Consider the following 144,179-nt stretch of genomic DNA (forward strand, 5'->3'; position numbering starts at 1 on the left):
TCCTTTTATCCTTTGCCTGTGATGCCCTCTTTCCTCTTCCTACCCAGATTCGCCTGGCAAATGCTTAGAGATGCAGCTTAGGCATACTGGCTAAAGAAAGCCATCTCCAATCCCTAGAATGGATTATTTCTCCAATACCCTATACCGACCTTGCTCCTAGTGTTTCATTCATTCCTCTAACGAATAAATAAGTGCCTACTATGCACCTGTCCCAGGTCCTGGGGAATGCAACAGTGAACAAAGATCAAAAACAAAAAATCCCTGTCCTTATGGAAGATACACTCTATCTTCCTGTGGGAGGAAGACAAAAATATAAAGATGGCATGTCTGATTTGAAGTTCTATAAACATAAACAAAGCAGCAAAGTGGATGAGGCATGGAGAGATTAGTTATGTGTGTGTCTCTCTCACTGCGTGGTCCCAGAGGATAGGCATTTGATTGTGTTCCCCTTCTGCCTGGCCAGGCACCCTGCTGGGTGGTCCTCTCCACCAGGATTGCCTATCTGAGCTATGGCCTGGAAGGAAAGGATACCCATTTCTAGTATAACTGATTAAAAGAATAAAGCATGGACAAGAATCTTCTAGAAAACAGCATTAAACCTGGCTTCTTTTCCCCATGTCCAGAGCCAGTGTCTCCAAGTGGATTATGGTTCCTATGAAGTTGGGAGGGGGGGGGCGCTGTCTGCTAATCAACTGACTGTTAATACTGCGTTGTGATTCATAGGTTTGTGGAAATCAGAATTTTGTTCAATTCTTTGCCTGAAGTCCTCCTCTTTAAGGGCTCACAGAAATGACATTGGCTCAGTCCCCAGAACTAGTTTCAAGAAAGCCTTGAGTTGGCAGGGGTTCCTTGGGTGGTACTGGGATCCTGTGGGAGTCATTTAGCCCTTGAGAGCCCCGAGACCCCCTAGGTGTCTGAATCTTTGTCTCCCCATCCCCAGATCACTCAACTGGTCTCCAAGGAGTGAGGGCCCAAGAAAGTCAAAGCAAGGCTCCCACAGAGAGGCAGCCTATGTTTCAGGAGATGACTCTCCAACCCCTACTCCAGTTTTCCCATGGACCTTCCCTGACCCGAGGTGGGCTAATCACTTTCTCCTAGGGATGTGGAAGTGGGTCCCGAGACCCAGAGGTGCTGCTGCTTTTTGGAAGCTAGCTCGGGGGCAGTGCAGCTGGGAGGGGACATAGAGTCTGTGATAGCACCACAGGTAAGGCAAAACTCCACAAACTGTGAGTGGGACCTTGGAGCAAGTGTGCAGAGGGGTGGGTGCTGTGAAAGAGAGAGAGAGGGAGATAGAGGGAGGCTGGGTCTGATCATCTACGCAGTATGCCATGATCCTTGAGTGGCAGAGGCCTGTGCAGAAGAGGGGCACGTGGCTCTGCCTGAGGACACCAGACAGGTAAAGCTTCCTGGCAGAGAGGCGATATCCAAGGTGTGCACTGACGATGAGTAAGCATGAGGCAGGGAGGAAAGAAGCAGAAAAGGGAGTTTCAGGCTACGTGTATCAAAATTCAGAGGTATGAGGCATCACGGCATGTACTGGGAAGCCCAGTGAGTCTGGAATGACTACACAGGGAGTAAGACTGAAGAAAGAGCAGGAACTGAGACCCAAGGGCACATACACCAACCTGAGGAACTTGGCCTTGGTGGCCAGCCATGTGGTGTTGTTCATGGGGCAGCTAGAGATGTAATCCATAGGCGATCGAATGATTTATTAAATCTTAGAAGCAGTAGAAGGTCTGAAGATAGACATCAAGACATTGACAGCATAGAGGTCATGGAAATTTTTTTTTTTTCTAAGATTTTATTTATTTGTTTGTCAGAGAGGGAGAGTCAGAGCACAAGCAGGGGGAGTGGCAGGAAGAGGGAGAAGCAGGTTCTCCACTGATCAAGGAGTCCGACACGGGACTCGATCCCAGAACACTGGGATCATGACCTGAGCCGAAAGCAGCCACCCAACCGAGCCACCCAGGTGTCCCGAGGTCATAGAAATTCTAATGTGGATGGGAAAATGAGGCAGAGTATGGGGGAAAATAGCACTAGGCTGAGCACAGAACCCTGAGGAGTAAGACTCGGGTCTCAAGACCCTGAGCCTCCATCAAGGACTCTCAGAAGAACTGGTTAATGAGTACGAGTGCCAGGTGAGAAAGAGCCTATCTTGGAAGCCAAGGGAGTGGGAAGTCCCAAGAACGAGATCATGGTCACCGGATCAAATCAACAAAGCAGTCCAGGAAGATAAGGAATGACATATAACCAGTGGGCTTGATCATCTGGAACTCACTGGGGACTTCTGGAAACAGTTGTAGAAGCAGAGTGCATAGAAGGGGAGGGATGAGTGGAGGGGGCCTTCCACCAAATGACGTTAGCTCGTTCACTAAACTCAGGGTGCAAGGAAAGGAAAGAGGGAATACAAGGTCAAAGGAAGGTGCTTTGGAGGTGGAGGAAAGTTTGAGCATATTTCCAGATGGAGGATAAGCCGGGAGAGGTTGGAGGCACCACAGGGTGATAGGAGCAGAGGGAGCAAGTCCTGGAGGCACCAGAGGGAACAGAATCAAGTGGAGGGGCTGGACTTGACCCTGAGGAGGGATACCTAATCCCCAGAGACAAGGGTGGGTAGAAGGGTGTTGTGTGAAATGCAAGGGAAAGTAGGATGTCCAGGCTGCCGCGGCACTCCATCCAGGGTGAACACTGGAGAGAAATATTATGAAGAGCTTACCTGAGGATCCTGACCCTTTCCACCAGGAGGCCAAAACAATCTTCCAATTCCAAATCAATGGCACCCTTTCACCATCACCCTGGGATTAAGGAAGGATCGGACTTCGACTCAGAAAATGGGCAGTTTGTATCGTATATTTTGGGCATGGAGTAGTTCGAGGTGATAATAAGGTCCAGGATTTGGATGTGGTCTGGTGCTGAAATGAAGCAGAGGTAAGAATCGTCGGAATTGAGATCAGAGAAATCTGAGGCTTGGCTCCCAAACAGGTGTATAATGTAGGAAAGACATTCATCTGCAAGCAACAGAAAATGAGTACAGTGGCTTACATGAACAAGGAGGTATACATAATACAAAGTCCAGAAATCGACAGATGTTAATGATAGTTCAATAACCTTTTAATGACAGGGTGACCTCCATCATCCATTTCCTCATGGTGCAAATATGACTGCCCCTGCTCTAGCCACCACGTTTGCAGTCAAGGAGGAAAGAAGGAGAAGAGGTGGTATCAGCCATAACAATAACAGGTGTTCCCAGTTTTTAGGAAAGCAAAAGCATTTCTGGAAAACACTGCCTCACCCCCAGGAGATCCCCACCTAGCTCTTCTTGAAGTAATGGAGTCACATGGTCTTCCCAGCTATAAGAGAACCAGAACTGGGCATGAGACTGCCATGATAGATTTACATCCCGAGACTGGGCACATGGCTGCATGGGACTAAATTCAAGGAAGAAGCAGGGACTGGATACTGGCTAAGCAAGCATGCAACCCATGACAACAGGACTTGTCCTGCTCTGCAGGGTTAGGACTTTGGCCGGTGAGGGACAGGATGGAGAGGAGAGCAGCAGGAAGGTAGTCAGAGACCAGAGCTTCAGGGTCCTTGGACTCCAGGCCCCAGTTTACACTGTGCTCCAAGGGGAGCTCTTAGCAGGATTTTGAGCAGGTGTGTGGCAGGTAGAGCTGTGCTCCAGGAAATGGAAGAGCCAGGCTTGGTCAGATGAAGTGGGGAGGCAGGGCGGAATCACGGCAGCAGTTCGGGTGGGAGCAAGGGCTGCCCAGCTTCCCATGCCCCCTTGAGGCCTCTGGGCAGCACGGACATGTGAACTGGGCAACTTAGAAGGATGCATTCTTCCCAGGGTTCCTGCCCCCACCAGGGCCCTCTGGTCCCCCTAGAAAAATAGGCACAGCAACACAGAAGGATGGACTATGGGCAAGACACTGGTTGTGAGGGGCCAAGAAGGGCTGGGAAAAGCAGGAGAACACACAGAGTATTTGGAGAGTGTTATCTCTGCGAAGCTTTCCCTGAGAACCTTTCATTGCAGTTGTCATTTTACATCTATCTGCAAGTTTCTTAGATGACATCTGTGTCTCGTGCTAGGCTGCGAACCCCATAAAGGCAGGAATTGTGTGTGTGTTGGCTTACAGTCAGTCGTCAGCGCACCTGCACATAGTAGCTGGTCACTAAATAGGAAGACACTGAACAGTCAGTCAGTCAATCAATCAGCAGAACAAACAGGCAGTGGGCACGGAAGTTGGGAGTTCACCTCTGGAGACACCTGGGCATCAGCTCAGAGGGGTGAAGTCAAGTTAGGCATCAGAGCAGCAGCTCATTTGGACAGAGAAGAGCAAGAAGATCTGAGAAGATCTGATAAGGAGAGGTGTGAGTGGATTATCCCAGCATCTTCTAGCTCCCTAAACCCGATTCTATTAATCTACTGGCTCTGCAGTGGCCCCTGCCTGCCTGGGTCGAGGAGTAGAGAAGCAAGGAGCTGTGGGAGAGAGAGGAAGGTCACTAGCCTTCCCTGACACCCACTCCTTCCCCTCTGGCCTACCAAGAGTCATGTAGCGGCAGCAGAAGGGGCAAGCTCTATAATTAGGCACGCTGCAGAGGGGAAGTAGTTGCAAAAAAGTGGTTGTTTTAGCTCAGTTAGCAGTCTGGCTAGCTTAGAGGGAAGGCTCTGTTCTCCAGGACAGATGGCTTAGAAACCCGTCGCTGACTACAGGCAGGCAGGGCAGAAGAAACTGCTCAGGAAAATAAAGCCTTTGAACCTCCTAAGAGGTAGTGGACTCTAGAACAATCTAAACTCAGCTCTGCCTCTTATCAGCTCTGTGGTTCTGGCCCCATTACCCAATTTCTCTGTAAAATTCTGTCATCAGTTCTAACACGCACTTTTTTTTCCTCCACACGTTAACACCTCTGAAATTAGGATGCAATTTGCAATCAGTGACAGGTTACAATATAGTTGGTTGTGGGTTTTTTTTTAAATGTTACATGAAGTAATGGTAGGTCTTACAACTAGGGTGTGCTGGATTTGATGAAATACGGTATTTCCCTTTTTCTGGATCAGCAATCATGTAGGTAAAGCCTCTGGCACGGGACCTGAGCATAATATAGACTCAAGGAAAAAAAATGCTATTTTAACCCTATTACTTCAAGATATTAAAAAACAGCTTCAGAGTCTCTGTGAATTGCTTGACTCCTTGCCTCAGACTCTGTATGGGCCCTTAAGAGGTGTCCTTTCAGGACTTGGTTGACTTTGCAGGTGGGACTGGGGGAGGGAAAGGGCAGAGAGAATTAAGCAAGAGGAGAAATGAAAGATGAAATATTAATTGATCACCTCATTGGAACCTTCCAAAGGCGACTGAAATGTAGGAGATGCTGGTTCCAAGCCTGGGAAAGGCAAATGATGAAGCCTAAGGACTGATTGAGCAAAGGAGCAAAGAACAGACAGAATAAACCTTCTTTAGCCTCAGAGAACCAGACCTGAAAGACTCAAGAAACCGTGAGCTTTGATTATTATAAAGTTGTGAGCTGAAAACATACAACGTTTTCTTTCTTTTTTTCCTTTTAATTGAAAAGATCGAGATCATCGCTTGATGCAAAGCTCCCTATTGATTTTTAAAGAAATGGAAGAACACTGTTAGGTCCCTGGCAGCAGATCTGGAAACAATGTCTGATTTTGACCTCTGGCTCAGAATCCAGCTGTTTCCCCCACTTATTGCCCATCCCCCCCCCCCAACAATCATACACATATGGGATTTGCTCAATTTGGATGTTATCAATTTTGTTAAAATTTTGTTAGTGTATGAATATCTGGATGAATACTTGACTTTAATATTTGAATGTTTAGATTGGTTTTTGAAATGTTTTTTGTAAAAGGATTTCATTACTTAATGGAGTAGGGTAATATCTACAGGAAGATCAAAGTTTGATCTGTATTGATCTGGAGAAGTTCTGCAGGAGGTCAAGTGTTTATGGTTTTGCAGGTCCCAGTTACAAGAATCAGGGAAGGACATTAAAATAGAAGATAAATAAGCTTACCACTACTTTGTGTAAGTAGTGACTCAGGATGTTCATTATTGGGGGGAGAGTTATTAATGAATTACTCTAGGAGTAGAATTGCCCACTGTTGTGTTACCTTGATGGCTGAATAGAACTCATTTGAAAATGCTCCATTTTGCTTATAATTAACTATATGATTATATAAGTGTGGCAAATTCTGCTCAAGAAAGTATACAGCTGTATGACAGAATTAAATTCAGAAAATACAGATCATACAAAAATGCAGAACTGAGTTTTTGATCATAAGATAGCTTGGCAAGTAACAACATGTTTATAAATAATGTCTATGATGTCATTTGTCCTTTAATTTAATCAAGATGCCTTTTCTTTAGAGATAATTTTTGTCAAAACAGTCTGTGATGGAACTTACATTTGAAACACTGAGATGGAAACTGGGCTGTTTTGATGTAATTTTAATTGAAAACATTCCATAGTGTTAGGGTTAATTTGCTTGGTACTTTTGGTGGGGACACACAATGATTATCAGTGAACTCAATGGGATTTTATGTTTTTAGCAGTATCTCATCTACCCATAACCTGGCCTGTGTTCTGGGGTGGTTTGTGGTGAAATCACAAAAAAATGGGGCTGGCCAACAGGACCCTTGGGGTCAGCCCAGGCTTACGCACAGACAATAGACACTTAACGAAGATGTTACACTGTTGATACTTTATATTTCTTGAAAGTAATTTTTATCTCTTAATTTGAAACTTGTTTACTGCTTAGTCAGTACCTATCTCTCTTCTGGTTCTAGAAACGGCTGAAAGTGGATTTGCACGATGCTGGGGATGGCTGGGAGAGGGTGCAGCGGCTTTGGAACCGTACGGCCGCAGGCACTGGGGTGGGCAGAAGCTGCACCGAGACTGTGACTACAGACACGGATCCTCAGCGAAGAAATCAAGCTTCAGTTTGATAAATCTGATCTGGGCCATCTCCAGCACATTTTATGTGCCTTATGTACCGTTCCTCAGACACTGTGACAGTACAAATAGCATCTTCTGCTTGATCCTAAAATAGCTGGAGATACTGCAGCTCCTCCTTGGGGGTCCCTGCTGGCGAGTGGAGGCCAAGTGCCAAGTCCATCCGCTGTGTCCTAGCTGCACCAACTCGGGCACGTGCCATGGAGTGCTGTCATCCAGGCTATGCTTGGACTGGAAAGAGCCTATCTTCTGCACCATTCTAGGTCTGAACAATCCTTTCTGGAAGGAGTGGGACTAAGCCACAGTGACTGGCAGCTTCCCCGGGCTCTCTTCCACTGTAGCAGAATCTCGAGAAGGCTGAACTCCCGCCAAGGCTGCTGCTGGAGTGTCGGCCTGGATGGTCCTGGTCCCCAGATCCTTTCACTTCTTCCAGAAGGTAAGCCACTGCACACACTGGCAGAGGTCACTGATCACCCTTCTGTGGGAGGTCAGGGATGCCCCTACTGGCTGGGGCTTATCCCACCTGGCACCCCAAACTCTTTTTTTTTTTTTTTTTTTTTTGGTAAGGAATGAACTGGGCAGAAGACAATGGGTTAATAGAGCCCTCCCTCTTCCTGCCTTCCTGACCAGCTCAGCATGTACACTGCCTGAGGTGGGTCAGTGGCTTCCTATGTAGGTATTATAGGCAGTCCTCTTGCCATACCTCCCTCACAGGTACACACATTCACACTTATGCTCACACAGGCTCATTCACCTGTGTGCATTTCACACTCACACATCCTCACCACCAAATGGGCAAACCATCCAAGGGATGGGAACCATGCATGGCACATTCCTCAGCTTAAGAGATGCTCCTTTGCATCTACCCCTGCCAGCCCCTCAAGGATAATATCATTCACCAGAAATTAAGACCCAACCCTCCACCCTTAAAACCCCAGGCAGAGAGGATCTGGCTACCTATGGGATTGCAGGTACTATCATCTTTGTCATGACAGATTGCAGTGGTCAAAGAGCCTTCTGAACTCTGGTCCCATACCAGTATGGACAGCCAGCCAGCACAGATGAGTCCCAGCTACTGCCCCCTGCCCCCACTGCTAAGAGTGTGCCCACCAGCTCCTCAACTGCTACCCAAAAACCCTGCTGGAAACCCCACCTAACCGCAAACCCTTGGCTGGCCTCCCCTCCCCCATATATATATTCAAAATACTTGAGGTTAACTTGACCAGGTTTCTGTAATCAGCAAACCTATTTGAATAATAAAAATTTTCTGTTTACTGTAGGTATCCCAAAACTCACTTTTCCATTACCACCTTGTCAATGGACCCCTTCTACATGAAAGGACTATTATTTGGACCCCAAAGTGAGCAAAAATTCCTCAGGAAACCATGGATTTGCTCGCTACTGCCCTCATCCAAAGCTATCCTAACTCAGCCCACCCATGTATGCCTGATGTAGAAGCCTCCCAACCATGTATAGGGGCCCACCATGTTGCTAGGAAACTTCTGCTCTTATGCCTATTTTTCATAGACTCCAGTTCTGTGTGAAGCCAATCCATGTCCTGGGGCTTCATGGCTTGGAGAGACGAACTCAATGGAAACAGGCATTGGTGGGCCTTGAAGTCTAACCGCTGTGGATTGAAAGAACTCTGACAGGCAAACTCAGTTCTGGCCACTTGGAGTAGACACTTGACCTTCAGTGATTGGCATTTTCAAACAACTAGCCTAGGTAACCACTCAACAAAAACCATGTCATACCATCCCAAACCATAGCAGCCACTGAGGGCACCCTAACTTGAGGAAGATCCTCTATTATGAAAAAAATTGTAGCTATGATCAGACACCAGCAAAAGACTTGCAGTTGGCAGCCCCTGGACCAAGTCCTGGGGGTGCAGAGAATAGGGGAGACTTGCTCTACCATGGAGACCTCTCCAGCATGTTCCCTGAAGAAAAGCCAGAGCACAGGTATGGCTTGCTGCCAGGATGCCAACACAGAAGGATCCAGATATCAGGTCTTCTGGCAGAACATGCTTCAAAGTCAAGGTGAGGCTCAGAAAGACCCTGAAGCTTTCTTTATCCATCTCAGATATCAGGACCCCCTGAAAAGCTGGACTCTGCGATGGTCTTGGCCTCTTGAATTGCTGGTGTTATGGATGTCATCATCAAGACGACAAGTGTGATCTCCTGGACCAGTTCCGCTTCCAGCCATCATAGTCACTACTCACCAAGGTCAGGTTCTAACCCACTGGGCCTCAGTTGGCACCTCAATTCTGGAGGCATAGTTCAAAGCTTAATATGCACCCAATCCATTTTTCTGTCCCTTGTTTTTGTTTTAAAAAAGTAAGCCTAAAAATAAGTCCTACAGTGCTATACGCAGAGCTGATTTTCAGCCAGAATCCATCCTGCTCGGTAGGTGCTTGTATAGTTCTAGTCGTTAAATATTTTTAATATGACCACTGCCTACACGTCAGACATGACCTATTCTCTGCCTCTGATGAGTTTTCTGACTTTGTCAGTCTTTATATGACCCAGAACACACACTTTGCACAGGAAGTTCCAATTTCCAGCACTGTGAAATGTCTCCCCAGTCCCAGGGACCACACTCCACTGGAGGACAACACAGAGAATGTGCAAGGACCCTGAGAATTCCCGGGGACCCCCCAGTTATCACTGGCCCCCGGGACCTCACTCCAGACATGCTTGCTTCACTCAGGGGAATCAGACTCTGGCACGTCAGAGGAAAACCTACCACAAATGTCTAGAGCCTTCAGGCTACAAGAGAGATGATTGCACAATGGTGGCATCATCTGGATGTCTCACCCTTCTCGGTGACATGTCCCTGCTGCAGTTGGTAAGGCCACTTTCTGGTTGCTGTAAAGTTGCAGAGGCAGCGGCTCCTGTCACATGCTGCCTTCAGACACCCCTGACTCTGCACATTCTACCCAGAGAAGTGGAGCCTTCCCTGCCTACCCCCACACTCCCCCAACAAGAAGAGGAATGAGAGGGGTCAGGGTTGGCTAAAGGCTTACATTTTATTTATTCTTTTTTTAAATTTTTATTTTTTGGCCAGTCTTATCCCCTGGACTTTCTCTCTTTGGGGCCTCCCCTCTCCACCCCCACCCCAGCTTATAGAGCTGGCCCCTGGCATTTCTAACTTTCAGGCTCACCCTTGACCTTCATAGTGGCCACTCGGACAGCTCCCCAGACCTGAGTGACACCTGTGCTCTGCCCGGCACCTTTCTGGGCTGGGACCTCAGATGTCACAATAGCATTTCCTGTTTTGGGAGTGTATCTATGCCTGGCTGAGCTCAGGAAGATGTCAGACTGATTTCTTCCTGTCCCCCTTCCACAACTCCACCAGGACCCAAGGTATCTGGGGCCACATGTCCTTCTCTCAGTTCACTCATGTTTTGAGCTGTTGAAAGGTGGATGCCCACAGGGTTAAGTCACGGGGGAGCTGAACAGAGCCTCAGGGTGCATGTGGTTTTGCCTCAGGAGGACAATCAGGGGTGATGCACTGGCCGCCACCAAAGTGGGGGTCCTCCCTGGAGCTGCGACAGACAAAATTCACCTGAAAATTAAGAAGAGAGCTTTGGGGTGCCTGCATGGCTCAGTTGGTTAAGCGTCTGCCTTCGGCTCAGGTCATGATCCCAGCATTCTGGGATCGAGCCCCACATCAGGCTCCTGGCTCAGCAGGGAGTCTGCTTCTCCCTATCTCTCTGTATCTCCCCTTGCTCATGCTCGATCTCTCTCTCTCTCTCTCTCTCTCCCTCTGTATCTTTCTGTCTCAAATAAATAAATAAAATCCTTTAAAAATTGTTTAAGAAGAGACTTCTTTATTCTGGCTATTTCGGTAAAAAGCACGTTAGTGAAGAACACCTCAAAGAAAAGGAAGGAGGCCTGGAATTTTACAGAGGTGGGTAAACAAGGGGGCAATCTTGGAGTCTTATGGGAGTCACAAGAAAGGATGGAGATGAGAGCTCTCTTGGAAACAAGCAGGGCGGTGTGGTCCTTTGTGGTTAGCTGGTTTTCCATTTCCATTTCCACCACAAAGTAGGGGAGGGGAGCTTTCATGGTTGAGGCTGCACAGGGCTCAGATGAAGTTCAACACTGTCAGAACCACATTTTGTTCAAGAATATTGTTACTGAATAACTCAGAGGTGGTCATTACACTTCCTGAGTGGGATAAAGCAAGGCCTTTTAGGAAATAGTCCCTCCAGGATTCTCGCTGGTGTCATTCCTGCAAAATTGGTGAGCCATCTCTTAAGAAGTGGGGCAAAGGTCGGTGGTTTTAAGGTCCTAAGGATCGGCATCTTAAAAGAGGGATGCCCGAAATAGAGAAATAATGCTATAGTAGTTGTATCAGAGTAAGGAGCCAGGAGTTGAACCTTGAGAATTAACCAGTCCAGTGGATTCTAGAGGTCCACAGAAGAAAAATCCAGCAATATCACTGAGTTGTTGACGCTAAGATGGCCATGCTCTTGGTGGCATTGTCCAAAGTCTTCAAAAGCACGTGTGACCCAAGCATTTTGTCAGACTTCCCTAGTGACCCAGCAGCAGCTGGTTCAGGGAGAATTCTAGCCCATGCATGGTCTGCTGCAGTGCTGGGTCCCTTGAGGTTAATGGCAAGTTATGGGGCTTCAGCTCACAGAGCTTCTTCAGATTCTGGGGGAAAGGCCAGCTGCAAGGCAATCGAGCGTGCTTCAGTGACAATCGCTCTAGTCTGTGGCTGACTGCCCGTGCTTTCGGGGAAGCATCAGAGGAAAACAAAAAAACTATCTGCACATGACAAAATAAAATGGCTGTGGTTAACCTATTACTGACAATTTTCTGTTTAAAAAAAATTAAGATTTTATTTATTTGAGGGGTGCCTGGGTGGCTCAGTCATTAAGCGTCTACCTTCAGCTCAGGTTGTGATCCCAGGGTCCTGGGAACAAGCCCCACATCAGGCTCCCTGCTGGCCCGAGGCCGGCTTTTCCCTCTCCCACTCCCCCTGCTTATGTTCCCTCTCTCGCTCTCTCTCTGTCAAATACTAAAATATATTTTTAAAAATCTTTTTTAAAAGATTTTATCTTGTTGAGAAAGAGAGAGAACACAAGCAGGGGCACAGCAGAGGCAGAGGGAGAAGCAGGTTCCCCACTGAGCAGGGAGCCCAATTCGGGGCTCGATCCCAGGACCCTGAGATCATGACCTGAGCGGAAGGCAGAGGTTTAACCGACTGAGCCACCCAGGCGCCCCACTGACAATTTTCTAAAGTGTAAGATCTCTTGGGTGTTCATAACAGAAGCAGGACAACTGACAAGGACATTTGGTCATTTACAAGGTTATTAATAATATTAAAAAATAAACTTGATTCAGAAAGCCTTGTAGACAAAATATTAACACCGTGACTAACTCTATTTTCAAAGAGGAGCAGATATTATACCTAACTTATAAAGGCAGATGCTTAACCGACTGAGCCACCCAAGCATTCCCAGAATAAGTTCTAAATATGTACATATGAATATAACCCCACAGTTAGGTGATAGAACATCCAGAGGAAAAACTGCCCCCCCACCCAGAAGATGTTAGATTCAAATGAAGGAAGTTGTAAGTGAGTTACCATTTGGAGACCCTGCTGACTTTCTGACTGACAACATCTACTACGGTTGGCTACTCTCAGCTACAGCAGTGCCAAGAAATGTCAGGGCCAGTGAGGGCATCGGCAAAGCTCTGGCAATTTCCCACACAACGCACAGTTCTGGAAATCTGAATGCAACTACCTATTACCTACTTAACCTGGGACAGGCTAGGTCCCATCTCTTCCTACACAACTCATCAATAGCAACTGTTAGATAAACCCAAATATTTCTTAGCATTTCTCTTCTTACAAAATGAAAGAACAAATCATGGTTTTTCCTTTGGGAAATCTCAAAGACAGTGGTAGGTGCAAAAGCTATCACTCAGGATCAATTTGGGGGCAGGCAAAACATCAAAAGTTGTCAGGAGATTTGAATAACTGAATAAGGCAGGAACCCCCATTCCTGAGAAATAGTACTTGGCTACTTATTTAAAGTGACAATAAAGGATTTAAAAAATAAACAGAAAGGGTAACATGATTGTAAAGAATCATAGCTCCTTCTCAAGAGAGAGAATTTTATTCTTTTTTACATAATCAAGGTCATCAGAAAGTCAGCATAAACCATAGAAGGTTCTGGTAAAGCACACAATCTTTGTTACCTAGGCAAACTACGCAGAAGGTAAAGAATCATCTAACAACCTCGTATTTGTTTCCTATTGCTGCTCCAACAAATTACTGCAAATTAAAGAGCTTAAAACAACATAAATATATTATGTTACAGTTCTAGAGGTCAGAAGTCCACAATCAGTCTCAAAAGTTAAGATGTCAGCAGAGAGTTCTTCTTGAAGCCTTTAGGAGACAATCTATTTCCTTGCCTTTTCCACCATTGAGTGGTCTTTTTCACTCCTGGCTCAAGGCCACTTCCTCCATCTTCAAAGTCAGCAGCACTTTATCTTTCAATGTCCTTTTGCTTCCATTGTTATATGGCCTTTTCCTCATTCTGACTCTCCTGCCTCTCTCTTGTAAGGACCCTTGTGATTACACTGAGCCCAGGGGGTGGTCCAGGATAATCTCCCCCATCTCAAGGTCCTCAATTCAATCTGCAAAATTCCTTTTGCCATGTAAAATAGCATATTCATGGGTTCCAGGGATTGGGTTGTGGCCATCATTAGGGGGCCATTGTTTGATCTACCACAAACTTCTTATGAACGGCAGACCAATAATTTTCTCACTTTAACAGAGGAAACCAAATTCTAGTTTCCCATCAACCCTACTGGATGCCAAAGCTCTTTTTGAAAATCTTATAAATAAATCCATCCAGCCAGCTTTAACCATAACAGATAAAATTCTCTTTTCTAGAACCTTCTATAACTTTCAATATCCACCCCTGTGGAAAATATACATTATATGTTAATAAAAAAAACTTTCAATATCCATTCCAGTTATATGTTATGCTTTCTTGTTTCTCATTCAAACAAACCAGCCGTTTTCCTTTAGGACAAAACCACTCTTTTTCCTTAACAAAACACATCCTGCATAGCTTAGTTCCCAAAATTCCCCCTTATTTCACTCAGCCATCCTTTCCCTAGACCTCTCTCCTCTTTTTTCTCTATGGCAAAGAAGAAGCCTCCCTTCTGTGTGCCCATAAAGCCTCTTCACAATGGAAGGACCTCAAGGTATCTGATAATTTCTCCTTCTTGCACTTTTAGCTTCCTCTTTAGTGGTTCCTTCCCATCAGCATTTAAACATGCTCATCTCTGCTCCACTCAGGCCCTCACTTGACCAGCCCTTCTTCTCCACCTTCCTGTCTTAGAAGTGCTACCTGTGCTTATTACTCCCATACTTTATCTCTTCTTCACACCTTAAACCCACTGCCATCTGCAGGTCTCTTCACCCATCCCTCCACTGGTAGAGCTCTCTCCAAGGTCACCAAGAGCCCCTCCCATTGCCACATCCAACTGATGCCTTGTATTACTTGATCCCCCAGTAGCTCTGGACTGTTGCCTAGCCTCTCTCTGGAAATGTGCTTGTCATTTTCCTCCTATCCTCTGATGGCTCCTAGATGGTGTCCATCTGAGCAAATAGCCCTACTGTCTAACCAGGTGCTCATGTCAAAAGCCTGCTTTTCATCCTATGGTCTCCCCATCTATATCCATCAAGTCACCAAGTACCACCTTCTAAAAACTATTTTTTTTCTAACTGATTCATTCCCCTCCAGGGCCCCTGCCACCATCTGAGCTGATGCCCCGTTTTTCCCTCGCCAGGATGAAAACAGCCTCCTACTGATCCCACTACCTCCAATCTGGCCTTCTTCCCATCCGCAGTGTGCAGAGGGTCAGAGTGTTGTTTCTGAGAAGTACAAATCTGAGCTCACCATTCCATGGCTTCAAGTCTCAGTGCCCACTCCTCCCAACTCACCCCCACTGCCTTCCTGTTGAAACCCAGCCTACTTAGCTGTCCTGTGGACCTTTGATTATCTTTCCAACTTTATCTGGTGCCAACTTCCCTCCTCAAATTCTGCCACTTGTAACAACATGGATGGACCTCAAGGGTCCTCCACTAAATTAAATAGGCAGAGAAAGGCAAATACTGTATGTTCTCACTTAAATGCAGAATCTTAAATGGCTGAGCCCTTTGAAATAGAGAGTAGAATGATGGTTGCCAGGGGTTTTGGATGGGGGAAGTGGAGAGATGGTCAAAGGATACAAACTCCCACCTACAAGATAGACAAGATCTGGTGTTCTAATGTGCAGCATGGTGACCATAATTAACAATACTGTATTATACATATATACTTGAAAGTTTTCAAGAGACTAGGTCTTAAATGTTGTCATCACACACACAAATCATTATTCGAGGTAAAAGATGTTCATTAACTGTATTGTGGTAGCCATTTTGCAATACACATGTGTCTAATCATCACACTGTGCACCTTAAACTTCATATGTTATGTGTCAATAATTTCTCAATAAAGTGGAGGAAAAAATAGCAATAAAAAATTTCTCTTCTGGGGCGCCTGGGTTGCTCAGTGGGTTAAGCCTCTGCCTTTGGCTCAGGTCATAGTCTCAGTGTCCTAGGATCAAAGCCCTGCGTCGGGCTCTCTGCTCAGTGGGGAGCCTGCTTGCTCCTCTCTCTCTGCCTGCCTCTCTGCTTACTTGTGATCTCTCTCTCTCTCTGTTGAATAAATAAAAATCTTTAAAACAAATTTCTCTTTTAAAACTAAGCTCTATATCTGAGCTACTCCCATGCACTTCCCTAAATTTACCATGCTTTCCTGTTTTTATGGTATTTGCATGATTTTCCCAAACATTTATCTCCATCTTCAATGGCCTAACTCTTACTCATGCCCCATGTCTCAGCCTTCTGTAACTGCCTGTTTACTTGTGTGTCTCTCCCGGACTCCAAGATCATTGACAGCAGGGACTCTGCGTTGTTCAACGTCTCATTACCACTGCTTATGTCCAGTAATTATGTGCTTTCAAAAAGTATCTGTTGAATAAATAAGGTTTCAATGAAATTTAGAGCAGGTCTGGTGGGTCTGAGGGAGTGGAGAGGGTAGGTGCATGGGAGAAGCAGTTACCCAGGAAAGTCACAAATGTCAAGCTTCAAAGGTAGAGTCTGGCCACTGCAGAGACCAGGGTAGGGCCAATTAAGTGGCTGATGAAGTGGAAAGGAAGTGAAGGTCATCAGGGAGGATGATATGAGGGAACTATGGTCCAACATATTAGATGAGTGGCACTAATGTTGCCCGAGAGAAGTCAGGCACTGGGTGGGGTGGAGAGGAAGCCGTGAGTCAGGCTTCAAAGTCCTTTCACAGATGGTGTGATGAAGGGAGGGAGGTGTCTTCCTCTGATGATCCAACTTCAGTGGAGGAGAGGAAAGGAAATGAAAGTGACAAGACATTTACACAGGACCATCACTGATTGGTTTTCCTTAAACATGAGGGCCCCGTCTTAGGACCCTGAGATCTACGGATGCTGCACTAGAAGGTGGGGGTGGGGGAGACCCTCTGTGAAGGGGGTTTCAAGATGAAGGGGTAGAGGAATTTCCCAGAAAGAGGTTGTGCCTACAAAGAAATACATTAGTAGAAAGGGCTTTCCAGAAGGCTCCATAGAAGGACACAGAGGGTGTCTCCCAGCATAAATTCAAGCAGTCAAATGTCATGACGCCTTCCACTGGGCTTCAGAATTTGTTACAAACCCTGGCTCCAGAAATTTCTGCTATCTTGCCATTGCAGTGGCTTTATCCCAGTTAAGAGATTAATCTGGAATCCTGATCTGACCCTTAAAACAAAGGAATCAAACCCCTGCATAGGGGATTATCAACTCCATGCATTCTTTTATTTTTTTGGGAAATTGGTTCCTCAGTTGTTTTTGTGGAAATTGAGCACACTAAAGGCTTCCTTTTCCCTTTGGGCCTACAATTAAAAGGAACTCTTGGCTTTAAACACACACACAAACACAGACACACACACACACACACACACACACACATTGCTGTGGGGTAAAGTCCTTATTAAACAAAGTTTCAAACTTAGATAAAACGTGTAGTCCTCACACTTGAGACTGCCGGGCACCTCCCTTCCGCCATTACCAGAGAAAAGCAAAGAGACAGCTCCAGGAATCAGGCACTCCCCAAGTCCAAGGCTTGCTCTGGATTTCTTGTCAGCTTATGTCTCTCTGAGCAGAGACAGCCCCTCAACAGCTATGGTTCTTCTAATGAGCTTCTAATATGCTTGGCATAAACTGTCCTTGGTTAGGGTGGACTTTACTTTTAACGTGCTGCCATTTCTTGTACCTGTTCACTAACAAGGTTAGTCTAGTTTTCTGTGTGTGTGTGTGTGTGTGTGTACTAGATTAACTGAGGTTTGGTATCAAGGCTACTAATAAGAGTAAGACTAATCAGCATCCTCCCCATCCCACCCTAACTTGTTGGAAATGTGGGATCATGGACCACCACCCCCCCCCCCGCCACAGGCCAATGCCATCAGTAACCGCATTTCGACAAGATCTTCCCAGAATGCCCGTGGACATCATGGTCTGAGAAGCTGCCCCAGGCCTTGCATTTACTGAGAACCATGCCTCACATAATCTCACTGCAAGCAACCTGCCTCTCCCACCACCAGCACCTCTTTCTTTCCAGCTCACCCCCCCTTCCTGTGCTGATTCCAACAATTTCTGCCCATCATTCCATGGATTCCAGCAGGTTTACAGGGACTCTCCTCTACCACTGCCCCCACCTCCTGTCAGCCCAATTGGCTCACCACCCCCTCTCATCTGGCTTGGATTCAACAGCTGGTCATTGTACAATATTACTTCCTTGCATATACATACCTCTCCTTCCTTTCCCTTTCTCTCTCCACAAAAATAACCCTGGTGGAATCCTACTCCCCACCTTCCTTTGCCTGCACCTGCTCAGCCAAATGTGGCCAGTGAAAACAGAACCACCCTGCTGACTGATCCTTCTTTACACCTTCTCCTCTTCCCTCAAGTTTCTGACACCTCTTCCCTCTCCACACTCCAAACTGATGACCTTGCTTCCTGTTTCCCTAAGAAAATAGAAGCTCTCAGAAGGACAAGTCCCCACATTCTGGTACCTCATCCATCAGGTTCCCTGTCTCTATGCCCACACCTTGCCTGCCCTCTGTTACTGTCTGTGAACATCAGCCTTGCTGGTACCTGAGGTACCCTAGTACCCTTGCCTTCTCTTCTTGCTCACTCAAGGATGGCTTTCCAGAAAATGTCCCTCTGCCCCACATACCTTCATTATCGAATTTTTCCTTGCTACTAAATTGTTCACATTGGCACTTCCATTCTAAAAACAAAACAAATGAAGCAAAACAAAAATCTGCTTTGACCCTATATTCCCCTCCAACTGTCACCCTGATTCTGCTCCCCTTTAGAGCAAAACTTCATGAAAAAGTGGTCATGGTCTCTTTCTAGAGCCCCATTCTTTCTAGGTCTCATTCTTTCTAGAGACCATGCCAAGCAGGTTTTCCCACCCACCTCTATTTCAATGGCACTTACCAAGGCTACTAGTTACCTATGTGGTAACTGACACCAATGTCCAATTACCAACACTAGCCTTACTTGAACTACTGGCTTCATTTGGTGGCACGAGTCCATCCTCCATCCTTGGTCTTCCAGCATGTGATGCTTTCTTCTCACTGCCACCCTGGCTCCTTTCCTCAGAATCTTTTGCTGGGTCCTTGTTATCTTCCTGTCTGACCTCTCAATATCAGGGAGTCTCAGGCTCATCCCCGGCCCCCACACTTCACTAATACTCCCTAAATGACCTCACTGAGTCCTGAGATTTTACCTATTCTGCAGGCTCCCAAAGTTCTATCTCCAGCCTGGACCTCTCCCCCACACCCCAGATTTCTATATCCAGTTTCCTAGTTGGGTTTCTAACAGGCAGCTCAAACTTAATATGGCCCCAGATGTATAGAGTTCCTCCCTTCCTTTCTGCTTCTGTTTAAATCTTCATTTCACCAACTGTATCTTCCAATTGCTTGAAAAGCCAAAAACCAAAAAAGTTTGGAAATCAGCAAAAATCTGTAAGCTCTACCTTTTCAATGTGTCTAAAACCTAACCACTTCTTTCCTCTTCCACCGTTACCACCCAGGGCTGAGCCTGTCTTCTCTTGACGGGATTATTTCAAAGGCCTTCTAATCAGTATCTTGGCTGAAACCCACAGGCCGTTCAGGATGGTCTTTACAGCCTTTTTTGAAGGCTCAGACCACGGCCTTTCTCTGCTTGAAACCCTCCAAATAGCTTCCCATCTCATGCAGAGTGAAAACCAAAGTCCTCACTTTGTTCTGTTTGGTTCCCCCTTCTCTCCTCCTATTTTCCCCTCTCCCCTCCCTCAGTGTGCTTGCCTTGTTGGGCTTCCTGGTGTCCCATCTCAGGGCCTTCATCCTTGCTGTTCCCTCTGCCTTTCCATATAGAAAGCTCACAACCTGCTTTCTTCACGTAGCTGCTCCCCGTAGGAGCGCTGTAACTAACAGTGTCTTCCCTTCTCTTCCCTCCTTAGTCTGTGCTGTTTGTCTCCATAGCACCAGAAACCACCCAATGTCCTATATGTGTTGGTTTATTTATTGGCATGTCTCAGGAGCGGGGACTGCTTTGTTCACGGTCCTGCCGCCTAGAATAGCGGCACACAGGAGATGCTCGAAAATACCCGGTTCAATTACAAATTAAACCAAAGCAACAGAGTGAAACAAAAATATATATGCATGGCATTTCTACGTAGCGGACTCTGCTGCCAGAGCTTTGCGATGCATTATTTCGTTCATCCTCATAAGCCTATCGTCCTGTGTTGCTATACGTTTTGTGTGTGTGTGTGTGTGTGTGTGTGTGTGTGTGTGTGTGTGTAAAGGAAACCCGTCACAGGGACATGAAATAATCCATTGGAGACCACATCGTGGAGCTGGAGTTTAAATTCAGACTGTTGAGTCCTATTAATCTGGATCATTCCATCACTCTCTGCACTCTGGCTCAGAGGATACTACATGAGAGTTACCTGTCCCTCGCAAGTATGAAAGACTCTGTCTACACAAAGTGGGCCCCTGGCATTTAGAAAAAATAAAGCTTTGTTAACGGTTGAGGAAGTGGTCGTAGAAAGCGGACGTAGGATTCTTCCAGGAAGAGTGCTGAGACAGCCGAGAAAGGCTGAGCACCAACACTGAAGCGGCAGGTGAAAGAACACCCCGCCCCCCCATACATACCTTCCCATGCTCGGGTGCTGCTTTTTCTCTGCGTCCCCTCCCGCTTCGGCCTAGGCGCGGACTCCGCTGTCGCGAGTCCGCCCGGCCGCTAGGGCGCGCCCGAGGCCGCAGGGGTCGTTGCGGCACCGCCCGACGTCGCGCCCTCCGCGGCTGCGCAGTGCGTACGTCAAAGCCGGGCTCGGGCCGGGAGCGGGGAGCGGCGAGGCCTGGGAGAGACTGATCTTCCAGCAGCCGGCAAAGGCGAAGGCGGCGCTTGGTCCCGCAGCAGCAGCCGCAGCCGTAGCCCAAGCGAGTGAGCGCAGCAGTGCAGCGGCCGCCGCGGGAGCCCCTTGGCCGCCGTCCGCCCGCGCAGCCACAGCCGCGGGAGTCGGTCACCGGGAGCAGGAGCAGGCGGAAGACAACGGAGGGGCCGAGCGCCCGAGCCGCGCCGCGGGGACCCAGCGAGCAGCCCGAGGCGGCGGCGGCCGAGGACGGGGACGGCGACGACGCGGAGGCAGAGAGGGAGCCGCCCGGCCCAGCCCGGTGAGTGACCCCCAGCCCGGCCCTGCTCGCGGCGCAGACGTCCGCCCGGCTTCCGCCTGCCCCGGCCCGTCACCGGCCCCCGGGCTGCCTCCATTTTCTCCGGTGGCGGAGGCGGCGCCTCCCTGCTCGGCTCGGCTCGGCTCGGCCCGGGCCGGGCCCTTTGCGGAGCCTTCCCTCCTAGTCCCCTCCGGCGCGGCGCCCAGCGGCCTGCGGCCGGGGCTCTGGACGCCCGGTGCTCCCCTGCCACCCCTCGCGGTTCTCTGGCAGGGCTGGCGATTGGGGGCGTACGCGGCCGGAGTCGGGTGAGCAGGGAGTTGCGGGTCGGGCCAGCTGTCACTCCCATAGCACACGGCTCTGGCCGCCTCACTCCTGGCCCCTGGTAAACTTCCTGCTGTGGGGAGGCAGGCAGCATCTTTTGTGATCTTCATTTGGGGAAAATGCCTAACTGACTTCTGGTTAGGAATTGTGCGGCCGGAGCGTTCCCGAGTTCGGTTGAACCAAGCCGAGCTCTGCACTGCGTGCGGGCGCTATGCTCGGTCCGCGCCAGAGGGGTTCGAAGGGGAACCGGGGCCCAAGGTCCCCTCCCCCGAGGAGCTTACGCTCTGGTGTGGGAGATAAGACCAGTACGCAAATAACCTCGATACCAGGAAAGAGGTGATAAGTCCTGTGAAAGAACTACAAAGTGCTAGAAAGACACCCGGGGATGACCGTACCGATCGATCACTTCCGCCTAGCAGAGATCTGGAAGGCTTCCTGGGCGAGGCGGTGCCAAGCTGGGTCTTGAAGGCCCGGTGGGGTTTGGGAGAGGACGGATGGGGAAGAGACGGTATGAGGAGGGACAGCAAACTAGAGGACAAAGATAAAAAGGCATAGTCTAGAAATAGTGGATAATTCAGTTTTCTGTGGCCATGTTGGGGAGTTAAGGGTAGGCTACAGAGGTATTGGGGGGCCAGACCCTTGAATATTGTAGAGGAGCTATTTGAGTGGCATTCTAAGGTAAACTTAGAGCTCATTACTCAGTGACTCATGAGCCCGGAAATGTAAGCTAGGAGATATTAAGGGCGTCCTGTGAAAGAAAGAGAAGGAGGCCCAGTGAAGAGTTGACGTTCTGTGCCTTGAATATAATGCAGTTTGAGATAGATTTTGACAGCTACAAATAAATTCATGTCCAGGCTAAGCAAAGTACCTTTTGCAAAAAGCTTCATTTAGATATCATGCTCTTAAGAGGTAATGGAAAGATGCGTTTAAAATAAGCTCTTTGCACATAAGGCAATTCTGTTGGTGCGGGTCACTAAAATGCATCAAAACTTCTCCCACGGTGTATTAGCTGGCTACACTTTGGAATTACTGAGTTGATCATAACTTCTTCGAAATGGCATTTTGTAAAGCAGTCTAAATTGATGATTTTAAACAATCAGATTGTTACTAGCATTCTGGGATGGCAAGTTGGACATAGAAACTTACAGAAAGGTAAACATTTCTTTATTTTCAGTTACATAAATATGGGAGAGTGAGAAGTGAAAATCTAGCTTGATTTTGTACATTTTTCCCCAATTACTAGAAGATAATTAGCTTTACTCAAAGTCTAGAATATATGATTTGTGGAAGCAGCCCAGAACCCATGTTAGTTTCATAAACACTTGTTTGTTGTTTGTTTATATGATGAGTGAATGTCAACTTTTTTCAGTTAAAAAATTTATAAAGTGCAAGAGGTACTGGAAAATTTTTAAAAATTATCTTCTGTAATCTTACCACTTAGATTTGGTTTTGCATATTTCCTTTTCAGTCTTCTTATACTTATTTTTTCCTTGCATGATGAAATAAAAGCTGCATATATATATGTATATATATATATAAATTTTATTCAAGTTTTTTGTCATTATTACATCTTACTCTTTATGTAAAATATTTTTACCCAAGTAAGGGAAGTTTTAAGTGTATTCCTTTTTTCTAAAAGGTTGCATTTATCTCCGATAACATGCAGTAGTCATGTTTAATAACTGCTGCTGTGGGCTGAACTTTTTTTTTAAAGGTGTATTTATTTGCTTTTTTATTTGAGAGAGAGAGTGAGAGAGAGCATGAGAGGGGAGAAGGTCAGAGGGAGAAGCAGATTCCCCGCGGGGAGCTGGGAGGCTGATGCAGGGCTCGATCCAGGGATTCCAGGATCACGACCTGAGCCTAAGGCAGTGGCTTAACCACTGAGCCACCCAGGCGCCCTGGCTGAACTGTTTCTAAAGGTGCCTTGTTTGAAGTATATTTATTATTTGTAGGATTTAGATCCTATTGCTGATTGATGAGAGGCTTTATTATTCGGGGGGGGGGTGTTGTCATCAGATATGGAAGAGATCACACATCTCTGCTATATGAGTAGATGTACATTGTTTTTTAAAGATTTTATTTATTTGACAGAGGGAGACATGGCGAGAGAGGGGAACACAAGCAGGGGGAGTGAGAGAGGGGAGAAGCAGGCTTCCTGTTGACCAGGGAGCTGTATGCGATGCTGGGGGGGTGGGAGGGGGGCTCGATCTCAGGACCCCTGGGAGCATGACCTGAGCCGAAGGCAGACATTTACAACTGAGCCACCCAGACGCCCCAAGTAGATGTACTTTTTAAAAAGATTTTCTTATCTGGTGTAGTATCTCCCATACCCAGTGATACACCTCCCCATCCCACCTTACCCTCCCTGCCCTCCCACCTCTAAAAAATAGTCTTTATACCAGGGCTATCTATATAGGTTAATACTTTTTGATCATGACGTCACAAAGATGCAGGCTACATGTAGTTTTTATGTTGGTGTTCATTAGTAAAATACAGAATCTGGTGAAATAATTTGCTACTATAATAAAAGGGACTTTTTTTTTTCCATTTCAAGACAGTTCACTTTAGTTCATTAGCATTTTAGACTGCAGGTTCTTGCTTAAACCAGTTGTTTTTTTTTCCTTTTGCTTTACATTCTAAATGTATTAATTCTCTGTTTCTGTTTCTAATGCGATATAAAGTGAGATGTTGAGTTAGATTGTATAAATTTTCATAAAGTTAGTGTAAAAGAGTAGTTAGGAAAGTCTAATGTAGGTATGGGGTTTAGCTTTATCATTTGGTTTTATTTGAATCTTTATTTTTATATTGCAAATGTATATACCACAAAGCATCCTTTATAATTTTTGAATATTTAAAGTTTTTTCCTTGACCATCTTTTGTAGTTTACAGATTTCTGTAATTACTACCATGCTCTCCCTAGAGTATTTTTTACAGGAGGGATTGATTATTGATTAGTCACAGCTTTGCCATCTGCCATAAAAATACAGACATAAATCCACATCTACCTCCAGCACAAAAAATATAAAATCCACTATAGGGTAGAATTTCTCTTCAGATAGTATCTTCTGGTTACCTTCCTGGTGGTGTTTCTATTTTACAAAATACTTTCTCCTTTTCCACTGCTCCTTTTAACTAGGAATTTTATTTTGTGGATGTTGTCTGGTGTTCCAGAACTAGGAATGTGTTAGGTGGATTAGTATGGATAACAGCAAAAATGTTGGTAAAACTTTGTTGTGTCATAAAATTGTGGGAAAGAAAATCACATTCCACCTCTATCAGGTTAGGTTGCTTGGGACTTGTTTTATTATTTCTAAAGATGTAAAGATCTTGTATTTGTATGAGCACAGATTAAGTCAAGTAGCCTAAAAATTGCATAGCAATTTAGTCATCAGTCTGTAGTTTGGTTTTTACTAGAAAGAAGACTGGTGTTGGGGCCACCCTTAATTAAAGAAGAAAGTGAGCTGTATGGGAGTTCTTCCTCTGTTGTCTCATCATTCTGATGCTATCCGACTGGACCTTAGTCACTGCCTTTATCAGTCCAGAGTATGATGGCGGAGCAAAGTGAGGCAAACATTTCTACTACCAGCAGTTGTGGGAGTAGACCAGACTACTGAGTAGACCGGTAAATGTTAAATGTTTGTTCCAAGTCCACGTCTGCTTCTCAGGCCTTTCCAGGATGGTGAGAAGAGTTACTGCAAGATGGGTGACAGATGCCGGACTGATAGTAATGAAATAAAGGTTAACAGGTTGTTGCCGTTAGCATTTTATTTGGGATTTATGTGTGTGCATATATGTAGGTATGATTCTCTACCGTACTGAACCTCCTGGCTCCACTGTGCTTTTAGAAGGGGTGAGGGGATGGCAGAATTGTGCTTTATTAGCAGCTGTGGTGGTAAACTGGCAGAGGAAGGAAGATTGGCATGCAGGGAATTGCAGGAGGTCAGTCAGGTGTGAAGTGGCCCCAAAGGAGGGAGGTAAAGACCGCCTGGCCATTTATGTAGGCAGTGTCCAGCACACACCTGTTCACATGATACAGTGTGTCTAACTTGAGATTTTGATACTCAAAGTACAGTGTTGTAGGTTTGGGTTTGCTTGTTTATATGTATATCCGCATTTTCATATGCGTGATTATAAAGACGGAGAAAGTCTAGTTAACTAGTGTTTAGTAGCAGTCTGGTTTTATGTAATTATTACTTGGGAACATTATACATCAGATCACTCCTTGAGGACGAAGGAGGTATGATAATAAAAACATCACAACACTTGGATTATTTTAATAAAATGTTCAGGAAACAAAATATACCTTTTGTAGCTTGATCTTAAGTTGCTATTTTATAACTTGGTCTAACAAACTGTAGCTTGATCTCCTACAAGGAACTGTGAACACGTCACTCATGGTTCTCTCCCTCCACAGTGCATTATGTATGAGCTGTATTTGGGCACAAAGAAGAAATACATTTCTTTCTACATGTCTGTAGTTAAGGCCCACTCTGGGATTTATTGACTTCTGAGTGGCATTGTTACTAGTGCTTTAAAGCACTAGCAGACTCCCTGGATTGTTGAACCCTCACCGTCCTGTGGCCTCTATGATGTTAGGCAAGTTCCTCCACTTCACTGTAGCTTGGATTTCTTGGACAGGTGTGATATACACCATATCTGAGAAAACTGTAGCGGAATTAAAGTAGTTACTACATCTAACATGCTCAGAACAGGGCCTGGCACATACCAAGTGCTGGACATAGTAAGTTTTGTGATCCTGCTGATGCCAGACTGTTTCAGGGGAGAAGAAAGGTGAGAATTTTAGAGACCCTATTTCTGCAGATGGGCACAGGTCCACCGTTACTAGGCAGTGTGTGATGAACCTTGAGCTGTAACTGGTGGGGCTTTCTACAAAGTGGAGTCAACCTGCTCAGGGTCGTGTGACTTACTAGCCACAGGACTGATCTCAGAGCCTGCTTCTCTTCATTCTTTATCTAGTTTGCTTGAAAGAAATTAAGTTTTATACTTTATGCAGTAATGTCTTTTTTGAACCTTTACACTAACATTTACAAAGATTATTTTCACATATTAAATGGTCTTTGGCACATAATCCTTTTTTAAAGGTGTTTATTCGTGTTTATCATTTTGATGTAGCTGGCAAGTTTCTTAGGGGTGGTTGTATGAAGTTAAAAGTTGAAATAGACAAAAACCCAAAATAGATTGGGGGAGAAAATTACCATTGAGTACTATGGAGTGCTGGACAGACCTCTAAGGTAGGTAGTTCTCTAGCATCATTCCAGATTGAAAATGAAAGTGGAGGGCCTTTTCCAAGGTTGCACAGGCATTGTACAGTTGAGCTGGGATTTGAACCCAGATTTGCCTCACTTTAAAATGTGTGCTCCTTGGAATATGGTATTAAGTTTTATTTTCCTTAATAGGGTCTTGGTTTTTTCCTGACCATTTTGATTTAGTACTTCAGAATTGAGGTTTGTAAATAAAGCTTAATGAGGATTTTAGTAGATTTCCAGACAGTAACCATGTTATAGTACAAAATGAGATGGTTTGTTCTACATACTCTGGTTGTTGAGAGCTGTAATTTGATTAGTGGTTTCTAGTTTTAGTTAGACCAGTGGGTAGTGTTTATTTTTCATACTAGTCTTGTAGAGAAGATGGGAGGCCTTTGTTACAGTGGGCAACACAGAAGCCTGGGGCTTGGAAGGCCTGGGCTGGGTCCTGCCTGACTCAGTGACTAATCATTTCACTCTGGGCAAGTCACTCCACCTCTTTGGGCTTCAGTCATGCCATTATTATGAGAGTGGGACCAGACAGGAAGTCCCTTTCTTTTGCTCTTATTTTCAGTGATCCTGTGTGTAGACTTTTCTGACTTTTCTTTTTTCCCCTTGTACTACCTACCTCTCTTTTTGACTGTAGTCCTTAAGTCCGTTTCTTTACAAGGGCTTTATGGCATGTAACCATTCTTTAACATTGTTCTCTTCTGGTTGGCCAGGTGCCTGGTCTTAGTTCACCATATGGTAGCTCTCTGCTTCAGGTAATGTAACATCACAATATGTATTTTCTGCTTTTGTACTTAGGAATAAATGGTTAAGAATGAAATGTTATCTGCTTGTAAAGTACAAGCTTAGTAAGTCAAGTTAATGATTAAGAAATCCTCAAGCTTTACATCAAACTCATTGTCAGCTTTTGAGTATATATGCTGTGAAGTTCTAAGAACTTTGTTTTGGGAAAAGGAAAAATATTACCAAAGGCAACAAGAGTGGAAAAGTGGAAAGGACCAAAATGTAGAATCACATTTGAAGACGTGAAGAACATGCTTAAGATAAGTATTCATCGACTGTAATTGATTCTAATCTGCCAGTAGATATGCTGGCTTGGATCATAGGGTCATTTTCAGCTGAGGTTCTCTCACTGATAAGAGATGGCAGCTGTTCGCCACCCCTGAGCGTTCATAACTCCTAAACATCTATTATGAGTTAATTTGTTCCACAAGCAGTTTTTATAGCCCATTATGCTGAGTCCTATTCTATATGCCAGTTGCAAAGAGTTCCTAGGCTAGGTAAACAACTCTTTCCCTCTCTGCTGGCATGTTATCAGCCAGTTCATTTACTTCTGAATTCTCCAGACTGGGAGATGGAACTCAGGTCACCAATGTGACCTTTACAGATCATTTGGCCCTGTATAGTATGGTTTTATTCTCTATTCATCTTGTGCTCATGTGTGAGTTTTTCTTATGTATCTAAGTTTTGTACTGTAGATAGTAATTTATTTGAAATCTTTGAAATCCTTGAAATAGATAGTAATTTATTTAAAATCTTTTTTCATATCTCTTCTCTTCCCTCTTCTCCCACCTTGTGTTTTTACATCAGAATACTTGTTTCTGTAAATGCTTATTAAATGATAGAGGTGTGTAATATTCTGATAAAACGGCTCAGCAGAGATGAAACAGTAACCAAAATACTGTTTTCTGTGTATTTTATTTATATCTGCTATATTTGTGCTTATTTCAAGGTTTACAAACTATAATAGCTGAAGCTTATTAGGCTCTCCCTTTTTCAGGTGAGCTCACTTAAACCAGTGTTTCACAAATTCTGTTTTGTACAACATTAGTTTTATGAGAGATTGGCTGTTGGTGAGAGAAGTTTCAGAATGAAATTTAAGTTTGGGAAAACATTGGGTTAAAAACTGTTAATCAGATTTTAATTTTTGGTAGTGATTGTGTTACTGTTTTTCATCAGACTTTGTCAGAGTTTTTAGTAATGTACATTGTGGCTGTCCAGAAAGGAAATATAATGTGCAGTATTTCCCAATTTGCCAAGTTTATTTGGTCACAAGAACACCCCCTCCACTCAGGAAACACTCCCCCCAAAGTCTTGAAGGGGTTCTACTGGAATACAGTTTGAGAAATCTTTTTTTTTTTTTTTAAGATTTTACTTATTTATTTGACAGAGTGAGAGATCACAAGGAGGCAGAGAGGCAGGCTTGTGAAGGAAGCAGGCTCCCTGCTGAGCAGAGAGAGAGCTGGATGCAGGGCTCTATCCCAGGACCCTGAGACCATGACCTGAGCCTACGGCAGAGGCTTAACCGACTGAGCCACCCTGGCACTCTGAGAAATCTTATTTACAGACTTTTTAATATCCATACATAGTATGGAATTCAGAGAGCATTTATTTTTGATTGGGATGATTACTTATGTCAGGTTTGAAATCCAACAAAGGTTGGAATAATTCATTTTCAGTTTTGTTAAGTAAAAGAATGAACACTTCAGATAAGTGGCTTTTCAAGCCTTTTTTTTTTTCTTTTTTTAACTTCAACCTATGGTAAGAAATTACATTTTTGATTAGTGACCCAGCACCATACATAAACACACTGTCAAAACTGAGAAGTTACACCAAACAATACTTGGGCCTTCCTGTGTACGATGTGTTCAAATAGTTTTCATCCTGCTTTATTTTTTAATGAAATGAGCAACTAAAACAATGCACCATGTAATTTGAGAAACACTGAGCGATTACATGAGTTTATAAATGCCTAAGGTACTATTGGGAGAAGGCCCTGGAGAGACTGGTAGAAAACTAAAGCTCAGCTAGATAAGGAGAGGGGCTCTAGACTTGGAATTCCTGCATTTAGATTCTGGTGGTGTTTTGTTGGGTGGGTATTTAATGCCATTTTGCCTCAGCTTTCTCATCTGTAAAATAACAAGAATAGAACCTGCACATAAAGTACTTGTGAGAATTCAGTGAGAAATGCTTTACATAACATGTCTGATATGCTCTAAGTGCCCAGTCCATTTTAGCTTTTGTGATAACTGAGGCTCTAAGACTCTCTGCTGTACCATACACATTTTCAAAAATACTTTAAGCCTTTGTAAGTGTTAAAGTGGCCTTCAGTGAACCTGGACTCTTTTTGATCTGTAGCTAGATGTGTCATTCATTGGGATATCAGCCTTCTGGAATAGTTTTAAAATAGTCAAAAGAACCCACTTAAAATTGTTTTGCCTCATAGTTGCAAATGGACTCACAATTGGTGATCTGTATGCCATATTGTTGTATATTTTTAAACTATTCTCTTTTAATAGTATCTTAAATTTAGAATAATCTTGCTTTTTTTTTTAAAGATTTTATTTATTTATTTGACAGAGAGAGATCACAAGTAGAGAAGCAGGCACAGAGAGAGAGGGAAGCAGGCTCCCTGCTGAGCAGAGAGCCCGATGCGGGACTCGATCCCAGGACCCTGAGATCATGACCTGAGCCGAAGGCAGCGGCTTAACCCACTGAGCCACCCAGGTGCCCAATAATCTTGCTTTTATAATGTCATCAAGTACAGATATGTACATACCTACATCAGTGATTAATTTGGCATTCTGATAGTTTTAATTCACTAAAAGAAGAACAAGGCAAAGCAAAAGTTGCTGTTTCTTGTTTTATGCTCATTTCTGCAGTTTTTAAAATTCCCACATTCTCAGTATTTCATATTGCTATTGGGAGTTTAATTTTGTGTCCTGACCCAAAGAAAAGGGACCTTTAGAGGAGATTAACAATGGTGGGGGCCAAATCCAGTTTATAGACTGTTCACTGTTGTCCTGAACATAGCTTGGTCTCATTTACCTCACCTACTGAGATGTTGGTGTTGTCGGTCCCTGATTAAATGTTTCTCTGTTTGTCTCTCTCTTTTTAAAACATTTTATTTATTTACTTGACAGAGAGCTAGTGAAAGCCAGAACACAAGCAGGGAGAGTGGGAGAGGGAGAAGCAGGCTTCCCGCTGAGCAGGGAGCCCACTGTGGGGCTCGATCCCAGGACCTGGGATCATGACCTGAGCCCCCATGCGCCCCAACTGTTTGTCTCTTTTATTGCCCACTTGTCCTCAGTAGTGCCTGGGGTTGCTGAAATGAGAGGTTCCATTTGTCATTGTTGAGGTATACCAGTTCAGTGTTGAGGTAGCCTCAAGGTTCTCTATGTGTATGAGCAAAAAAATGAAGTAAAAAATTAAAAATCGCTAACATATCATATATATGTTAGTGGCTGGTATAAAGTTGAAAGCCTCTCTATCTTGACCTCATTTAATCCTATAATAACCGTATTTTCATTCCCGTATTTTCGGGTGAGTAGATGCAGAAAAAAGAAGCTAGATAATTGCTCTGAAGTCATACACCTAGATTTGAAACCCTGGTCCCAGAGTGTACAGTCTTAACCCACCAAACTCTTGCTTCCACCACAAGGTACTGAACATAGAATCATCCAGGAACATAGGGAATTTCTGTTACAGAAACATGAGGTCCAGTTTTCTGGTCAGGGTGTGTGAGGTCCTAGGACACTGAGAGAATGTTCACATTACTGATATGCTGTCAGTGACCTTTGAGGAGCTGTGAAGAGAGGGAGCTGTGCAGGGAGATTAGAGATGCTGATGCATTGTTTGTCCAAAGAAGGGAAAGATGGAATCCACAAATCATAGAGACTGAAATTGATGTTGATTGCTGGGACATACTCCAGAAGGGAGTGAGTCCTTAGCAAAGTGTTGATTTCTAGAAGCTACCAGATATAGTTTAGTAACTATTTCCTTTCGTAATAGAATTCTCCGTGTCTTAGGTAAGAATGTAGAGAGGATACAGGTATCTGTAAAGATTCATAGTTTCATTCATACTTGAGATTATATAAAAAATGTTCAAGTGTGTAAGTTGGAATATTTGCTAGGACTTGAAGTTATTTTGATGTTTTTACAAGATTATTTTACTTATGTTCATTGCATTAGAATGTAAGCTGTATAATATGCTTTTCCTAAGTATGCTATATAGCAAATTAGTCACAGATTGAATGGCCCACATCCTGTGCCTTGCCTTCTCAAGTAGGCAAGGCACTTAAAGGAACTAGAACTGTTAACTTCTTCCTGGTTTGTGCACACAGCATGGTAAATGTTTTCTAGCTTTATATTGTTAAAATTTTTCATCTCTGTTCTTCATAATTGGTCATACCCATTTATTTGCTTAAGAGCTAGTCTTGCTTTTCTTCCTCAACACTACGTAGTGTGTGATTAGAACCTGTGTTGATGGGAAGAGGGCTGAACAGTAGAGTACATTCATTCTTCACACAAGGTAAAACCCTCATGGGGGTGGTAGTGAGGGTAAGGCATGTTCATTTTTTTCTTGTTTGTCTTAGGAAGGCTGCCCACTTTTAAACTTACATATGGTGAAGGAAGACAGAGATGAGTCTGCCTGGCATAGTATACTGTGTGCAAACACCCCATAGGTGTGTGGAAAGGGCAAAACTATCTTTTACAGAGGATTTTGTTGTTGAAAGGAGGAAGGAATAAGAAATAGTAGGAGCAAGACAGAGAAGTACATCCAGGAAGAATTGAGCAGAGAAAACTGAGTCTAAATGAGTGTGTTATATACAATTTTGAAAGATCTAATGATAAAATTGGAACTGGTTGCTTTTCAGAACTATCTTAAGAAGTGGAGCATTTGGGGCACCTGGGTGGCTCAGTGGGTTAAAGCCTCTGCCTTCGGCTCAGGGTGATCTCAGGGTCCTGGGATCAAGCCCCATATCAGGCTCTCTGCTCAGTGGGGAGCCTGCTTCCTCCTCTCTCTCTCTCTCTCTCTGCCTGCCTGCCTCTTTGCCTACTTGTGATCTCTCTCTCTGTCAAACAAATAAAATCTTTAAAATTAAAAAAAAATGCAATGTGTTAAAAAAAAAAGTGGAGCACTTGAAGGGGTGCCTGGGTGTCTCAGTTGATTAAGTGTCTGACTCTTAGTTTCAGCTCAGGTTGTGATTTCAGGGTTGTGGGATCAAGCCCCATGTGGGGCTCCAAGTGCAGCGTAGAGTCTGCTTCTTTCTCTGTCCTCCTCTTTCCTCCTTCTCCCCCCACCCCTCGCCCCATGTACATTCTCTCTCTCTCTATTCCTCTCAAATAAATAATTTTTTTTTTTTAAAAGAAGTGGAGCGCTTGAACAGATTATTAATCCTGGAATGTATTACATAGTTTAAAGGCCATGGCCTGCCTCCCAGCCAAAAAAGTGAGTGGAGGTCTGGATCTGGATGATAGAGAAATTATAAGTTCTTTTTAAAAAGGGACTTTTAAAAAGAGTCTCTTTAAAGAGACTTTTCAATAAATACTGATTTATTCTAGATCCTAGACTACCAAAAGGTAACAAAATTATGTTTCAAAACTAGCAAAAACTCTTAGAAACCTGATAGAATATAAGAACAGCAACCTGATAAGACATTACAAAGGAAGAATACTATGTTTCAGTTTCATTTATGGAAGTAGTCACGAAAATCCTAAGTAAAACATCAGCAAATAATTAAATAGGAAATTCTCTTAATTAAAGAGGGCAAATAACACGTAACACTTGGTATTTACTGTGTGCCAGCCATTCTAATTATTTCAATTAATCTTCCCAATAACCCCAACAAAGAGGTTGTTATTGGTGTTATTATTACCTTCATTTTGCAGATGAAGGAGTTTAGATCAAGAGGTAAAATAATCTGCCCCAGGATAAATTGGTGGTAAGTCACAGAGCCTGGGGTTTCAAACCCTTGGGGTCTCACAGCGGTACATATTGCCCCCTCGTGTGCCAAGATAACAATGCTGTTTGACCAGTTCTTGATTATGAGCCCTTTAAAAGCTGGTAGGAGATAAAAGAGTATCTGCCTTAAACCAACAGCAAACAGCCTACCAACGGGAAAGCTGTAGTAGAATTCCCCCTTGAAATAAGAAAGTGAAATAGGCATGCCCGCTAACACTTCTCATATTCTATACCACCCTGGCCAATACAAGAAAACATCAAATAAAACATGTAACTATTAGGAAAAAATGGTGGAAAATAACAATATGTGCAGATGATGTTACAATAAAACCTAGGAAAACCAACAGAATCAACTGAAAACTGGAAGTAAGAGTCCAGTAAGAGAACCATATACCGCATAAAGATATGAAAAATTTGTAGCATTTTTTCTTTCTAGCAATATTCAGTTATAAAAATATTAGCAGAAAAATCTCATTATACAAAAAATGAAACACCTAAGGTGGGAGGGATCTGTGACATGATCATATTCCTCTATAAATGCAGTGAATTATAGATGTTAAATGATTTGAAATAACCAAATATTGCCAAGAGAGACTGATTTTCATCACCACTAATATTTATGTGCAGGTGACCACGTGGCTCTGCTTTAAGTGGAGGGTGCTTGGCCCTCAGGGTAAATGAAATAGAAAAGTTGGCTGGTCATAGGGGAGGGAAGATAGCCACAGTTTGGTATGGGTGACCAAAAGCCCTGTTTGCCAGGGAAAGTCCGGGTTTATGCCTCTTGTCCCTACCTAATTATTCATCGCATCCCCCTTCATTTGCCAGATTGTCCTGATTAGGATGATAAATTATGTCATCTAACATTTGGCCGTTGCAAAACTAGCTGTTTCTTGACCCCCTGTCCTCAGTTTTTGGTGCTCAGGGCACAAGGCTGTCTGTCAGATCCTCAAGTTGCTTGGTTTTGAGGCACTAGTTGCAGAGCCATAGCAGCTACCTGGTCCCTCAGGAACCAAGAGGGCTTTTCACTCCATTGCCTTGAGTTGGTCTCTGAATGAGAGCCATGATGTTCTAACTCTACAGTGTTCTGCTTTGCCTCAAGTCAGACACTGAGACTCTCTAAATGTAAACACCTTGTTTTTGCCCAGATTTCCTCTTCCACTCTCCCTCCACTTTCAAGAACGACTAAGAAGAAGAGAAGGTATGGCGTTCTAGTTAAGTGGTCGTTCTTGGGTGCCATAAAACTTTTCAGGGAGGTGGTAACACCACTATTCAGACCCTTATATTTATGTAGTTTTTTAATCTGTATTTAATCCGTATTCCAAGTGTTAGAGCAGTGGTATCCAAAAGGAAAAATCAGGATTTGACAAGGTCATCTTGAGAGCTCAGTTTAGGATGGCTAGGGAAAAAGTGCATTTAATTTGCGTTTGAATAGTCTCAAACTTTATTCTCAGTTTGTGAGAATAAACAGACACACCTGTTTTCACGTTGTTACTATTTTCATGTTTCTTCCTTTGTCATTTAATGACACATTTCAGATCTTCAGCTGCAAATGCAGGTATGCAGAGTACATCAAGAATAACGACAGTGCCAGTCTTAGTGTCCGTGAGGCAGGTCTGGGCCCTCTCAGAGGCTGAGAGGAGAAATGTCTGATTGCTGCCTTTGTTAGAGCTGCCTTTTTGGGGCGCAGGAGTAGAGCAGAGATAGCTTACAGGTAGCCCATGTGTTGCTTGGAACTCTTGTTTTTTCCAACAAGGTGGGGATTTAGTGAAAGCTTATCTCAGGCAGAGTCAAAACACTGCAAGTGTGGGAAAAGGCAACAGTGCCCCAGGGTCTTCACCAGCAACTGGAACCAGGAGCACAAACTCCATTATGACCATGCTCTTGCCCCTGCGTTTCTCTGCTTACTCAGACTCATTGTGCACACAGGTGATTCCCACCTGATAGCAAGCCTGGCCATATGTATTTCATAAATGTGCTTTTGTGGAGTGTCAGCCCTGCAATAGAGACTTTAAGGAGAGGTCTGCCTTACCCTCTAGGTTACTTTGCCAGGGCCCGCAGGAGTGTGGTTCTTACAGGACTGTGCCACCTCCCACTGTAGCTATGTAATTGTTGGGGGTGGGGAGCAGTTGCCAGAAGGAGATGGTGCTGGGTGCAAGGTAGAATGACCCTCTGACCTTCACAGCTGTGAGGATTATTGAGGTTCTTCTCCCGTCTAATTTGTTTTAGGCATCCAAAAATAAGTTCTGATGAACTTCTTGGTTATTTGTCCATTCCGAGGCCACATATTCCTTCCTATTCTCATTTTGTCCCTTATCTCTCACTTTGGCCTGAAAAACAGGCTCCTCTGCCCGTAGATATCCTCAAGGCCCAGAGGAGTCTAAAGGCCTGGATCACAGAATCAATCCCAAAGGAATTCCACCCCTGACTAAAAGCCACTGCACTGATAGTCCCTCTGCAAGCCCAGAAATACACAGGGAGGGATTGGAATGTTTGCTACCCAAGGGTGGAATGTTCTGCTTTGTTAATCTGCTTTTAGTCTAAAGTACCAGTATTTGATTGGGTGGCATTTTAGTTTCTCATCATTTGTAGTTTGTTAACATTTACCTTGTGCCCTTTGCCGGGCACCCTCCCGCCCCGCCCTTACCCAACTTGTATTCTTACTATTGTTTCTCATTTCTGAGAAGAGATAGGAGTAGAATATAGAACAGAAATTTGAATGTACAGCTCAACCATTTTAATTTATGAGTGGTATTTTTAATATTAGTTGAATGGAATACATTTCATATAACTGATTAAAAAGTATTTTTCTGTAAAGGCAGCCATTTAGAACTTACTGTCTTCAGTGCTTCACACTTACTAGGGGCTTGAAAAAGATGTTGAATAAACTTGGAAATACTTTTATTCATTCTTACTTACCAGAATGAAGGTACTAAATAGGCCTTGTGCACTGGAGTAGGGGCTGCTTGAGAGACAGAATTGAAGGCCAGGGCCATTGTTACACAGGTAAGAATTCTTTGACTATGAAGAAAAATGATAGAAGTACCTTATTTTACTGTACCCCATACATGCTGATTGCCTTGACACATTTTCCCTGTTAGACTTGATTTAGTAATCTCTCCCAGACAGAATGTCCCCTTAGCAGGGTCATCTATTTTCACCTAAACAGGAGAATTGATCACACAGTATTTAACAAATTTATCATGATGGTAAGGTTAAAAGCCACACCCTCATGCTAAAATTAGCCATTCTTTCATGTTCCTTGCTTTCCAGTTGAAGGAAATGGAAAAAGTTAAGGTAATAGTTCCTTCTCTTTTCTTCCCCCTTATGTCCCCTCCCCCTTCCCCACCTCACCCCAAACACGTAAGGAGCCAAGGAAAAATAAGGAAAGGCGAAGAGAATGATTCCCGGGGCAGGGTAGGTACATGAATAAAGACATGTCTTTGACACTAGCTAGTCTCCCACTGGGGCAGGCTTACCCTCTGCCTGCCCACCCCCCCAGCCAAGAAACACCTGTAGAAAGCCCTGTTTTCATTAACATTAACTTCCTGTTTGAACCACTAAGATTCTGACAGTTTGGCAATATGGCTAGCAATAATCCAAGCATTTGGGAAATAAAATCCAAGAAGGTAGATTTTTGAGGCCAGCGTAGAAATAATAATCTCTGTATGGTTTTTTTTCGCAGATTGTAGAGCACTTTCACAAATATTGTAGTCCCCACATTCACTTGAGTTAGTAGATTCTTCTGCTGAAATAGTAAAGGAAACACGGAGTCCCACATTCAATACTTATGTAGAAAGAAATATGTTTTCAGTCTTAAGTAATTGCATCCATCATAGCGCTTTCTGAATGTTTTGGGGCCTCTACCTAAACCTTAACTTTTGGACTTCCTTGGATATAAGATGTTTTTGTTGTGTATTTTAGATACAGCTTTCAGATTAAAAAGCAAGTTTTCCATTGTGACTGTATTGTGATGTCAACACTCACCTGGAAAGCACCACTCCATCAAGTGTGGAATGTTCTTTGGGCAGTAAAAGAAGGCATGTGATTATTCTGTAAACAACCCTTGAGTTTACAGTGAGGTTTTTTTTTACCTTCTGCCTTCCTCTTCACTTGATACTTTATTACCCACCAGAGCTTGATAAAATTACAAAATAATTTTTGTTTTCTTATCATAATTCAGATTGTTGCATGAAGCTCTCCAGCTCTCAATTGTAATACATTTTCTGACTCTGATCCAAGTTTATCCTGTCTATAAAACGCAGCTCAAGAAGCATCTCAGTTGAAGTCTGAGGTCTTGAGCACACATTACTGTGTCTTTCCTCTGAACTTGCTCCTCATATCACTTATTTGGGCTTTTTCATACAGGGTCTTGTGGCATGCATTAGTCTCTATAGATTACAGTCTTTCTGTGTGTACACCTTGTCTCCCCATTTGTATTCGAAGGCCTGGAACAATAACTAGTAAATGTGTACCACAGGCTGAGGGGTGGAAAGGATGTGTTAACTCCTTAGGAGAAATCCTCTTTGAGTAAAATGTTTTACACAAACCTCTAAAAGGCCCAGGAACTGTGTATTCTGTGATTCTGAATACTTTCTGCTGGAAAAAGCCTATTTACACTAAATACCACTATATGGTGGCCTTAGAGCAGTTTAAAAAGGAAACAGATCTTCAGATCTCCAACTATGGTTCTACAGCTCAGGCTGGTTTTGTGGCATGTTTGTGCTTTCATGGGCGTGTGGCCAGAACAGAAATAGCAGTGCTGGACCTTGAAGGAGAATGATTTTCCAGGTTTATATCTGATCCTCTAGATAGAAGTTTGAAGGTTGTTAATTTTCTTTTTTTTTTTTTTTAAGATTTTATTTATCTGAAAGAGAGACCCCAAGCACACATATGCGTTGGCGGGGAGGGGCAGAGGGAGAGGGAGAGAGTCCCAAGCAGACTCCTCACTGAGTGTGGAGCCCAACATGGGGCTCTATCCCATGACCCTGAGATCATGACCTGAGCTGAAATCAAGAGTCAGACAGTCAACCAACTGAACCACCCAGGCGTCCCTGAAGGTTGTAAATTTTCAAAAGGCACTTGTTTTTTCAAAATGCGGTTTTTCATCAGAATAACTAAAAAGAAAAAAGAAAAATTATTTCACCATTCTCAGGTGTACCCTTTTATAACCACAGCACTTCTTTTATTTTTTTGATCTATCTTGACACAAAAATAATTTTCTAAAAGCCTTTTTTTTTTTTCAGTATTTGAACTTTGTTTCCAATTTTCTCACTTGTTTACAGTTCCAGTTTTTAATTACACGTTCTTTTTAGGTAATTATCGTCTTTTTAAAAGAGCAGGATTGGTTTTTGCTTTTCTTACTTACTAAAACATGAGTGAAACCATGATGTTTGCCCATGATCATGTGGACTATGTTTACACAACCCTGCAGCAAAGTGAGCAGTAAATTTAACCAGAAGAAAAATGGATATATGATTTCATGCTTGAAGACTGATGGCTTCACATTTTAAAATGTGGACATTGATTGACCTTTTGTATTATTAAAATACAGTATTAATTTGTAAAGAAATAGTTGTGACGTCCACATTTTCTGGAACTAATTCTAAAACTATAACAATGTCACTCTTAAATCCTTAAGACCATCTATAAATGAATCAATGTAGATAAAATTAAAGATGGCACATCATATTGATAAAAGGCCTTTAACATATTCATGGAATTAGGTAATTATTCATGTATTACAGATGTTTCTCAGTAAGACTGTAGTATGTAACTAATTTTAACTCTTTTTTTTTAAGATTTTATTTATTTATTTGACAGATCACGAGTAGGCAGAGAGGCAGGCAGAGAGAGAGAGAGAGAGAGAGAGAGAGAGGAGGAGGAGGAGGAAGCAGCCTCCCCGCTGAGCAGAGAGCCTGATGCGGGGCTGGATTCTAGGACCCTAGGATCATGACCTGAGCCGAAGGTAGAGGCTTTAACCCACTGAGCCACCCAGGCGCCTCCTAATTTTGAGTCTTAAACCTAGTCATGAAATCTTTTTGCCTTACGATAATTGGAAAAGTTCAACATCGTGAGTAAGTTAGCTGTCATTAATAAAAGAGCTCCTCAGATTGATTCTAAGTTTTACAAACTACAGATTCCATCCTATTATTCTTTTGTGAGATCAGCTTAGCATTTTAAGAGGGAGGAAGGAAACAGGACTAGGACAGAATAAAATAGAATAGAGAGTAACATGGTAATTTTAGTAGGTAAGGATAAGTACTCTTCGGTGGTACTGTACGTGTATGTATGATACTTATTTTTTATGTGTGAGTATATGTGTGTCATACAGTCAGAGAAATCTGTAAGCTGTCACTGCTAGTGGTAATGCAGTTCGGTGGCCTGGTGGCCTTGTGGTTGTTTAAATGACTGTACACACAATACAGATTGATGGCATGCTTTAATTGGAAAGCTTCATTATTTGTACTGTTAATGGGGAGTAAAGGAAGACCTGTGTGACTTGCTGATCAGATTCGTAGTTGGCAGGAATCTGGTAGGGAAAGCTAATAAGATACTGGATAACAGATGTTAAGATCCAAGAAAAAAATTTGAAATATCCTATTGTATACTGAATCTAAGATAGAAGTGCCTCAATAGGAAGAATTGTTCAGTCCTGGGACGCCTGGTTGGCTCAGTAGGTTAAGCCTCTGCCTTCAGCTCAGGTCATGATCTCAGGGACCTGGGATCGAGTCCCGCATTGGGCTCTCTGCTCTGCAGGGAGCCTGCTTCCTCCTCTCTCTCTCTCTTTCTCTATCTCTCTGCTTGCCTCTCTGTCTTCTTGTGATCTTTCTCTGTCAAATAAATAAAATCTTTAAAAAAAAAAAAAAAAAAAAGAATTGTTCAGTCCTGCAGATATGTCCCAAAATGTAGAAGCATGCAGTGGGTGAAGATGTGGCTCCCTAAAAAACAGGTGGAGAAGACTTAGGTCAATTAAATTGCTCAGTAAAAAGCAGCCATGTATGTGACTGTCAAAGCTCTTGACAGACTCTGAGAGTACATTTATGAAATATACGGATGGGTAGTCTTGGCTGGTCAGATCACATATGGAATATAGGGTTCAGTTTGAAACACTGCACTCTTAAGGACGGACGGTGACAAGCTGGAATGCCTGGAGAATAACAGGGGTCCTCTGAGTCAGCTCCCCCACAGTTCATCTTTATCTGCCACAGAACCCAAACTGGATAAATTGTATAGGAATTTTGCTACCAGTTATGCTCCGTGCAGTGCAGATTCAAGGTGGATCCATGGCTTTTGCACACTAACAGCTCACAGGCTAGTGTGGTGATAGTAATTTACATAACAACATGTCTGATTAGGCTGCTCCGGAAAGCTTTGGGTTTCTTCTACTGGAATCTCTCACTTTCCTTTTAGCCTAGTCCTGGATGCATCAGTGCTTAGGACAGGAGGAGACATGTCTACCGCAAGATATTCCTACCTCATGTTCACTGAAATTGCTACCGCGATTTGATGGCATATTGTCAGTTTCCTTCTAATCCTGGTATTTGCCTCTGGCTTGCTTAGATTGGGGTAAAGTCTAGGAACGAGAAATTGGTCACATCATGTTGGAATCCATGTCTAAAAGGTATATCTAGGAGGGCCTAGGTGGCTCAGTAGTTAAGCATCTGCCTTCGGCTCAGGTCATGATTCCAGTGGCCTGGGATCGAGCCCCACATCGGGCTCCCTGCTTGGTGGGGAGCCTGCTTCTCCCTCTCCCGCTTCCCCTGCTTGTATTCCCTCTCTCACTGTCTCTCTCTGTCAAATAAATAAATAAAATCTTTTTTAAAAATCATAAAAAATAAAAGACATGTCTATAGATTTATCTTAAAAATATTCTCAAATCATACACCTATAATTTTGAAAAATGTATTGTTTTGTGTTTATTTAATATTGGACTTACTTAACATGTGTTTTAGTGTAGTTATATTTAAGAATGTATTCTCTGCTGCCCACCCTTCCAGATAACTTAATTAGTTGGTGGTTATCTGGAGTAAGGTCATGAACTCCTGTTATAGTGGATTTCTTAATTGGCTTCCCCACAACTAAGGAGCGTTAATATAAAAGTTGACATGCTTTGGGGCGCCTGGGTGGCTCAGTGTGTTAAGGCCTCTGCCTTCGGCTCAGGTCATGATCCCAGGGTCCTGGGATTGAGCCCTGCATCGGGCTCTCTGCTCTGCAGGGAGCCTGCCTCTCTGCCTACTTGTGATCTATGTCTGTCATATAAATAAATTAAAATCTAAAAAAATAAAGTAGCCTTTCTCAAAAAAAAAAAAAGTTGATGTGCTTCAAGTTGAATAATTTAGTGAGGTTTGTTAGATTGTCCTAGAACATCATTTCAGAGAAGGCTATTCATTGTTTAATTGTAAATTATGTCTGATGCCTTTAAATATGAAATCTCGCATTTATATTCAGCATGTAGTTACAGGCCCAATAGAAAATCTGGACTTCATAAAGAAAATGGTTGTAGATAAAGCTATAAGAAAATGATTTGTACGTTAAGTTTAAGAAGTTGAAATGCAAATGGCAAAGTAGGACACATATTTGCAAAAAAAAAAACAAAAAACAGCTAAAGAGATGATATTGATAATTATACAGTATCCTACAAATCAGTAAGGAGACATACTCCAAACCTAGTAGACTAATGAGCAGTAGAGATGTACAGTTTTACTAAGGAAATGGAAATGGACAGTAGGCATGAAAATACGTTCATTGTACCAATGATCAGCAATTCAAATGAAAACAATTGCTAGGATGAGAAGTATAGGGAGAGGAGGAGATCAAGAAAACAGCAGTTTTTAATCTGACAGATTAGCAGGAATCAAAAGGATTTCTAGAGCCCACTGTTGGCTAGTTGATGCACAGTTGATGGCAGTGTAAATTGGCGTAAGCTTTTGGTACAAGTTGAGAATCTTCCATGTTCCGACTCTCAGACTGCTGCCTTACCTGAGTCACTCAGAATCTCCTTGGCTTCTTTTACTGCAGTATCTGGCATCCAGAACTGCACAGAACATTGTGTGGTCTTTTTGTGACCAGAGCAGCCTGTTGGCTGGTCATTCTTCATGAGAAATTGCTCTCTAAGGTGCGCAGGGCAGGGGTCGGTTCTTCTGTGTTGATAAAGATTAAGAACTGACACTTCTATTCATTGACGGTCCTGACTCAGATGCATCTGGCTAGTAGAGAGAAGACAGGGGGTTTCTTTATCTTCTCTTGTTTTATGATTTCCAGGGACAACTGGCCTCGTACCTTAATACAAAGTAAAGCTGGGCAGATCCTGCCCAGAAGGGAGGGTACATCCAGTCACCCATTAGAGATAAGACCCAAAGCTGTGACCTGAGTATTTTTGCTGAAGAAGTTATAAAACAGCCCGTCCTTTGGGGAGGTGCTGCAGTGACCCCCTGCTGACTCAGAAAAGAGCTGTGTTGATCCAACAATTTCAGCTCTGAAGCATTATTTAAAAGACATTGTTAGAGGTATGTTTTGCATGGAATTATTGATACAAAATACCAAGTTTTGCCAAACTCTATTCATACAGAAAGTTGAAACATGAAGACATGGACCTTAGTTTTTTTGAACTCAACTTTATTTGTAATATTACTAAGCTTATTTAGACTTTGGTATTCATTTAGTCACAACTAGAAGAAAAACATTTTTAAGAGTACTCCCTTTCATGGCTTCTTGGTTAGTCCTGAGCAGACCACCTTTAAACAACAAAAGACATTTGAAAACTGCTCCTGGGGCCAGTCTTCAGCTGGGGTGAAGAGCAAATCTGTATAGAAAGAGCACACTTTTTTCTGCAGAAGTGAAGTTAGTACACTTCTTAACTCCTAAGAGTAACTTAGCTGTGTGTTCAGTTTAGTTAAAATACTTCCAACTCTGTCTTTAAAGTGAATTGTAGAACTGTTGGAGTGGGTGTTTACATATACCCCACCTTGCTCCAGAAAGGATTTGAGGTAGCTTGAAATATTCTCTTGTACCTAGTTATCATAACTTTAGTCTTGAAAGTCCATAATGACTGCATGGCACACTGAAATCACCACAGTAAAACTTGACATGAGTAATATGATTCTCTCAATAAGTGAAATTTATCATGAGGTTCCTGTTCATAAAATTAACACACAGCTTTTTTCTTTTTTTTTAACACAAGCTGGTGGTTTAAAACAAGTTTTTGTAAAATAACTTTTGTCTATAAATCAGCTACTAAAGCAAAGCCCTCTTCCATAAATGTGTATCTCTTGCTTTGTTGCTCAAATCTAGAATGAACTTTATCATTAGAGAATATTTCATAAGCATTCATAATTTGACATTCCCATGTTTAGTGTGAGTAAAAGAAATTCTCAAGGATGAACAGAAAGCCAGTTTTAGAAGAACACAAAATTGAAATTATTTCTAAACATTACTTTTACTAAGCCCGTTTCATTAAGTACTCATTCTGTAATTCACTTAAAACAAGAAGATCGAAAAGCTCATGGTCACTCAGACCTCTGCATGTGTTTGGCAGTCTTACTTGAACCTGGAAGGGTGTATACAGTTTTCATAGCCTAGCTCTTTATGTGTGCATTTCTGATGTTAATAGAAAAGGAACTTCAGTTGTCAGTAATGAGCAGTAAAAATCCATTCCAAAGTGTATGAAACCTAAGGATGGGCCAGTTTTTGTCTTGTGGGGGTAAAGAAGATTCAGGGGTATCTTTTCACATTTATTTAACTCAGTAATCTTAGAAATTGCCTTTTGCCTGTTTGATCAGAATTTTAAAAATCAGTATTTCTTAAAAAGTCACTTGGTGAACATTTATTTCTGGATACTCTGATAATTTAATACTATTTTGTTGTATGTTTTTGTAATCCTTGATCTGTATGTAAGATGAAAAGACAGATAAATACAAAGAGAATTTGGAGTCAAGAGACTTGCCTTGAATCCTGATATCCACACTCATTATGGGACCTCAGGGCCAGCCTTTTCTGTGAATCTAAAGATGTATAAGAAGTATTTACCATAGGAGTTCAAGAAGGTGGGAGGGATAGTTTTATGGATAGAAAGTGTTTATTGTAGTAAGAATACAAAAACACTAGTTTGAAGGAATGTTTGCGCCTCTGTGTTTATTGCAACATTATTTATTTATAATAACCAAATTATGGAAGCAGCCCAAGAATCCATCGATAGATGAATGGGTAAAGAAGATTTGGTAACTATATGCAATGGAATATTATTCAGCCATAAAAAAGAATGAAATCCTGCCATTTACAACAACATGGATTGAGCTAGAGAGTATAATGCTAAGTGAAATAAGCCAGTCAGAGAAAGACAAATACCATATGATTTCACTCATATGTGGAATTTAAGAAACAGAGTAAGTGAACAAATTAAAAAGCAAAGAGACACAAACCAAAAAACAGGTTCTGAACTAGAGAACTAACAGAAGGTTACCAGAGGGGAGGTGGGGGGGGGGGGGGGGAGAAACAGGAGAAGGGGATTAAGAGGACACTTATCTTGAAAAAAACACCGAACTGTTTTTTCCATTTTGTTTTACACCTAAAACTGCCAAAAAATTCAATTTTGACAAAAAAAAAAAAAAAAAAAAAAAGCCTGTAGACACTGAACTAGAGAATATACATCACACTATAATGCACAAGTGATCAGTACTGTTAAGTTTATTCTAATTTAACATTAATAAAATCAGTCCGTGCGAAAAAAGTTGTGAAAATCCAAAAGAGGATAGTTCTACCAATTGTGCCTCAGTCTCGGGAACCCAGCAGTATTCCATGTTGGTTAACTACCTGAATCCATCGCACTTTAATCAGAATTTTGCCATGTTTATATTCTTGGCACAAATAGCATACAGATGGGCAAATTAGAGTTGCTCAGCAAGTAGGGGTCCGGCTTTGTGCATAGCAACAGGTAAATTATAGGTGCTTTCCTAAGATTTACTGCTCACTTCACCTACAAGACCATTTAAGTGGTGGCCCCTGGTCCTTTTCTGGCTAGGTTTCAAATCAAAACTTTCTAGTTAACTCCTGTTTGTTTATATATCAGTCATTTCTGTGGCCTTCTCTGTTTTTGAGAAGTTTTTTTCAGTGCCCGTCAGTAAGTGTATCCAGAGTCCTGTACAAAGTGTGTAACAAGATGGTTAATAATCAGTTTTGCCCCCACAGGGCTTCCTGAGTCATCGGGCTGATAGATATGTAAATAACAGAGCACAGCATCATTAAGGTTTTAAAAGCTTCTGTGTGAGGAGGGAGGGAACTCGCACTGTGGGGTCTTCCTGGAGGGGCTGGCATTGAGACATGGGGTGGGGATGGGCCTGATGTTGGACAAGTAGAGAAGGGTGCTCCCAAGGAGGGGCTACCCATGGTGGCAGTTTTCCAAGAATTATTTCCAGGAGGGGCTCTGTAAGTCAGCTGTTGAAGGACTTGCCCATGTACTTATTCCTCTGTAGATGTGCTTCCTCTTCCTGTCTGCCGTAAACAGAAAAGTTCATTTATGGAACTGCAGTAGACACAATGAACACATGTTGACTAGAACAGTGAAGTAAGAGAGCTGTGAGGCTCTGTAGAGGAGAATGGGTTGTTTTTATGTCAGAAACATCGATTAAGGTAGTCTTTTGTAGTTACCCATAAATTTAACCTTGGACAGTTTGGCAAATAAAGGGACAAAGCAAAACACAATAGACATACCAATTAAAAGAAACATACTGATTCTTCAGAATAGGAACTTTTTATTTTTTTAAATTATGAAAATGTTCAAGCATATACAAATAGAATCTAGTATAATGAATTTTCAGCTTCAACAGTTGTTAATGATTTGCTAGCCTTGTTTCATCTGTTCCCCCACCCCACCTTACTCTGAGGGGCACTTGGAATATCTTAAAGCAAATCCCAAATTACTTGTACTTTGGCATGTATGTCTCACCAAGGGCATTTTTTTTCCTTACCTAGGATAGTCCATTATACTACCTGACAGAATTAACAGATTCCTTGATTATCTCTCCAGTGAATAATTTTTCTGATTGCCAGGATACCTCTTTGACAGTTGGTTTATGTGAATCAGGGCCCATAGAAAGATCCATACATTTGACTGTGTCTTGTGAGTCTCTTAATATTCTCTGCTCCCCACCCTGCCTTGTGCTGTTTCATCTGTTGGAGAAACCCAGTTATTTGACTTGTCCCTTGTTCTGGGCTTGACTTACTGCTTCCAGTGATGATGTTTAAATTGTTTATCCCCAGTTTCCTGTGGACTGGTGGCTCTAGAAACTTGATTAGATTCAGAATTTTTGTTTTATAGTCGGGGGAAAGGAGATCAAATACTTACAGATGATGAAGCTTTGTGTTTCCTATTGCATTATGTCGTGAGACAGATTGATGTCTGGCTGTCCTGTTTTTAGCAATAGACCAGTGTCTTCCAAATTGTCAGCTCCAGTGTTTCCACTGAAGTTCTCCATCACCCTTTCATCTAGGATTTTAAGGATCATCACTGATGATTGTTGCCTAGATCCTAGATTCATCGGGGATTACAAAATGGCAATTTCCTGTTTTTCTTATGTTTATCAGCTATGTGAATCTTCTAGAAAGAACTTTTCCTTGTCACCTATTTGGTTACCCTCAGACACATCCTGTCTCAGAGAAGATAGGATAAATGTGCTGTTCCCCTTCCTTTATTTACCAGTTTTGGGGATAGTGAGTTGTTGCTCTCACAAACTGCAAGGTGACCAATGGATTTTTTTAGTTCTATAGTTTTCATGGATTTTAATGTTTTACTTATATTAACTATATTAAATATACTTATATTATTAAATATGTAATAATTTATATATTGTATATATTCAGATGTTTTATTTTTGTGTCAATTCATTGTGGTCATTTTTTTTATGCCCAAATTATATCTTCTTAGGTCTGTAAGAGCCTTTCAGATTGACTCCTGTGTCTTTTTTGTCATGAACCCATTCATCTTTGCTTCCTGAAGTAATTAACATGTCCCAGGCTCATCTTGTTTATGTATTTCCTGCCCCTTCGTGGAGACCTGGTTCCTCTTATAAGGACTAAACTTGTATTAATTTTTTAAAATGGCACTTTTGGAACACCTGGGTGGCTCAGTCAGGCCGCTGCCTTCTGCTCAGTTCGTGATCCCAGGGTCCTGGGATCGAGTTCCACATCGGGCTCCTTGCTCAGCGGGGAGCCTGCTTCTCTCTCTGCCTCTGCAGCCTGCTTGTGCTCTCTCTTTCTCTCTCTCTCTCTCTCTGACAAATAAATAAATAAATAAAATCTTTTTTTTTTAAAGGCACTTTTATCAAGAAAAAACAGTATTACATGCACATTGTAAATACTTAACCTTAAAAATTTAGTATACAACTCATATTCTCACTACCTGTTACTAATCTTTGATATTTCTTTCTCTTAGTATATGTATCTGCACATGTAGATCACACATGGGATTGTTTTATACACACACACAGTATGTATATATATTTGCACTTTTGTATCTAAAGTATTTTCAGGAAGGAAGAATTGTGGGCATTTTTTCATTTCCATAGAAGTCTTCAAAAGCATTTATTTTAGATGACTTTACAGTTTTCAGTTATACTTACTGAAGATTTTTGTTATTTTCCCCATTTTCCAGTTTTGAAAATAATAATTCAGTTGCCATCCTGGCACATAAATCTTAAAGAAGCAGGTTAAAGAAGCAGAGAGAAACATTTTTTAAGCCTACTGCTATGTAATAAACACTCATTATAATATGAAAGATACTGATAACCTGATAGTGCATAGTTGTTTGAAGTCCCAGCCCTTCCACTTTACTAACTAGCTTCTTGATATTTGAACAAATTATCCAGTTGGTTTTTTTTTTTTTTTTTTTTTTTTGACAGAGAGATCACCAGTAGGCAGAGAGGCAGGCAGATAGAGAGAGGAGGAAGCAGGCGCCCTGCCGAGCAGAAAGCCTGATGCGGGGCTCGATCCCAGAACCCTGAGATCATAACCTGAGCCAAAGGCAGAGGCTTAACGCAGTGAGCCACCCAAGTGCCCCGAAATTATCCAGTATTTTTGAGCCTTAGTTTATTTGTCTATAGAACAGAAAAAAATAAAACTTCTGTTAGGAATGAAGGATCAGAAGAGTTCCACTCTTTCCTTGAAGATCAAAAGAAGTAGTTCATTCATTCTACAGATATTTCAAAGTATGTACCAGGCACTCTTCCAGTTTCTGGGTCTACAACAATGAATGAGTGAAACCAATAAGGTCTTTGTTTTCATAGGACTTTTTAACAGAAAGGAGCAGATAAACATATGTCAGTTTATGGTGATAAGTGCTGAGAGAGCAATGAAGAAGTTAAGGAGATGAGAGCAGGGCAGAGGTGCTATTTTGGAAACAGTGGTCTGGGAAGGCCCTATGGATAGGGTGTCATTTGAGTAGAAGTGTGAGTAAAATGAGGGAGAGAGCAGTGGTGATTTGAGCTAAGAGCTCTTCATAAACAGTATGGGGAATGTGCTTAGGCCTGGCCCGGGAATTCAAGCCAGAGAGTGTGCCTCAAGTCTAGAGCACAAGATATGAGAACAGAGAGGAATGGATCACAGGGAGCCTTACGAGCCTTGGTTAGGAGTTTGGATTTTGTTCTGAATGAAATGGGAAGTCATTAGCGGGAGGTATTGAACAGAGGAGTGAACACTGCTTTGTAATCATTAAGTGTCATATGAGAGACCTTATTTTAAATATTGCTACTGTTACTACTACAAAGCCCTCTGGTTTACCATCTAGGCTATGCAAGAGTGTCAGTTTGACTCCTGCATAGTGTCCAGTGTTGAACATCCGTAGCCCCTGGAAGTCTGGTCAGGGTATATTAATTGCAAAAGACACTCCAAAGTCTTGTATCTCTTGGGCACTTAATTTTGGTTTTGACATAGTTAATGATGAGGTATGTATTTGGTGGCATTGTTCATTAACCAAAGGTTCAATTGCTTCTTCAAGCTATTGATAGTTTATTTTAACGGAGCTAAGTCATTGCATCTTATTTACAGCTGAGAAGGGCATGTATCCTGTCCCTCCAGAAGCTGAATCAAAACTTTTTTTAAGATGCAAGTTTAAAAAGAAAAATAAGATCATTTATTTTGTTATCCAGTCTGTGAATAGTCTTTTTTTTTTTTTGCTCATTTTTCATTGTGGAAATAGTCACAAATCAGATTTTAGAAGGGAAAAAAAGCCTGCATAACTATCCTTTATTACTGTTTTTTCAGGTTTGACCATATGCAGATGGTGCGCTAAGCACATTTAAACACATATAATTTAATGCTTATGCTAAGTTTTGAGGTAGCTATTGTTTTTCTCATTTTAGAGGTGAGGAAAAGGGGCTTAGAAAAATCTGAGTAAGCTAAAGCACGGTGAAATCAGGATTTGAGCGCAGGTTATCTTTAAAGCCGTGTAATTAACCACTGTGCTTTATCTGATTGCCCCGCACAACTGTATGGATGGTCTGGCACCTAGCACGACATCTGGCATGTTGTAGATATTCAGTATTTGTTTGAATTAAGGAACATGAGCCCTAGAAGCAGGACATTAGGCCTCAGAGCTGGCTATCTAAAAATGGGTTCAGGTGTGTACGACATTTCACACTTTACATGACCGCTTAATTAAGGTACTTTAACAGTCTTTATAGCAGTCATCTTCCTGTGTGTGGGTTTTTTGTTTGTTTGCAGTTTTTGCTTTTACCACCAAGCTTATGAGTCAGATCTAACAGGTTAGTATAGAGTCCTGTGAACTCAACTGTCTAGGAATGTATCGTCATTCAGCACTTTTCCTTATTGTCCCTACACACATACACCCATATCCGTGCACATGGGAGTGTTGTCTTCCTCAGAGCAGGTGCCCCTGATGCCTTTAGTTTGTGGCATATAGTGAGTGCGCAGTCAGTATGTGAATGGTTGCATGTCCTATGGACCACTTGACTACTTTTCTGTATTTATCAGTTCATAGGTGAATAGAATTAGTTACAGTTAAGAGGGGGTCACACAAGCCAGAAGCAGTCAGATGCCTAAGGAGGGCAGTGCCTTGCAGTGCTCATTCTAACAATGTTAGACTTTTATTTTCCCCGTGGGTGTTCTCTATGTTCTTCAGCACTTTTTGGGGTGGAGCCTTATGCTCTTAGGAGTATTCACATAACAGAGCAGTTAATTTGCAGATTTTGTCCTTTGTAAGATATTAAGTGACCATTTCTAGTATCATCTGGTCTCCATTTGTTTTGAAGAGAGTAGACTTCCAGTACAAAAGACCACGGATACAGAGCAAGTAATGAAAAGGAGAGTGTATACTGAATTGTTCATACCCATTGTCTCTGTAGGCTGTGCTGGTGACTTTCATGGTCTACCTTGTGTCATCCTTTAATATTTGAATTTTGCATAATGAATAATGTCACCATTTCTTTAAAAAGTAGAAGTTTAATTCTCAGTGATAGACGTAGGTGCAGCAGTAGATACAAAGACTTTCATTATTCTGACCCCCACCCCAACTCCCCCCCCACCGAACCCCCAATGATATAGAAGCTTTGCTTATGTGAAGAAAAGCACAAAAAGTGTTTTTGGGAGTGCCTGGGTGGCTCAGTGGGTTAAGCCTCTGCCTTTGGCTCAGGTCATGATCCCAGGGTCCTGGGATTAAGCCCTGCATCAGGCTCTCTGCTCAGCAGGGGGCCTGCTTCCTCCTCTCTCTCTGCCTGCCTACTTGTGATCTCTGTCAAATAAATAAATCTTTAAAAAAAAAAAAGTGTTTTTGGGTTTTTTTAAATTTCTTGGTGATTTCAGTGTTCCAGTCATTTTGTAAACCAGATTTCCCAGAGCATCCCCTAAGGGTGATATTGGCCCCATTTATAACCACTGCCCTATGTGGAGGATAGTGAAGTTCTACATTTGGTGTCTGTAGAGATTGAGAAATTGAGAATTGAGAGATTGAGAAAATAGAATTGACTGAAACTGTGAACTGATTATATATGGAAGAGCTAGCAACTAGAAAGAATCGGGTATGATGACCAGGGTTTGGGACTAGATGAAAGAATTCATTTGCCTTGAAGGGGAACTTAAAAAAAGAAGTAGGACTTGGGGATGAGCTTTGAGTTGCCTGGAGGACATTTATAGAGAGCAGTACTTGGAAATGTAGGCCAGTTGGTTGGGGAACGAGATGGATTTCAGGTTACTAAAACCATAGGTAGGGGTGCCTGGGTGGCTTAGTTGGTCACGCATCTGACTCTTGGTTTCAGCTCAGGTCATGATCTCACGGTCATGGAATTGAGCCCCATATCCAGCTCCGCGTTCTGTACCATCTACCTCAGCTTCTCTCTCTCTCTCCCTTCCACTTGTGTGTGCGCTCTCTCTCTCTCTCAATAAATAAATAAGATCTTTAAAAGAAAAAAAAATAAAAGGAAAGAAAAGAAAAGAAAGAAACCACGGGTAGATGAGATCAATCGGAATATAAAGTAAGAACACAGCCAAGGGTGGAACCCGGAAGGACATCAATGTTGTAGTAAAGATGAGTCATTGAATTAAATGCAGAAAGAAAGGGCTTTTGGAGAGAAAGGAAAACAGCTAAGGGAGAGCAGTGCACGGAAGCAAGGGGGTATACAGTGCTCAGTATTCACACAGACTCCTTTCCTGCAGCTTTAGCATAGAGTTCATAAATGTTGGTTTTAATATGAAACCAGTATATTTAATTATTCCTTGCCCTCGCCCCCACCCCAGTTGACTGCCTTGAATTTTCAAGTTGAATTTCCTGTGTAAGGCTTCTTTGTCTTTGGGATAGATACAGCATACAGCACCGTTCAGCATCAGGAGCAAGCTTACCTCCAGTTTGAGAATTGTAGGTGTATGGGTTTCCATAGCCCTCTAGAATGCTAACAGTGGCTGGTTTTCTCCCAATTGCATTAATAATTTTGGCTCAGCCTGAAGAATCCTGCTGAGGTATATTATGAACCAAAAAACCTTTTTTTGAAGGGATGGAGGAAATTGGTTGTATTTGAAAGCTAAATGGATTTTTCAATTATATATTTTTGTCCATTTCCATTCATGAACTCCAGTTATGTCCAAAACGTAGTTTAGGCAGTTTTAAAATAGTGTGAAGAAATAGTTTGAACATATAGAAAAGTTGAGTAACAAAGAAAACCCATATACCCACCATCTAGATTTAAAAATTAAGATTTGTACCATATTTGCAAACATGGTACTCTGGCTTAGAAGTAGTTGGCATATTCTGGGAACAAAAAGAACATCAGTGTGGCTGGACCGCTATGATAAAGCCCGGGGCACTGGGCCATGACTTGGAAATGGGTAAAGCCTAGGAGGGCCGTGGTAGGAATTTGGATTTTATTATAAGGGCAGTACAGAATTATTGAAGGGCCTTCATCAATGGGCTCTTGTTACAAATCCCTAAAACTCCTTCAAATACTTGTAATGAAATATTGCTGATGGTAAAGAAGGAAAAGAGGGAACCTGGAAAGGCAGGCAGGTCCTTATGCTGAAAGGTATCTTTTAACCATCTTAATCTTTGTTTACCATTGCTTCTCCGCCCGGGTATCACCATACTTGGGATCATCAGTTCCAAAACTCAGACATGTGCCTGAGTGTGTTTCATCTCCAAGGATCTTGCTGAGGAGTGTCCACTTCTTGTTTTGGGTACTTGTTACTAACTCTATTTCCTCAGAGTTAAGTCTTACTAGTTTATATGTTCTGCAAAATTTGGCTACGTAGTATACTAATTAAAAGGAATGATTGTGTCATGCTTCCTTTTTCCCCTCACAGAAGCACATTATATGGGTTCTCTTCAGCAGCTGTACCCTTTCTGCTATGACGAGTGTTTGGTTTATGGCAGAACTTTTTAAAACCCCCTTTGCCCTGGAAAGTCACTTCTTTCGCCATTGAGCCAGAGCTGAAAATATCTCTGTTGCATAGCACCGTAACACTTCCTGCAAAATACCATTAAACATTCCTGCCCTCCACCCAGCATTGACTTGTAGCATCATTGCTATTATTTGCAGAGTACAAATAGGAAAGATTGTATTTTCAGAGAATTTGTTGTGATTGTGAATTCACTGTGTTTATGAAAAAGCAGCCTGCATTAACCTCTCAAAAAAAAAAAAGTAATGGGAAAGAGTGATCCAAGATTTGTGGATGTCTGTGCCTATGAACATAATTTGTGTACCTAGTCAGGTAATCAGATAATGTAATAGCCACTTGGGATAACTCAGTTATAATTGATCTAAACTTCTTGTCATAGAAAAGATATTTAGGTACAATTTTATGCATCTTTGGATTTTGAGAACCTGTGGTTTTCTTTGGTCCTGTGATCAAGCAGATTTACAAGCTGATAGAAAGATGGTAAGTTATATAGGTGATAACTTGGGTGGAAAGATTGGTCAGAACAGGTCATATCAAAACATGTCAAGAGGGGCACCTGGGTGGCTCAGCGGGTTAAGCCTCTGCCTTCAGCTCAGGTCATGATCTCAGGGTCCTGGGATCGAGCCCTGCATCAGGCTCTCTGCTCAGCAAAGAGCCTCCTTCCCGCCCACCACCCCACCCCCGCCTGCCTCTCTGCCTATTTGTGATCTCTGTCAGTCAAAAAAATAAATAAAATCTTTAAAAAAAAAAATGAAAAAACATGTCAAGAAATAACACACTTATTCATGTTTTAATTGTAGGCTTAACATTAGCGTTAATTTGCATGCTCTTCCCCTCAAGTGTGTGTTTATAAACAGATATGCAGGTCTTTGTATCTCAGACTTCAGAGAAAGAACATTCAAATACTTTATTCAAGTAAAGTCTTAGGCAAAGTCCAAAAGAAGTGTTAATGATGCTGTGCAGTGGAGATATTTTGTGTTGACATGGGGGAAAAAAACTTGGGTGGAGGTGGGCAGTGGGCCCCAGGGACAGTTAAATATAGGAGATTGAAAGTCACAGTTTGAAAACCACTGACCTAAGTGCTCTGTAAGGTTCTTCTCAAAAATGTTACCTTTTGGTATCTTATATGGGGTTGTTTAATGTCTATGAACTAACTTCTTTCAGTTTATCTAGTAAAAGTTATTATAAGTTCTGACACGTTCCCAAGTTACTTCCATTGTCTGTCTTGTTAGTAACTTTGTTTTTTCATGGTGACTTCTTGGAATAGTTGATGTCCTCCTTTTACATGATGTAATATTGTGGTTTATGTGGTTGAAATACTGTTTTCTGCTACCCACAAAAAATTAAGAACTTCCAGAAGTTCATTATTCCCAGGGTTTTATCCAGTGAGTTCCTTCATAGGAGATAGTCTTATCCAGGCAGAAAGAGTACACATTGAAACTGTTACTTAAGGGACTCGAGGATCTGCCTGGAGATTTGCTCAAGGCTTGGTCCAAGATTCTCTCCAACTCTGAGACCCTGACTGACTAAAGAGAAGGAGGTGTGTGCCCACTAGGTGCTTGGGAGGAAATAGTGTAAACACTGGCCAAGACCTAGAGAGTGAGCCTGTTGCTAGTGCTGTTTGGCTGAGCTCCTTACCTAGCTTTTTGCCTCAGTTTCCTCAACTGTAAAATAGAGATATCTATTAATTAGAGGTATAGTCCAGTGACTAAGGACACTTTGGATTAAGACAGACCTGAGCTGGTTTTATCGTTTAGTACCTTGAGTCAGTTTCTTGACCTCATTAAAGTTCACTTGTAAATGGGAGTAGAAATGGTAGTAATGTCCCTCAGGGAATTGTTTAAAAAGATCACATAAGGTGATGAATTAAAGTGCTCAGTATGGAGCCTGGCAGTACTAGTTGCCCTGCTCATCGGCACCAGTGTGTTCCTCCTCAAATGAGTGGTTAGGAGAGCAGGTGATAAAAAAGGTATTTTGAAAAGTACAAAGTGTTCTGTAATTCTAAGATACTTCTGCATTATCATTTCCTTTGATTATTTGTGGGTTTCTCAGTTCCTGCTCATTTTGAAAGTTCTGTCATAAAGTGACTTTCTCAAACACTGATTTTCTTCCCATGTTAGGATTTAAAGGGCATGTTTTTTTCTGTTGACCCCACTTTTTCTCACCTGTGCCTTTCTGTGTCCGCAGGTAAAGCAGGCAGAGCGCAGCGAGGCATCCATCGCTGCCGCCATGCCGTTCCCATTCGGGAAGTCGCACAAATCTCCAGCAGACATTGTGAAGAACCTGAAGGAGAGCATGGCCGTTCTGGAAAAGCAAGACATATCTGACAAAAAAGCAGAAAAGGTATGTATTTGGCTTTATTTTATGTTTTCAATTTTTTGATTAGGAGCAAATACAAGACAGATTATGGGGTGATTTTAAAAGATCAATAATTCCCAATTTGGAGTTTTTAAAATAGAGTCCTAAAGAAGCATTTGCTAATGCTTAAACACCATATACTTTCTTCTGTACTGCCATCTAATAGATTGATTTCTAACTTTTTTCTCGGTTTTTCATTTCAGGTTTTCCAGTTTGTTTAAATTGGGGGGATGGTGGTTTTGTTTTTGTTTTTGTTTTGTTTTCATTGTTGAAGTGGTTTATCTGATTCCTGAAATCGTTGTTTCCACTGGTGGTTGTCTTGGAGCAGTACCTCTCCTGGTTTCCTTTCCTCCTTTCCGTGTTGCCTTTATCCATGACTAGTGTTTCCCTCTCCCCAGTCACCATAGCCTAAAACTTGGCTTTCATCCCATTCTGTCTCCTTCTTCTTTAAGATGTGATCTTTCACAAAATAGTACTAACCCCTACTTCCTAAGGGATTTATGAATTGATCATGACATCCATTCCCACTTGATGAAGACCCTCATGACCTTTCTTAAGGACCTTAGCAGTAGCTTAGTCCTTAGTATTCTTTCTAAAATACCTCCCCTACTTTAAACCTTCCTTGCAGACCCCTCCCATGGCTCACAAGACCCTTCATGACCTGGTCTCTGCTTTTCTAGGTGATTTTCAACCCTTCTTCCCTTTATTCTGTGTACTCTAACAATCTCAGCTTGTCTCTGTTTGTTAGAGCAACTAAAGCAAATAATCAGCTATACTGTTTTTAATGCCTTTGTCTTATCCACCCCCTCCATTTCTACCTCAGACCCACTCATCTTTCAGAACCACCCTGTACCTTTCTTTTTTCCTAGATGGCTTCCCAGAGTACTCCCTTTCCTTCCTCATCCTTATCCCTAAAACAAATCTCTACCTTTTGGCCACCCCTTTGGAAATGCCAGCACTGCCACCATCTTAAACATGATTTTGTTCGTGTCGGATTTTTGTCTCCCTTATTAGAACATGGGCTCTTTGACCCATGTGTTATCTCTGGTCCACTTAATGGCCTCCACAGTACCTGACTCCCATGGGCTGGGACTCCCTATTATTATTTGAATGAGTGTTTCAACACTCATTGGAATGACATTTACCACCCTGTTGTTTGTTTTAGAAGGTTGTTTCCTGTCTTGGGTTGTTGAATATTTGACTGCTTAACATCTTTTTTAAGTCCAAGGCTCTGGTTTACCTGTGTTCTTGTGAAGAAGAGAAGTTCATACTCATGGGATTAAGATTTGTTACAGGCTTTCAGTTAGATCTTCCCTGGAAATTTTAGTCTCTCATATTCCCATCATAAGATATTGATAAATGTTAATGATATGATAAAACTTAAAAGACAAAAGGTCTGGTGTAACAGATGACAGCTAGATTCTCATATTTGTGTTTGCATTCAGTCTGCTGTCATGTGTTAGTTATTTTGGTTGAAATACATAAAGAAAATCTGGCCTCATACAGATGTATAGGTAGGAAAAGGAGGTATGTTTTAAGAAAAGGCTTTCAAATAATTTTGAAACCAAAATTCAACAATTGATAGTTCCTTGGTTGTAATAGAACCTGAAAGTATTGTGAATATACTTTTCATACTCTGTGTTTTGAAAAGATCCTTTTTTTTTTTAAAGATTTTATTTATTTGTTAGAGATCACAAGTAGGCAGAGAGGCAGGCAGAGAGAGAGAGAGGAGGAAGCAGACTCCCTGCTGAGCAGAGAGCCTGATGTGGGGCTCAATCCCAGGACCCTGGGATCATGACCTGAGCCGAAGGCAGAGGCTTTAACCCACTGAGCCACCCAGGCACCCCTAATACTCTGCATTTTGAAAAGATCTTTTATCCATGTATGATTTTGTAACATTCATTGATCATTTAGAAAGTATTAGATAACTGACATATACACATCTTCCAAATGCTAACACATTATACAATATCAAAAGTTAATATTTTTAAGTAGTACTACTAATCCCATCAGAAAAGTCTTAAGTATTGGGAGGTGATCTGCATTTTGTATTCAAAATTTAGATTTGGTAACAAATACTGTTGGGTGTTTTCTCTAAAAGTGACAGGTTTACTTCATTCATTTTCAAGAAAATATCTGCCAGATGTCCAAGCCTGAATGATATGTCAGTTTTCTTTCAAGTAAAAATGATTTTCCATTAAAAAAGTGGCTTGTTCAGCTCATAGCTCAACAATTGTACAAGTACGTTTCCTTAAGACTGCCAGTTACACTTCTGGAAGGGTCAGAAGGTGCTTATGCATGCTCCCCATTTATCACACCAATGTTAAAAAGACATGTGTGTACTCAAAGATCAAAATTTAATAAAATGAATATTTTGTTGCTGCTTCCTCCTGACATTCTTAAGTGAAACTGACCTTTTTTTTTTTTTTTTTTTTTTTTTTGTTAACTTCATGATGATATAGATTACAGTGATAGCTAGTACAGTTTGCTGTCCATGTCTTGATTCAGTCTCGGAGGTCATTGCTATCAGTGCAAATGGCAGTATAACAGAAAAAGGCAAACAATGTGTTAGTATTGACTGAAAATAATTTTGACCTCATGGTTCCCTTGAAAGGGTCTCAAGGGTCCCCAGAGGTCTATACTTTGAAATCTGTGGTAGTTAATGGAAGGTGTATATGTGTGTAGGTCAGTTGTGTCCGGTAGGTGGAGTATCCTAATTTAGATGGGTTATGTGAGGAAGCTTCCTTGAGGAAGTGGCATTGGAGATGAGTTCTGTAATTATAGAAAACAAGTTTAAGACCGCCTGGATGGCTAAGTCAGTTAAACGTCCAACTCTTGGTTTCCGCTCAAGTCATGATCTCTGGGGATCAAGCCCTGCTCTCTCAATGCTCTCTCTCACTCGCTCACACACGCTCTCTCACTCTCTCTATCTGTTGGAATTCATATCATCTACTTTACTAAATCAGTGGTTTTCAGCCAGGGGCAATTTTCCCCTTTATGGGACATTTGGCAATGTCTAGAGACATTATCGGTTTTAACAATGGAGGGAGGACTGCCACTGGCATCTAATTAGTAAAAAGGCCAGACATGTGCTAAGCATGGGACAGCCCCACAACCAGGAATTATCTGGCCCAAAATGTCAGTAACACTGAAGTGAACTGCTGCTTTAAACCTTAGCAAAAATAGACTTCCTGCTATTAGGATAAACAAAGTAAAGAAAAATAGTTGAATTTATGAAAAATTTCATTTCAGAGAAAAAGGACAATTCTGAAAGGCAATCCATTTAAATTATTTACTCTGAAATAGATTAAGAAGAGGGAGGAGGACCATGAATTTTCTGACTCACCTTGTTATCAAGCTTCAAAAGAAAGTAGCAACTGATGCAGATGGTGAAGAGGGAACTGAGACCTAAAAACAATGAAAAGATGAAAATCTCATCACTCGTTAAAAACCATGAAAAACAACTTAGACTTCTTACTTCAGATTGAAAACTTGAAGGTAGTCCCAATAAAATCATGCTAGCTATGACTTAGTTAGCATTGTTCTGGAAATCCAGCCAGTACATAAAGAAATTGTTTAGAAATAAACATAAATCTACTACAAATAAGCAGGGAAAATTACATTGTTGAGATATTCATATATCTGTGTAAAACACAAGTAAACCAGTTTGAAAGTGAGAGTTCACCAGGGCAGCTAAATTGATAGAGAATTCATAGCACCCCTAAATGCCAATCAGAACTATTTAGAAATTGTTATATTTTAAGAAAGTACTTCATTTACAATAGCAACAAAAAAGTATAAGATGTCTGGGAATACTTTCATCAGGAAGTATGAAGAACCTATATGTAGAAAGCTATAAAACCTTATTTGGAGGCACCAAAGAATACCTGGGCCATGTTATCAGCTGGCATACAGTTAAGATGCCATTTCTTCTCAAATTAATTTTTAAGCTTAAAGCAATTTAATTCAAATGCCAGTAAGATTTTTGTAATTTAAAAAATTATTCTTAAGTTCTAGAAGAGTAAATAAAATAGCTACAAAGTTGTGGCAGGATTGAAGGAATATAAATTCTGCTTTATTTTGAAGCAAAACACTTCACCATCCGCTCACAGTCTTTCCAACCATAGTTAATGAAACTCGGTCCTTCTTGTTTTTCAGGCCAAGAGTCTTGCATCATGCATGACTCCTTTCACGTTTCCCATATCCAGTTCATGAAGCAAATCCATTCACTTTATTTGGGGGGAAGAAAATTTAAAAAGCCAGAATCTAACCACGTCTCCCATTTTGCTAGTTACCACTTTGGTCTGGGCTACCATTATCTCTGCTCTGGATTACTACAGTATCCTTTTAACTGGTCTCTCTTGCCTTCCTACAAGCATAGTGGTTCTTTCAAAACATGAGTCAAATAATATTTTCCTTAGAGTAAAAGTCAGAGTCCTTACAAGGGTCTGAACTAAGATCTACAGGCCAAATCCTTGTCTAGGCCTGTTTTTATGAGGCTTGTGAGCTAAGATTGGTTTTTACATTTTTAAAGGATTGGTTTAAAAAGCAAAGAATATGCAACAGCGATCTTATGTGGCCTGCAAAGCTTAAAATATTTGCTGTCTACCCTTTAGCGGAAAAATACACAATGACCCTTGCCCTGGACAGTCAGGCCTGTGGCTTCAATGGTCCCTTCCCCAGGTGCTCCCCCACATTGACTTCCTTTCTTTATACACTCCATTCAGGCTTTTGCCTTTAAGCCTTTGCATTTGGCTGTTTCTTTTGCCTAGCATGTTCTTCCTCCAGCTCTCTGCTTGGCTTACTCCCCACCTTCAAGTCTTTGCTCAAATGTCACTTTTCACACAACGCCCTATTTAAGATTTTATTTATTTATTTGACAGACAAACAGACACCACAAGCAGGCAGAGAGGCAGGCAGAGAGAGAGGAGGAAGCAGTCCCCCTGCTGAACAGAGAGCCTGATTTGGGGCTCGATCCCAGGACCCTTAGATCATGACCTGAGCCAAATGCAGAGGCTTTAACCCGCTGAGCCACCCAGGCACCCCATACAACCCCCATTTAAAATGCAACACTCCTCTCTGGCATTCCTGTTCCTCTTGATCTTGCTCTATTTTCCTTTGTAGCACTTAACATTTTTAATATACGGATGATGTTTGTTTATTCTTTCTTAGACTATAAACCTTCCAAAGACAGCTTAATAACTATTTGCATTTATTGAAAGTAGAATACAAGGCACAGTTAAATTGAAATGCTGTTACCTTATGACTCTTCTGAACTCTTAATTCCTACTGAATAGGATAAAACAGGTATTACTGAGAGTATGTAAAATTTGTATTTTGAGTTTGTGACTAATAAGAGTGTATAATAGCCACGTATCTTCAAGATTTTTATGATGTTGGCCAAGTATCACATTCCTTTTTAGTAGTACCACACATAGTAATAGTGAGATAAATGACCCTTCTCAGGAGATCTACCCAGTGTCTTCCATATAGTTTTATTTCATTAATTATCTTCCCCTGTAGTTCAGGATGCCCAGGGGACATTTTTAATGATTGGATGAATAATTATACCTAGTGGACGTGATTAGTAGATCACTCAGAGCTTCTAGGCAGGGTTCTAGTGATCTGTTATAAGATACTATCCTCAACTCTTAGTGGTTGATTTGTTGTTATTGATTTATATGAAGAGAATTAAAGGGCTTACTAACAGAGTTTGTGAATGACAAATACTGTAGAAGGATAGTAAACTCTATATGTAACTGAATCCAACACCAGAGGAGGGTTAGTTAGCTAGGGGTGGTGGTGCAGAGGTTGAAGGAACGGCATGGTCTTAACTGATAAAATGTAATACAGAAAAAATAAAGCTTTGCACTAGAATCTTTAAAAACAAAAACAAAAAGACTACATGCCAAAGGAGAAAATAAAACAAAATCACTAAAAATACTTGATTAAACCAAAAGAAGGCTGAAAAAGAGGAAAGGGGGGATTAAGGAACAGGTGGGACAAATGGAAAACAAACAGCAAGATGATAGACTCAAATACCATAGCAGTAATCACATGAAATATAAATGGTCTGAATACCTCAGTTAAAAGACAGAGATTGTTGATTTAACTTTATGTGCCTGTGAGAAATGAACTTTAAAGATAATGACACAGGGATACCTGGGTGGCTCAGTCAGTTGAGCCTCCAGCTCTTGATTTCGGCTCAGCTTGTGATCTCAGGGTCATGATATCCAGCCCCACAACAGACTCCATGCTCAGTGTGGAGTCTGCTTGGGATGCTGTCTGTCTCCCTCTCCCTCTGCCCCTCCCCTCACCTGTACTCCTGTACTCTCTAAATGAATGAATGAATGAATGAATGAATATTTTAAAAGTAAATAAAGATAAGGACTCAGCTTACAAGAATGGAAAAAAGATATGCCATATTAATACTTGTCAAAAGAAAAAACTGGAGTGCCTCTATTAATAGCAGGCAAAAGTAGATTTCAGAGCAAAAGAATACTACCAGGGATAAAATCATTTCATGATAAAACAAAGGTCAATTAATCCAAGAGACACAGCAATCCTAAATATTTATGCAACTAGTAACAGAGCCTTAAAGCAAAATCAAGCAAAAACTGATAAAATTGCCAGGTAAGTCAGTCACATCCACAATTTTAATTGGAGATTTCAGTACCCCAATCTCAGTACTTGATAGAACAAGTAAGTAGACAATCAGCAAGCATTTTCTAGTAGACCAGAAAGATACTATCAACCAACTTGACCTAATAGTTATAGAACCACAGCAGAACACTCCCACCCTTGTGACATATGGCACATTTTTCGTAAATGTAGACCATATTTTGGGCCTTAAAAGAAGTTCTAGTACATTTAAATGGATAAATTTATATAATATATGTTCCATGACTACAGTAGAATTAATTAGATGTAGTAAATTAATTAGACATCAATAACAGTCTTAGAAAAATTCCAGAATATTTGGAAACTAAACATACTTCTGAATAATTCATGGGTCAAAGAAATTAGAAAGTTGAGTGGAATAAAAACAAAACACAACATCGGAATTAGTGTGATGTTGCTTTTAAAACGTTAGTTGGGGAAATTTTATAGCATTAAATGCAAATGTTAGAAGAAAGGTCTTAGTCCCCATCTTAAGAAACCAGTAAAAAAGCAAATTTAACAGAGTAAGAAGAAAGGAAGTAAATAAAGATCAAATCAGAAATTCATTAAATAAAAATCAGGGAAAAACTCAAAACCAAAAATCTTGATCTTTGAGAAGATGAATAAAATTGATAAAATCTAGCTAGGACTGATCAGAAGAAGACACAAGTCACCAGTATCTGCCTTGAAAGAGTTGAATTCACTACAGATTCTACAGCTATTAAAAGGGTAATCAGGAGATATTGTGAACAACTTCATGCCAATGAATCTGACAACTTAGATGAAATGGACAGATTCTTTGAAAGACATAACTTGCCCAGGCTCACTCAAGAAAAAAATAGATGACTTTAATAGCCTTATATCCATTAAAGTAATTCAAAATTAGTAATTTTCTCCCCCACCCCCCAAAAAAAATCTAGCCATAGATGGTTTCACTAAAAATTTTTACCAAACATTTAAGGAAGAAATAACATGATTTCTACATAAACTTCTCTAGGAAATTTAAGAAAAAAATATTTCTTAACTCCTTTTCTGAGGCCAGGATTACCCTAATACCAAAACCAAAGACATTACTAGAAAATTATAGACTAATATCCCTTATGAACATAGATGCGCAAGTTATAAACTAAATTTTAGGAAATTGAATCTAACAGTAGGACCATACATCATGACCAAGTGATATATTATTTCTAGAACCCATGGCTGGTTTAACGTTCAACAGTCAATCATTATAGTTCATTGTATTGACAAACTACATGTCAGTAGGTGAAAAGAAAGAAGAGGGGGGGAAAAACCGATCCTGATGAAAAGTCTCAGCAAATTAGGAATAGAATTTCCACAACCTAACAAGGGGCATCTACAGAAACCCTACAGCTAGCACTATATACATAATGATGAAAGGCTGAATCATGTATTTCTAAGAACAAGAATAAGAAAGGGGGAAAAAGAAAAAGGGATGTTTACTTTTACCACTTCTATTCAACTTTGTTCTAGGAGTTTGTAGCACAGTCAAGAAAAAAATAAAAGGCATGAAGAGGAAGATGTAAAACTATATTTGTGGATGATGTGATCATCTACATAGAAAAGCTGAGGGAATTTACAAAAACGCTAGTAGAACTAATACATAAATTCAGCAAAGTCACAGGTCACAACATAAATATACAAAGACAGTTGTATTTCTGTAATAATGCAATGGAAAATCCCAAATTGAAATTGAAAAAAAAAATCATTTGGAGTAGTATCGAGAAAATACAAAGCATTTAGAGATAATCTTACAAAGTAAAAGACCTATACACTGAGAACTACAAAATCTTGCTAAGAGTTGAAAGACCTAAATAAGTGAGAAATATACCTGTTCATGGGTTGGAAGACTCAATATTGTTAAAGTGTCAGTTCTCCCCAAATTGTGATTTTATAGATGCGTTGCAGTTCTAGCAGGCTTGTTTATAGAAATTGGCAAGCTGGCTCTAAAATTTGTATGAAAATTCAGAGGACCTACAATCAAAACAAATTGGAACAAAAACAAAGTCGGAGGGTTCACAGCATCTGATTTCAAGAATTCTAAAGGTACAATAATCAAAACAGTGTGGCATCAACATAAAGAAGACACATAGGCCAGTGGAACAGAATAGAATTAGAAATAAGCCTACATGTATATGGAAAATTTTTGACAAAGGAGCAAATGCAATTCAGAGGAGAAAGGGTGGTTGTTTTCAACAGTTGGTGCTGAAACAATTTGATAGCTACGTATGTGAAAAAAATGTTGGACCCATAACTCATGCCATATATGAAAATTAACTCAAAATGGATCACACAACTAAATGTAAAACCTAAAATTATAAAGCTTCTAAAAGAAAACAGAAAATCGTTGTGACCTTGGGCTAAGCAAAGAATTCTTAGATCTGATACCAAAACATACTCTATTAAAAGAAAAATTAGTAAATTGGAATTGATCACCACTAAAACTTTCTGCCCTTCAAAAGATACTGATAAAAGAATGAAAAGACAAGCCATAGAAGGAGGGAGAATCTTTGCAAAGCATATATCTGATAAAAGATGGCATCCAGAATATATGAAGAACTCTGAAAACTTAGCAATATGAAAACAAACAGTCCTATAAAAAGTGGGCAAGAAATCCAAATATACACTTCACCTAAGAAAACGCTCAGCTTTTGGATAAGCACTTGAAAAGATATTAATCATTAGGGAATTGCAAAGTAAAACCACGAGGAGATACCACTACACACCTATTAGAATGGCAAAAATTGAAAACTCAGGCTATACCAAATGTTGGTGATTATGCGGAACATTTGAAACTGCTGGTGGGAACGTAAGATGAGAAACCACTACCAAAAACAGTTTAACAGTTTCTTTAAAAGCTAATTTTGCATCTAGCATCCCATTCCTGGGTATTTACCAAGAGAACGAGAAATACGTGTCCACACAAAGACTTGTACATAACTGTTCATAGCAACATTATCTATAATAGTGTAAAGTAGGAAATAGTCCAGGTGTGTGAATAAACCAGTTGTGGTATGTCCATAGAAAGGAATACTACTCAGCAATAAAAAAGAAGGAATTATTGTTGTACACAACAGCATGAAGGAATCTCAAAATTACTATGTTGAGTGAAAGAAACCAGTCTGTAAAGAGTAAATAATGTATGGTTCTGTTTCTACAAAACTCTATGGATAGCCATAATGACAAAAAGTAGATTAGTGGTTGTTTGGGATTGGCAGGGATGTGGAGGGTTAGAGTGGGGTTGGCAAAGTAGAGGACTTCAGAGGACTCTTAGTGGTGATGGGTATGTTTAATATGTCTTGATGGGTTCATGGGTATATACATAAGTTTAAACTTAATCAATTGTACACTTTAAAATCTGTGTGGTTTCTTCTGTGTCAATTATAATTCAATAAAGAGAGTAAGAAAAGACGATCCATGGGCCAGCTGAGATAGAGGTGGCTTACACACCGCATGCCTTTGCCCTGAGAATACATCATGTAGTGAAGTACCCAGAAAGACTATTGAAAGCCTAGGTGGCAATAATAGAAATACAGTATTTAAATTCAAAGTGATTGTCTTCTGCTGTATATAGACCAGTCCATACTTGAGGATATAGAGAAACTAGAATGTGTTGGGAGAAGACTGCCCATCTGGCACAGAGATTGAAAACTCTGCCATGAGGAATAATTGAATAATTGGATAATAATTGAATAATTGAATGATGGAGATGTGAAGTAGAGAAAGAATAAAATGTGAGCCCTAGGCTCTTAGTTAAAGGTTTTTAGGGTATCATCGTATATGAGGAAAGGGAAGGTTCCAGATGGTGTCAGGAGGTAGAATTAAAACCTGTAAGTGGAAGTAAAACAGGGAGTCTGATTTCATCTTGCTATTAGGAAAAATAATAGGTAGAAATTGGGTTCCTTTCAAGAGAGCAGATTTCTGTCTCTGGATATGTATTTGACATAGGCCAAGAGCCCACCTAGGTCTTGTAGAAGAAATGCAAGCTTTGCGTGGTTGACACATCCTTATGTTGAAAAAACACCGTATTTTGCAAGGTGCCTTCATAAAGAATAGCCATCCGTCTTATTTTGAGGTATAATAGTTTCCTGTCATTATTCTCAAGATCCATATAAAGAAAGCTGTTGTTCCTAATATAACCAGTACAATGAGAATTCACTCTCAGCTCTGCCAAACCCATGGTGAATCTTTGCCTGTTTCTGCTTTACTCATTATATCCACGGGCATTTTCTCATTCATTTCTTGTGATTTTGTAGACAAAATGGTAAATACAACATTTGAATGCTTATTCTCCCGTTTGTAATATGTTATTATTTTTGCTTGTTTTATATGGTGCACAGCTGCCTTATTAAGAATTGTATATAATACAAATAGATTAGTTCCTTAGGTACCACGCCACACCTTTTTAAAAGAATTTGAAACTACTTCCCTTACACTTTTAGGGAAAAAATGGTTTATCTTACCATCCTTATTTTTAGGTAACTGGGGCATGAGAGTGGAGTGGGATGGAGTGGAATTTGTTCTTTCATTGCTAACAGCCGCATAAATCTGTGTATGTAATGGCTATTTACACACTCTTTGCCCACTGCATGCTATATAAAGAAGGTACAACTGCCTGTTCAGCTTATACTTGGGTCCCTTCATTGCTGTGAGTACATGTGTTCACAGTGTTGAATGGCTATATTCACTCATTTCATGAGAGGAATAAGTTTGCTCTATGTTGGCATATTTAAGAGGGGCAAAGGGAGTAGCCTTTTCTAGCATAGCCATTTGACAGTGACTCATGGTTACTCAACTTGTTTGGAGTAATCTTTGACACCAGAAGGTTATTAATAGGTTATTATTAGTCCATGATCTTTCAGCTTAGACTGCTGAGACGTTTTCTTTATTAGAGAGAGATGTGTGTGTCTGTGTTTATTGGAGTAGTTTTTTTTTTAATTAACACAAGAATTCATGTGAAAATAGAATTGCTTTTATCAAATGTTTAGCACCAGCAATATTTTTCAGCTTTCTTTTAGGTTCCATCTCACATCCTTTATCTTAATTTACTTTGATTTAAAAACTTCCTTTTTGGGGGCACCTGGGTGGCTCAGTGGGTTAAAGCCTCTGCCTTTGGCTCAGGTCATAATCCCGGGGTCCTGGGATCGAGCCCTGCATCGGGCTCTCTGCTCGGCAGGGAGCCTGCTTCCCCCGCCATCTCTCTCTGCCTGCCTCTCTGCCTGTTGTGATATCTGTCTTATAATAAATAAATAAAATAAATAAAATCCTTAAAAATAAAAACTTCCTTTTTTCAGTGAGATCATATGATAGATCCCTTTTTGAGAATGAATTGATATTTAAGGCTTTAAATATAGATTGGTATGTATTTAGAGGACACTTGTTTAAAAATGAGGGAGCTGCAGAAATCTTTGTGGTGGTTGTTTTGCTTTGTTTTAAACCTATTTTTAAACAATTATTCATTCACAGGAAATTGCGGGAAAGTATATAGGGACAGCTCTTAGTACCTTTACCCCAGTTTCCCCTAGTGGTGGAATGGCACATAATTATATCTAATATCAAGACCAGGAAATTGACATTGATAAGGTCCACAGGCCTTGTTCCCATTTCATCAGTTTTCTGTGTGTGTGCGCAGCATGCACCTGTTGCATGTGTGTAGCTGTGTGGTTTCTTTGTAACCACCACGGTCAAGACATAGAACTGTTTTGTGGCCACAAGGCCCCTCTTGCTATCCCTTTATAGCCACACCCATCTCCTCTCCCCCTTTCCCTAATCCTTGCTGGCAACCACAAATCTGTTCTCCAAATCTGTAATTTTGTTATTTCAAGAATATCTATCTTATAAATAAAATCATACAGTGTATAACCTTTGAGACTGGTTTTTGTTTGTTTGTTTTTCCTTCACTCAGCTTAATTCCCACAAGATCAGGGCAAGTAGTCATGTGAGTAATGATAATTCCTTTTGATTGCTGAGTTTTATTAGTCCATTCTGTGGATGTACCCCAGTGTGTTTAATCAGTCACCTGTTGAAGGACTTCTAGATTGTTTCCAGTTCTTGGCAATTAGAAATAAAGCTCTACTCTGGACATTTTTGTACAGGTTTTGTGTGAACGTAGGTTTTCATTCCTCTGGGATAAATGCCCAAGAGTACAATTCTTGGGTCATAAGGTAACCACATGTTTAGTTTGCAAGAAACCACCAAACTCTTTTCCAGAGTTGCTGTACCACTTTTCATTCCTGCTAGCAATGTTTCAGTCAGAGATGGGGTGAGATTGGAAGTGTATTAGTGAAGATATAGTGGCAGAAGATGAACTTCGTGAGAGAACTCTGGTGACAAGGAAAGCTAAAGGATGAGGAGAAGCCAGATATGTGACTAGATTTCTGAGGGAGAATTGAGAGGATTTGATAGTTGTATACAGCTAACTCTAGGGCCACATATCCTCTGGCCTATTTTCTACCTACCAAATATTTTCCAGTGAATGAGTCAATAAACTGCAGCCCAGGACAGCCCATTACCTGGTTTAATAAATAAAGTTTTATTGGAACACAGCCATGCCCATTCATTGACATATGGTTTGTGGCTGCTTTCCTGCTACAGTGGCAGAATTGAGTAGTTGTGACAGACACTATATGATCCATAAAAAGTTTGCCACCTGCTTATCTAGAGAAACTTTGCTATTTCTGATGAGATCGATTAAACGAGGGATTCTTCCAGGGGCTAGGGAAAGGGCGTGTTTGTGTGGTTTTTTGCTTTTAAACTTAATATTCCAAAGGTGTGCTCTAGAGAAGCCAACTATGGTTTCAGGTGCTCCTTCTTCCTTTGTCCGTTTTTTTTGCTTTATCCTCATTTGTATGTTGGGATTCTATGTAAGACTTTTATTTTGAAAAATGGTGATGGATAGAAGTAGGGAGCAGGATATCAGTGGCCCCAAAAGTGTTTAAAAACCCCTTGGGCCGTCTGGGTGGTGCAGTTGGTTAAGCGCCTGACTCTTGGTTTTAGCTCAGGTCTAGATCTCAGAGTCGGAGATTGAGCCCTGTGTTGGCTCTGCAGACAGTCTGCTCAGGACTCTCCCTCTGCCTCTTCCCTGCCCCTCCCACACACATGTGTTCACTCGCTCTCTCAAATAAATAAATCTTTAAAAACAACAACAACAGTTATTTGGATGATCACTGATGTTCCTTTCAACATTTAAGATACTCTGACTCCACACTGCACATCACTTCAAATCTAGCATTTCAATTCATAATTCATTTTCTCTGAGAAAATTGGTTGGTCCCTCTCTCCTCATGACTGACTGATATAAGAAATGTTGCCTTGGGGTGCCGGGCCGGCTCAGTCAGGAGAGCCTGCGACTCTTGATCTCAGGGTTGTAAGTTTGAGCCCCAGGTTGGGTGTAGAGATTACTTAAAAATACAGTCTCTTAAAAAAAAAAAAAAAAAGAAAGAAAGAAAGAAATGTTGCCTCTGTATTCCTGGCTCACAACCTTCGTCATCAGGTTCTTTCTCCTTACCTAAGCATCTGTTTGCCAAAGCCCTGTTCATTTGAAGACATAGAGGAGGCTGACATCTGCAACTTCTCTTTCTCTTTTCCTGAGCACTCTGTAGTAGGTAACGAGGGGTTGTGAGGCGTCTGGGGGAGGTGTGTGAGAGAGCTGTGCTCCTTTCATTATGCATAGTAGTTGTGATGGATTTCTATGTGTGTATCTTTATGTTTAAAGCTCCTTCTCATTCCACTAGCACGTGAAGTGACTACTGTTGACATGGTAGGATATCCTTACAGATTCTCATTCATATGTTCCCCCTCCCTCCCTCTCCTAGCAAATAAGTAAATGAATGTGGGATCATACTGTTCTGTAACCTGGTTTACCTTTCAATTTTAATGTTAACATCTTCGCATATCAGTGTAGATCTACTTAATTATCTTTAAAGCTTTCCACGGTCTTCCATTTTATGGGTACATTATAATTTAACCAGTTCAATGGGATAACTTTTCATCTAGTTCTTCGCTATTATAAATCACACATTATACTTCTAGGAATTTACCCTAGGAAAAGAGATAATTACACAAAGATATAAGTATAAGCAGTGTGATTTATGGAGATTACATCTTTTTAAAGCTTTTTGATACACTTTGCCAAATTGCCATCCAGTTTGTTGGACCAATTTATTTTTCACTCACCAGACTTCTTTTAGAAGTCTTTACTGGGGCACCTGGGTGGCTCAGTGGGTTAAAGCCACTGCCTTCAGCTCAGGTCATGATCTCAGGGTCCTGGGATCAAGCCCTGCATCCGGCTCTCTGCTCAGCAGGGAGCCTCCTTCCACCTCTCTCTCTGCCTGCCTCTCTGCCTACTTGTGATCTCTGTCTGTCAAATAAATAAATAAAATCTTTAAAAAAAAAAAAAAAAAGAAGTCTTTACTTCCGGCAGGAGGAAATAAATACTGTACCATTTTAACTTAATTATTATTATGAAGTAGAATATCTTTTTTTAAAGGGTTTTTTGCCTTTTAATTTCTGAAGCAGACATATCTATATTTTAAACATACAACTTTTGCCATGTTTATCTTTAAGTGTGCTTTATATTTAAAGTTGGGTTTACCTAGTAACTTTATTGAAAACTGGGTCGGAGAGTGGGCAGACCCAGTCTGCACCTCTGAAGAGCCACCTTGTCATCTTTCACTCCTGCTTTGAGGCCACTTTGAGATCTCCTGCGTAGTTGCGTCTTGTTGGGTCCAAGGGAGGAGTGGGTGAAAAGGGCTATGAGCACTTCAGGGACATGGTCTAGAAGCACTAACTCACTTACCAAGTGAGGATCTCCTTTTGTCTTCTAAAATTGTATTTTCACATCGCTATTTTACATCCGAGTGGTTGCCACTAATGTTGGTAAAATAGTACAGTGATGGGTACTGTGGGAATGTTGGCCTTAAGGCAAGAGTTAACACAAAACCTGAGTTTTTAGAGGTCTTGATATAGGCCATTTTTACTAGTGTTTGGCTTGCTAATTTATTTTCCCACTTTGCTCTATTTCTTAATGGGAAAACAGGCAGTGGAAAGGCTCCCAGCCCTAGTTCTAATTGGAGAAGTTATTATACGGATACTACACTTTAAAAATTTGAAGTAGTTCCTATGTCCTCACACTTGGAGGGAAAGAACTCTAGTCTACAGCCTTGATATTGTTACTAGTGAAGTGAGTGTGAGATGTGAACTTTGGAATACTGATTACTATTTAAGTTGATCCCGTAATTTAAATCATTTAATTTAAAAAATATCCCTTGGGATATTAATTAAAAATGAAGTGTGTTACCGTCAGTTGTATGTGGAAGTCAGTGAGGGTTTCTGGCAGAGGATTAACGTGCCTGGCCCCCAGCAGTTAGCAATAACACTTCTCAACTCAGAGCCTTTCCCTGAGAAGTTCTGTCAAGCCCCAGATTCTTTTCTCTGTGACTCTCCTCCAGGGAGTATCCTCAGATTCCCACATGTGTGGCTCAGAAAGCCTCAAGAAAACAACTAAGAACTTCGAGTTTCATGCTTCTTACCTCCATGGGGCAGCAGCGTGATCCACAGCAGCAGGATTAGTGGGGCGTGATCCATGTCGCCTTCCAGTCAAGTGAGTGGCTGGTCATGAGGGGGCTAATGCTTTCACATGCTTCTCTTCATGACCACGTATTTGTAAAACAGTTGGCTGCTCTTAGTAGTCTGTGTCCATGAAACTTAATATGATGCTCACTGGCCACCCAAGGGTAGCGTCTGTGTCCCAGAACACCGTGTTCAGCTGACAAAATATCTTGGACAATTGAGTCAATTAACAAAATCATGAAGTCACATCGTGTATAAGTCACCATCATAGACAGTGGAGTGGGGACAGAACAAAAACATGTAAGCAAGCCTTTTCCACCCCCAAAGCCCTATAATAAGTTAGGGAAGTGAGAGAGATGAGAAGATCTGACCCCTACAAGGTGGGGGGGTGCTGAAACGGGAGCAACTGCTGTGGCATCAGAGGAGGAGAGCAGGGGAAGTGAGGGAAGGCTTTGTGAGTATGGGGGCTCCGAGGGTGGACAGTAGTGTGAACACTCAGGGTCACTTGAGGAGAGATTAAAAATGTCAGGGTGAGAGAGTGAGGAGAGAGGATGGGGTGGTAGAGAACTGGGAGAGCCTTTATTTGGAAGTTGAGATCTTGAGGTGTGGAATCTGCACATTCCACGAGGCCCACACAACTGGCAAAATTGCACGTGGGGGACTGGAGGCAAGGGGCCCTTTCTCCAGCACATATATAGAACCATCATCAGCCTTGAAACTCAGGAAGGATGCCTCTCACTTGTGAAGAAAAAGCAAAATAAGAGTAGATGAACTTTTTAGACTTAAAAATGATTACAAAAAAGAGTACCTTTCTGCCAGCTTCCCCAAATGTTAACATTTTTCATCACCAGTCTAATGATCAGAATCAGGAAACTGACATTTATACGATAATATTAACTAATCCATGGGTCTTTTTCAGATTTCATCAGTTGTCCTATTCATGTCCTTTTCCTGGCCCAGGATCCAGTTCTGGATGACACATCGCATTTAGTTGTCACATCTCCTTACTCTCCTTTAATCTGGAAATGTCCCATCTTCCATCGACTCTTATGACCTTGACCCTTTTGAAAAGTACTGGCCAGTTATTTTGTAGACTGTTCCTTAGTTTGGGTTTGGCTGATGTTTCCTCATGATTCAACGCAGGTGATGCCTTTTTGGCGACAGAATCACAGAAGTAATGCTGTACCCTTGGCAGTGCCGGGAGGCATGTGAGGTCAATGGTCCCGTTACCATTCGCTTACTCTGTCACACAGTTATGATGGTGTCTGCATGTGAAAGAACTATTTTTCCTTTTGTCATTAACAAGGCTCTTGAGGGGATTGGGCATCTTTTTTATTTTTAATTTTTTTAAGATTTCATTTATTTATTTGATAGGGAGAAGCAGGCTCCCCGCCAAGCAAGAAGCCTGATATGGGGCTCGATCCCAGGACCCCAGGATCATGACCTGAGCCAAAGGCAGACAGACGCTTAACCAACTGAGCCACACAGGTGCCCCTTTGGGCATCTTTTTTAAAAGACCCCAAGTGATTGTGGTGTGTGTCCAGGGTCGGGATGGAGGATGGCAGACATACATCGAGATGGAGAAGTTCATGAAGTCTTTTTTTCTTTTTTTTAAGATTTTTATTTATTTATTTGAACTTCGGCGCCCCGAAGTTCATGAAGTCTTACCTCAACATGGAAGGAGTGAAGCTAGTTGTTCAGATAGGGAGCAGAGAGTGAGAGAGACACTGAAGTCTCTTGAGGAAAGTGGAGCAATTTTGAAGCATCTGTTATTAGGAGTTACTGGTTGAAAATAATCCAGATGGAAGAAATGTTTCTGACTGGATTGAAGGCCATCGAACAGCATGAATTTTAGCCAACTAAGTGTACGCAGTTTCCAGCACTTTCTCTACAGTGCCGAGAAACCTGGGAGCTGAGGTAGAGAAGTAGAGAAAATTTCAGTGAAGAAGATCCAACATTGTTTAGGGGAACAAGAGACCCATTGCTGTGGGCACCCACAGCACAGAAACATGCAGTCTTGGCAGGACAGGTAACACGGTCATTGAGGAGCCTGGTGGATTAGGTGACACAATGGTCTCAGCAGCTTGAAAAAAGGTATAGTGCTTAGAGAAGCAGTAAGTGTGACTTGCTTACTCGGTAGATGTGAAGGGACAGACAGGGAGGTGCAATAAGGAGGATGTGGTCAGAGAGACAGAGAACATGTTGACTTAATGCCAGCAGGCCAGAGATGGGGGACTAGGCGGGCTCCCTGATATGAATGCCGATAAAGGGTGCCAAGCCAAGCCTACACAGGAACAGACAAGTTTATTTGTTCTGTGTGCTATCTTCATTCAGTAAATACTTGCCACATCACCTTTTCTGGTGAAATACTTCTTAAGGTTTTCTGATCATCTTTTTTTTTTTTTTAAGATTTTATTTATTTGAGAGAGAGAGCAAGAGAGAGATCACAAGCATGGGGGAGGGGTAGAGGGAGAAAGGCAGACTCCCCACTGAGCAGGGAGCCTGATGTGGGACTCCATGTGGGACTCAATCCCAGAACCTTAGGATCATGACCTGAGCCAAAGGCAGACAAGACACTTAACCCACTGAGCCACCCAGGTGCCCAAGGTTTTCTGATCATCTTTCAGGAAAATTTGGACATGTTTCTTTCTTCCTCTTTTTTTTTTAAGGTTTTATTTAATCAACTTGTAATTATCCATGTAATGGGGAACCGAAATCACACAAATAGTTGAAGTATGCATCAAATTAAAAGTCCTCAATTGAAATATGAACTTACTCTCTCTCAGGACTGCTAATAATAAGGTTGATGAGTTTTAGTTTTTTATATCATGCTGCCGATTATCCTCTATAGATGGAAACTAACCATGGGTGTAAAGGAAGGTGTAAATTGTGAAATATACAAGGCTGAAGTAGAGCAAGTGAAAAGGGAAAGTATTCTACCCTGTCCTCACAGGCAGACTATGCTCAGTTTGGGGTGTCTCGTTCCAGACTCTTCTCTGTGCGAACACAGGGGTTTATGTTTATTGCTCACTGCTGTTGCTCTGCCAGGTAGATTGCCTTTCATGCATGCACTGTGTTTTTTAAGAATTCCTTGCCTTCATGGTGTGATAATATCACATTTCCCCACATCCAGTTTTCATCTGGATGTTTTTTTTAATATCCTGGTGATCAAGATTACCGATTTTCAGCTATTCATCAGGCAAGTATGGCGCACCTGCCAGCGCTGGGCTTCTGATGGAGTAGAAGGGAACACATTAATTAGAAATCACAAGGAAAAGCAGAATTACGTACAACTGTGAGAAAAAGAAGTATGTGGCAGTGGTAAAGGTGTGATAGAATTTAGCAAGAAAGACTCCTCTGAGGAAGTGATCATTGAACTGAGAGATGAAAGAATGTGAGTTGGCCAAGAGGTGAGGCTGGGGCATGGGCCTAGGAAATCACATGTGCCAGGATCCTGAAAGGATGCCGGTGTGACCAGAGAAGTGGTGCATAGATGGTGGAGGAGGAACTGTAGTACAGGGTCTTACAGGACATGTTAAGAAATTTTCTCCAACCCAAGAGCAATAGGTAATTGGAGCATATTTGAAGCAGAAGTCATGACAATCATATTTATGTTAAGAAAGGATCATTCTAGTTGTGGTATGGAGAATGGATTGTAGGGAATTCTAGGAAATCAGTTAGTGGGCTACTTATAGTAGTCCAGGCAAGAACTGTGAGGACTCTGACATGGCAGGTGGTGGTATGGGGATACATGGATGGATTTGGGAGATGTGGTGAATTAGATATTGGGGCGGGGTGAGAAAGAGGGAAGGGTTGAGGATGGCTTCTGAGTTTCCAGCATGCAGAAGGACATCAGTAGTAGTACCATACAATTCCCTGAAATAGAGAGCAAGGGACGAGTATCAGGCATTAGGGCAAGGTCATGAGTTCTGTTTTCAATTGTGTTAGCTTTGAGGTGCCTTGAGACATTCAAGTGGAGACATTTCAAGTGGGCTCTTGAATGTACTAGTAAAAGAACTGGATTAGAGATAGGAATCTGTGAGGTATCTGCGTTGAGGTGTTAATTAAAGCTGTGGGTGTGGATGACATCACTTTGGGAGAGATGATAGAATGAGAAGAATAGACTTTGTACCCTGCCTTGAGGGATTCCCAATATTTAAATGGCCTCGTCAAGAGGACTGAGTCAAGAAGGAGGCAAAAGGAGCAACCAGGGAGACAGGCAGGAAAAATTAGGGTGGTGGTGAGTCACAGAGGACGAGGGAGGAGTAGCTTTAGAAGAAGGGTGTAAGCAGCACCTTCAGCTGCTGCCAAGAGCTAACGCGCACTAAAGACAGAGTCGTACTTCCAGCAGGCTGGTCTTCGGTGAGTGGCTAAAAGCTGTAAAGTGCTAGGTGAAGAAGCCCCATGGGACTGGGCTGGGAGGGACCAGGAGAAGATGTGGACTATAGCACACACAGGTGGACTCTTTTTAGACGTTTGCTTAGGTTGAGCAGTAGTGGGAAAGGGCTCTGGGGTTGGCCAAGGGAGAGCTTATTTGATTTTGTTAATGGGAGTCTTGATCATATTTGAAACTGATTGGGGAGAAAAAAATCAAGTGAGAAGGAGTTGGCTATATGAGGAGGTGAGAAGACAGACAAGTGAGTTCCTCAGAAAGCCAGAGGGTTTCCATAAGTAGCCCACTAACTGATTGCCTTGAATTCCCTACAATCCATTCTCCATATCACAAGTATCTGCATAAGCAGGCGAGTACAGTGGTTAGCAGATAGGGGAATGCCTTTGATGTCCCACCCCTCCTCAGCCTGTAATACAGGTGACAGTACCATCTTCTCAGTGGGAAGAAGAGGGCTTTAGACGTGGGTCCAGGTTGCCTTTCATCTAAGAAATACCATAAGTTGTTTCTATTTCCTGGCTTCTCCCCTTTTTTTAATAGCTTTATTGAGATAACTCATATATACCATTCACCCATTTAAAGTGTACATTTCAGTGGTTTTTAGTTTATTCACAGATAATGTGCAACCGTAATCACAGTCAATTTTAGAACATTTCATCACTTCAAAAAGAAACCTCCTACCTTTTAGCTATCACCTTCCTCCCTTCTTATTCGTCTTTTACTGTCAGAGCATAGAGTGTGGTCTGAATTCAAATCTAAAATCATATCATGATTTCAAAGAAGAGTACCTGTAAGCTGAGGCATATGAAAGGTTGCCGAGAGCCTCAAAAGTGTGATCTAGTCAGAGATGCACAGGGGGCTGGGCCTACTACTTAGGGTCACTGGTGTTAAATCAGCAGATAACACACACAGGAAATGCACTAAATGCCAGGTTCTTCCCTGTCAGAGAAAATAGCTTAGGAATAAAGATGAATAAAATGAAATTACAGAAATAACCCATGTAATTAGTTTGTAAGAGAACATTTTCTGTTGATAAATGATTTTATATATTTGTCCCTCAAAAGCACATTTTGGGGTACTTAAACTTGGTTTGTGAGATGATGAGCTGCTATCAGAAACCTAAGGCATTCACAGAATCAGGCAGTAACAGCTGACTGGAGAAGGTAAAGATTCTGCGGACCACTGATACTGAAGAAGTTCTGCGTGGGATTGCTAGGATCATCTTAAACATCTCGAAAAGAAAATCCTAGTCATCAGAAATCAGCATAGGCTTAGGGAAAAGGTCATAGCAAATTAACTTAATTTCATTGTCTTATATTCAAGAAATATGGAAGAAATAGTATATAGCTGACCCTCGAACAACACAGGGGTAGAGGGCACAGATTCCCCACACAGTCAGAAATCCACATAAAACTTTCAACTCCCCCAGAACTTAACTACTGGTAGCCTGCTGCTGACTGTAAGCCCCACCGGTAACATCAGCAGTCACCACATTTTGTATGTTACATGTATTGTATACTGTATTCTTACCATGAAGTCAGAGAGAGGAAAGAAAATGTTACTAAGAAAATCATAAGGAAGAGCAGGGGCACCTGGGTGGCTCAGTGGGCTAAGCCTCTGCCTTCAATTCAGGTCATGATCTCAGGGTCCTGGGGTCGATCCTCGCATCAGGCTCTCTGCTCAGCAGGGAGCCTACTCCCCCACCCCCCTGCCTGCCTCTCTGCCTACTTGTGATCTCTCTTTCTCTGTCAAATAAATAAATTAAAATCTTAAAAAAAAGAAAGAAAATTATAAGGAAGAGCAAATACATTTCTAGTACTGTCCTATAAAAATAAATGGGTGTATAAGTGGACTAGCACAGTTCAGACCCTTGTTGTTCAAGGGTCAAGTGTTATTTTATCCAGGTGTTTAACAGAAAGCCTTTTGAGGGGCACCTGGGTGGCTCAGTTGTTGGGCATCTGCCTTCAACTCAGGTCATGATCCCAGGGTTCTGGGGTCGAGCCCCACATCAGGCTCCCTGCTCACCAGGAAGCCTGCTTCTCCAACTCTCCCCTTGCTTGTGTTTCCTCTCTCACTGTCTCTCTGTCAGATAAATAAATAAAATCTATTTAAAAAAAAAAAACCTTTTGAATATGATTTGGAAATAGGTTTATATGTAAGTGGCTGAGTGACCATGCCCAAAGATTATGAGTAGATCGTTCATGAAAAGAGCATGATGATTCAAAGTCATAATGGTAGGTTCTGTTCAGAGTTATCTCTTTTTCGGTGTTTTGGTTAATGATTGAGGCCGTGGGAGGCATACTTATCAAATTTGCAGGTAATGCAGATATGAGAGTGATAGCTGGTATGTTGGATGTCCTTCAGAATCCAGAAATAACCTCCACAGTGTTGAACAATGGGCTGTTAATGAGGTTAAATTAAATAGTGGGAGGAGTTGAAGCCTTCATTGCAGGGTCACTCAAAGACCTGGCTTCAAATGAATTATATGATTTAATTGCAAAAATTCTTAATGGTAGCCTCAGGGTACGTTAACGTTTGTGACATTTATAGGGAAGTCGTGATCTAGTGTCTTCTACATCTTTCCATCCTAAGTGGGACTGGAACATTAGCCCTACCTTTCTTAAAGGAATAGTTACGGAGGCTGAGAGGAGGTTTTCTGGAGAAGATCAGAGAGGGGCAGGCTGCTCCCTGATTTGGGGTGTGTCTTTGCACACTTCTCTCCGCTCTGGTATTCTGCCTTGCGGATTCCCAGCTGTCTCCGTGGGGCCTGGAGACCACCTGTTGTGCCTGCCTTCCCCCTCCCTGAGCAGTGGCCTGGAAGCTCTCCAGACGGCAAGCTGGGGCAATTGTGAGTTTCTCATTTATTCCCCTTCTCGTGAGGGTCACTGTCCTGTGCTGTCTGAAGTTCAGTGTTTTAAATGTAGTGTTTCATGTAATAAATTCCCCTATCTTTTCATCTTTTTTATGGGGGAAGGTAGAACGGGCTCTTGTTCCTCTCTTAGCCGGAAGTGGAAGCTCTTTGGTGATTATTTATTGCTAACATTTTAGTTCGGCATCCAAAGCCGCCTTCTGCTGTCATTCCCTTGTTCCCGCCACGCTTTCCTCAGACAGACTCTGTGCTTCTCTCCTCACTCATCCCCACCGCATGCCATTCCTTTCCCTCAGTCTCCTCTTCCCTCGTTCTCGCTCGTCAGTGGCTCTCCGTTCTCAGGGCCAGCCCGGCGGCCTCTTCCATGTCCTTTCCCTCCCACGGGAGGCAGAACTGAACCTTCTCTCTCTGTTCTGCTCCTGCCATCCTAACACACAGCGTACCTGTTGTCACTCTGCTGGCCTTCCCTCTGCCACACGTGTGTCGGTCCTCACATGTGTGCACACACGCATGTGCTCAGCTCCCGAGGGCCCGCGGCCCGCCCGAGTGTCTCTTACGGAGTTTTGGTGATATCATATGGAGAGAAGGTATGTAACAAATGGATGGATGCCATACATGGTTTTTTAAAGGAGTTGTTTTTCTCCTCTCCCCCACATCAGGCCACCGAAGAAGTTTCCAAAAATCTTGTCGCCATGAAGGAGATCCTGTACGGCACGAACGAGAAGGAGCCTCAGACAGAGGCCGTAGCGCAGCTGGCACAGGAGCTGTATAACAGCGGGCTCCTGGGCACGCTGGTGGCCGACCTACAGCTCATTGACTTTGAGGTGAGAAGCCGCTTTCTTCCCTTGCAAGCGCGCTACCTTCCTCCTGGTCCTTTTCCGTGTGTTCTCTCCTTTGAAAGACCCCAAGATTCCATCAGGCTTTTGGCAGCAGGGTTCCTGCCGTGTGAGCGGGCGCCGGCTGCCTGCCCCATGAGTGGAGCCGGGCAGGGGTGCAGGACCGCCTCCTCTCTCCCCACACTGTGTGTGAAGTTTCTTAGGTATTCGTTGTGTCCTTTTGTTTATATTATATTTAACAAAGAGCTGCTGCTTTACGTAATTCACTGGCCTTGGGTTCTCAAGGAGTCAACAATCTAAAGAAGACTAGAATTTCTGGCTTCTCTTGAAAATTTTGACTCTGGCAACATTGAGCCTGCAAAGCCTACCTGGCCTCAGCTGGAACGGAGCAGCTCCCACCCCGTGGCATACTGGGGTGTGCTGCACACAGCAGCTTGCTTTTCTGTCTCAGGGCCTGCTTCACCCAGCTGTGGCTCCTGCCTGGCCCTGGGAGGCGTTTGATATCACTGCCTGAGCTCATACAGCTGAATCGTGCCACGTCAGATGTTCAGTGAATTTAACAGTGACAGTAATGGTCCTTGATTCCAGTCTGAAAGGTAGTCTGAGAAGTCTCTATGGTAATGAAGGGCTCTAGCATGGGTATGAGCAGGTTCCTCTGAGTCTTTGTCATGGGTGTGCCTTGTTTTAAGCCCAGGGTTTATCGTCCTGAGTGATCAGTTTACTGTCTGTCCAGGTGCTTCAAAAACCAGGGGAGAGGATTGCAGACAGGTAATCAGATCCAACTTGGGAGAGCAGTGGGAGGGTGTGGTTCATAGGTTACTTGAATATAATTTTCATACTAAAGGACAATAAAAATTTACTTCTGTAGAACAGATGATAAAGTTACTTCCCATGTATATAGATGATATCATGTATTTTTAATAGTGTATCAAATTCCACCAAAAGCAATTTCTGTTTCCTCTGCAAAGTTGGGAATGCAGTGTTCCTTCTGCTTTGTCCACCCATCTCATTCCCTGACCTGGACACTGAATTTAATACTCATTTGAGACTCAAATTTAAGAGCAGTGTGTGCCCTTGATGTGTGTTCTTAGAGATTGCCATTGCTTCTCCTGACCTAGCACAGGGCCCAGGATGGTCTCTGGCGCTGGAAAGCTCTCATTTCACTTACTCTCCTGCAGGCTTGTCAGCGTCGTACCAGGTGGCCATTCTGAAAAATCTCCGGGGTTTGTTTTCGTGTGTTAATTTCTTGTGCAGTTTTCTGATTATAAGGTTCACTGTATAGCAGTAAAGTCCTTCTATTTTGTTTGGTACAGGATGGTTTTATAGTTCTGATCTCTGAGCTGCTGCATCTTGTGGTACTTAGAGCCTTCATTATTAATCTATATAAAATCTCTCTGAAGTAGGCCTAGTTTAATAGGGGGATGTGTCTACTTGCCATGAAAGCTCAGCTGTTTACAGCATTCTTTCAGTTTTATTATACTAGCAGAAGGCAGCTTCTCTTCCTTATATCACTGTAAAAAGGAAATTATATGTATTGTTTACAACACGAGCATTTTATTTGAGGCTGCTTGTTCCATATGGGTGGGAATCAGATACCTGAACACTGTAAGCATATAGCAGGGTTTTATTTTTCATATCTGAGTCCACATGATCCGAAGGGCTAGAAATGGTTGAAATTATACGCAGTAAGATTTCACTTTGTGAACATAAATTGCTCATGTTAAAAACAGTGTACTACTAAAACGTAGAATTTGGAATTATAAATAAATACAAAAATTTAATATCTGTGAACATTTTAAAGTCAGATATTCAGTCATACAAATATGCAATGCATTAATTTGAGTTTACTTGGGAGGGTGGATGGGCTCTTTGGCGGTTAGTCGGGTAAACATTTTAATGATTGTATTCCTAATAGGGCAAAAAAGACGTGGCTCAAATTTTCAACAATATTCTCAGAAGACAAATTGGTACAAGAACTCCTACTGTTGAATACATCTGCACTCAACAGAATATTTTGTTCATGTTATTGAAAGGGTATGTACAATGTAACAAAATTTATGTTCTCAGTTGAAAAATAAAAAGGAAAGATGGTCTTGGGCAAAGACAAGATGGTAAATGTGGGGTAGTATTTTCTCTGTAGTTCAATCAGTTTATTTTTCCATACATCTTAACACATTTCCCTCCTTAAAATTCAGCCAATGAGCTAAACTCCCATATGGGAGTTAAAAGGTAGGTGAATCATGAGCCCTTAAATTCTCAAATCCTATACAACTGAAGGAAAAAAGTCTTCTTTGGTCTTACCTCTAGTCCTTAGATTTTAAAAGGTTTTCTGAACTATCAGTTAAATGATGTGTTTCAAGACGTCTTTGGACAGACCTGCACACAGTGAGGCAGTAGAGCTGCCCGAGAAGTAGAGCTCAGGTGCTGTATAGCTTATCTGTGTTGTGTCAACAAAGGACATGTTTACGAAGTCTGCCCTTTGCTTTTTACCTGTGTGTGTCCACTCACTAACCCACTTAGTTGGTAACTCACCTTGCATCTTCTTGGAACGAATGACTGGGCTGATAAGCAGGCATTTATGGTAGTGTGTTACTATCAGCAAACAAACAAAAACCAAAAAAGCCTGAAAACTTCAAAACAAAAGAAAACAAATCCTCTTCTCCCTCAGGAGTGAGCCTCCCTGATTGGCAAGGTCACCCCCTGTGTTTCGCACAAGAGTTGTTTGCCAGCTCTGGGTCTGTTGTGCATCTGTTTGTCCCAGCATTGGTGCTGTTCTATTAAATTGGCGGACGAGCATTTTACTGGCATCAGTGCTGGCGTGAATCAGCTTGCTCTCCTACCCCTCGCTTTATAGCTTGCCTCCCTCTGATTCATATCTCTGCGGTTTAACACTTCCCCCAAGTTCAGACTTGTTTAGACAGAGCGTGAGTCAGTGCATGTGTTTGATGCCAGCATTCTATTTCCTTCTTTCTATTTCTAAATATCTATGTTGCTTCTTCAGATGTTGCCATACAAAACTTTTGGCATCTAATTTTTTGTTGTTACCAATCCAGAGTTGCATGTGTAAACACATAGTGAGTAGTTTGAAAATTTGGTGTTCTTAGAGCACCTTCCAGATGCCTTTGTGTATTTTTAAACCGAGTATTTCCTTTTCCATAGAAAGCAATGGTTATTAAAATCTGTAAATTAGTTTGCGTATATTTTCACTTGAAAGTAGCCAGAGGTATGATATAAATATTGTTAAACATTATGTAAAGTGAGAATTTTAAGGTACAATTTAAAGGAGAATTGAAAGCTCTCATGTGAGCGGGCCAGAGCAGAAAACTCAGTGAACGGGGAGAAGCCTAGAAAATGCAGCTGGTATTGGTCTCCCCTTTTTAGCCTTTAGAGCAGAAAATGTGCAGAAAGCTGGAGGGAAGAAAATAACCAGCCTTTTCCTACCCCTTCCCCAACTCTGCCTGTCACTAACCTCCTGTCACTCTTACTTGTAACCCTTGCCTCCTCCTCTCCCTCCTTACACACAGCAGTATTTCAGTACGCATCCCTAGGATTTTAGACATAAACGTCCGAGGATTTGTTTTTTACCATAGTCATGATACCACATACAAACCCAATGTTATCTTATACTCAGTGTTCAGATGTCCTGGATTTTCACCCACAAAGCTCCATTTTTCAGTTAGTTTGTTTAAATCCAGTTCCAAGCAAGGTCCACAAACTGAATTTGGTTCATATGACTCTTATGCCTTCTCTTTTCTTTCTTTCTTTCTTTCTTTTTTTTAATACCATTTACCTGTTGAAGCAACTGGGTCATTTGTTCTATAGAAAAATGACATATTTTGGATTTTGCATCCCTGTGGTTTCATTTAGTGTGTTTCTTTGTCCTCTGTTCTTTTAAATTGGTGAACTAGTCATTATAAACTCAAGTCTGGGGGTAGGGGGAGTTTCCATATATTTGATGTATTTCAGTCCATTGCAGTCATTATGTCCAGATTTTTATATCCACATTGTGTCATCATTGGGCCATTGGGAAGCTCCTTCAAGTTGGTACTCATGTCCTTTTGGCAAGACCCTATTAGTCTTTGACTGCTTCATGTTTTCTGGCACAAGATGTCCCTTGCTCATTTTGTACGGGTTCCTGTCCCAGACATGGAAACAGCCATTTCCTCAAGGAACCTTGCAAGCTCCCGTTTAAGATTTCTGTACCTTAGTTCGTGAGTTGAGACCGTTTGCATGCAACGTGACCACCTGCATAGGCTGGAAGTACTTTGTTGTTCGACATCAGGGAGAGACTTCTGCTGCTGGTGTCCGTGTGTGCTTGAACGTAATCTTGTTGCTAGCGTTCAAAGGCATCTGGAGGCAGTAGTTTTTCCTCTGGTGACTTGACGTTGATGTGTTTTCCTCCCTAGTGCTAACAGGCTGTGCAGCATAACTGTCTGCCCTGTACTCAATGGTTTATGGCTTAATCATTTAAGACAAGCTTGACAAACCACCATCAAAACCTGCCCGATTTGTTGTACCAAACTGTCTTACTCTTGTCTTTCTAGTCTCCTGATTATTAAATTAAGGTCAGTGAAGGTGAATGGTACGATCAGCCATTTTGTGAGCAGACATTTTCAGGACCAAAGCTCTGGTCAGCATTCTAGTTGCTGGGCCACATGTGATACAGAAGAGTCATTTGGATCTTCTTGAAGCTCCATGATGAACCTTTGTATGACAGAGGGATACCAGTGCTAGAGAATGAGTAGTATTTTAGGATTTCAGGGGAGGAAGTGTTTAGTCATTGAGGCGCAAGGGTTGGTACAAGAGGTGAGACTAATGATCGGAGTTCCAAAGGTTTGGAATTTGCATAGTTAGGAAAAAAGAGATTGGGTCCAGGGATAGGAATGAACATAGTGATGGGCAGCAATAAGGAAATAGGAGTGAGTGCTTGATGGCAGAGTGGGAGAGGACATTGTACGCTAGGAACAGATCTGATGAGGGGAAGCCTGGGCATTAAGCCCAGAAATTTGTCTTTACTTGATTAGCAAGTAGAAATCATTTGGAACTCCTGAACTGGAAATGCTATTGATACCCTAGTGTATTGGGTAAATGGGTTAGACACAGCTTAAACAAAGATACTACTGGTCAGGGAGCTCCCGCCTTTCTCTAGGGGAGAGTTAATGCAACAGTGGGGATGGATGAAAAGAAATGAAACTAAAATATTTCAGAGAAGTCTTATTCAAAAGGATGGGTGGTGGCGACACCAAAGATGGGAAGGTTTGGATGTGCTGAAAGGGGAAAGGTATGAACTGTTCTGTCCAGTGCGGTACCTCCTAAACACACTCCATCGTTTTGCTTTAAATCAATTTAAATTAAGTAACATTTAGAATTCAGTCCCTCAGTCAAGCTAGCCAAATTTCAAGGGCTCACTAGCCACATGTGACTAGCAATAACTACCACAGTGAACAGCACAGGTATAGAACACTTACATTATCAGATGAGAAAGTTCTGGAAGACCTGTTTTAGACCTGGGTATCTGAAACAAAATCGTGGCACCAGGTTATAAAAATGAGGAAGCAGGGGAGGGCGGCTGTTTTGCTGAGGGAGATGAGATTTGAATTTAGATATGTAGTGCTTCTGGTAGACTTTTAACTGAAGTTGTCCAGAGGCAACTTCAGAGAAAAGGGAGAGGCAACCAGAGAAAATGCCTAACTAGAGTTCAGAAGCAAACCTGAGTAGGGGAATTGTGGAGTCATGGTGGGATCCATGAAAGTGTACAGGCAATCACTGGTAGACTGGCAGCCACGGAGGTAGGCCCTCAGCCAGGCAAGAAATAGGAACGGTCTGAGGGGCAGAAAGGAGAACTGAGAGAGCTTTTTCTTTTCCTTTTTCAAAGACAGAGATGCAAAGGTTGGCAGTGTGGGGACACTAAGTAGGGTGTAGAACTTACATTATGGGAAAAGTTTCTTTTAGCCAGGAAGAGGTCTTTTGCAAGTAGAACATTGGGAAATGCAACCAGTGCAGGAGGGTTGAGGAGCCGGTATGTGGGAAAGACACGAAGCCAGTGCATGCAGTCCAAAAGGCAGTGGAGGGGCCAGGGGCTGTCCGCGAGGCTGGACCCCCATCAGAAGGGACTGGGCAGCGCAGCTGAGAGGAAAATGGGGCTCCTTCCTGATCGAGGTGAGACACAACCGTGTGTGCGTGACTGATGTCGGGGTATCCCCAGCACCCACCGGGGGGCGGGGGTCCTCCAGGCTCTCCTTGACAAGCAGACTGTGCCCTCCTCAGATCAAGCTTTCAACTTTGTAGGGTTCACGTTACCAAGAGTCTTAAAGGTTCTGTTTTAACTACTATATTGAAACAATGAAGTACAAATGCTATATATTTGATACACTGTTTTGGATATCAAAATGCTGTTTTGGATATCAAAATGCTATTTTGGATACTAGGAATTAGAGAAACCATTTTGTTTCATAATGGTTTTTGGTTCAGCTTTTGGCTTTTCTGAAGTCTCAAGAGCACCACACGTAAATCTTACCCCTATTTGGAGGTGTGACCCTAAATACTTCTCTAATCTTTTAGCTAAAATATGACATTTATTATTTATTTATCGTTATTTTTCTTTGGTTTGAAGCGTTCGTCACCAGCTAGTGCGTGCGTGCCCTCTGGAATAACTTCCCCTGAGCGGTAACCTGCTCTGGTCACTTAATTAGGGCACATCTGAAACTGTCCCGTGTTAGAGGAGTTTGAAAACCGCAGTCATGGTTTGTTTTCTTTTTGTAGGTATGAATCTCCAGAAATAGCTCTAAACTGTGGAATAATGTTGAGAGAATGCATCAGACATGAGCCACTCGCAAAAATCATTTTGTGGTCAGAACAATTTTATGATTTCTTCAGATATGTCGAAATGTCAACATTTGACATAGCGTCCGATGCATTTGCCACATTCAAGGTAACATAAAACTATAGAATTCTAAATACACTTGTAAGTCTGATTAACTGGTTTGCTGTTTTTTCCCTGAATCTCTAAGCTCCAAGTCTATACGCGGCTGCCCTCTAGCGGGAAGGGAGAAGATGTGTTTTCTGTGAGTCTGTGTGACTTCGGTGTATGCGGTGGAGTCACCGCTTACAAGGGGTGGATGAGTTCGACTGTAAGCTCTCTAAGTGTGGTTGGTGTGATCAAAATTATACTTTTCTGTTAAATTACCCATTAGGTGTGGTGTATTGATACATGAACGTCTAACAAACAGGTTTTTCCCCTGTGTTGGAACACACTATAGTAGTTTCTTTGGTTAAACACCAGACAAAGTAGTAGTCTTCTGTTCAGGGCCATGCTAATTTGGAATAGGCACGTCTTCAAGTACTAGAACCACAATCAGGACAGAGATTTCCACGTTGTGGACAGCCCCAAGGGAACAATGGGCTGAGCTCTCATCTCATGCTCATGCCAAAGCTTATTTGTCAAATGCTTGGGGGAAAGAGAGCAGAATCACCTGCACTATCCAAATGACTCTGTAGCCTCTCTTTCCTGTATACCTCATCTCCCTGTTGTATGTATGTATAAACTAAATACACATCTGATACGATACCACTGTACAACGCGTGCATTTTTGTTGTGCATTGCAAGGTTCTGTGCTGTTTACACAAAGCAGCAATGTTTATTAGCGTCCTTCACAATGAAAGTAAAGCTTTTAGATGTTACATTCCATTATATAAAATGTCTGCCCTCCTAAGTGAATATTTACTGCTACTTTAATCAGAATTTAATATAGTAACCCACAGACTACTTTGCTCAGAAACCATGCACACTGTTTTAGTGAGAAGTAGCCACTTTTCTTGTGAGGGTTCGGTTTTATGACGATAAAGAACCCTTGAGATAATGAGCACACACCTTGGTTCCTGGGTAAAATTTGTCCCTCACTGTGAGTGAACTCCTAAAACAGGATGAAAACCTGGGGAGCTGGCCCTTAGGGTTTCTCATGGAACGAGAATAAGGTAATAGTGTAAGAGGTGCCCAAGGATTCATTTCCCGGAAACCATTAAAGAGGATATCAGAAGCCTTAGGTAAGATCTTAGATATTTTTATGTCAATGTACAAAACAAAATGAATTCGAATTCGGTTTTATAACAGAGCCACAAATGTGATTTCTTTTGTGTCCCTGCATTTTGGGGCTAGGACTCATACTTAGGATATATCGGTGGAAGGGGATACCCCATTCAAAAGCAGCAGGCCTGTTTCGGAGAGAGGTATGGTAACCCTATGTGTTGGGAAGAGATCTGTGCAGAAAGCAAGCCACGAGCTGAGGGCGACCACTGTGGGAGAGGCAGGTGGGGGGAGAGCAGAGGAGTGCACATCAGTGCCTGACCCAAGAGGGCGCGGGCAGCACAGCTGGCCCACGGGTGAGAGAGCCTTGTTTACACAGGCCGGCGGGTTAGGCGCAGTCTCTAACTGTCTTCGTTGGCCTTGCCGATAATTTCATGATCAGCCCTCAGTTAGGGCTGCTGCTTAGAGTTACATTCTCACCTGGGAATCCCTGTGGGGAAAGCCGCCCTGTCAGTTCACGTTAGCCAGAGAGGGAGAGACTGGGCAGCGCCTGGCAGGTAGGTCTACTGAGGAAGGGAAGTTTTCTAGCACAGTGCAGGATGCCAGGAGTGGACTGTGGAAGAGGCACACTGAGAAGCTGCCCTGGCCTGTGTGTCTCAGCTGCTCCTGACCACACGGCAAGGGAGGAGCCCTTTCAAGAGGCCCCTGAACAGAGAGCTCTCCCAAGAAACCAAATCAAGGAGAGTCCAAACCAAGACAGCATGGGAGAGAGCAAGCGACCCAGAGCTGTCAGGCAGACCTTCCCTCCCAACCCTTCCTAGAAGGAACCCGGGTCAGCACAGGGACAGTCTCACACTTCCTGCCAGAGGACTCTCCTCTCCTCATTTGCTCGTGTCCTCTTTGAGAGACTGTTCGTGTCATGGAAAAAGGAGGCTAGATCTATGGCTTGCACCATCCTTGAAGAATATGACCAGACCCATGTCTCCAGAAAATGCACCCTGCACAAAAAAACTGTCAGACAAATGCAGCTCATCCATAAACCTGAGTTTAGAGTCTGTGGAACAGGTGCTGAGTCTCAAAAGGAAATTAAAACTACCTGCTCCAGAAGCACCTGACTGGCTCAGTCGGAAGAGTATGTGACTCTTGATTTCGGGGTCGTGAGTTCGAGCCCCATGTTGGGTACAGAGGTTACTTAAAAAATAAATTAAAAAAAAAAATCAAACCACCTGCTCTAAATGTGTCCACGATTTGCAGCTTGAATTAATATGTACTAAGATAGTAAATCAGTGGCCAAATGTTGTTCGTGTTTTCTTTTTTGAGGACTTAAGGAGATGGGGAGGGGGCATCAGAAGGCCAACAAATATATTTCCAATTTTTCCAGAGTAAAAGAAGGTAGATTCCCCAGAGAGGCTGGTGGAGCTTGGAGCTTGATGTTATACCTGTGTAAGTTTCTAGAAAGTATTTCTAAAGGATGATTTCTGAGCATTTTGGAAAGGAAACCATGTACCCACAGCCAGCATGGATTCACGAAGAGTAAGTTCAGTCCTATTAATCTCATAGTTGCCAGTAGCTGAAGGGATAAGAGTGTGTGGCTGCCTGGGTTCATTCCCAGCTCTGCTGTGGATTTAATCTCAAGCTCTTAATCTGTTAAATTGGAGGTAATAATACTAGTATGTCAAGGTTATTGTGCCTCCACACAATGTGTGTGCAGAAAATAGTAACTGTTAGAATTATCCCTTTATGACCATAAGGATATACTGGATATTGAATAATCATAGAGATTTGTTTTTATGGAATCGATGAAAAGAAAGGAGCTAAAGTTTCAGCGTAGTGATTTACATCTAAATGAATGCCCTATCCATAAGGTGCTAGAGAACGGATTTGCCATCACCCCGGAGAGAAATTTCTTGTGGCTTTTCACTGGGCTTTGTCTCAGCCCAGCTGAACATTGTTAATGACTTAGATAAAGGGTGAGGAGGCCTTGTTATCAAATATGAGGTGATAGCTGTGAAGGGAGAGATAGCAGACAGTGGTGATCCTAGAATAAGGCTTCACAGCCATCTGCAGAGGCCATAACAGGACAGGATGATGACTGAGGTCTTCGGAGTTCCTCAAGGGGAAGGAGTTCCAACTCTAAAGGATATGGGAATAAGACATAATAATACAGTTAATACTCAGTATAATACTTTCTAAGTGTAATAGTTACTAAAATGTAGGCAATTTCATATCCAACTCAACCATCTCCTTTACAGATAAGGAAACTGGAGTCTAGAAATATTGGGTGAAGTCAGGCTATAAATGGGGAAGCCAGAATTTGAACCCAGGCAGTCTGCTTCCAGAGCCCACTCTGAGGAAACAAAATTCTGAATCTGTCCTGTAACATTAAACAGTGTGATGCTGCTGCCCCAGAGCTACATGCGACCACATAGTGTCTGACCTAAGGAGCTGACGATGGTCTCACCCCACTATAAGCCATTAAGGTAACAACACATAAATGTGCTCCGTTCCAGGCACTACACTTTAAGAGACACATAGACAAATAGATGACTTTCAGAAGACAGTAGATGGTGAGGGGGACTCAGAACCTGTCATGTGAGGAGTGGTTAAAGGAACTTGGACGTATTTAGCCTGGAGAAGAGAAGACTCGGTAGGGACTTGCTGTGAGAGCACCACATGTATGTGAGGTGGCGACCTGTAGAAAGTGGGTTGAACCTATTTCTGTAGGCTCTGGCAGTTTCTGGAAATAACCAGGGGATAGGTTTGACTCCAGCGGAGGGAGAACTTTCTAACCCTTAAGACCTCCAAAGGAGAACCACACAGTTGGGAGAATTGAGTCTTTTGTCTTGGGACATGGTCAAGCACCAAGGAGGGAAACGAGCCACACAATTTGCCAGGGCTCTGTGAAATCGAGCCCTGGGATCAGTGGCATTACCTCAGGGACCCCAGGGCCATCTTTGCCACATGGTGTTTGAGGCCCCAACTTACTAGCTTTTAAGAATCTTTTCAAATTCAGCATACCCTAAAAGTTGGCTGCTCATTCTGCTGGGCTCGGGAGATGACCCCTGCCTTCCTCCCAGTCCTGCCAGGGCCTGGGGTATACTAGAACTTAGATAGGGAAGAAATCAGAGATCCCGCTCCTTCCCCCCACTGCTAGCAGACCCAGCACCTCCTGGTCTGGGAGTACATGGCATTCTGGAAATTCTGCAGGTTGCTGACCACTGACTGCATGACCTTTCCCCTTTGTCTTCTCTGTTGAGTTCTGTCCCCCGCTGTGGTTTGAACTCAGCAGAGCTCTTGGCTCTAGCCCCGAGGCTGAGGTTCCTTCTCATCTCTCAGTAGGTAGAGGCTCTGCCCAAGTCCCCACCTCTTTTCCCTGCTTAGAATCCACCTTCTTCGCAGCTGGCTCTCAGCAGTTGCCCCTTTCCTACAGATGTGTCACTCCTATCTAGGCCCTGGTATGTCCTGTCTTGACAAGGAGCTTTCATCCTGTGCTGAGTTGGAGTTTGGCTCCTACTTCAGCAGTCTCAGAGCTCCCCTTCAGTCTCCGACCCCAAGGCTGTGAGATTTGATTCCCAAACTGACAGTAGTTTCCTGAGTTTCCTGGTGTCTTGAAACCAGATGGTGATAGAATCTTCCCCAGATGGCGAGATGTTTGAGTCCCCCTTTTCCTGTCCGACCCAGCTGTGAGGCTCTTGCTTCTATTTGAGACCTATCCTTCAGAGTACTTTCCTTACTCAGAACTTCAATAAAAATCTGTTGTACCACGTATTTAGGACTTTTGCTTTCCAGAGCAATATTTTCTACTACCTGTCCCTAATATCAACCCCAGTTGAGAGCCACTGTCTTTAAGACCCCTGCCTTGGGCATTTTCTTCTGTCAGATTATGGCAAAACCACAAACACTGGGTTCCTTTTGCTGTACTTCCTTATATTGGTCTCCAGGATGATTTAACCACAGAAAAAGTGGAAATGACACTTACTTTTGCAGGAATCCTGACACACTAATCCCTTAATCGGCTAATTCATTTGTTCATTCAGCTCACACCTCAAGCCTGAGCGCCAGCCCTGTGTCAGGTACTGTTTTGTTAGGTGCTGAGGCTCGACAGTGAACGAGACAAACCCTTGCCCTTGAGGCTCCTGCGCAGGGAGGACCGCCATAAACAGAGGACAGTAGCTTGGAGGAGGAAGGCCTTTAACAAGCATCCTTGATATATTCGAGGTCTTGTGTACCTCCCTCCCGGATAACTGACTCCTGCGGGCCAGTATGCTAAGATAATACAAATTCTCCTTTCCCTCCCTGCCCCCGCCACCTCCTGCCCCATTTGGGGAAGCTTTATGGCATTTCTTTTCCAGCTTCTTGAGGCTGCTCAAACATCAGGTTTTCTAATTTTATCGATTTAATCCCCAAAGGGAATTTGGAAAAAAATTAGGTCTTTCCTGGGCATACAGTACATACCCTATCCAGCAGTTTGAACACCTGTAAATCTTTGGGGTGGTTAGAAGCCTTCTTGAAAGCATACTTTGAAGATTGCTTGATGTAATATTTTCCCAAAACTGTACCCTGCTTTTGTTGGTTCATTCATTTATCAAATATTAAGCTCTTACTATGTGCTGGGCATTGCATGGGTGCTGGGGATTCAAAGATTAGTAAAATAGACATGACTGTTATATATTTAGAACATAAAGTCTAGCATGAGAGAGATGGTAATCAGATAATCCCACAGACGTAAAGACAACTCTGTCCATGCTTCGGTACTGGTGACCAGTCTGGAAGATTTCTCTACCGCAGCGATGTGGGAGCAAGGTTCGGAGGTGGTAGTTAGCTGGGCTGAGGGGAAAGCCTGTGTGAGGAGTCCCTTTTAGGGAAGGGCAGTCACATAGTAGACAACAAAAGAGCTCCCTGCAGGATCACTCGAGACCTGCCAGATCCCCACGAGGATGCAAGAGTTGTAGTGCTTTCCACACGTGTTTGACCATGGAGCATTTCCTAGAGCATTTCTCAGGACTGGCCTTACACTTGGACGTACTTCAGGAAACACTAGTTCATCGTGACCTGGGCCACTCAAACATCAACAGCTAAGAAAACAAGGAGAGTTGGTTTGGAGAACAGGGATTATTGGCACTAAGCTCTCCAATGGGTGGCTCTAAAGGAATTGTCTTCAATTCAGTAATTCACCAAGTAGTGACTGACTGTTTCTGCTGTCACATGTTCCATTCTCTTCCCACCTGGTGAGACCAAGGCTAGTTCATTGCTAACTTCCAAGTCCTTAAAGGCAGGAACCACATCTTTTTATCTTTGTAGCCCCAGCACCCAGAACTTTACCTGGCACATAGTAGATATTTTCTGAATGAATGACCCTTGAGTTGCATCCTGTGAGGGCCATATGGGTGAGGCATAAGCTGTAGTTTGTAGTCACGCGTAATTGGACTCTGAGACATTCTGAGGTTTGATACTACATTTTTGCAGCCTTAGTCTGCTTACTTAGGAGCTGATGTTTATAAGGTGGTGGGGTTTTTTAAAATTCTGTCCCTGAGAAAAAGATTGCGTTAGATATGAAACTGAATGTAACAGAATTTAGGAGGAAGAGAATGGATCCTCCAACTTTCTCTAATGAAAGAAATTTCCTTTCTCCACCAGGAACAGTATCCTATTTGACATTTTAACCACAATCATTTACTTTTATTTCACTTTATTGCTTTATTCCCTTTGTTTGAATTTGTATTTCTTTGAATTTGTTTGTTTTTAAACTTTTCCTTCTAAGATTTGTAGACCTGTGACCAATCACAATCATTACAGTTTTAAATTATTAATGATTTGATTCACTTTTACCTAGAATCAGCATTTTGAATATAATTCATGTTCAAATGTTTTTAAGTATAGTGATTTTTAACAACAGTTTTTATCAGGTAAAGTGGCGTGGCATGTTTTAGGATTCTCTTTTCTAAAGAATTTGAATGCAGAACAACTGTAAAATTGCGTCTTTTCTTTCTCTAGGATTTACTTACAAGACATAAATTGCTCAGTGCAGAATTTTTGGAACAACATTATGATAAAGTAAGTATATGAACTAGTACCTTAAAATTATAAGTTTGGGAGCATCTGGGTGGTCCAGTCAGTTAAAGCATATGACTCTTGGGGCACCTGGGTGGCTCAGTCGTTAAGCATCTGCCTTCAGCTTAGGTCGTGATCCCAGGATCCTGAGATTGAGCCCCATATCAGGTTCCCTGCTCAGTGGGAAGCCCCTTTTCCCTCTCCTACTCTCCCTGCTTGTGTTCCCTCTCTCGCTGTCTTTCTCTGTCAAATAAATAAATAAAATATTAAAAAAAAAAAAAAAAAGAAAAGGCATATGACTCTTGATTTCATCTCAGGTTATGATCTCAGGTTCATAAGATCAAGCCCCATATCAGGTTCTGGCCGTGCTGCCTGTAGAGCCTGCTTAAGATTCTCTGTCTCTCTCCCTTTGCCCTCCTCACACACATGCGCATGCGCTCTCTCGCGCTCTCTCTCTCTCTCTCTAATGAATTGTAAGTCTTGTACCAGAAATGAAAGACTTAAGTTAGATTTTTATGCCAGATACTTATTTTGCATATGTTTATAACGGTTTTATATGGTGCTATCATCATTTCTCTACTGAATTGAGGTAATAGTCTTAACTTGGTCAGGAGTAGAATTTTATCTTTTTGATTGACACAGTACCCTTTGCATCTTTTCTTGCTTTAGGGAAGGAAGTAAAAGTGCTTTGTTGCCAAATGACAATATACAATTAAGATAAAAAAATTATTATAAGACTTAACTCTCCCTTCATTTCCATCAGTTGCTGACATTCCTGTTGCTTCTAGGAGAGGGAAGGAAGGGGCGTGACCACGAGAGTGAGAAGAGCACTAGCCTAGAGGGCTCTGCTGCTGCCTTCTTGTGGCCATGACCAAGGCCGTTACCCCTGGGGGACTCAGACGTCCGTCCTCCTTTTAAAGTGAGGACAGTGGACTAGCCCAGCAGTAGGGTTCCTTCTGGTTTGAGCCCATGTTACACTGCCGGGTACTGAACTGGAAGTTCATCAACAATCCTGAGTGCTCTAGATCTGCACAGCAGCCCTCAGGCCACAGTGCCCGGGCTCTGCTCCCCACCACACCCACGAGCGCCTCCTAATGCTAGACTAGCTTAATGCCGTGCTGTCCACAACTGGATGTGTCTGCTTAGAGAAGCTGGGATAGTAACAGCCCATTTATAATTCCCATCTAACCCATGAGATCTGGCTTAACTTTCCATTCTTCCACTGGTCATTTGAACTTTTGAAATCCTAGGCACATTATGTTCATCTGTTCATTATTCACTTTGCTGTTCAACTAAATTGTAAGATGCTCGGAGGCAGAATCTGCGCTTTTGAACTCATGCATGCTCCTCTCTCCCTCCCGCTCAGTAACATCCATCATGCAATGCTCAGTACATAGGGAGTCCCTCATAGAAGGCCTTACGAGTGGCTTAAACATTGCTGGTCGCCTGGTTTTTTTAATTTTCCATTTGGACATGGTATGTTTCTTTGCATGTGTGTTGGTTCAAAATGGGGGCCTTTCTACAGCAGTTAGAAGCATGGGCTTCGGCACCAGGCTGCCAAGAGTCTGGCTGTAAGTTCCAGCCCCACCTTGGGTGGCTGCCTTCATTCACCCTCTGCCCTCAGAATCCTCAGCCCAATAAGAAGGCTTGTAATAGCAGCGTCTCTGTTGTCATGGGCTGCTATGAGGACCTAGAACGTGTGTGTCGTGGGCATGATGGCAGCAGCTGGAACTCAGTGAGCAGCTAGTAAACATCGGTGGGTTGTTCGTGTTGCTGCCAGGTCTCAGGGATTCTCTGACTGAGCACACTGGTGTCTTAGCTTAAAGCCCACCGAAGGCACAAACTAACAGTGACATTGGTTTAGTTTTGTAGTAAAATAGTTTCCTACATGTTAGTAATGGATGACATTGGTTAACAGGATTTGAGGAGAATTTCTGGGAGGCAGCTGACAGAAGTGTGTAGACGGTGAGGTCAGATCTGAGGGATCGAAAAGGCGAGCGAGCGGCCAGGGGTGTGATTACATAAGACTATGTCACCGGAAGTACCGCACACCTGGGCCCTGAGCTTCCTAATAACCAGAAGGATAGAGGGAAACAGAAGCCATTAAAAAATCACAGCACCTGTAAAACAAAACACATTTCTCCCATTGGGTCAGAGGAATGGGTCAGAGTGGCATGCAGTGGACGCAGCCCTCAGGATGACTGAGATGCCGAACTGAAGTGTGGTTAGTTCCCTGAGAGCAGATCTTGGAGGAGCCACAGCAGTGCCTGTCCTCGCCCTGGTTCCTAACCCAGGAAATAGAGTCGCTTACCCCAGGGGAGCGGTGGGGGGGTGGCGTGGACTGCACGGGCACTCTTCAGCTAGTCCTCCGGCCGGACAGTCTCTTGTGCTTCCGCTTATCAGAAGAACTGGGCCACAGACCATCTTAACCTGCATTTTCTGTCAAGAACTTGAGGGGAACATATTCTATGTCACTGACTGAAGGCAGATCCAGTTGTTTGGATCGTTGGTTTGATGATCCTTTGAGCAGAAGTGTGGGTTAACATCCTTCTCTGCAGAGGTCTCCATCCCACCTCTGCCTAGAGAGAAGCATAGGTTCTGGGTTAGCTCTAAAAGCAAGGGTCAGAAAACCTTTCCTGTAATGGGCCAGGGAGTAAATATTCGAGGCTTCCTGGCCATGCAGTCTCAATCTCTCCCCTCTCCCCTCCCTCTCCTCTCCTGTCTGTGGTGCTGAGAAAGCAGCCATAAACAATACACAAACAGACTCATTTGCAGTACGTCGATGAGCACGGCTGTGTTCCAGCAAAACTGTATAAAAGCAGGTGGCAGGCTTGATCTGGCCCAAGAGTGGCAGTTTGCTAGGGCCTGCTGTATACAGACCCATGGGAAAGCATAGGCACAAACAGTTGCAGCAGGTGTGGCCTTGGCCTCTGTGTGTCCCTCGTCTCCATGTCCTACCTCCTGCTTTGATGGGCTTCTGCTCCTTATCCAGCTGGTGACGCTGTGCTTGTTCGTTTTATAAATGCAGTGGACACATGTCACTTCCCGTTTTATAAATGCAGTAGACATGTGTCACTTCCTAAGTATGTCACATTGTGCATTCTCCAATCTTCACTCATGCGGTGTCCTTCCCTTTTTATCTCTGAAGAACACTTCCCTCCTCCCCTTTTCTAAATGAAATTGCTGCCCTTAGTCGAGATTGAGCCCAAGTCCCAACTACTCTAGGGACACCTACCTATTTGACAGTGCTGAATTTCTCCTACTCTGTTTTTCAATTATTTTCTCTTTTTGCTTGATACACTGGAAGAACAGGTAGCTTTTCTCTGTAGTTGTGCTTCAGGCTCACTGAACTGTAAAATACAGAAATTTTCTAACACCCCAAGAAATGAGAGCTGACTCTACCTTGAGAAACAGTTGGAGGGTAGGAGTTATGTTTTGTGCATACGGAGTTTGGATGACAGAAGAAGATGAGATTTAAGCCATATGGGCCTGGCTAGTCTAGCACTGGGCAAGGGTCAGTCCCAGGAACCCTACTCCTGGAGGTCATCCTCAGGAGCCCCTAAGGAACTCTGAGCACCACTGGGGAGGGCTGTGTGAGACAGAAGGGCAGCTGGTGGCCTTTGTGGTGTTAGAAGTTCGTGCTCGGGGTGCCTGGGTGGCTCAGTGGGTTAAAACCTCTGCTTCTGGCTCAGGTCATGATCCTGGGGTTCTGGGATTGAGCCCTACGTCAGGCTCTCTGCTCAGCAGGGAGCCTGCTTCCTCCTCTCTCTCTGTCTGCCTTTCTGCCTACTTGGGATCTCTGTCAGATAAATAAGTAAAATTTAAAAAAAAAAAAAAGTTCATGCTCAAGGGCACCTACGTGGCTACTTAGTTAAGCATCTGCCTTCAGCTCAAGTCACAGTCTTAGGGTCCTGGGATCGAGCCCCACATCAGGCTTCCTGCTCATCAGGGAATCTGCTTCTCCTTCTCCTGCTCGTGCTGCCCCTCTCACTCTCTCGCAAATAAGTAAAATCTTTAAAAAAAAAAAAAAAAAGTTTGTGCTCAAGCTTTATAATGTTCTCTTTCAATCTTTAAAAATATAACTCACCTGATACGTGCCTTCTTGTCTTTTAGTTCTTCAGTGAATACGAGAAGTTACTTCATTCAGAAAATTATGTGACAAAAAGACAGTCACTCAAGGTATGACTGATTATTCTACGTGGTTTACTTCTCTTCACCCTGTGTTTGAAACTTGTCTTTGGGGGAAAGGGAGATATGCTGGTATGGGCCCTAGACCTATGAGAGGAAAATACATTTCTCCATGGTCAAGATTTTTGTGGAAAGGAAGGAGTTCAGTGGTCCACACAGGGCACCTGCCCACCTGCCTGTGAATAGGGATACCAAAGTGGAATATATGGAGTTTTGAAGAGGTCTCTACCTCTTAGCGGTGCTGTATTTTACATTTGGAGTCTATTTTTGACACTTAGAATCATCTCAACCAGAGGAAGGCCCAGTAGCTGTTGTGCTCCTGGGGACAGCACAGGCCTGTTTCGGGAGCAGGGGGGTCGCAGAGGGGGCATGAGCAATGAAATCTTGATCAACAGGCAGTTTTGGCTGCTTTGTATCAACCTGGGATATGGACAGTTCCATCTGAAATTGAAATTTCAGATTTAAAACTCTGGAGCAGGGTTTGGCAGACTGTAGCTCATGGGCCAGATCCAGCTCCCTATTTTTGTAAATATTTGTTGGAACCCAGATACATTCATTTATTTACATATTTACATATTATGTTTCAGAGGATAACAGATTTGAACGGTTGCTACAGAGACCATATGGCCGGCAAAGTCTAAAAACGTTTCCTATCTGGTCCTTTACAGAAAGCTTGCTGACTGACCTCTGCTCTAGAAAATTCTCAGTGCAGCTCATAAAAGCATACCTCTCACTCTGTCAGTTAGTGGTCCTGACAGGAACTATAGATGGAAATCACAAAGGATTTGGGGGAAAAATTCTAATTCCATTTATACTTTTTACTATGTCCCCTTTAAATTCTACTCTGCTCGGAGTTCTTCCTATCAGAGCTGTCTGCATTCATCTGATCAGGCCTGCATTCCTGCTTCCCGTCCTGCCATGGGGACATCACTCGTGAAGACCTTATCTTTCTGTGGGAACCGACTAAAAGACATCAGGAGTGTCTTTTGTACTCTGTGTCCTTTGATAAGAACACTCTACCATCCAAATTCCAAAAGAATCCTTTCTATCAGGCCAGCTACTTCCTCCTTTTCCCTTAAGGCTGTGACTCCTACAGTGGGGGACCAGTCATAACCACAGTTTGCAAATGAGTCGCTGAGGAAATGATCTGGTCGGGCTGGGGCACTTCCCACTCATTGCTGCTGTTCAGGCCTCACCTCCCAGCCTGGCCTGTAGGTCAGCATCCGGGATCCTTAACCTCCTCCCTTCCCTAGGGGAGCTGGCTGGCGATGGCCAAGGATAAGACCAATCTTTTCATCTTGGGTGAGGCAGGGGGTGGTGAATGGGTTGCGGTACTTCTGGTGGCTGTTTAAGGACATTTTCTTCCCGGTACACCAGTATGATGTAATATATATTTGTAAGGTTCATGATACAGTATAGGCTCCCCTGTGATTGTCCACACAGTAAAATGGCCTTCTGTCAGCAGCCCGTTTCTATCGCAGGGCCAAGATGTTCTGTGTCCCCAGCATCACACGGATGTGAGCAACTGGATAGAGCAACTGGATAGAGCAACTTCCAAGGCCAAGGACACCAGGCAGGATTACCTAGGGTAGTAGCTTCCAGGGCCAATACCTCTTCACAGGATGGGGAGCAATTTGGGTAATCTAAGGGACCCAGCAGTCAGTTTATTGGCAAATCAATAGACTTTGACCAAGTTCTGAATTTTGGTGCTGCTTAGATAAGGAGGAGGGCTTTCAAGACCTTTCTGCCACTTAGGAATTGCCAACATGAAAAGGAAGGTTAAGACTGCCAGTTGCAAGACCTTAGTCATGGACACAAAGCCAGTCTTTGGCTCCTACAGTTTTATAACACCTCGTGAATGCATGGAGCTATTTTGAGGACCAATGTTACTTTAAAAATGAATTTTAATTTTTATTCCTTTTTTTGCAGCTACATTGGCATTTATTATTCCTTTATTTATTTTATCAGCAAATATATATTCCCTGTGCAATACCTCAGACTTTTATTCTTATGTCTAAAGAAATATAATGAATTACCAGTTACCCTCCTCCAGATAACTAAACTGATAGTCTCCAGATAACCAAATGGGTCATGCTCTGTATTTCCTTGATAGAAAATGAACACTAGTAAAACTACAAACCTTCACATAATAGTAACTTTAGAGTCTTCATAAGAGTCAATACTTGTTGATTCTTACCTTGAAAGTTATATTATTTGTGATTCAGATTGATGTGAAGCCTGAACTTGGGCTTCTGAATTCTTTAAAAACCCTAAGCAGAAGACGTTTGTTCTCCTATACGTCAGGGTATTTTTTATTTCAGATGATGACATGTTGCTTATCTAGAGACCAGTGTTCTGGCAACTTCCAAGTATCTAGAACATAGCCAGGAATCCAAAAAGGAATTAACTAAAGCAATAAATCCATAACTGTATTCATGCTTTTTGCTTCCCTCGGACCTCACCCCGTGTCTCTGTTCAGACTCAAGTCTAACATGCTTTGCACATATTCATGCTTTTCTTCCTCCCTGCGCTCTCGTGAGATGTAGGAACTAGGGCTCGGGAAAGTTAAATAATGTGCTCAAGGTTCCAGAGCTCACAGGGAGCAAGGAGCCAGCATTGGAACCCTGGCAGGCTGATGCGGGGGCCCGGCCCTCTACCTCTCTGCTTCTGCCGCCGTCCACAGGGACTGCAACTCGACCCCTAGCCCCATGGGTCGGGCACGCTAAACCCGCAGCAGAAGCTGGCCCACTGACGACACGAAGGGGTGACTGCGAACTAGAGCAAGCAGTGACAGTGTGAAAACCAAGAACTGATAGGGTATAATAGACTCTTTCGAACTCAGCAAGCCCTGGAGACAGGCTCTTTTAAGCTTAATTGATGTCATTAGTGATGATGAGGAGTCATTAAGAAAAAATGGGAGTACCTTCGGGATACTTTGCTGAAGAAAGAAAAGAGAAATACTCATTTTTATAGACCTTCCTGAAGCCCATACGCTGAAAGCATAACTTTCGCAGGCTTAAGGGTACCCTGTGTTCCAGCTTTGAATCTGGAAACCTCTATCCTGGGAGGTCCAGATAAATAATTTTTCAATTAGGCTAAGATTTGTAGTTAAGTAAGAATTATCAACAACTTACCTTTTGACCATTTTCTTTGATAGTTTTTTTTTAATGAGATAACGTAAATCCGTCTTTAAAGAGTAGCTCTGACAGTTTCAGATTCAGGGCCAATGTGCCTTGGACTGTGTCAAGAGCAGAGAGCAATGCTGGACTCCCCGTAGGCTTACCCCCTGAAGAAAGGCCTAGGTGTTCAAGTGGCAAGTAGTGGATGCTCAGTAATTTTTCGGTTATGATTTCAGTTCAGCTCATCGGTCTTCTGACCTGCTAACAACACTCTGTGCTTAACAAGAGTGATATGAAGTTTCTTTTTAAACTTTGCTTTTGCTTAAAATCTTGATGATAATATAAGAGTTAATTGTTTAACTGTCTTCTCAGCTTCTCGGTGAACTACTCTTAGACAGACACAACTTCACAATTATGACGAAGTACATCAGTAAACCAGAGAACCTCAAGTTAATGATGAACCTCCTGCGGGACAAGAGTCGTAACATCCAGTTTGAGGCCTTCCACGTTTTTAAGGTAGAGCGCTAGAACCGGAAGCGGTATTTCCCTCCACAGTTGTTAATCTCATTTCATTGACCGGCTATTGAAAAATTACTCACCTAATTTGGGTAATCTAAGGGACCCAGCAGTCAGTGTCCACATATGTATAGTATGACATTTAAATAGACCCAGAAACAGGGTGTATCATCTGGACTGGGAACCAGAAAAGCATATATTATGGAGGAGTGTCCATTATCTTTGGCATAGAATATTATTAATCACAAAGTAAAGGGTAATCCATTCCTTAATCCTTTCCTTGGAGGTTTTAGTACTTAAAATCCATTCTGGCTTTTTGTGCCTAGATATAATTTCTGCCCATTTTATTCTAAAAACAGTCTGTGTTTAATACCAGCTACTGAATTTCAGAACATGAGTGAAGGCATCAGTCCCTTGGACTGACACATAGACTCTCCCCCCTCACAGACATACGCAAGCACACACATGCACGCACACACACGCACACGCACACCCCTCCCGTCAGATGACGTCTTCCCAAGCAGCAGCCTCTGCGGCTGCCTTGACCGTGGGCCGCCGGGCTCCCCTTCTCTCCTGCGGCTGACACTGGTTTCTCTCTTTGCAGGTGTTTGTAGCCAATCCCAACAAGACGCAGCCCATCCTAGACATCCTCCTCAAGAATCAGACCAAACTTATAGAGTTCCTCAGCAAGTTTCAGAATGACAGGACCGAGGACGAACAATTTAACGATGAGAAGACCTATTTAGTTAAACAGATCAGGGATTTGAAGAGACCAGCTCAGCAAGAAGCCTAATTTCCAGTCAACATCTAAAATATTAAATCCACATTCAGCATTTGCTGTTAGCTATTCAGCATCAGGCGCTCTTTATTGGGTCATGAGGAACTTTACTGCTAACCTGCTGTTAAGTGAACGGTTTTTCATTTTACCTTTGTTTTTTTTTAGTCCAAGTTGGAGAACGTAGCTGCTGCTTTCTTGCACACTAGAGCACACGTGGACTTTCTCTTGATCTTTGTGTCGTTTCAGGGTTCAAGGACTCTGTTTGCTGTAGGAGTTCTGAACGTGGCTAGGTTTCCGGAGGCAGGTGTATAGACGGTGGTGTGGGTTGGGGCAGAAGGGGATTGCTGTTAGCAGATGAAACCTGCGTGTTTGCGTTGATCTCTGAGCATGGCTTCTTGGTAAGGTTGTACGCCTTCACTAAAGGACGATGGAGCAGAGCTGTATTTGAAACGAGAGGGCAGCTGTATCCGAGATGTGAGCTTTTGGGGTGGATAAAGTTGACGTGCAAATAAACTGATAGCAACTTCTCGAAGGTGTGAAGCTTCATAAGGTCATAAGGAAAATGTATATATGCTTTTCACAGCTTTCTAGAATTTTTTGACATTTGATTTTCTTGAGACTTGTAAACCTGGGTATGTTGAAGGGTATTTGTTAATTTTACTCTTTGGAAGGTATTTTAAACCAGTAGAGCTAACAGTGACACCTTGCATTTCATTTCAGCAATGCTTACAGGTTTCTTTTGTATATAATTCTTAGAATGCTCATTTCTTTTAAATGATTTAATTTGTACAGCAGAGGAATGTTACTGTATTAGTATGTAACTATTACCTAATATTGAGTTTTTGCAAAAAAAAAAAAATGAATGCTCATATGTAATTGAAATACTTCCGATCACATGAAAATGCTGATTTAACATTTAAGTATCACAGCATTAAAACAAAAAATGGAAACCAGTCCTTTGTATTCAGTTACCTACCGGGGAGCCGTCAGTCGGCTACGCTTTCCTGCGCGATGTTGGCCTTATTCATTTAAATGAGTCATGAATTTGCCAGATACAGATGACCCCAATTATGTTAAATGACTGCTGATTCTCCGTGTTTTGGGGGAGCCTCTGTAGAGCACCTTTTCCTTTGTAGAATAAGTAATCCAGTACAACAGTTGTGAAACTGAGTCATTAAAACTTTGGCTTCTCTTAGGAAAAGAAGAGTCCCTAGTCCTAGGTGTCCCACGGGGAATTTTTTTTTTTTTAATGTCCTGTTCCTTAATGCTGCAAATGATCAGTATTTATGAAGTAACTGATTTTGCACCACTTTTTGTTACTGTGACCACGGCAGAACAATGTCTCCTAGAACATACCTGTGTAAAGTTACTAGAATGGTATCTGTTCATCTTAGTAATACAAGATCACAACTAATAACTTAACAAATCAGAGTTTGCCAGTTCGAATTCAGCATGGCTGTAGCTGATTAAGAAATTTATATAATTACTCTTTGCTAGCCTCTCTCACTAATTGAATTATTTATCAGCCAGTAAAATGAGACGCCCAGTGGATGTTTTAAGCATGAGGTTTTCAGCCCTCCTAGGAATACCAGTGGGGAAAATAGCTCCAGGAAACATAGATGTGTTTTATTCCATCTCATTAAAAAGGCAGCCTACGTTATAACTGGTTTTTCTGAGGCTGTCTTTTCCAAAAATCTGTGTAAAATAATTCATATTTTTCTGTCAGAAGTATGGAAAGCAACCCAAGCTCCTCGAAATGAAAATATCCAGGATGTTTAGGAAGGGAACGGCAGACTTGACCGTGACAAAGTGTTCTGGTTCTCGTGGTCTCGTGCTTGGTATCTGGGTTTAGCATGAAAACGTTAGTCACACCAAGTGGAAGAAAGGTTTCCTTCCTTGCCAAGCTGGTTCTTCAAATTTGAAACAGCTTCCACTTGGGGGTGGTTCCCGGGCACTAGCGCCTCCGTGTGGAAGGCAGTGGGGGTGCAGCCTGTCAAAACCCATATGCCTCTGATGCACTGGGATCTGAGCAGAGTTAAGACTTGTTTTGTTTGTTTTTTAAGAAAAATGTGAAAACATTCAAAGTTGAAAAAGTTGCATTTGAAGTTATGAACATTTAATATATTCATATTACCAAAACTATTATACTGGAAGTGGTTTCTTTTTGTGTTACAAAGGTTTAATTTTACATAAGTCAGTTACAGTTACTCATTGTGATTTTTAACCCTTTAAAAAAAAAGTGGAGATGTATACAGTTGTTAACAATGCCATGAAAGCATTTCTTTTCTCCTGAGGAAACGTAAATTTCTTATCAGAATATCTGGCTGGCCCTGTAATTTAAATTAAAATAAAATTTTGGAGAAACAGCATGGTCCATTCTTATGGTGTCTTACAGATAGCTGCATTTGTGTCTGTGAACAGCCCCATCAGGAGACACATAGGCACAAATCGTGTCACAGACTAACCGGAAATAGTTAATACACATGCCTCTCCTAGTCTTTTTTCCTATTCCCGGTTTTATTTTTGGTGTCAAATGTGACTTTCCCTTACATGCTGGGGCTCCCAGGCCCCAGGCCCTGCCTCCCGCAGTTCAGTGTTGTCACCCCTTGTCTGATGGCTTTTTTAGACCCTAGCATTTGGGGAGTGGGTCCTTTCTCCATGGCTCTGTGACCTTTATTGTGAACGTTCCAGGGTAAAACTGGACCACAGGGCAGGAGGCTTACAGATACCAGGGTGAGATTGCAGTGAAGGCGAGAGAGTGCAGACGTACCAGAGCGACCGTCTGTCCCCGGGCTGCCTGGGCTGGGGGCGCACAGCCCCGTCCTCACTTCTCTTTTTTTTTTTTAAAGATTTTATTTATTTTTTTGACAGAGATCACAAGTAGGCAGAGAGGCAGGCAGAGAGAGAGAGAGAGAAGAGGAAGCAGGCTCCCCGCTGAGCTGAGAGCCCCATGCGGGGCTCGATCCCAGGACCCTAGGAACATGAGCTGAAGGCAGAGGCTTTAACCCACTGAGCCACCCAGGTGCCCCCTCACTTCTCATTTTAACTTTGGTCTGTAAATGGGACCGCCGTTCTCTGTGGTGATGGCATGGGACATGTTCTCGTCAAAGCACTTCATGTGAACAACATCTTACTTACTGCTTATTTCTTCCAGGTAGTTAAGTCTGTCCTCTCCAAAGGTGACAGGGTCCCATAAGGTCAGAACTTGTGACTTTGCTCTTTCTCTGATCAGACATGAAGAAGTGGCCACGCTGAGGCCTGGCCTCATGCGTTAGCACACATTCCACTTCTTACCAGTCACCAGTCAGGTGTCAGCTCCCCACGGCAAGAAAAACTGAGTCTCAGGCTGCTCAGACGTAATGCGTAGCTTTCCCCCGATTCCTTTATTTATATATATTATTTGTAAGGACCAAAGAAGATCATGACTCTAAAAGTTTTTCAGGGCTCAATGCTCGATGCGTTGTTCATTCAGGAGACTAGAGCCACTCTGAGATAACGAGTCATCCCTCCTGAGAATTCACTAGAAATGCCCCAGACACACTTCCATTCAGCTACTGCTTCTATAAGGAGTGTTCTCCCCTTGGCCATTTGTGTCCTTACAGCAGTTTTCAGAGCCTGGTCCCCTCTCTCTCTGACCATCCTGTTTCTGGAAGGTGTGGAGGACAAGGTAGGACACCCCACACTGCAAGCTCAGAGCCCTCTCAGCTGGCTGGAAGCTAGCTGGAAGCCAGCCCCGTGGAAAAACCTCCCTCAGGAGCAGTCTGGACACATTCCACTTCAGCGCTGCCGTGACAGGACCATCAGCTTCCGGCTGCCAGTGCTTGCCTCACTTCTGGTCGACCCGCATTCCTCCAGCAGGCCCCAAGAGCCCAAGACACAGTTAACAGGGACAGAAGCTCTCAAGCCCACTCTCATGGAGCCTTGTCCCTGCCCAAGTGCACGCTGACAGAGGCCGTGGTGATCTTTGCACAAAGTCCTGTGGCTTCCCAGCTGACACGAGGCCTTTGTGTTGTGTTTATTCGCAATGACCTCTACAGCCCCGCTGACGTTTGGGTGCCCAGTGCGACCAGATGGGAACGGACATCCAGAAGGTGGAGCACGTGCCCAAGGCCTCGGGCCCAGCATGTCCCTGGGGATCTAGGTCCCTGAGTACAGTGACCACCGGGTTTCTAAGCAGGAGGTCGTGTCCCCTGTAATTTGTGAAATAACATTTTTCTGGGTCGCACTTCAGGGAGAGCGGACACAGGAGATTGGGGAGAAGGTCTATATTTCTCAACATTCTCTACAAGATGAGCTTTAGCTCCTTGGTAATAAATGTTTATCACCTAAGTACTTGGTGTTCTGTGGAAATAACATGGTCGTGTTCTGTTTTTCAGTACCTGGGTCTTCCATTTGGTGGAGATTCTACAGGGGCAGTGGACAAGGCTGTGGGAGGAGCCTTGCGTCGGCCCAGGGGAAGCTTCCAGACAGGCTGGGCCCCCAGCTGGCTCCCTCTCCTTCCACCCTGGTGGGCGGCCAGCATACTCCCTTCCACACTAGAGAGACATTTGCATCTCCCCACCTTAGGAAGTCTCACCTGCGTGGAGAAGGCAGTGAGGGTCCCCTTGTGCCAGCCCTACTCCTAAGCCAAATAGGACCTTCTCTTGCTCAGTTGAATCTCCGTGTGGTCCTGAGTTCTCTCCCCCAGCCTTCAGGCAGCCCCCACCCCGGGACCTCTCCCCGGATGAGGAGGTGGGGGGTGGGGGGTGGGGTAGGATTGAGTGCCCACCCACCCCAACACTGAACACACTAAGGACCCAGCAGGGCCCAAGCCCACCTCCTTAGCACACTTATGCCCTCAGAACTGTTTATTGTGGCCCAGGGCACCGAAAGGGTGGCCGTTAATGTCCCCAGAAGCAGCTCTCACTGCAGCGTCCTCACCTGACCTCAGCTGGGATAGGTGCTTCCCAGCAGAACCGAGCTCCCCAAACCACGATGTTAAGGGTTTCAGGACATAGCTCTTGTCAGACTCTTTCCCTCCCCTGGCTCCCATCCCACTCTGTACCAGAACTTCCTAGGATCGAGTCCCAAATAAAAGACCAGCATTTGAACCTTTGTCCTAGGCTCTGCTTCTGGGGAGACACAAACTAAGACATGCCATTTTGTCCCTTCTCCTAACCGAGAGGCATGTGGTCAGCCGTGTCACACACAGGGCCTCTCCTAGAGGAGCGGCCACGCTTGCTGCCTGCCCTTCAGGGCTTCCTGTCCCTCTGGCCTCGGCATTGAAGAGAGGCTGTGGCCACAGCATGTGTGTGTCAAAGCCTGACACTGGGTACCTGTGACCCAGAGCAGGCTGCAGACCCAGGCCCCAGTCAGCCGAAGCCTCCAGATACTTATCTTTTAAAAACAGCTACACAGGCCAGGCCGCCACTCCGAAATTATTCTTCCTGGTCACAAAAATACTAGCAAAACTGGAAAGTTCCCGATTCCTTCATGCTCTATCTCCTTCCCAAAAAGACTTTTTTGGAAAAGTGTGGTATATATAACCCTACGAAGTGACTGCACAGTTGGGAACTGGGGCCAGGATTAGCAATTGTCTGGGTTTAGCTAAAAATTCACGATAGGGCTTGAGGGGCCTGTGCTGCTGGGCTCAGACATGCTCCCAGCCAGAGGCAACCCCTGCCTACCTGGCCTCCAGCTTCCCCCTCCCCAGCACACAACTTTAATTTTTAAAAAGTCCACTGAGTGGCAGTAGAGCTCCTTGTTGCCAGCAGCTGCTGAGCCTGGGGACCCGGCATTGCCAGAGGGGCATTCCCCGAGCACAGCCATAACCTGGGACCCTCCTGGTGCTGAGTCCCCACCTGCCCAAATTCCAGAGTGCCCTTTTGAGGGGGAAAAAAAGCGGGCAGTCAAGAGAGGTACATAAAGAGCCAGAGGGAGGGCTAGATGTGTCTGTCATACACACGCAAACTGTGATAGAGACAGAAAAGTAGGAAGAGTCCAAATTAGGTGGTAGGTATATGGTTGTTTTGTTTTGAAGCAGCTTTATATTTTAAAAAATTTTAGATTTACAGAAAAAATGCAAAGATAGCAGAGTTTCCATATTCCCCACACATGGTTTCTCCTATTATTAACATCCTAAATTAATGTTTGTCGTAATTCATGGACCAAGATTGATGTGTTATTATTAACATTTCAAGTCCATACTTGACTCAGATTTCCTTAGTTTTTCCTTAATGTCCTGCCCCTGTGTCGGATCTCTCCCAGGACCCAACATGACGTTTATTTAGTCCATCCTGTCTCCTTCGGCTCCTCGGATTCCCTTTGTTTGCCATGAGGGGCATTTTGTAGAATCTCTCAAAGGTGGGATCTGAACTTTTTCTCCTGATTAGAATGAGACTATGGGTTTGAGGAGGGAGACCACCCAGATAGAGTCCCGTCCTCATTCCATCGTATCGAGGGTGCACACAGCCCGGTGACTTACCACTTGATGTTGACCTTGAACATCTGGCGGAGACCCTGTTGTTGGGTTTCTCTGCAGTAAAGCTGCTCTTTCGTTTTCCCTCTTTCTTTTTTTTTTTTTTTGTTTCTCTTATATGTTGTGTTTTTGTTGTTGTTGTTGTTTTTTTTTTTTTTTTTTAATTTCTTTTCAGCGTAACAGAATTCATTGTTTTTGCGTTTTCCCTCTTTGGATTCTGTCCTCAGGTAGAAGTCGCGACGTCAGCCCATGCTCCAGGAGTGGGGATCAGGCTCCACTTCCTTGGAAGCAAGTAGCAAGTATCTACACGGATTATTTGGAATTTTTCTGCATGAGAGATCTGTCTCTTCTCCCCATTACATCATTTCCCCCTGTAAACTTCCCTTGTAGAATTTTCTGTTTGCTTGAAATGTTGGGAGGAGGGGGATACAAGCCCCACAGACACTGCTGAACCCCAGGGGAAGGGCCCCATGTTTTTAAGGAGACTGAGCAGCATGCACCGCACCTTCTCTGAGTTCACTCTCCCACTGCCTCGTGGGTGCCCAGCCGCAATCCCAGATGTGCTGGCCCAAACCGGAACTCAGGGAGGCCCACCGGCCAGGACCTCCAGCTCTGCCCTCATTCCTAAATTCCTGCCTCATCTCCATCACCCACCCCTGTTCCTCCCTTCCTGTGCAGGGCAAATCCTGCCTGTTCTGCCTTGAAGTGCGTTGGTCTCAAGGTTGTAAATGCGACATCCTTGCAACAATTACAACAAGCCGTCTAAAATCTCAAGAAAGCTCTTTTCCCTTCTTAGGAAACAGACTTAGAGATTCAATTGTGTGATGATGCAATAGAGAATCAGTGTTGATTTAATGTGTATTTTGTGGTGACTGGTGGGTAAATATTTGCTGACCTTCCGCATCCAAGTTCTCCTGAAGCACCCACATCAACAGATCCCCATGCTTCCAGGGTTCCTGGTTAATCACCAACAATCCTCATAACACTGAGTGATTACCCAGTGCTCTACAAGGGTTAACTCAATCCTCATGACACTCAGCTGGGTAGGTTCTTTGGGATCCCGACTTTACAGATGGGGAAACAGAGGCACAGGGAGGGTCAACCCCTTGGCCAAGGCCACGTAGCAGTAGGTAGGAGAGCCAGAAACTGACTGGGCGGGAAGGATCTCTTTTCTTTACCTCTACACCGTCTTCCCATGGCCTGTCTTCCTCCAAAAATCAATAAGCCGATAGCTGTGGCCCAATTGTCACCAGCCAGACCGCCAGACCTAAGCTTCACTGCTCACCTGCTTGTTTGTACCCATCGGCCTTTCTCCCCACATTGTTCCGTAAGCTCTTCTTTCCATCAAAACACCCGACAGGCATAGCATCGCATGATGGAACCAAAACTACCCTTGAAGAATGACTGCCCAGAAGAGCTGGGGCAGCCAGTCCGAGCTCCACACCACCCCCCCAACCCCCCACTGAGGACTGATGCAGGCGCAGAGGGACTGAGAGTGACCCCTGGAGTGACTCATTTACCTTTACCTCATTATAATACTAACCCCCCCCAGCCCAAGGGGGAGCACAAGCCTCACTCACATGACAATGTTTGCTTAAAACGCAAGCCCCCCAAGCCTCCTCCACACACGAAGATAAGGTTCCCCTTTCTAAATATTCATACTCACCCTAAATAAGGGAAACCCATTCACTCTCGCTATGGAGTCCCAGCCTCGGACACGACTCTCCTTGATCTCTTCATTTGTTGCAAATAAAGTTTCCGGTCCATTTCAACCTGCGACTCACCAAGGAGCAAACTCCAGATGGTTCAGTTACGCAAGGAACCATGTCGAAGGAGGTCTCGGGATCCCATCCATTCTGATCAGCTGTTTAAACGAAATGCACGAGAGGAGTGGCTACTGGTCTGGCCCTCACCGTCCTCAGAGTTGGGAGCCCTCTGGCTCTCTGAGGTGCTCCCAGCTCCCAGGTGGTCTCTGGTCTCAAAAGGTGTTGTCCTTGCTACTCACCCAGGGGCTTTGATGAAAAGTTTGTTCTGATCCAGAGGGATGGGGCCCGAGACTCTGCTTTTCTAACCGGATCCCGGGGTGCTGCGGCCCCGGGACCACAGGTGGAGAAGCCAGACAGGCAGGTGCTCGGACTTGGTCGCAGGTCCTCCCGCTTCCGTGCAAATGAACAATGAGCAGCACCAGGGAAGCCCATCCTCCAGGATGTGGGCCAGCAGTGGGCTCGGGTGAGGGCAGCTATGATGCCAGGCCTCAGAGCCCATGATGCCCAGAGCCACCAGAGAGAGCTGGGAGGCAGGGCATGGTGTGGACCTATCTGGGGACCAGAGGCCTGGGTCAGGTCTGGACCCAGCACCCAGAGCTGGGATCCTGAGCCGTGTGGCCCCTCAGAGAGGGTGTGGGTCTGAGCTGGGCTCCCAGTTTGCTGTCCATCCCTCTCCTGTGTATCACACCTTGTGTTTCTGGGTCTGTCCTTGTGCCCCTGACCAGGAGCTTCTGCCGATCAGGGAGATCAGCGGTCGGGCATCACGCAAGCTCAGCTGAGAGCAACACCCCTACAGGGGAGACCGCTATGGGCCTCTAGGGGTCCCCTCATTCTTACTATATCCAGGTTTGTGTATTTAATCTGACCATGTTCCAGCAGGTGGCAGGGAAGTGTCTCGGGGACTAGTGCCCACAGAACACCATCAGGGCCACTGCTCCGAGATCAAATGAAAGACCAGAACCCACATGGGCCGGTAGCTTTGGTCCTTTCCGCAGGTAGGCCAGGTGCTCAGATGTGTTGAAGACCGAGGCAGCTGGCTGCCCACCCCTCTCTGGGAGCTGGGCCACCAGAACCACTGTGCCCGTGCTGGCCGGGACACCCTGAGACATGGCCAAGTTCCGAGGATAAGTGGGCACCCAGCCTCCCATTGGACCTTCCCAGAGGGCCTCTGCCCCATGGCCCGTCCCCAGCAGGGACTTGGGGGCGGAAGGGTCATTCCTGAGCTGCCTCTGAGGCTCTCGGAGTCTTGCCGGTGGAAGCCTCCTGGGCCCACATGGGGACAGTGATCTCTGGGTCCTGCCCTAAATGCAGGCGGGAGTCAGGAGCCTGGGTTCCTCCAGGCGTGGTGGTGATCCTGGAGGTCCATGCATCCTCATTCCACAGCGGCCTGTTTGAGGTCCACGCACAACTGAGGTCCTCGGGGAGCCTGGGAAAGCCCCGGAGGTGCCTCAGGGAGAGCAAGCTGCTGGCTAAGGGGTGGGGGGCCTCTCCAGAGGGCTGGGGACATCTGGCAGCTTCCAGGAGTTCCTCTCCAACTCAAGGCAATGCTAGGTGCAGGCTGGGGGACCCGCAGGAGCCTGGATGAATTAGTTGCTAAGAGGACTGGGGCTCTGGTGGCTGAGCTGAGGGGAGCTTTTGTGGAGAGCGAAAGCAGTCTTCAGAGCCCAGAGGGACTGCCTGGTATGGCTAAGAGCAGTCCTGGCCCAGATGGAGAGATTTTGCAAGGACAAGGGGAAATCAGGCAGATTCCAGAAAGTGGAGAAGGTTCATGGGACAGACTGGAGTCCCAAAGAGCCCCAAACATAAGAACAGTTCTCTCGGCCCAGAAATTCCCTCCTCTGAGTTTAGCCAAGAAAATAGGGTAGAGGATGGTAAATAGAAGGAAAGTAGATAATCCCAATCACTCGTGGGGTGATTGGATTCTGGGACTCTTCCAGAATCTAAAGACAGACATAAAGATTTACTCAAATTTACTCAAATTGGAGTAAATACTCAACTATAGACCCAACTATAAAAAGCAAGATTATGAAAACTCCCAGAGGATGGGAGTTCGGGAATGGGAGTTTGGGATGGGAGTTGGAGAAATGACCTTGGATATGGTGATGATCTTTCCAATATAACCAGAGGCAGCACTCACGAAAGACATGACCGATAAGCAGGACTTCGTTAAAATTAAAAACTGCTCTGGAAAAGACATTATCAAGAGAACAAGAAGCAAGCCACAGACCAGGAGAAAGTATTTGCAGAAGACACATCTGACAAAGTACTATTGTCCAAACTTTACACAGAACTCAGTGGCTCTGTGGGTTAAAGCCTCTGCCTTCGGCTCAGGTCGAGATGTCAGAGTCCTGGGATGGAGCCCAGCATCGGGCTCTCTGCTTGGCAGGGAGCCTGCTTCCCCCTCTCTCTCTGCCTGCCTCTCCGCCTACCTGTGGTCTCTGTCTGTCAAGTAAATAAATAAAATCTTAAAAAAAAAAACCTCAACAATAAGAAAATAAAGAGTCCAATTTAAAAATGGGCTTTATTAAGACACCTCACCAAAGAAGATATTCCAGTGGCAAAGACCCATAGGAAAAGATGCCCCACATCGTATGTCATCAGAAAAAATACAAATGAAAACAACAACAATGCAATACCACAGCACACCTATCCAAATGGCCAAGATTTTTAGGGCAGTGAAAAGAACTGACGGTTACCTGTGATACATTTGCCCAAACCCACAGGGTGCACAACACCAGGAGGGAGGCCTGGCACAAGCCGTGGGCTTTGGGTGCTAATGGCACATCACCGTCGGTTTATCACCTGTAACAAATGTCTCACTCTGGTGGGGGACATTGGTGGTGGGGGATGCTGTGCATGAACAGGGGGCAGACAGCATATGGGAAGTCTCTGTGTTTTCCTCTCAATTTTACTGTGACTCCAAGATGGCTTTAAAAAAAAAAAAAGAAAGAAAGAAAGCTGGGATGCCTGGGTGGCTCATCAGTTAAGCATCTGCCTTTGGCTCAGGTCATGATCCCAAGGTCCTGGGATCAAGTCCCATGTTGGGCTCCTTGCTCAGAGGGGAGTCTACTTGAGATTTTCTCTCTCTCCTGCTCCCTCTGCCCCTTCCCCTACTCATGCGCTCTCTGTCTCTCTCTCTCAAATGAGTAAACAAGTCTTAAAAAAAAAGAAGAGAATTTTTAGAAACCTGGGGACTGTTAATAAAGAGCTGGAAACCACCAACTCTTAGACTTAAAATAGGGCTTAAAAACAGAAAAAGAGGGGTGCCTGGGTGGCTCAGTGAGTTAAGCCTCTGCTTCGGCTCAGGTCATGATCCCAGGGTCCTGGGATCGAGCCCCGCATCAGGCTCCTTGCTCAGCAGGGAGCCTGCTTCCCCCTCTCCCTCTGCCTGCCTCTCTGCCTACTTGTGATCTCTATCTCTCTGTCCAATAAATAAATAAAATCTTTATTTTAAAAAATCAGAAAAAGACATATCAAAGTGAAGTCTAAGCATTTAGAATAAGTGGGGCTGATGGCTAGCATTAGGGGAACCACTCATCCTTCAGAAGATGCAAGAAAACACAGCCACGTCCCTGCAACAAGGACAACCTTCAAAACATATGAGAAAGGAAAAAGAGAGCATTGGGCAATACTACAGATGCTTTGGATGAAGACCACGATGGTCAGGGATGCACGAAGCTGCTTTCACAAGTAGCCAAAGAAGGGAAGGGGGGAGTAAGTGAGCAGATTAAACAAAGGGAAATGTTAGAAAATGGAAGAAAATCAGATCACACCTCCAGGTAACTACTTGCTAAGGAGGAGTAACCGGGTGGTGATCTCAGGGGATGACAGCTTGGATGGTGGGGCTGGGGACTGTAAGGAACATAGCAGAAAATGGACACTTCTGGACGAATCCAAAGGACTCCCAAAGAAACTGATCTGTGCCCCTCATCAAAGCGTTATTTCAAAACACTTTAAAGGAAATCAGATGTACACTACACTGGCTAAGGAAGAGGAAATCATCGGTGTCCTCATACATAATCTTCAAACTTTGAAAGTGTCACTGATGTTCGGAAAGCACAGAAAGGGAGGGACAATAGCACCAGCAGGTATTTCAAGTTCTTCTTGATTTACAGCAAGACTAACAGATCAAGGCTCACCAAATATCCAAGCTACAGGGAATTTGCCCTTTAACATTGGAGGAGAATCTCTCCAAAGCAGATGGCAGGACCGGCCGCGCTGGACAACCACAGAGCACGAGCCAAGATTCTGTCTGGCAAAATCTGAAGGATGCCAGGCCATTACTGAAGCCAGCTTATTTCCCATGAGCGAAAAGACTCATGGTGATGGGTTGAGAGCTCAGGTGGCTGGAAAACAAAACAAAACCAAACAAAACAAAAACAAAAAAGCCTTGAGCACTTAAGAAAAGAACATTCATACATCAGACAAAAATTATTGGGGAAAGACATACGTATTTCGAGGAGTATCCTTACATCCCCCATATTCCACATGGACATCTGGACATCCTCTCCAGGAGGATGGCTGGAGAGGGTTGCCCGATAAAAGGCAGGATGCCCCGTTAAACTGACAAATGTCTCCTCACCCTGGTGACTGATCACCAGCACCGACAGGAGTGAGCCACGTTGATCATATGTCTCTGACATGATGCGGTGAAGAATGACACTTGACCTCTGATCTTCCTCCTCCAGACCCCTAACCCCCATCTGATCATAACAAGCACATCAGACAAACCCTTTAACAGGACATTCTACAGACTCTCTCAAAACCATCAAGGTCATCAAAAACAAGGGAAGTCTGAGAAGCTGTCACAGCCAAGAGGAGCCTAAGGAAATGGAATGACTAAATGTCATGTGGGATCGTGGGTGAGATCCTGAAACAGAAAAGGCACATTAGGTAAAAATTAAGGAAATCCGAATAAAGCATGAGCCATAGCTAATAATAATATATCCATAGGGATTCGTGATGGTAATAAAAGTACCACCTCAGGGCGCCTGGGTGGCTCAGTGGGTTAAGCCGCTGCCTTCGGCTCAGGTCATGACCCGAGGGTCCTGGGATTGAGCCCCGCATTGGGCTCTCTGCTTAGCAGGAAGCCTGCTTCTTCCTCTCTCTCTGCCTGCCTCTCTGCCTACTTGTGATCTCTGTCAAATAAATAAATAAAATCTTAAAAAAAAAAGTACCATCTCCATGTGAGATGTTAATTTCGAGGGAAATTGGGTGTGGGGCATATGGGAGGGAACTCCTCTGTCCTATATTGGCAGTTTTTCTGTAAATCTAAAACTGTTCTAAAAAAATGAAGTTAATTTTTTTTTAAGTTACTGAGGGTACAGGAGATGTGAATAACGTTACCAACCAACCTGCTATATTGAAATTCATAGAACTTAAGACCCCAAACTGCACAAAATACACATTTTGGGGGGCACCTGGGTGGCTCAGTCATTAAGCATCTGCCTTTGGCTAAGGCCATGATCCCAGGGTCCTGGGATTGAGTCCCTGCTCAGCGGGAAGCCTGCTTCTCCCTCTCCCACTCCCCCTGCTTGTGTTCCCTCTCTCCCTGTGTCTCTCTCTGTCAGATAAATAAAATCTTTAAAAAAACAAAACAAAACAATATGTGTTTTTTTCAAGCGCACACAAAATGTCTGTCAAGATCAACGATACACGGGACCACTGAGTGAGGCTCAATAAATCTGAATGAAAAAGAATTTAAAATTTAGAGTATGTTCTCTGAACACAACGGAAATAAATTAGAAATCAAGTGCATAAAGATAGCTCTCACACCCCAAACATGGGGGAATTAAAGAACACTTTTCACAATAATTTTCTGTCAAAAAAAAGAAGAAGAAAAGAAATCACATGGGAAACAAGAAAATACTATAATATAAATGAAAATTAAAACCTAACATATCAGGCATCATTCCAACCTCTGGCTTCTTCATCCAAGTGACTTGATGTAGTCCCACAACTTGAAATTCCGTCTGGATCCCACATTTTTATCTCCAGCCCAACCTGCTTGCAGAGTTCACATATCTAGCAGCTACTAGATGTCTCTGGATACTTCAAGAGCATCTCAAACCCCAGAGAGCTAAGAAACACACCCCCTCCCATTCCCCCACCACACATCTCTTTCTTTAGGGCGCAAACCCAGGAATCATCCTCGGGAATTCTCTCTCCTCCCCACCTCCCCACGTGTCCAGTCTCTCTCCATGTTCTTCTGCCTCTACCTCCAGCCCGTCTTGAATCCACCCACCTGTCCCTCTCCCAGAATAGAAAGCCCGTGTTTGCAAACATTTCTTATAGGAAGTCATTTGTGTCAACCACACACTTTCTTTCAAATTTCATTCTAAAGATGACATTAATCTATATGTATGAGTTTGCTAGGGCTACCATAGCAGGTAAGGAAGATGGTCTTGCTCAAGCAGCAGAAAGTTACTTCCGCACAGTGCCAGAGACCAGAAGTCCAAGATCAAGTTGTCAGGGTTGGTTCCAATGGTGGCCTCTCACCTTGGCTTATAGAGAGGGCTGTCTTCTCCCTGTGTCTTCATGTGGTCTTCCCTCTGTGTCCCTAGGTCCCAAGGTTCTCTTCTTATGAGAACTCCAGCCCTATGGGATTAGGACCTACCCCAAAGACCCCATCTTCGAAGGTCTGATTTACAAACACCACCACATTCTGAAGGACTGGGGGCTCAGAATTCATCTTGTGAAGCGAGGGCACAATGTTGCCCAGAACACTATGTGTTATTGATTCTTAGACTTGCTCTTTTATATCGACAATGGCAATTAGAGCCAAAAATTTTGTCATGAAGCCAGCCTGAAAGCCCCAGGCCACAAGAGGAAGGCCTCTCACACGCAGGCCGAAGCTCCAACATCCACATTCCCCAAACAAGGGCCCATTTCTGGACCTGCAGACCCCAGTTCCTCACATGAGAAACAGAACTTCACTCGTTCTTGTGGCTGAAACATAACCATGATGTGAGACACATTTGAAGGAACGCAAAAGCAACAAAGACCTATATCCCACTCTTCTCCTAATTGAATGTTGCCCTCTATAATACGGGATTTGACAAGACGGGATAATACCTAGCCCACCCATCTTCCCGCTGACTCATCCTCCACCTGCCCCGCTGCGACACCTCCTCCGAGAAGCCCGCCCTGACCTCCAGTCCCTGCTGGTCACCCCTAACCCACCCACCCCCGTCTCTGTTCATGTTTTATCTTTTTCAAATTATTTCTTTCCCTTGGAGATAGTCACATTTATTTACTTGATTATTTTTGTCTCCTTTCACTAGAACAGACGATGAGAGGGAACAGTAGGGCGCTTGTCTGTCCCGGTTTCTGTTTGAACCCCGCAGCCTGGCCCAGCAGACAGCTTGCTTGCATCAGCGGATTTGGAGTGAGTAATAAATAAACAGCTGCCACGTTTTCAAGAGTCGATTTGGCTTTCGGGTGACTTTTTCACGCTCATCTTCCAAAGTGTATTTTTGCTGAATCCAAAATATTGGAAATCGTATGGGAGGTGACTCCAAAGTCTGGCAAGGAGAGGAAATCCAGCCAGGCGATGCTTGGGGGGAATTGAGAGGTTGTAGAAGCGCCGCTCTGGGAGTGACCACCAGGGGGCGCGAGCGTGTCGTCCCTGCAGGCGGCGGAGGCTCCAGCTCGGGACTGGGGCGCGGGGAGGGGGGCTGGGATGGGGGACGCCGAATCCAAGTTCTCGGCCTCATACGCGCCTCTCACGCTCTCCAGGTGTCCCGCGGCTGGAGGAGGGGCTCGACCTCCGACAGTGTCCCCAGGAAAAGGGCTGGCCGCGAAGGTACTTTCTGCACGAGAGCTCCTGCGAAAACCCAATTCCTGGGAATTCCCCCCACGACCTGCGTAAAGAAAGGCACAAAACTCTACTGGGGGCCGTAAAGCTTCCAGTAAATGGAGGGAGAAACCGTATTCCTGTATGGGAATATGGAGTCTCCCCCCAAATTAAAGCAACGCCAACAAAAATCCCCCTAGGGTTTTGCGGGCAACTAGAAAATCCATTCCAAAATTTGTCTTGAGAAGCCAATACAATTGTCAAGAACTTAAAAAAAAAAAAAAAAAAAAAGTACTGACTAGTGGTTTTTGATGTTCTCTCTATATAACAATGCTAGAAGGAAATATTGGTGACTATATAAGCTTAAGAGGAGTCTTTCTAAGGGTACAGGTAAGGAAGAAATCATAATCGGAAATGCGATGGATTTACATATCAAAACAGTCAAGAATTCAATAAAGAGGTCGATGTCAAAATGGAAAAATAACAGTGACTTCTGGTGGACAGAGCTAGTATTCTGAATATACAAAGGGATCTTCTCTGTTTTTTTTTTTTTTTTTTTTTTGTGAGATAAACACAGAAATGGAAAAACGGGGAAAGAACACAGGCAGGGCCTCACGGAATGGGGTCCGGAGCCCCGCGGGTAGGGCTGTGAGGTTGATTCCGAAGGAACCGGGAAGTCGGTGCGGAGGCCGGGCAGAGGCCGATTTACGGTTGAAAGTGCGCCCTCTGGCGACTGTGGCGAGAACAGACTTTGCAGGGCCCGCAGAAGACCCTGCCAAGGTCCAGGTGAGAAGCCAGGGGGATGCTCCCGGTGAGAAGATAGCGGGGATCAAGGAGGAAGAAGGGGTTCGACTGCATGGACTTTGGAGACAGAGCCTGTGGTGGGCTGGGGAGAAGCAAGTTTGGAAGAGAAAGTGCTTTTTGGTGGCGGGACTGTGAGCGGCACAGCGTTTCTGGAGGGAAGGTTGTCAATGTGTGTCAAAATATTTTGCCAGACGCAGGCCATTTTAAACCAGCAGGCCCACTTGTAGCAATTTATCTCGGGAAAATGGCAATCTAGGAATCAAGAGAGCACGTTGCATACAAGTCCCCTCGCCGCTGCTCTGCTCCTCAGAGCAAACATTTGGCAAAACAAGTATTCTTCAATCAATAAAACATGGCACATCAGAGAATAGAATTCTATACACCCATTAAAATATAATCTGTATTTGGTGACGTGGGAGGGTGTTCAGAACACTCAGTTAAATGAAAAACTGTATAATTCCATTTTGACAAAATAAACTTTGTGAGTGTGTACATATGCCATTAGATCGAACCTGGGAGAGTAGACACAATTGCATACATTAGGTGCCATTAGGAACAAGGCTGCTGTTGCGGGTCAAATCATGTCCCCTAAAATTCATATGTTGGAGTCCTAAGCCTTACAGTTAGAATTTGACCTTATTTGAAAATACAGTCATTGCTGATGTAATTAGTTAAGATGAGGTCATTGGGATGGGATTATAGGTGTCCTGATAAGAAGGGGGAAAGAGGAAATTTGAACACACACACGGAGAACACCATGTGAAGCTGAAGACCGAGATCAGGGTGATGCTTCTACACACCAAGGAGCACAAAAGATGACTGGTAAACCCAGCAGAAGCCCGGGGGCAGGCCCGGGGCAGACTGCCCCTCACAGCATCAGAAGTAACTATTCTTTGTGGCAGCAGGGTGATCTGGATTTCCAACCTCCAGAGCTGTAAGACTATCCATTCCTGTTGTTTGAGCTACTCAGTTTGTGGGACTCTGTCATGGCAGCCTTAGCCAATGAAGACAGCTGACTTTCTTTTCTTTCCATTTTTTTTTTTAAAGAGAGAGTGCTCTTCTGCATGCCTGAGTGGTGGGGGAGGGTGGGGGGGATGGAGAGCATCAAGTAGGCCCCGTGCCTGTTGCGGAGCCCCAATAGGGGCTCAGTTCCCCCTACCCTGAGATCATGACGTGAGCCAAAGTCAAGAGTTGATCCCTTAACCCACTGAGAGGCACCCAGATGCCCTAATACAGCTGACTTTCCATACTGTCTGAAATTTCTGCAATATGCACTTAATTTATCCTCTGAAAAACAAAGTATTTCTACTGTAAATAAATTTGTATTAAAAAGTAAGTCTCGGGTGCCTGGGTGGCTCAGTTGGTTGAGCAGCTGCCTTCGGCTAGGGTCACGATCCTGGAGTACTGGGACCGAATCCCGCATCTGGCTCCCAGCTCCACAGGGAGTCTGCTTCTCCCTCTGAACTTCTCGCCTCTCGTGCTCTCTCTCACGGCCCTCTCTCAAATGAAATAAAGAAAATCTTTTTTTAAAAAAAAGTCTCTGATACAATGTGATATAATGGGTAAAACAATCTATTGTTTTACCCATTATATTTACCCAATCTATTTCAAATTTGTCTTCTGTTGATATTTGTATTTTCTGAGCCGTATTCTGGAAAGTGCAGATACAACAAAGTCACTTGTTGTTGTTGTTGTTGTTGTTGTTCTTGTTCTTGTTCTTGTTTTTAATTATTTAAATTGGGGAAAAAAAAATAGAAGTCCCCCCTGCTGTTGAGGCTGTAGGAAGGTAGAAAGGAAGCAGCAGGAGTAGCAGCGCGGTGGGTTGGAAGCCGGATGACTTTGAGAAAAGTAATGAGGATGTCCCCTACGGCATTGTTTATATTAGGGAAAAAGGGAAAGCAACCCAAACAGTCAGCAGCAGAAAGTTACTTGGGTTCCTATAAGTACCTCCAGGTTCTGTGCTGTTTGTTCTCTCGTTGAAGCCTGAAGAAATATTAGGATTTAATCATCATCACCTATGAGAGAGTTTGACCTGTCTTCCCCAATTTAAACATGAGAAAAGGAAAGTTCATCTTCGGTAGCAACAACAACAGCAAAAAAGTAGTTGGGAAAAGAAGAACAGAATACACATGAAGAAAACAGAAGGAAATTAATTTTTTTAAAGGCAGAAATAGGGGCTCCTGAATGGCTCAGTCGGTTAAGTGTCTGACTCTTGGTTTTGGCTCAGGTCATGATTTGTGGGTTGTGAGATCAAGCCCCGTATCAGGCTCCATGCTCAGCTGGGAGTCTGCTTAAAACTCTCTCTCCCTCTGTCCCTCTTGCTCTCGCTCTCTCCCTCCTAAAAAAAAAAAAAAATCTTAAAAAAATAATAAATGCAAAATAAAGTAATTAGAAAACAGGAAAAAGCAGAACTGATAAATTCAAGAGGTAGTTCTTTTCAAAAATACATAACTAGCAAATATCTCACTTTAAATTATTTTAATGAAAAAATGGACAAGATATAGTATCAAGGTATATGTTTTTACTTATCAAATTAAAGGTTACCTTTTACATGATTTCACTAAATGTTAGCAAGAGAAAGGTGTAGCCACTTCTCGCAAGTATGGCTGCTGATAATTTGGAAAAAAAACAAAAAACAAAAAACGTTTCCAGAGAGGAAGCAGGCAACGTGTGTAAAAAGCCCATGAGAGGGGGACAAAGATCTACACACACGGAGGTTGGTGAATATGGAAGAATTGTTAATTGTGTCATATGCATTTGTTTTATATTGCTGTGGGAACGTTATCATAAATTTAGTGGAAATACAATTCATCAGCCCAGAGCTGTGTCGGTGGGTCAACAGTCCAGGTGGGCTCTGCTCTTTCTTCTGTACCTGGTCAAATTGAGGTGTGGGCCAGCTCAAGCTCCAAACCTGGAGGGTCCGGGGGTGGAGGCAGGGGAAGGCACTTTGGGCTCATTCAGGTTGTTGGCAGAGTTCAGTTCTGTGTGCTGGTTGGACCGAGGACTCTGTCTTCCTGTCCTCAGCTGGGAGTCTGGCCTGCATTCCTTGTCACGCAATGCCTGCCCCATTGTCACCCAGCAACACCATTCCGCTCCTTCCATGCTTCGGACCTGAGTTCTCCTTCTGCCACACCTGTCTCACTCCAGCCAGAGAACGTTCTCTGCTTCCACGAGATGCGGTGAGATTGGGACCATGCCGATAATCCAGAATGGGTTTAGTAACTTCGTTATTTCTGTGAAGTTCCCTGTATCACGTTGGGGAAGGTGCCACGGTGGTGGGAGTGCATTCTACCTACCTCGGGAGAAAATACTGCAATAATTTTAAAGAGAAAAAAAGCGAGATATTAATCAGGGTTACTCAAACTTGGCACTATTGACGTTTTAAACTGGATGATTCTTTGTTGTAGGACTATCCTGGGCATTACAGTTTAGCAGCAATCCCAGCCTCTACCCACCAGAGGCCAATAGCACCTCCCCCACCCAAGCTGCAAATGTCTGCAAACATGGCCAAATGTTTCCCGAAGGTCAAAATGGCCCCCAGTTAAGAACACTCGCATACGGGTGGGGTTATGGACACTGGGGAGGGTATGTGCTATGGTGAGTGCTGTGAAGTGTGTAAACCTGGCAATTCACAGACCTGTACCCCTGGGGATAAAAATATATTATATGTTTATAAAAAATAAAAAATAATTTAAAAAAAAAAAAGAACACTCGCATACTGGGGCACCTGGCTGGCTTAGTCAGTGGAGTGAGCAACTCTTGATCCTGGGGTTGCAAGTTTGAGCCCCACGCTGGGTGCAGACATTGCTTAAAAAAGTAAAATCTTGCGCACCTGGGTGACTCAGATGGTAAAGCATCTATCTGCCTTTGGCTCAGGTCATGATCTCAGAGTCATGAGATCGAGCCCCGCATTGAGCTCCACGCTGAGTGTGGAGCCTACTTGAGGATTTTTTTCTCTCCCTCTCCCTTTCTCCTGGCGCTCTCTCTCTCTCTCTCTCTCTAAAATAAATAAATAAATAAATCTTTAAAATAAATAATAAAAACTTTTTAAAAACTAAAAATAGGACAACTTGGTGGCTCGTCTGCCTTCAGCTCAGGTCATGATCCCAGGGTCCTGGGATCGAGCCCTGCATGGGCCTCTCTGCTCAGCAGGAAGCCTACTTCTCCCTCTTCCACTCCCCCTGCTTGTGTTCCCTCCCTCACTGTCTCTCTGTCTATCAAATAAATACATATAATCTTTAAAATAATAAAATAAAATAGAACACACACACACTTCACGGACACAGATACACACAAGACAAGGTCCTGATTCTGTAGAAAACACAGCACACACTCATATTAAGAGAGAGTAAAAAACATTGGGTGGAAAATAACAAAGTATTAATAGTGGTTATGTGGGTTTTGTCATAATTGTCATTTTATTTTCTCATTCTTTTCTACGCTTTTCAAGTTTGAATAGCTATTGCTTCTAAGCACTATTTGACAAAGCAATTTCTCCTCAAATGGATTTTCAAACATGAAATCTGTGTCTTTATTCTTGGGAGAAGTTCTCGACAGCACTTCACGGTTCTTGTGTACTGTTGAATATGTGCATCTCTATTCATAACTGAAATTACATTTTTCTCATTTATTTGTCAGGCTTTTGTGTCAGAATGTATCATCAAGGGGCACCTGGGTGGCTCAGTGGGTTAAGCCGCTGCCTTCGGCTCAGGTCATGATCTCAGGGTCCTGGGATCGAGCCCCGCATCGGGCTCTCTGCTCAGCGGGGAGCCTGCTTCCTCCTCTCTCTCTCTCTCTCTCTGTCTCTCTGCCTGCCTCTCTGCCTACTTGTGATCTCTGTTAAATAAATAAATAAAATCTTTTTTAAAAAAAGAATATATTATCAATACCTAAAATTAATGGAAGCATTCCTAGAATTAGCTGTTCCTTCACTGTGAGGAAACAATCTAGTTAAGTGGTCTGGCTACTCAGACCATTCTTGGAGATAATTGCTTCGAGAACTTTCTTCGGTAGTTTCCCTGGTTATAGGGAGTTATGAGATTCTGCTTCTTCTTTGGTTCATGTTGGCCATTTATACTTCCCTATAAACTCATCCCCTTCAAAATATTTATATTTATTAGATATGATTGCATGTAAGATAATTTATAATTTATAATATTCACCTTTTCTATAATTATATCTTTCTCAAAGAATTAATATTTTTCTCTCTTGTTTATTAATTATATTTTCTATGGGTTTGTCTCTTTCCACTGATTTTTTTCAGAAGAACTAACTTCTCATATTCTTAGCAGGTATAGCAATTATGGAAAACCGTATGGAGGTTCCTCAGAAGATAAAAAATAGAACTGTCATATGACCACACAATCCCACTACTGGGTAAGTATCCAAAGGAAATGAAATCAGTGTCTCAAAAAGATAATCTGCACATGTTCAGCACAGCCTTATTTAAAATAGCCAAGACATGGAAACAACCTCGGTGTCCATCGATGGTTGAATAGATTAAAAAAACTCTATATACCATGGAATACTGTTTAGCCATAAAAATGAAAAAAACCCTGACATTTGTGACATCGATGTACCTGGAGGACATTATGCTTCGTGAAATAAAGCAGACAGAGAAAGACAAGTCCTGTATGATCTCATTTACATGTGAAATCTAAAATAGTAAAAACTCAGAACCAAAGAGCAGAATGGTGGTGACCACAGGCGAGGGGGTGGGGAATGAGGAGATGCTGGTCAGAGGTACAAACTTTCAGTTCTAAGATGAGTAAGTCCTAGGGATCTAATGTGCAGCCTGGTGACTAGTTAATAATACTGTGCTATATACAGTAAATTTGCTAATAGAGTAGATTTTAAATGTTCTCATTACGCAGACACAATGGAACAACGTGCATGGATGTATTAATTAATTTGATTGTGGTGACCATTGCAGAATGCATATAAATATTAAATCATCACACTGTACACCTGAAGTGCAAATGATTTTCCTTAGTCCATGACACTCAAGAAAGCTGGGGAGGAGAAAAAAGATGTTGCAAAAAAATATATATATATATATACATACTTACCAGTTCTCCCATTTTTCCATTTTTCCATTAATGTATATCCTTCTCTTTTCTTCAGGTTTGTTTTGTTGTTCCCTCCGTAGATTCTTGGTGTCAATCCTTAAGTCATTTACCTTATTTCTATTTTTTATAATCTGATTTCTTTATTTTTTAGCTTAATTTATTTTTTTAGTCATCTCTACACCCAATGTGGGGCTCAAACTCACAACCCCGATATCAAGAGTCACGTGCTCCTCTGACTGCCAGGCGTCCCTGAATTCCTTTTTTAATACTAAGGACTCTTACTGTTTTGTTATGAATTCTTTCTGCAGCAACTGCTGATTCCCTGCTTCCTTTGCTCTTTCTTCTTTAGTAATAGAAATTTACTGAGCTCATTGCCAAGTTAAAAAGACTTCATTTCTCAGCCTCACCTCTATTGGGAGTAATTAGAATTTTTCCTAGTTGACAGCTGCCTCTGTATTTCGTACATGGTATTTTCAGATATGTAAACATATTAACTTTTCCATCATGACTTCTTGCCTGGTACAGATAGAAAATCTCCACTTTACAGTCACTAGTATCTTTGTCAGCTAAATTTCAGTATAGTATTTTGTTATGCTAAAAACTGTACTCATCATTCTTTTTTCTTTTAAAGTTCTTGGCAACTGCAGTGACAAATTTTAGAATAGTATTTCTGCTTGTCTGCAAAAACCTATTAGGATTTTAATTGGATTTGCTTTGATTTGGAGGTGGATCAACGTTTTCATCATCTTCCCTTCCAAGAAAATGGTTTGTCTCTCCATTTTACTTAAGCTTTATGCCTTCCATAAAATATTGTGTCTTTTTTTGCATAGGTCATAAAGTTTATTCCTAGGGATGTTACATATGGAGTGGCTCTCTTGAAGGGAATGTCTTACCCATGATATTGCTGATGGCATGTGTCACAGCGGCTAGGTTGGTATGACACTGTGTGGGAAGTCTTTCAGTAGGGTCATTGCAGGCCAGTGTCGGCTCCCAGCAGTCCCATCACTGGGAGACCCTGAGAAGCTCATCTGAGGGGGTCCTGGAGTTAGAAGGTGGTGGGGATGGAGATTCAGTCCCAAGTGGTGTATCACCACAGCCCAGACACTATACCCCCTCTCTCCAAAGAAACACTTTCCGTCAAAAGATTTTCACAGCACAGATCCAGCCTTGAGGGTCATCCCTAAGACCACGTGTGGGACAAAATAATAAATGAAAGAACTGGTGGAAGATTCTGAGTGGAAAACAAAGAGCTCTGTTTTCCACATCTTCGTCAGGGTGGCTCTTGTGGAACACAAGCTCGCTGCTGAGAAAGCCTTGCCTTCTGGTCTGTGACGTGGAAAAAACACACTACAAAGGAAACCCAGTCCCCAGGAGGTGCCCAGCAGTAATGGAGTCACACATTCACTGAGGACGCATGGAAGAACGAAACGCAGCTCCTAAGAGCCCCAAAATGGAAACAACCCAAGTGTACCCTAGCTGCAGATGGGATATGTGCGTCAGGGTGCACAGCAGAACACCATGCCCTGGAGAATGAACCAGCCCTCAGGACCCTAGGCAGGGACGAGCCTCACAATCATGATGTTAAGGATCCTGGACAGAAAAGAGTACATGCTGTGAGATTCCTATAGATTGAATTTTTAAAAATCAGCAAAGCACCTCACTGGGAAGGAAATGAGGATACTACTTACTCTTGGGTCAAGAGTAGTGACAACGGGGGTATGATTGTTCTGTTTCTTGATCTGGGGGCTAGTTATATGTGTGTGAATATTTTGTTTTGTTTTGTGAATATTCACTGAGCTGCACACTTGTAACTTAAGAATATTTCCGTGTATATATTACATTTCAATAAAATGTATCCACCACTCCCCAAAATTATCTCAATCAGCAGTACTCAAAGTTTTTAGACTTGGGCCCCTTTTAAACTCATAAAAACATCAAGGATCCTAAAGATCTTTTGTTTATGTGGGAAATACATTTAATGATAGTTAACATATTGACAATTAAAACTGAGACATAGATGGGATATTTATTAAGTCATATAAAAATAACAGTATAGGGGCGCCTGGTGGCTCAGTGGATTAAGCTGCTGGCTTCAGCTCAGGTCATGATCTCAGGGTCCTGGGATCAAGCCCTGCATTGGGCTCTCTGCTCAGCAGGGAGCCTGCTTCCCCCTTTCTCTCTGCCTGACTCTGCCTACTTGTGATCTCTATCTCTGTGTCAAATAAATAAATAAAATCTTTTAAAAAACAGTATAAACCTATTACATATTAATATAATAATATTTTTATTTTTTAAACTGTATTTTTCAAAGCAAAAAAAATCATAAGAATAGTGGAGCCACTTTACATTTTTGCAAATACATTTAATATCTAGCTCAACAGAAAAGAGGTGGATTCCCCTATCCTGCTTCCAATTGTTATGATACATGTCATGTAACTTACCAATTACTCTACTGAGAGCATGAGATTGAAAAAGGCAAATAGCATCTTAATATTTTTAGAAAAATAGCTTTGACCTCCAAATTCTCAGAAAGAGTTGTGGGGATACCCAGGGGTCCCCAAAACACACTTTGAGAACTACTGATCTAAACAGATTAAATTTTTTTGAAGGAGGAGGCGTCCAAGCTCTTACAACTTTAAGCCAAACTTATGTTCACATCATCGGTCCCTTATGAGAATTTTCTGGTGGTGAATAAACTCCCAAGAATATTTGTTTCACCTGTTCTTCCTTCACGGGGCACAGTGATCACCAGACCACCTTCAGTTCTGTACCCTGTGCTGAAAGAACCCAGGCAAAGGCCTTGGTCTAGGGCTCTCTCTTCTGGCCTGCTGAGTGTCCTGACCTTGCACACTAAAATGTCACCAACTTGACAAATTAGAGGGCGTGGATAAATTCCTTCAAAGGTGCAATTTACCAAAACTGACACAAGAAGAACTAGAAAATCTGAATAGCACTATATCTGTTAAACAAATTGAATTCATAATTAACATCTCACCCATAATAAAAATTCCAGATCCCTGTGCCTTTCTTTATTGGTGAATTATATCAAATATTAGAAGGAAACAACAACACCAATCTCACTTAAACTTTCTCAGGAAAAAAAAAAAAAGATGGAAGGCTCCCTAATTCATTGTATGAAGTCAGCATAACCCTGATACCAAAAATTACATTTGCATTACAAGAAAAGAGAGACTGATAGCCCTCATGAACATAGATAAAAAACAAAACAAACAACGACCAAAAAAAATTTTAACAAAATGTCAACTCCAGTTGATTCCATTGACAAAATATTGACTCCAGTAATACATGAAAAGTAATTATGATCAAGTAAGATCTATCCCAGGAATCCAAGGTTCTTTTAATATTCAAGGATCAATTAATACAATTTATTTTATTTTATTTTATTTTATTTTATTTATTTGACAGACAGAGATCACAAGTAGGCAGAGAGAGAGAGAGGAAGGGAAGCAGACTCCCCGCTAAGCAGAGAGCCTGATGTGGGGCTAGATCCCAGGACCCTGGGATCATGACTGGAGCCAGAGGCAGAGGCTTTAACCCACTGAGCCACCCAGGATCCCCAATTAATACAATTTTTAATAAAAGATGAAACTCATATGGTCACTTCTATAGGTGAAAAAATATATCTGACCTAATGTAATACCCATTCATAATTAAAACTCTCAGCAAACTAGGAAAAGAGAACTTCCTCAATATGATTAAGGATATTACAGGTTGAATTGTGTCTTCCAAAAAGAGATGTTGAAATTCTAACAACCCGTACATGTGACTATATATGGAAATAAGGGTCTTTTCAGATATAACCAAGTTAAGGTGAGGTTGTCATGGTGGGTCCTAATCCAACATGATGAGTGTTCTTATGAGAAGAGGAAAGTGTCATGTGAAAACAGAGGCAGAGGCAGAAGAAAGCCATGTGATAATGGAGGCAAAGATCAGAGTGATGTATCTCTAAGTCAAGTAATGCCAGGGTTGTCAACAAATACCAGAAGCTAGAAGAGGGAAGGAAGGATTCTCCTCTATAGGGAAAAGAGGAAGCATAATCCTACTGAAACCTTGATTTTATTTTATTTATTTAGATCCATTTATTTATTTGAGAGAGAGAGAATGTGTGTGTGCACACATGCACACAAACATGTATGGGAGGAGGGGCATAGGGAGAGATTCTTAAAGCAGACTGAGCTCAGAGCCTAACATGGGGCTCAATCCCACAACCCACAATCCATGCGATCATGACCTGAGCTGAAAGCAAGAGTCAGATGCTTAACCAACTGAGCCACCCAGGGGCCCCTAAAGCCTTGATTTGAGACTTAGAGCTTCCAGAACTTTGAAACTATACATTTCTTGTTTTTAGCCGCCCAAGTTGTGGTGTCAGCCTGTATATTAGCCCTGGTAATAATACAAAGGGCATCTATGAAAAACCTGCAACTAAATTACATTCATACTGAAAGACAGAACGTTTTCCCTCCTAAGATGAGAAACAGAAATGAAGATGTCTACCCTTAACACTTGTATTTGTCACTACTAGAGTCTGAAACAATGGGCTAGAAAAAAAGTAATAAAAGTCATAAAAATTGAGAAAAAGGAGTAAAATTGTCTTTGTTCTCAAATGGCATGAATATATATTAGAAAGCCCAAGGAATCTATAGAAAAACACTGTGACAAATAAATATATTAAATTTACCAAAAGAATATCAATTTTCCAAAATCAATTGTATGGCTATATACTACCAGTAAAAAATTGGAAGATGACATAAATAATAAATGCAATAGCATCAGAAACATAAAACACTTAGGCATAAATCTAATAAGAGACACTTAAGACCTCTGCATTGAAACCTGCAAAACATTGGTGAGAAGAATTAAGGAGGAGCTAAACAAAACAGACAGATATCCCATGTTCATGGATTTAAATATGATATTGTCAAGACATCAGTTTTCCCCAAAATTGACCTCTAGATTCAACTCAACCCAATTTCTATTTAACAGGTTTTATTTTGTAGCAACTGACAAGCCAATTCTAAAGGTTATATGGACCTAGAAGGGCCAAAATAATCTTGGAAAAGAAGAAAAAGACTTACACTGCCTTATTTCAAGACTTACTAGAAGTTTACAGCAGTCCAGATAGTGTGAATTGGCATAAGGGTAGAAAAAAATAGAAGACTGTAACAGAACAGAGTGCAGAAATAAGCCAACATAGAAATTATTGACCAATTTTTACAAAAGTACCAAGGCAATTCAATGGAAAATGGAGTTTCCATTTCATTAAACAAATGATCCTGGAACATCTGGATAACCATATAGAAAACAAAACAAAACCTTAACTCCTAGCCTACACTAGATTAAGAAAAACAACTAAAAATAGATCATAGATCTATATGTAAAGCCTAAAGTTTCAAAGTTTTTATTAGAAAACAAACTAAATAAAACAACTTCAAAATTTCAGGGTGAGCAAAGATTTTTTTAGAGAAAACACTGAAAGTGCTAACCATAAAATTAAAAATTGATATGTTAAACTGTATCAAACCTATAAACTTCTGCTCATCATAAGACAAAATCAAGAAAATGAAAAGACCAGCCACAATCTGAGAGGAAATATTCATAATAAATATATATGACAAAAGGCTTATATCCAGAATATACAATGAACTCCTACAAATCAATAATTAAAAAGACAATCTAACCTCTAAAATGACCAAAAGACTTGAAGAGACATTTCATAAATGAAGGTATACAAATGGTCAAAAACATAAGAAAAGGAGCTCAACATCCTTAGTCATCAGGGAAAACGTAAATTAAAACCACAAGATGGGGGCATCTGGGTGGCTCAGTCAGTTAAGGGACCAACTCTTGATTGTGGCTCAGGTCACAATCACAGGGTTATGAGATTGAGCCCAAGTGGGCTTCGTGCTGGGCGTGAAGCCTGCTTAAGATTTTCTCTCTCCCCCTCCCTCTGCCCCTCCCGCCTCCCTCACTAAAATCAAAAGCAAACAAAAACAAAAAAACAAAACAAAATCAAAAAGCCCACAGTAAGACACAACTTGTTAGATCAGTTAAGATTACTAAAATCAGACTGACTGACAGTACCAAATGTTGGTGAAATTGTAGAGCAACTGGAACTCTCATACATTGCTGGTGGGCGTATAAAACAATAAAATTCCACTCCTAAGCAGTAGCATACCGAGGTGGGGGCAGGGTGGTGTGAGTGATACGCCCCAGGTCAGGCAACAAGGGGGTGTGATATCTGCAGAGAATTTAAACACAATAATAAAACCAAGCCGACTAAACATTGGTTCACTTTATTGGTGCCATGTGATAAAATACACCTACCTCCTGGAGTGGACTGTTCCTGCCTCACCTTTGTGATGTTATTACTCAAGAAAAATGAGAACAAATGTCAATGAAATATGCTTTATTTCTTTATAGCCTTTATTCATTATATCTGAAGACTGAAAGCAACCCAGATGTCCATAACCAAGAGAGGAGACAGACAATTGCAGTATATTTACAAAATAGAGTGTTATTCAGCCATAAAAAAGAACAAAGCATCGTGGGTAAATGTCATAAACATGAGACTTTGGCAGGTGGAAGGTTGAATGTGATTAGGTCCTTGGTTGCGTGTTGCATCGTAGGGCTTTCTATCTTTTGCCACAGGGATTATTAACACAATGACTGACATGCAGGGGCTCTGGGGAAACACTTTCTGAGTGGAGGAATGTATGTTGGGGATGCTGGGTGGGAATCTAACCAAGGGCTGGGACTTAACTTCTCCAAACACCAAGATTCAACTAGGAGTTCTAGGAGCTGGTTGACTCAAGAATCCATAACCCCTTCCTCTCTGGGTCTTAAACAAATTCATATGCTTCCAAACCATTTTCTTCCACTTTCCCTTTCCCTGTCCCAGTTCCCCAGGGTGGTGGCCTTAGCATCATTTAAATCTTCCTTCTCAAGCTGTCTGTCCTCAAGGCTGATAGGTTCATCCCAGATCTGACCCGGGATGTTGGAGTCTGGGATGTGGACACCTGGGGCTCAAGGCAGCCACCCAAGACCCGACAGGTAGTAGGTGTCAGTGGAGGCCTTTGGACTGTCTTTAACAAGCTCAGACTTTCCTGCCTTCCCCGGTCAACTCAACTGCAGAACCAAACGCTGGTGTTCAGCCCAAGGCTATTGTGTGGGCTGCTGGATGTTGTCCATAGTCCAGTCTGGGCCAGGGACAGTAAGGAAAGATCTAGAGTTTGGGTGCCAAGAGAAACTCCAGTAACCCAGCTCCTGGTCCTACATAATACCACGGATGCTTTGCAGGGGCAGAGTCTTGACTAGAACCCAAGCCTCCAGTCACCCACCACGCAGATCTTCCTGCCACACCAGGACCTCCTGGATAGGGGAGAAATGAGCAACAGTACTGGTCACTCACTGAGCCTGCAGGCTGCCCTAATTTCTTTACTCCCAGCATCCTTAGCACACATCCCCCTAGACCCTCAGGAAGGTTCTACAGGAGTGAAAAATGAAGGAAAGAGGGTGATGGAATATGAAAGAGACGTGGATGCATGCGGGATGCAGGCAGGACTTGAAATCTCCTCCTGGGTCTGAGACAGGTGGGAGGAGGGAGCAGCGAGAGCAGGTGCAGCGGACGCACCAGCGTTTCCAAAGAGGAAGGTAGGAAGACGGGGAAATTTGTCTAGAAGCTGTATTTGCCGGACAAACACTCTTTTAACAGAGTGTCGTGGGGTCGCTGGTCTTGGCGAGGCAGCTGGAAGGGATAAGGCTGTGAAAGGGATTGAGTCCATGCCTGATTGGACGGACGGACGGACGGACGGACGGATGGAGAGTGGGTGGATGAATGGAGCGAGTGAGTGAGTGAGCGTGCAAGCAAACCTCAGCCGTCCCTCAGTCGGAGCGACGCGCCCCGCAGGGGTCACTGCGCGCCCGGGGCGGGGCGGGGCGGGGGGGAAGGGGGCGCAGACGCTCGGGTGGGGGGCGGGGCGGACTAGAGGCGGGGTTAGGGAAAGGAACGCGCACACCAGCCAAACTTCCGGTGCCTGCAGATCGCGGAGCCGCGGTCGCACAGATAGAGGCTGCACCGGCAGAGGCTGCACGGGCTGAGGCTGCAGGGCGGACGCGCGGCCGGGCGCAGCCATGGTGAAGATCAGCTTTCAGCCTGCCGTGGCCGGCATCAAGGGCGACAAGGCCGATAAGGCGTCGGCGTCGGCCGCGGCGCCGGCCCCAGCTGCTGAGATCCTGCTGACGCCCGCTCGGGTAAGAGGGGCCGGGGGACTCAGGCTGGAGTCGGAGGCAAGGCACGCCCCGCCGGCCCCGGGAACTGTTCAAGGCGCATCGGGGTCCCGGAGCCGAGACCGGAGGGAGTGAGGGTCCGGAATGGGGCCTCCATCCCAAAGTGGGGAGGGTGCTCGGGTCCTCTCCTAAAGCGGCAGCCGAAAGCAAAAGTCCGAGAAGTAGGAGGGGTCTGAGTCGCTGGTCCCCAGGTGGGAAAGCGCTCGAGGTCTCTTCCAAAAGTGGAGGGGCCCTAAGCGGCTGGCCCCAAGACTGGGGAAGGGGCCGGTAGGAAGAAGTTGGGGGAATGCTGGTGGGGGGTATGCGTCTGTTTCTAATCAAGAGGGAGGGGCCGAGAATCGAGCTCCGGGTGGGGGATGGGAGGAGGGTTGGACGTTGTTTCCCAAAGTAGGGAGGTGGGTCAGGATTGGTGGGGAATGGTTGGGGGCGGCGGGGTGGGGGGGAAGAATCTGGTGCCAACGAAGCGGGGAGGGGCCGTTCACTTAGTCCCAGACGAGGGCTGGGAGTATGCTGCTGGTCTGCACCTGAATTGGTGGACCAGAAAGTGATGAAATGGAAATAAACCAGAATCGGCCCGGCTGCATGTCTGGGATTCGAGGTTTGAGGTTCGAAGTTCGAGGTTATAAGGCCAGGTCCCCGGATTTCACCCCACCCCCTGCCGTCTGGACCTCCTTGCTCCCCTCTAACTTCCTGTCCATGCTCTCGCTCTGGCCTGCTCCCTCCATCCCGCGGGGAGGCTCCTTCACTGCCCTGGTGCCCTCGCGCATCCCGGAGGCTCTTTGTGGGGGCGGGCCTCCGTGCACCCCGCCTCCTCGGGCGTCCTCCCCCTCCTCCCCCTTCCCTCCAGCCGGGGGAAGAGAAGGCATTTCCGCCAGTGGAAAACTGTCTGAGCTGCGTGGAGTCTGACCCGGAGAGGGCAGGACGCGTGGCAGGCAGGAAGGCGAGGCGAGGGGAAAGGTGGGAGAGCTGGTCCAGCCAGGCTGTATTGTGCTTCGGCAAAGGTGTCCGCTTAGCCATCGTTTCGGCAGTCTTGGGGTGCACCAAGCGGTCGCATCTAGATTGGACTTCCAAAGTCTTTGTCCACTCCCCCTCTCTGCCCGCTGCTAGCTTCTGATGAGGCTTCCTCAGCGCCAAGGTCCCTCCCCAAGTTTTGTGGCTCAGATTCAGCCTTTGCCTCAGATTCAACCCGGGTTGGGGTGGGGGGCGCTGCAGGGGAAGACCTGGGCCCTGGCCAGGGAAAGAGGGGACACTTAAAAGGGGCCTCGGAGGTGGGTGTCACATCCCCAGCAAAGAGCCAGTGAGGAATGCACAGAGGAGTCACAGGCCGGCTCCCCTGCCCTGGTGTGGTCACTGCATCATGGAGGACCACCTAGGCTGGTCCATCATGCAACTCCATCTGCATCCCATGTTCAGGTGGGCTGAAGGCATTCTGTATTTGAAAACCGTGGTCTGCTGCTTTAAAAGTTTGGAAGGGTCTCTTGAAACCTCCTTCCACCCTTCACTGAGGAACCAGCTTCCTGGCCTGTCTCAGCCCAGGGAGGGAGCAGAACGATCTCACAGGAGTGGCACACTGTCCATGCCCACTGTGTGGGCCTGGATGATGCCCGCATCCCCTGGGTGCTAACTGACAGCCAGCTCCTGGCGCTGATAGCCAGCGTCCTCTCTTCCCCCTCACCCAGCGTGAAATGGAAATATCAACATCTTCCCGGTGCTGTTTGTAATGGCCAGGAGCCTGCCTCCCAAACCTTCTTAGTTGCGCAGGGTCTCATGTTTGTCTTAATTTGGCATGGAGGAACACTGGGGGCCCAGGAGGAGGATTAAAATCCTGGCCCCTCTAGGACAGAACTACTTATCAGTAAATGATCATAGCCCCCCAAGGCCCCGAGGTGATACAGTGGGGGCTTTGAGTGTGACATGTTGGTTCTGCCAATCGCCCACTGGAATTGGAGCTGGGGAAGGGGTAAGAGATTTCACTGCTCTGGGCCTGGTGTGCCCTCACGTGGCTAAGGGGCACATCCATCCCTCCCACCCTACCCCACCCCACCTTGACCCGGGAGCAGATCAAGTCTCCCTCTCCTGCCTGTGGCGGTGAGCACAGCAGGTGCCCAGCTTTCCGACCTTAGGGCACTGAAACAGAAGGCGGGTGGGACAGGTGGGCCTGCCACCAGCCTTCTCCTGTGTCAAGACCGAGCATTTGAGGTTTGCCCCATGCTGATGGGGATGCAGAGAAAAGCTTATTAGAAGGTTTCTTCTGGCCAAGGGGAACCAAGGGCCCTCCTTGGTTACTGAACTGGACTCAAAAATCAGATCTAAAGGACCAGAAGGACTACTTGGTGAGCCCATGAGTTTGTGAATGCCCTGTGGGTATTCTAGGAAAACGTCCACCTGGGCACAGCCCCGGGGGCTGGGGTGAGGCGGCAGGGGCGGGGGACTGGGGTGAGCGGTGGCTGCCAGCTCACCGCAGGGCTCCCCCCTGCTTCTGAGCAAAAAACTCCAATACAAGGAGGATTCTGTCCCCAGACCTGCTGCTGGAAGGAAGTGCCTCAGTGGGCTGGGAGGGGATGGGGGTGGGGACCCAGCTGGGCCTCCAGCTGCCCACCCTCCCCTTGGCACTTGCCTCAGAGGTAATGAGAAGCCTGCGCTGATGGGCGACTGGCAGGGAGCCAGCCTGGCAAGTGGGCTGGCCGGGAAGCATCCTCTCAGCACGCGCTGACTTGATCCTTTGGAGGCCTGCGGCCGGCCGGCGCTGCACCTCTCTGCCCAGCTCCGCTCTCCCCTTGATCTACCTGCGGGCGCGCACACACACAGACACACACGCGCGGGTGCGTGCACACTCAGGCAGCCAGGTGTAGGCTTGTGCAGACCGGACTGGGCTGGGGGGCTGCAAGAGGAGAAAGACACGTTCAATACCATCATCTCTCCAGCACTGGCTAGTTTTCTCCTTGGCTTTGCCTTTGATTCCTGGCTTCTGCATCGCCCCCTCCTCCAGCCTGCATACCTGGGGATCAGATTTCACTTTCTGTGTCCTGGCCTCAGGCCCTTGGCGGGAGGGAACCGGTCTCCCCGAGTGGTCGGGGGAGGGTCCCCTGCCAGCAGGGAGGGCGGGGCTGACCGGGCTTGGAGCTCCTGCCCCAGGTCCCCAGTACCCGCTGGCTCTGTGGGTGAGCTGAGGGACCCTTGGGGGAAGGTGATCCTGCCCCCGGTCTTGCGCTGGGGTGGGGTGGGGGCTTCGGGCATCCCCTCCCTGGCCTGCCCTGGGCCTTCCCAGGGGCCCCTGGGCTTTCGAACACGCCACAGTGGCTCTTCTCTTCCCTCCTCTATTTCCTTCTCTTTTCACTCTTCTGGGCCGGTCCCTGCATGTTTCAAGGCTGTCAGCAGACTGCCGGGGAGGCTGAGTTCCTTCTAGAAAAAAAAATGTTTATGGTAAAATCATGGAGGCGCAGCCCGGCTCCCGCCCCCCCAACACACACACTTTCCAAGTTCTCTGTCCCCCAGGAGAGCTCTTCCTGCCTCCAGCTTTGCCGCTCGTCCTTTGGAGCCTCTGTTCCCTGGAGTCTCATCTTCAGTGCCAGGAAGCAAGTGGACTCAGAGCAGTGGGTGGTGTGGGAGTTTTCGGGGCCCCCCCCGCACACGACAGGAACGGGGTTCCATGATGCCCTGTCGGCATGTACCCAGCTCTGTGGGCTCCGATGCCCCCTCCCTGCTACCTCCACTCAGTGTGTCTGTCTGCCTGTCTGTCTCTCATACACACAACACATCAGTGACCTTGAATCTGGTCTGCAGCCCCGGAAGTGAGCTTCTGAGGGGAACTAAAGCTGAGAAGGGCCAGGCAAGAGCCCCTCCCCCTCCAGCTGTGGGTCTGGGCTGCAGCAAGTGCGTTCCTGGCTCCCCGCCAGCCTCCTCCCAGCCGCATGCAATTGTAGTTTAATCTGCTTGCAGTTAATTTGGACATTGTTACCGAGGAACTGTAGCTGGGGGGCTCCTCAGGAGCCCTGGGAGTCCGCTGAGTTAATGCTCCAGTTGGCTGGGCTCCCCTTAATGGCCCTTAACGGCGGTGGCCCTGGCTTTGCAAAACCATTTAATGAGCGCCATTGCAGGCCTCAGTGCAGGGGCCGGGGAGGCTGGGCCCCTCTGGGTCCTGGAGGGCCGGCTCACGTGCCCCACACGAGTGCGCAGCCAGGCACTTTGCTCAGAAAGCCCTGTTGCCTTGGAAACAGGAGGCAGTGTTTTTCTACTTTCTAAATGGAAGCCCCCCCCCCCCAACAGAGGCCTCTCTGCTCCCTGTGGGGGGTGGCATTTCCCTGAGTGTCCAGCATGACAGGTGAAGCAGCTGGGGTGGGGGGATGGTCTCAGGAAGCAGGCCTCTCCAGGGTCCTGGGTGAGCCAGGCCCGAATCCCCAGGTTCTGTGTTGTGTGGTGGGGGGACCCCATAAGCAATGGGCCCTCCCTCCCGTGTGGACACTGGTGTCTGAAGTCCCTTTTGTCTCAAAGCAGGGACATCCATGGCTCCCCGTCTGCCTTCTGGCAAGGTCTAGTCCTGCTTTCCCTTCCAGCCGGCTGCTCAGCCATGAGGCCTCTGGGGTCTGGGCCCTGCCGGCAGGTGGGGTGCGGGCTGGGGAGGGGAGCAGGCAGCTGGGTCTCACTACGCAGGCAGGGGTGGTCAGCAGTGGTGGGATCAGGAGTCGTTAGCCCCAGACACGTGAGAGGTTTGTCCACTGCACATCTAGGAAAGGTGGGCGGTCCTCAGCCTTCCCAGAGACACCCCCCAGAGTAAGGACGCAGGGGAGTATCCAGGGACCCCCTGGAGGCCGTTTTCTCCTCAGCCTGGCTGCCTAGCCACCACCATGCCCACCCCTTCCAGGCCCTCAGAAACACCCCCTCCCCACCCCCCACCAGAAGCAGAAAGGCTGCCTTCAAACCAGAGGCCTTGTTTGTGAACTTCGTTGGGGCGGACTCTGAGGCTCTCTTGCTGGTGGCCCTTGACTTTGTTTCGTTTTGTTCTTTAAAAGCAGCTCTTACAAGCTTGCGTCTCTAGTTTTCCTGAATGCAGGAGCAAAAGCATGGCCAGTGTGCAGCCTCAACAGCTGTCCAGGGCCACGGCCCTGCAAAGGAGAGGCTCAACGGAGAAAGATCTGCTGTTTTATCCCGCACTTCATCCTTGACAAAGGGCTTTCGTGTTCTTTGTCTCATTTAATCCCTGCTTCTTCACATTTCCAGAGAGAAGTTGTGGGGGTTGGTGCTGCAAATGCTCCCCTCACAGGGGAAGGGAGTCCCTGCTGGGGCCTCTCTCAACTTCCCGTCCCTCCTTACCCCACTGCAGGTGAATGTCCCGCCCCCAGGGCAGGATCTCCCGCTGATGCAGACAGCCTGGCCTGTCTCCCCTGTCAGCCATGGTTCTTTGGGACCCACTCGGGACTCTGGAGGAGTGAAAAGGCCACCATCACATCTGCAGGAGCCCCTGGTGGGCTTGCTCCTCATTGGGCCCCCCTGTGGTAGCAGCTCTCCCCATGGGACCTTGGTTAGGGAACCTTAGGGAACCTCAGGGAACCCCAGGGTGCTGAGCAGATGCCAGCCAGGTAGGTGCCTCTCTGGTCTTGAGCACAGGCAGGGCTGGGGTCGTAGGAGCCCCAGCACTCAGGTAGTGAGTTCAGGGCAATGGGTTTGGCCTCCCACCCCTGCCAGGCGAGCTCCCTGGAGGGCAGACAGAGGTGTTGGGGACCAGGGTGGGCTGGGGCACCTTTCTGCCCCGTGTCTCCGTCCCATGGTGCAGAGGCTGGGGGCTAACTAGCTGGTCTGGTGATAGATGTGCCGGGGGGTGGAGGGGCTCCAGGGGTTTTTGTCCTTTTCCTGGGTGTGGGTGAGTGGGAGAGCCCCAATCAGGGAGACATCTGCCCCTCTGACGGTACACCCCATTGCTCCCGGAGGCTTGGGCCTCATACCCTGTATTCTCTAAGCCAGGGGGCCTTAAGGGATTGGGACCTGAGCAGCACAACAGGCCCTGTGCCCCACCTACCCCCCAGGCTAGGCCCCCTATGCTGTGCTGAGAGATAGGGGCCTATCTGTCCCAAGTCACTTGGACCTGAGCTGTGTCCCCAGCCCCCAGGGTAAAGGGAGAGAGAACTAATGGCACAAAGGGGACTAAGCAGGCAGTTGGCATACATACGTGGAGAAGCTTCTGGTTCGAGGCTGGAGGTGCTTCCCTTACCCCACACTGCCTCAGCTCCTGGAGGCTGGGTGTTCTTGGGACTGGACTCTTCCCTCACCCTGACTATCTGGACCCCATGGAGGAGGGATTGAATGGGGCCAGTGAAAGCCAAGGAGGGCAGGTTCTTCTACAACAGCTCTCAGGATGGGGGAGGGCAGGGCTGGGGGGACGACAGTCACAGACATGAGAGGTGGCCTGAAGGGCCTGAATCATGACACTCTCAGGCCAGTCCTCCTGGTCAAGCAGTGTTCCTAAGTCTACACACACACACCGTGCTCCACCAGCCCAGACGTGTGTGGCCCGGAGTAAGGTCCTTTTAACTTGCTGCTTCTTGGCAACCCCAAGGCTACTGTCCTGAGCCCGTCTGGCTCCCCGCAGCAGTTTTTTTCCAGGAGCCTCCTGTCCTGGCCTCTCTGGCCACGTTTCCCTCCTGGCAAAAGTGTCCCAGCTTCCGGAAGCCTCCAGACTCCACTCTTCGGGCTCCACTCCTGACAGCCTGCTTGAGGCTGCTGGCCAGTTGCCAGTGTGGGGCCGTGGCTGGCCCCCTGCAGGCTGAGCTGTGCCCACAGGGATGGTGTGCTCAGGGCTGCCCAGCTGGAGGGAGCTCAGCACAGTGCCCAGACCCCATGGGCCTCCTGCAATGCCAGTGAACGCTCCCTGCCACGGCCTTCTCGGTGGTGCCCAGAAGCCACCTCCCATGGCCCCAGTCCCAGTCTGCCTTGTGCACTGCCACCTTTGGGTGGCTCCGAAGCCTTCCCTGGCTCCCCATGGCCCAGAGCAGCGGCCCCCAGCCTGCCAAGTACACCCCGATTCCTGCAGGTTCCTGGGTCTGGTGCAATGATAAGGCCATGTCTGTGCTTCCCCCATTCTATGTTTAAGAGAGTATACTGTGATCACAGCTGGGACATAATGAAGATAATGGCCCAGGCAATCCAGCTGGGCCTGCTTGGTCCTGGGGTGGGGGGTCATTCTGTGCGGCTTCCATGTGGGTCTCAGTTTGTCTTTACCTGGGAGGAAACTGGGGAGGCCCTGGCAAGGCATTCCTTCCAGATGATGCTCTGTGAGTCCCCAGCACTGCCCTTCCCCCTCCCCCACCATCATCCCTGCCACCTTCCCCCAACTTTCCCAAGGCTCAGTCCCGGCCAGCACAGTGGAATCTCACTTTGGGAAGGGGGCGGGAGGATTCCGGGAACTACAGGACCACCATCTGTCCGAGTCGGCCCTGTCACCCACAGGAGGAGCGCCCCCCCCCCACAGCGCTACAAGAAGGGGGGCTCTGTGGGCGGTGTTTGCTACCTGTCGATGGGCATGGTCGTGCTACTCATGGGCCTCGTGTTCGCCTCCGTCTACATCTACAGATACTTCTTCCTCGCACAGGTGAGGCCAGGCGGGAGGGAGGCATTGGGCTCCGGGAAAGGCGGTGTTTGCAGGGGACTAAAGGGAGGTGGCAGGAGGGCAGCATGGGCAGTTGAGTACCAGGGGCTTGGGGCTTATAGGGGAGGGGCAGCAAGTGACCTGCCTCATGGGTGGAAGTGGGTGCCCAGCCAAGCCCAGAAGCCCCACATCCTTCCTGTATGGGGCCACCCTAGGCATACACCAGCCCACCTGGCCCCTTGCCTGGTCCAGGAGATGGGAACGGAGCCCTGTCCTCTTGACTCCCACGGCCGCTGGTGGACTATCCTTACTGTCTTCAGACACAGCTACCAGGAGCACAGTTAGCAGTGGGGGCACGGGGAGGGGAATCTGTGGCCCCTTCCCGCACTGGCTCCCTGGAATGTTTTCACCAGACACTCAGATCCAGCAGGAACTAGAACTCTGGAATCCCTTCAGAGCCAAACCCTGTGCCCAAGGATCATGCTTTAAGGACTTCTGTTCCTTGGACGTTTATTTGGGTTATAAAACAAGGAAGGTAGACCGTGGGTTAATGGACAGATTGCCCACCACCTTGTCCTGCAAGGGTGGCCTCCACTGCCCGTGACAGCATCCCGGGTCCCCAGTTAACGTGCTCTCACAGCCGGTGAGGGCCTGCAGCTGGGCGGGAGAAGTGGTCACAGTTGCGGTCATAGTGACCTTGTGATCAGTCAGACCTGGGAGGGAGATGGGGCCCCCAAGGTAGATCAGTTACAGCTCAAAAGAATAACGGTAAGGGCAACACACAGGGAATTCCAGAGTGACAACGGGGCCGAGAATTGCCAGGCATTTATGACCTAAGTGATCCCTTCCTACCCTCAAGCAGTGATTTTTACCTTAGTTACTTCATTTTTTCCATGATAGAAATTACTGAAGAGTTTTTGTATTCCATGTGACTTTGCCCTGGAAACCTCAGCTCCTGCACACCTGCCGACTTCCCTTCCCCTTTGTCACCCCCTTCCCCATCATCCCCCTCCACGGCCAGCTCCCCATATGTTCCTGTTTCTCGCTCCCCCGCCCATGGGCCCTTCCTGAGGGCTCCTGGTCCCCTCTGTTCCCAGCTCCAACCTGTGCTCTCCTGGGGCTCCTCACCCCACCCCATTGGCTGGGGAATGGGGGCACCTCGGAGCAGCCTCCGAGTCTGTGCCCTGGACAGTATGATTCATGTGTGATGATTCACACACACACACACACACACACACACACACACACACACCCAGGGAGAGCTCACATGAAAAAGGAGAAAGAGCAATTCTGCTGATGGCAGGCCAGTAGTCCCTGCACAGATGGGCGGGGGAGATGGCTGGAGAGGGACAGGTGGGCACAAAGGTCCACGGGCTCAGCCGCTTGGCCGCAGTCATGGCACATGCCGCCCCACCCTTGATGGGGCGTGGTGGAGGTTTGATTCGGCTGGCTGTTCACATAGGGGTGCAGTGTTGGCCAGGACTGCTCAAGGGGCACGGGGTCCAGGGAAGGTGATGGGACTGGTGTGAGGCTGGCTGCCTCTCGGTAATTCTCCTGGCTCCTGAGCGCCCCACAGTTCAATCCGGGCCTCCTGTGTTTGCCCCTGAGAGCCAAGGAACCGGTCTACCTAGGACACGGCAGAGCGGGCTCACCCTCCCTCTCCCTGACTCCCCATGTTTCTCAGTGTCTCCATCTGTGAAATGGATCTCATTGTCCCACCCTTGCCACTTGCTGAGGCCCTGGGTTCGTTGGCGTGGTGGGGTCGGCAGCGTGGAAAGGGTGGCTGCAGCGAGGGTGCCGTGTGACCAGTCTGTCTGCCTCTCCCCTACTCAGCTGGCCCGAGACAACTTCTTCCACTGCGGGGTTCTCTACGAGGACTCCCTGTCCTCCCAGGCCCGCACACGGATGGAGCTGGAGGAGGACGTGAAGATCTACCTCGAAGAGAACTATGAGCGCATCAACGTGCCCGTGCCCCAGTTTGGCGGCGGGGACCCTGCAGACATCATTCATGACTTCCAGCGGGTGAGGCCGGCTGGGGCTGGGGCAGCAGTGGTGGAAGGGTGTCCTGATGACCCAGAGCCCCCCTTCCGCCAAGGGTCATGAGAAAAGAGAACGGGAGCAAGAGGAGAAAGCCAATGTCCCTAGTACCTCCTTTGAGTAGGTCCTATGTGATGGCAGGTGCTGCGGGTTAGGTTGTGCAGGATTTTAAAGACCCCACTTTTGTTTGAGAGGCGTGTTTACCACTGGACATGAACTAGCCATGGTGGGTTTTGTCCTCGGCCACCTGACCGCTGCAGACACTGCCGTCACGGGCTAAGCCAGTGTTCCCTTTAACAGAGTGTTTTGTGTTGACGTTTTCCAGAGGCGTAGCGTGCCTCCTGTCAAGGGCATTAAGCGTACAGCTTAATGGCTACATGGAATGCCCCCCAGAGCAAGATTTGGATTTGTGCCAGCACCCCAGAAGGTTCCCTTGTGCCCCACCCCCCAGCCCATACCCCCTCCCCAGACATAACCATCTTTTGTGCTTCTTTTTTTTTTTTTTAAGATTTATTTATTTATTTGGGTGAGAGCACCAGCAGGGATCAGGGGGAGGGGCAGTGGGAGAGGGAGAAGCACACCCCCGCACACCCCCGCAGAGCAGGGAGCCCGCAGATGCTTCACACACCCTTCTCACTCCTGTCGCCAGTGAAAGTCTTGAGGCCGGTGAGACACGGGCTCTCCAGCTGTTTGTCCCCACCACCCCCATACTTGCCTCCTAAAGCTTCCTAGGAATTCTCCAGAATAATCCCTTTGCTCTATGTTCTGGACATTCTTGTTGCTGGAGCCCATGGGGAGCCAGGGACGGAGCGCCTCTGGCTGAGGGTCCAGGCTGTCCGCAGGGGTGATAGGACCTCACCGGGTGATGAAAGGCACACATGGACCATTACTGTCTTCCACAAACCCCAGCTCTGGGACTCCAGGAGATGAGCCCTTCTGACAGCTGAGGCGCCAGGCACTTGGTGTTTCCCGCAGACATGGGCGAGGC

The 144,179-nt window shown here is 44.2% G+C and overlaps 2 protein-coding genes across 3 annotated transcripts in view; both read left to right on the forward strand.

Moving 5' to 3' along the window:
- Window positions 1-20,610: 20,610 nt before the first annotated feature.
- Window positions 20,611-103,322, forward strand: CAB39 (calcium binding protein 39). Its single transcript, XM_032857463.1, has 9 exons — window positions 20,611-20,773; window positions 55,187-55,342; window positions 79,527-79,691; window positions 81,619-81,737; window positions 86,466-86,634; window positions 93,721-93,780; window positions 97,891-97,956; window positions 101,457-101,600; window positions 102,205-103,322. Exons 2-9 carry the CDS (start codon window positions 55,229-55,231, stop codon window positions 102,391-102,393), a joined length of 1,026 nt encoding a protein of 341 aa, XP_032713354.1. The 5' UTR covers window positions 20,611-20,773; window positions 55,187-55,228; the 3' UTR covers window positions 102,394-103,322.
- Window positions 103,323-133,305: 29,983 nt separating this feature from the next.
- The window catches only part of ITM2C (integral membrane protein 2C), a 13,459-nt gene continuing 2,585 nt past the window's right edge, over window positions 133,306-144,179 (forward strand). Inside the window, exons 1-4 of one of the 2 annotated variants that reach the window (XM_032857465.1) lie at window positions 133,306-133,539; window positions 134,890-134,891; window positions 141,019-141,157; window positions 142,988-143,176. In XM_032857465.1, coding sequence (XP_032713356.1) covers window positions 133,420-133,539; window positions 134,890-134,891; window positions 141,019-141,157; window positions 142,988-143,176 — 450 coding nt within the window. In that variant the 5' untranslated portion in view covers window positions 133,306-133,419. Of the gene's footprint in view, window positions 133,540-134,889; window positions 134,892-141,015; window positions 141,158-142,987; window positions 143,177-144,179 lie in introns of both variants that reach the window. The other variant, XM_032857464.1, reaches the window with a different exon arrangement.

Source organism: Lontra canadensis, unplaced genomic scaffold, assembly GCF_010015895.1.
Source record: "Lontra canadensis isolate GAN:19392208 unplaced genomic scaffold, GSC_riverotter_1.0 scaffold13, whole genome shotgun sequence".
Taxonomy (NCBI): Eukaryota; Metazoa; Chordata; class Mammalia; order Carnivora; family Mustelidae; genus Lontra; species Lontra canadensis.

What these genes read in the sequence shown, in the direction of transcription:
- CAB39 (XM_032857463.1), top strand. Translation starts at nt 55,229, where the DNA reads ATGCCGTTCCCATTCGGGAAGTCGCACAAATCTCCAGCAGACATTGTG. An exon ending in CTGACAAAAAAGCAGAAAAG is followed by an intron (nt 55,343 to 79,526) that starts GTATGTATTTGG and finishes CCCCCACATCAG; the next exon opens with GCCACCGAAGAAGTTTCCAA. An exon ending in CAAAAAGACAGTCACTCAAG is followed by an intron (nt 97,957 to 101,456) that starts GTATGACTGATT and finishes CTGTCTTCTCAG; the next exon opens with CTTCTCGGTGAACTACTCTT.